Source organism: Gymnoscopelus microlampas, assembly GCF_963454915.1.
Source record: "Gymnoscopelus microlampas genome assembly, chromosome: 23".
Lineage (NCBI taxonomy): Eukaryota > Metazoa > Chordata > Actinopteri > Myctophiformes > Myctophidae > Gymnoscopelus > Gymnoscopelus microlampas.
In genome coordinates, this window is record NC_139960.1 from 27,220,696 (window position 1) to 27,342,591 (window position 121,896).

The following is a 121,896-nucleotide window of genomic DNA, read 5'->3' on the forward strand; positions in this document are numbered from 1 at the left end:
GCTCTGAGACGCTCTGCTCCGCTCCGCTCTGAGACGCTCTGCTCCACTCCGCTCTGAGACGCTCTGCTCCGCTCCGCTCTGACATGCTCCGCTCCGCTCTGAGACGCTCTGCTCCGCTCCGCTCTGAGATGCTACGCTCTGAGACGCTCTGCTCCACTCCGCTCCGCTCTGAGACGCTCCGCTCTGAGACGCTCTGAGACGCTCCGCTCTGAGACGCTCCGCTCTGAGACGCTCCGCTCTGAGATGCTCCGCTCTACTCCGCTCTGCTCTGAGACGCTCTGCTCCGCTCCGCTCTGAGACGCTCTGCTCCGCTCTGCTCTGAGATGCTCCGCTCTGAGACGCTCCGCTCTGAGACGCTCTGCTCCGCTCCGCTCTGAGACGCTCTGCTCCACTCCGCTCTGAGACGCTCTGCTCCGCTCCGCTCTGACATGCTCCGCTCCGCTCTGAGACGCTCCGCTCTGAGATGCTCCGCTCTGAGACGCTCTGCTCCACTCCGCTCCGCTCTGAGACGCTCCGCTCTGAGACGCTCTGAGACGCTCCGCTCTGAGATGCTCCGCTCTGCTCTGAGACGCTCTGCTCCGCTCTGAGACGCTCTGCTCCGCTCCGCTCTGAGATGCTCCGCTCTGCTCTGAGACGCTCCGCTCTGAGACGCTCTGCTCCGCTCCGAGATGCTCCGCTCTGCTCTGAGACGCTCTGCTTCACTCCGCTCTGAGACGCTCTGCTCCGCTCCGCTCTGAGACGCTCTGCTCCGCTCCGCTCTGAGACGCTCTGCTCCGCTTTGAGACGCTCTGCTCCGCTCCGCTCTGAGATGCTCCGCTCTGCTCCGCTCCGCTCTGAGACGCTCCGCTCTGCTCCGCTCCGCTCTGAGATGCTCCGCTCTGAGATGCTCCGCTCTGCTCTGAGACACTCTGCTCCGCTCCGCTCTGAGACGCTCTGCTCCGCTCTGCTCTGAGACGCTCTGCTCCGCTCTGCTCTGAGACGCTCTGAGATGCTCCGCTCTGAGACGCTCCGCTCTGAGACGCTCCGCTCTGAGACGTTCCGCTCTGAGATGCTCCGCTCTGCTCTGAGACGCTCTGCTCCGCTCCGCTCTGAGACGCTCTGCTCCGCTCCGCTCTGAGATACTCCGCTCTGAGACGCTCTGAGACGCTCTGCTCCGCTCTGCTCTGAGACGCTCTGCTCCGCTCCACTCTGCTCCGCTCCGCTCTGAGACGCTCCGCTCTGAGACGCTCTGAGACGCTCTGCTCCGCTCTGAGATGCTCCGCTCCGCTCTGAGACGCTCCGCTCTGCTCCGCTCCGCTCTGAGACGCTCCGCTCTGCTCCGCTCCGCTCTGCTCCGCTCCGCTCTGAGACACTCTGCTCCGCTCCGCTCTGCTCCGCTCTGCTCCGCTCTGCTCTGAGACGCTCTGCTCCGCTCTGAGACGCTCCGCTCTGAGACGCTCTGAGATGCTCCGCTCTGCTCTGAGACGCTCTGCTCCGCTCCGCTCTTAGACGCTCTGCTCCGCTCTGCTCTGAAACGCTCTGCTACGCTCCGCTCTGCTCCGCTCCGCTCTGAGACGCTCTGCTTCATTCCGCTCTGAGACGCTCCGCTCTGAGACGCTCTGCTCTGAGACGCTCTGCTCCGCTCCGCTCTGAGACGCTCTGCTCCGCTCTGAGATGCTCCGCTCCGCTCTGAGACGCTCCGCTCCGCTCCGCTCTGAGCTGCTCCGCTCTGCTCTGAGACGCTCTGCTCTGCTCCGCTCTGAGCTGCTCCGCTCTGCTCTGAGACGCTCTGCTCCGCTCTGAGACGCTCTGCTCCGCTCCGCTCTGAGATGCTCCGCTCCGCTCTGAGACGCTCTGCTCCGCTCTGAGACGTTCTGCTCCGCTCCGCTCTGAGATGCTCCGCTCCGCTCTGAGACGCTCTGCTCCGTTCTGCTCTGAGACGCTCTGCTCCGCTCTGAGACGCTCTGCTCCGTTCTGCTCTGAGACGCTCTGCTCCGCTCTGAGATGCTCTGCTCCGTTCTGCTCTGCTCCGTTCTGCTCTGAGACGCTCTGCTCCGCTCTGAGACGCTCTGCTCCGCTCCGCTCTGAGATGCTCCGCTCCGCTCTGAGACGCTCTGCTCCGCTCCGTTCTGAGACGCTCTGCTCTGAGATGCTCTGCTCCGCTCCGCTCTGAGATGCTCCGCTCTGAGACGCTCTGCTCCACTCCGCTCTGAGACGCTCCGCTCTGAGATGCTCCGCTCCGCTCTGAGACGCTCTGCTCTGAGATGCTCCGCTCTGCTCTGAGACACTCTGCTCCGCTCCGCTCTGAGACGCTCTGCTCCGCTCTGCTTTGAGACGCTCTGCTCCGCTCTGCTCTGAGACGCTCTGAGATGCTCCGCTCTGAGACGCTCCGCTCTGAGACGCTCCGCTCTGAGACGCTCCGCTCTGAGACGCTCTGAGACGTTCCGCTCTGAGATGCTCCGCTCTGCTCTGAGACGCTCTGCTCCGCTCCGCTCTGAGACGCTCTGCTCCGCTCTGCTCTGAGACGCTCTGAGATGCTCCGCTCTGAGACGCTCCGCTCTGAGACGCTCCGCTCTGAGACGCTCCGCTCTGAGACGCTCTGAGACGTTCCGCTCTGAGATGCTCCGCTCTGCTCTGAGACGCTCTGCTCCGCTCCGCTCTGAGACGCTCTGCTCCGCTCCGCTCTGAGATACTCCGCTCTGAGACTGTGCTGCCTTTGAAATGGCAGAATGTTAAGATTCAAAGTTGAAATGTTTAAAGAATTCTGTCAATTGATAAGTCAAGTCAAAGTTAAGTCAAAAAGTGATGTTCACTGTATAAGTTCATATTGTTTGTACTGCCATCTAGTGGTAGAAGTTAAAAAGGTATAAAAACGAAAACGAAAGTAAAATGCACTCAGTAAAGCCAGCATTTCTAAAGTAAACAGTGAGCTGTGCATGTGGTCTGCTGATAATTCCTCTTTTAACGTTTTTGCCTTGGACTTCATTTGTCTGTAAGTACACATAAGTTGTAGTTAATCTGTCTAATGATTGTACTCATGCAGAACTTTATGTTTGATAATTGTTTGGTTTGGTTGTTTGTTGTGTAAGCACTTGTGCTCTGCATCCCATTTTAGCTTACTACTGCAGTGACTTATTCTCACTATTCTGTGTTTGTAGCATTGGTTAAATAGTTCAAATGCAAATACTTACCATTTATGTATACCTAAATGTGTACTAATTCATTATATGTTTATTTCTTTCTATGTCTGTAATGTCAGTTTTACAAAACCCTGCAGAACCCTTCAGTAAAATTGCAAGAAAGGCAAGCCTTGTCTCTTTATTGGAGGATCTCAGAACTGTTATCTAGCTGTCTAGCTGCACACAGAAAACGTGTGGCAAGGGCAGCATAGTAAAAAGACAAGAAGAGCGGCGGGCTCAAGCACACAAGATCAAAATCAGCAATCATGAGTTTACGCTCAGGAAAGAAATACACAGTAAATACTAATGATGATCAAGAAGAGGAGAAGGAGGATGAGGAACCCCTGACACTAACAGGACAACAGGAGGAGCATGTGACATCCCAAGCAAATTCTGTCAAGTTGTCTCACAAATCTTCTCACAAATCTTCGCACAAGTCTTCTCACAACTTCAAGTCAGTCAAAACTAAACCTGAAGCATCCTGTAAGTCATCCAGTAGGACATCAGGATCCTCTAAAACATCTTCATACATAAAAGCACAGGCTAAGGCAAGGGCTGCTCAGGCTGAAGTGGCATTTGCTAAAGAACAAGCCGCAGTGATGAAACACAAGGCTGAACTCGAAAGACAAAAGGCTGATCTTGAAAAAGAAAGGGCGGATCTTGACGCCAATCTCCATATTCTACAGTCCCAGAGGGCTGCTGCTGCTGCCTCCGCCGAAGCGGCAGCTTACGAGGAAGCTGAGGAAAGTGAATGCGGGGAAGAAGACCAGGAACCTCCTGGTCTACAACAACCTCTCAACTCAGCACAACGTACTAGAGAGTACGTGCAACAGCTTCCAAATCAAATACCAATTCCCCCTGTTCTTCAACAACCTCTCACCTCAGCACAACAAACTAGCAAGTATGTGCAGCAGCTTCAAACACAAACACCAATGCCCCCTGTCCTTAAGCAGCCTCTCAACTCAGTACAACATACTAAAGAGAACGTCCAGCAGCTTCCCAGACACTCAGCTGAACAGGACGGGAAGCTTTTGAGAACTCCTGATGCTAATCTAGCCCTTGACAACAGCACCAATGGTAACCAACTTGCACAGTATGGAAGTGTTAGAATTAAAAGGGAAGTGCCAACAAAGACTGCACAACCAACCAAGACTTACCTCAATCTTCCACAGCACTCAGACAATCCTGCCAAAGACTACAACTCACCTGAGCCTCCAGGTGCACAAGACTTTGCCAGATGCCTGATACGCAGAGAATTGGTGAGTTCAGGTCTTCTACAATTTGACGATCAACCTGAAAATTACATGTCATGGAAAGCGTCCTTTCACAGTGCAACTAAGGACTTGAATCTGTCAGCCAGGGAAGAGCTGGACCTGATGACAAAATGGCTTGGACCCGAGTCATCACAACAAGCAAAAACCATACGGTCTGTATATGTTCTCAAACCCGCAGCAGGCCTCTACACCGTTTGGCAACGTCTGGAAGAATGTTATGGAGCGCCAGAGGTCATTGAAGATGCACTGCTAAAAAAGATTGACAACTTCCCAAAACTAAATAACAGAGACAATATCAAGCTAAGAGAACTAGGTGACATTCTGTTGGAATTGGAATGTGCCAAAGAGGATGGTTACCTAACAGGCCTCTTATATTTGGATACTCCTCGTGGGGTAAAACCCATTGTGGAAAAACTCCCATACAGCCTCCAGGAGAAATGGACAGCTCTGGGATCCAGGTACAAAGAGGAGAATAGAGTGTCATTTCCACCCTTTTGGGTCTTCTCCAGGTTTGTGAGGAATCAGGCAAAGATGAGGAATGATCCAAGCTTCTCTTCTCCCACCTCCGACAGTCATGGTACACCACGAACAGAGAAACCCGCAAAGTCAAGCTGGAAAACCTCTGTAAGTACACACAAAACTGACGTTGATGCAGAAATGTCAGATGATGGCGAAACCATTCCTGCTCAACAGAAATTGGAGGAACCAGATAGGCAATGTCCTATACATAAGAAGCCCCACTCACTAAAAAAGTGTAAAGCCTTCAGAGGCAAACCCATGGAAGAGCGCAAGGCGTACCTGAGAGAGAATCGCATTTGCTACAGATGCTGTGGGTCCACGCAACACATGGCAAAAGACTGCAAGGTGATAATCAAGTGCTTTGAGTGTAATAGCGACAGACACATCACTGCTTTGCATCCAGGTCCTCCTCCTCCAGTGGCTGCAGAGAGCAACCAGGCTGACAAGGAGGACAGCGGGGAGTCAAGTGGAAGTTCAGTCACCACAAGCTGCACAGAGATATGTGTAAGTGGACAAAGCCCACGCTCCTGCTCCAAGATCTGCTTGGTTAAAGTATATCCTGCAGGGAAAAGGGAGAACGCTATTAAAATGTATGCAGTGCTCGATGAGCAAAGTAACAAGTCTCTTGCCAAGACAGAGTTCTTTGACCTCTTCAAAGTCAAGGCTAATTCATCTCCATATACACTGAGAACCTGTTCAGGGAGAACAGAGACGTCGGGCAGAAGAGCCAGTAACTTCGTCATCGAGTCCGTTGATGGGAAATTACAACTTCCTCTACCAACCCTAATCGAATGTGACATGGTGCCTGATGACAGGACGGAAATACCCTCACCAGAAATCGCACACCATCACTCCCACCTACAGCCAGTTGCCAAGAAAATTCAACCCTTAGACCCGGACGCTCCAATCCTCCTGCTCTTGGGAAGAGACATCTTAAGGGTGCACAAGGTGCGTGATCAAATAAATGGGCCCCACAATGCTCCATACGCACAGCGGCTAGACCTAGGATGGGTCATCGTGGGTGAAGTGTGCTTGGGGACCGTACACAAACCATCAGAGGTCAATGTCTACAAGGCAAACGTGCTACAAAATGGTCGCACATCCTTTTTCAGCCCATGCCCAAAAACCATCCAGGTGAAGGAAGGTTACAGTGGTATGACACAGCATCCTGGTGTCACCTCCACAGCCTGTAAGGAAGAAGATGCAGGTCTTACGGAGAGCACAGACAACCTCGGATGCTTGGTGTTTGAAAGGTCGAAGGATGACGAAAAACCAGCACTATCCGTAGATGACAGAATGTTCCTGACCATCATGGAAGAACACGTCTACCAAGATGAGGACAGCAGCTGGGTAGCTCCATTACCATTCCGCTCCCCTAGGCGTCGCCTTCCAAGCAACAGAGAACAAGCTCTGAAGCGCCTCAAGTCATTGCGTAGAACTCTTGAGAGAAAGCCAGAAATGAAGGAGCATTACATACACTTCATGCAGAAGATGCTGGACAGTGATCAAGCCGAGCCTGCTCCACCACTAGAAGAAGGTAAAGAACACTGGTATCTGCCAACATTCGGTGTGTATCACCCACAAAAGCCGGATCAGATACGAGTTGTTTTTGATTCCAGCGCTGAGTGTGATGGAGTATCTCTCAATCAGGTGCTCCTCAGCGGCCCAGACTTGAATAACACTTTGTTGGGAGTCCTTCTGCGGTTCCGGAAGGAACCCATAGCCCTGACAGCAGATGTGCAACAAATGTTTTACTGCTTTGTTGTCCGAGAAGACCACAGGGACTATCTCCGTTATCTCTGGTATGAAGATAATGACATCAACAAGAATGTGATGGAGTATAGAATGAAGGTCCACGTGTTTGGAAACAGCCCTTCGCCGGCTGTGGCCATCTACTGCATGAGGCGAGCTGCACAAGCAGGTGAACAAGAACATGGATCTGATGCAGAGCAGTATGTTGAGAAACAGTTCTATGTGGACGATGGCCTCGCTTCATTCACTATGCCTGAGGAAGCAATAGACATATTCACACGAACCAGGGACATGTTAGCAGATTGCAATATAAGACTACACAAAGTGGCATCAAACAGTAGCCAGGTGATGGAAGCGTTCCCTGCAGAGGATCGTGCCAAGAATCTGAAGGATTTGGACCTGGGAGTGGATCCTCTCCCTCTTCAGCGCAGCCTAGGACTCTATTGGGAGCTGGAAATGGACAGCTTCACTTACCTGGTGTCCAGTGAAGAGAAACCCTTCACACGACGAGGAGTTTTGTCGACTGTTAACAGCTTGTACGATCCTCTAGGGTTTGTAGCTCCCATAACCGTACAAGGGAAAGCAATAGTCCGGGAACTCTCATCTGAACAGAGTGAGTGGGATGCTCCTCTTCCCCCTGAAAAAGAAAATGATTGGAGACAATGGAAAGATTCTTTACAGGCTCTCGAAGACCTGCACGTACCGAGGTGCTACATTCCAGTCTCACTATCCTCAACACAGAGAAGAGAGCTGTGTATCTTCTCAGATGCTTCCACAATAGCTATAGGAGCTGTAGCCTACTTGAGAGCTACCGACACTGAGGGACGATGCCATGTTGGATTCATCATGGGGAAGTCAAAGTTAGCCCCTCGCCCTGCACACACCATTCCACGTCTTGAGTTGTGTGCAGCAGTACTGGCTGTTGAAATGTACGAGCTAATCAGAGAAGAGATTGACATTGACGTGGATGCTGTGAAGTTCTTCACAGACAGTAAGATCGTGCTTGGGTACATCCACAACTGCACTAGACGATTTTATGTGTATGTTTCCAACCGGGTGACTCGGATTAGAAGATCCACACACCCCGACCAGTGGTTCTATGTTGCAACGAACGTGAACCCTGCAGACCTTGCCACCAGGCCTATACCGGCAGCCAATCTACAGCATAGCAGTTGGTTCTCAGGCCCTGCCTTCTTGTCAAAGTTCAACACGAAGGACACTTCGGAAACCGGCCTCTTCAACATGGTTGATCCGGAAGCTGACGCTGAGATTCGGCCTGAAGTCACAACTCTGATTACCAAAGCCTTCGAGTCTCAGTTGAGCCCAGAACGTTTCGAGCAGTTCTCAAGCTGGAGGATACTCTGTCGGACAATAGCCCGACTCATCCATGTTGCTGCATCCTTCAAAAAGAGCTCAGACAACACAGGAAGCAAAGGATGGCAATGCTTCAAAGAAACAGTTAGTGTAACTGAGCTTTCACGAGCCAAAGCGGCAATCATTCGTTCTGTCCAGCACAAAGTCTTTCGGGAAGAACTGCAATGTCTTGGAGACGGACAGACATTCCTCAAGCAAAGTACCCTCAAGAAGCTCAACCCAGTAGTAGACGAGGAAGGTCTGCTTCGGGTCGGAGGTCGTCTCTCTTCTGCCTACCTGCCAAAGGATGAAAAGCACCCAGTGATTATTCCACACACCCATCACATCGCCACTCTAATCATGAGGTATTATCACGAGCAGGTAGCCCACCAAGGACGGCACATTACAGAAGGTGCTATTAGAGCAGCAGGATACTGGATAATCGGGAGCAAGCGTTTGGTTTCCTCTGTTATCCACAAATGTGTTACCTGCCGCAAACTAAGAGGGAGGTTACAGATCCAGAAGATGGCAGATTTGCCTATCGACAGACTCACACCAGAGCCCCCTTTCACCAGTGTGGGTCTTGACGTCTTTGGACCGTGGACCATCATGACACGTCGTACAAGAGGAGGTAGTGCAGACAGCAAACGCTGGGCTGTACTCTTTACGTGCATGTCTACCAGAGCAGTTCACATTGAGCTGATTGAATCCATGTCAACTGACAGCTTCATCAATGCTCTGAGGAGGTTTTTCTCAATCCGAGGTCCAGCAAAACTCCTCCGCTCTGATAGAGGGACTAACTTTGTGGGTGCCTCTAAGGAGTTGGCCATTAACACGGAAGATGTAGCAATGACAAACTATCTTCAGGACAATGGATGTACTTGGGTTTTTAACCCCCCACATTCCTCCCATATGGGTGGCTCGTGGGAAAGGCTCATTGGTGTTGCCAGGCGCATTTTGGATGCCATGCTGCTTCAGAAAAGCCCCACTCGTCTCACACATGAGGTCCTGAGCACTCTAATGTCAGAAGTAATGGCGATCATGAATGCGCGACCCCTGGTGTCTGTATCTACTGACCCTGATGTGCCTACAGTCCTCTCTCCTGCAATGCTTCTTACGCAAAAGAGGAGTGCTGTTTCCGCTCCTCCCGGAGACTTTAACATGGCAGGGATGCTTAAGAAACAGTGGAAGCAAGTTCAGTGCCTTGCCGATACTTTTTGGAAAAGGTGGAGAGGAGAGTATCTGTCCACTTTACAGAACCGACGGAAGTGGACCGAAGACAAACCAAACGTCAAAGTAGGAGACGTTGTCTTGTTGAAAGACAACCAAGTCCACAGAAATGACTGGCCAGTGGGACTGGTTGTTAAGACTCTGCCAAGCAGTGACAAGAGGATCCGCAAGGTGGAGGTGAAGATTGTGAAGGACGGCGCCGCCAAGATGTTTCTGAGGCCAATCTCAGAGATCGTAGTCCTTCTGTCAGTGGAGACTTCTTGAAAGAACTCTTATGTTACTACTTGCGTCCAAGGACATTCCCTTAAGGTTGAGATATCCGTAATGATACAATGTTATTGTACCAAAGCGGGGAGTGTGCTGCCTTTGAAATGGCAGAATGTTAAGATTCAAAGTTGAAATGTTTAAAGAATTCTGTCAATTGATAAGTCAAGTCAAAGTTAAGTCAAAAAGTGATGTTCACTGTATAAGTTCATATTGTTTGTACTGCCATCTAGTGGTAGAAGTTAAAAAGGTATAAAAACGAAAACGAAAGTAAAATGCACTCAGTAAAGCCAGCATTTCTAAAGTAAACAGTGAGCTGTGCATGTGGTCTGCTGATAATTCCTCTTTTAACGTTTTTGCCTTGGACTTCATTTGTCTGTAAGTACACATAAGTTGTAGTTAATCTGTCTAATGATTGTACTCATGCAGAACTTTATGTTTGATAATTGTTTGGTTTGGTTGTTTGTTGTGTAAGCACTTGTGCTCTGCATCCCATTTTAGCTTACTACTGCAGTGACTTATTCTCACTATTCTGTGTTTGTAGCATTGGTTAAATAGTTCAAATGCAAATACTTACCATTTATGTATACCTAAATGTGTACTAATTCATTATATGTTTATTTCTTTCTATGTCTGTAATGTCAGTTTTACAAAACCCTGCAGAACCCTTCAGTAAAATTGCAAGAAAGGCAAGCCTTGTCTCTTTATTGGAGGATCTCAGAACTGTTATCTAGCTGTCTAGCTGCACACAGAAAACGTGTGGCAAGGGCAGCATAGAGACGCTCTGAGACGCTCTGCTCCGCTCTGCTCTGAGACGCTCTGCTCCGCTCCACTCTGCTCCGCTCCGCTCTGAGACGCTCCGCTCTGAGACGCTCTGAGACGCTCTGCTCCGCTCTGAGATGCTCCGCTCCGCTCTGAGACGCTCCGCTCTGCTCCGCTCCGCTCTGAGACGCTCCGCTCTGCTCCGCTCCGCTCTGAGACACTCTGCTCCGCTCTGCTCTGAGACGCTCTGCTCCGCTCTGAGACGCTCCGCTCTGAGACGCTCTGAGATGCTCCGCTCTGCTCTGAGACGCTCTGCTCCGCTCCGCTCTTAGACGCTCTGCTCCGCTCTGCTCTGCTACGCTCCGCTCTGCTCCGCTCCGCTCTGAGACGCTCTGCTTCATTCCGCTCTGAGACGCTCCGCTCTGAGACGCTCTGAGACGCTCTGCTCTGAGACGCTCTGCTCCGCTCCGCTCTGAGACGCTCTGCTCCGCTCTGAGATGCTCCGCTCCGCTCTGAGACGCTCCGCTCCGCTCCGCTCCGCTCCGCTCCGCTCTGAGCTGCTCCGCTCTGCTCTGAGACGCTCTGCTCTGCTCCGCTCTGAGCTGCTCCGCTCTGCTCTGAGACGCTCTGCTCCGCTCTGAGACGCTCTGCTCCGCTCCGCTCTGAGATGCTCCGCTCCGCTCTGAGACGCTCTGCTCCGCTCTGAGACGTTCTGCTCCGCTCCGCTCTGAGATGCTCCGCTCCGCTCTGAGACGCTCTGCTCCGTTCTGCTCTGAGACGCTCTGCTCCGCTCTGAGACGCTCTGCTCCGTTCTGCTCTGAGACGCTCTGCTCCGCTCTGAGACGCTCTGCTCCGTTCTGCTCTGCTCCGTTCTGCTCTGAGACGCTCTGCTCCGCTCTGAGACGCTCTGCTCCGCTCCGCTCTGAGATGCTCCGCTCCGCTCTGAGACGCTCTGCTCCGCTCCGCTCTGAGACGCTCTGCTCTGAGATGCTCTGCTCCGCTCCGCTCTGAGATGCTCCGCTCTGAGACGCTCTGCTCCACTCCGCTCTGAGACGCTCCGCTCTGAGATGCTCCGCTCCGCTCTGAGACGCTCTGCTCTGAGATGCTCTGCTCCGCTCCGCTCTGAGATGCTCCGCTCTGAGACGCTCTGCTCCACTCCGCTCTGAGACGCTCCGCTCTGAGATGCTCCGCTCCGCTCTGAGACGCTCCGCTCTGAGACGCTCCGCTCTGAGACGCTCTGCTCCGCTCTGACATGCTCCGCTCCGCTCTACTCCGCTCTGCTCTGAGACGCTCTAATCCGCTCCGCTCTGAGACGCTCCGCTCTGAGACGCTCTGCTCCACTCCGCTCTGAGACGCTCCGCTCTGAGACACTCTGAGACGCTCCGCTCTGAGATGCTCCGCTCTGCTCTGAGACGCTCTGCTCCATTCCGCTCTGAGACGCTCCGCTCTGAGACGCTCTGAGACGCTCTGAGACGCTCTGCTCTGAGACGCTCTGCTCTGAGACGCTCTGCTCTGCTCCGCTCTGAGACGCTCTGCTCCGCTCTGAGATGCTCCGCTCCGCTCTGAGACGCTCTGCTCCGCTCCGCTCTGAGACGCTCTGCTCCACTCCGCTCTGAGACGCTCCGCTCTGAGATGCTCCGCTCCGCTCTGAGACGCTCTGCTCCGCTCCGCTCTGAGAAGCTCCGCTCTGAGACGCTCTGCTCTGCTCCGCTCCGCTCTGACATGCTCCGCTCCGCTCTGAGACGCTCTGCTCCGCTCTGAGACGCTCTGCTCCACTCCGCTCTGCTCCGCTCCGCTCTGAGACGCTCCGCTCTGAGACGCTCTGCTCCGCTCCGCTCTGAGATGCTCCGCTCTGCTCTGAGACGCTCTGCTCCGCTCCGCTCTGAGACGCTCTGCTCCGCTCTGCTCTGAGACGCTCTGCTCCGCTCCGCTCCGCTCCGCTCCGCTCTGCTCTGAGACGCTCTGCTCTGCTCCGCTCTGATACGCTCTACTCCGCTCCGCTCTGAGACGCTCTGCTCCGCTCCGCTCTGAGACGCTCTGCTCCGCTCTGCTCTGAGACGCTCTGCTCCGCTCCGCTCTGCTCCGCTCTGCTCTGAGACGCTCTGCTCTGCTCCGCTCTGATACGCTCTGCTCCGCTCCGCTCTGAGACGCTCTGCTCCGCTCCGCTCTGAGATGCTCCGCTCTGCTCTGAGACGCTCTGCTTCGCTCCGCTCTGAGACGCTCTGCTCCGCTCCGCTCTGAGACGCTCTGAGACGCTCTGCTCCGCTCTGAGACGCTCTGCTCCGCTCCGCTCTGAGATGCTCCGCTCCGCTCTGAGACGCTCCGCTCTGCTCCGTTCCGCTCTGAGATGCTCCGCTCTGAGACGCTCTGCTCCGCTCTGCTCTGAGACGCTCTGCTCCGCTCCGCTCTGAGATGCTCCGCTCTGAGACGCTCCGCTCTGAGACGCTCTGCTCCGCTCTGAGATGCTCCGCTCTGAGACGCTCCGCTCTGAGACGCTCTGCTCCGCTCTGAGACGCTCTGCTCCGCTCTGAGACGCTCTGCTCCACTCCGCTCTGAGACGCTCCGCTCTGAGACGCTCCGCTCTGAGACGCTCTGCTCTGAGACGCTCTGCTCCGCTCCGCTCTGAGATGCTCCGCTCTGAGACGCTCTGCTCCGCTCCGCTCTGAGACGCTCTGCTCTGAGACGCTCTGCTCCGCTCTGAGACGTTCCGCTCTGCTCCGCTCCGCTCTGAGACGCTCTGCTCCATTCCGCTCTGAGACGCTCCGCTCTGAGACGCTCTGAGACGCTCTGCTCCGCTCTGCTCTGAGACGCTCTGCTCCGCTCTGAGACGCTCCGCTCTGCTCCGCTCCGCTCTGAGACGCTCTGCTCCATTCCGCTCTGAGACGCTCCGCTCTGAGACGCTCTGAGACGCTCTGCTCCGCTCTGCTCTGAGACGCTCTGCTCCGCTCCGCTCTGAGACGCTCTGCTCCGCTCTGAGACGCTCTGCTCCGCTCCGCTCTGAGACGCTCTGCTCCGCTCTGAGATGCTCCGCTCCGCTCTGAGACGCTCTGCTCCGCTCCGCTCTGCTCCGCTCCGCTCTGAGACGCTCTGCTCCATTCCGCTCTGAGACGCTCCGCTCTGAGACGCTCTGAGACGCTCTGCTCCGCTCTGCTCTGAGACGCTCTGCTCCGCTCCGCTCTGAGACGCTCCGCTCCGCTCTGAGATGCTCCGCTCTGCTCTGAGACGCTCTGCTCCACTCCGCTCTGAGACGCTCCGCTCTGAGACGCTCTGAGACGCTCCGCTCTGAGACGCTCCGCTCTGAGATGCTCCGCTCTGCTCTGAGACGCTCTGCTCCGCTCCGCTCTGAGATGCTCCACTCTGAGACGCTCTGCTCCACTCCGCTTTGAGACGCTCCGCTCTGAGACGCTCTGAGACGCTCCGCTCTGAGACGCTCTGCTCTGAGACGCTCTGCTCTGAGACGCTCTGCTCCGCTCCGCTCTGAGACGCTCTGCTCCGCTCCGCTCTGAGACGCTCTGACACGCTCCGCTCTGAGACGCTCTGCTCCGCTCCGCTCTGAGACGCTCTGCTCCGCTCCGCTCTGAGATGCTCCGCTCTGAGACGCTCCGCTCTGAGATGCTCTGCTCCGCTCCGCTCTGAGATGCTCCGCTCTGCTCTGAGACACTCTGCTCCGCTCCGCTCTGCTCCGCTCTGCTCCGCTCTGCTCTGAGACGCTCTGCTCCGCTCTGAGACGCTCCGCTCTGAGACGCTCTGAGATGCTCCGCTCTGCTCTGAGACGCTCTGCTCCGCTCCGCTCTGAGACGCTCTGCTCCGCTCTGCTCTGAGACGCTCCGCTCTGCTCTGAGACGCTCTGCTCCGCTCTGCTCTGAGACGCTCTGCTCCACTCCGCTCTGAGACGCTCCGCTCTGAGACGCTCTGCTCTGAGACGCTCTGCTCCGCTCCGCTCTGAGATGCTCCGCTCTGCTCTGAGACGCTCTGCTCCGCTCCGCTCTGAGACGCTCTGCTCCACTCCGCTCTGAGATGCTCCGCTCTGAGACGCTCTGCTCCACTCCGCTCTGCTCCACTCCGCTCTGAGACGCTCTGCTCCGCTCCGCTCTGACATGCTCCGCTCCGCTCTGAGACGCTCTGCTCCGCTCCGCTCTGAGATGCTCCGCTCTGCTCTGAGACGCTCTGCTCCGCTCCGCTCTGAGACGCTCTGCTCCGCTCCGCTCTGAGACGCTCTGCTCCACTCCGCTCTGAGACGCTCCGCTCTGAGATGCTCCGCTCCGCTCTGAGACGCTCTGCTCCGCTCCGCTCTGAGATGCTCCGCTCTGAGACGCTCTGCTCCACTCCGCTCTGAGACGCTCTGCTCCGCTCCGCTCTGACATGCTCCGCTCCGCTCTGAGACGCTCTGCTCCGCTCCGCTCTGAGACGCTCTGCTCCACTCCGCTCTGCTCCGCTCCGCTCTGAGACGCTCCGCTCTGAGACGCTCTGCTCCGCTCCGCTCTGAGATGCTCCGCTCTGCTCTGAGACGCTCTGCTCCGCTCCGCTCTGAGACGCTCTGCTCCGCTCTGCTCTGAGACGCTCTGCTCCGCTCCGCTCTGCTCCGCTCTGCTCTGAGACGCTCTGCTCCGCTCTGATACGCTCTGCTCCGCTCCGCTCTGAGACGCTCTGCTCCGCTCCGCTCTGAGATGCTCCGCTCTGCTCTGAGACGCTCTGCTTCGCTCCGCTCTGAGACGCTCTGCTCCGCTCCGCTCTGAGATGCTCCGCTCTGAGACGCTCCGCTCTGAGATGCTCTGCTCTGAGATGCTCCGCTCTGCTCTGAGACACTCTGCTCCGCTCCGCTCTGAGACGCTCCGCTCTGAGACGCTCCGCTCTGAGACGCTCTGAGATGCTCCGCTCTGCTCTGAGACGCTCTGCTCCGCTCCGCTCTGAGACGCTCTGCTCCGCTCTGCTCCGCTCTGCTCTGAGACGCTCTGCTCCGCTCTGAGATGCTCCGCTCTGCTCTGAGACGCTCTGCTCCGCTCTGAGACGCTCCGCTCCGAGATGCTCCGCTCTGCTCTGAGACGCTCTGCTCCACTCCGCTCTGAGACGCTCCGCTCTGAGACGCTCCGCTCTGAGACGCTCTGAGACGCTCCGCTCTGAGACGCTCCGCTCTGAGATGCTCCGCTCTGCTCTGAGACGCTCTGCTCCGCTCCGCTCTGAGATGCTCCACTCTGAGACGCTCTGCTCCACTCCGCTCTGAGACGCTCCACTCTGCTCTGAGACCCTCTGCTCCGCTCTGAGACGCTCTGCTCCGCTCCGCTCTGAGATGCTCCGCTCCGCTCTGAGACGCTCTGCTCCGCTCCGCTCTGAAACGTTCTGCTCCGCTCCGCTCTGAGATGCTCCGCTCCGCTCTGAGACGCTCTGCTCCGTTCTGCTCTGAGACGCTCTGCTCCGCTCTGAGACGCTCTGCTCCGCTCCGCTCCGCTCTGAGATGCTCCGCTCCGCTCTGAGACGCTCTGCTCCGCTCCGCTCTGAGACGCTCTGTTCCGCTCCGCTCTGAGATGCTCCGCTCCGCTCTGAGACACTCTGCTCCGCTCCGCTCTGAGACGCTCTGCTCCACTCCGCTCTGAGACGCTCCGCTCTGAGATGCTCCGCTCCGCTCTGAGACGCTCTGCTCTGAGATGCTCTAATCCGCTCCGCTCTGAGATGCTCCGCTCTGAGACGCTCTGCTCCACTCCGCTCTGAGACGCTCCGCTCTGAGATGCTCCGCTCCCCTCTGAGACGCTCTGCTCTGAGGCGCTCTGCTCCGCTCCGCTCTGAGATGCTCCGCTCTGAGACGCTCTGCTCCACTCCGTTCTGAGACGCTCTGCTCCACTCCGCTCTGAGACGCTCCGCTCTGAGACGCTCCGCTCTGAGACGCTCTGCTCCGCTCCGCTCTGACATGCTCCGCTCCGCTCTGAGACGCTCTGCTCCGCTCCGCTCTGAGACGCTCTGCTCCACACCGCTCTGCTCCGCTCCGCTCTGAGACGCTCCGCTCTGAGACGCTCTGAGACGCTCCGCTCTGAGACGCTCCGCTCTGAGATGTTCCGCTCTGCTCTGAGACGCTCTGCTCTGCTCCGCTCTGAGACGCTCTGCTCCGCTCCGCTCCGCTCTGAGACGCTCTGAGACGCTCTTTTCCGCTCTGCTCTGAGACGCTCTGCTCCGCTCCGCTCTGAGACGCTCCGCTCTGAGACGCTCTGAGACGCTCTGCTCCGCTCTGCTCTGAGACGCTCCGCTCTGAGACGCTCTGCTCCGCTCTGAGATGCTCCGCTCCGCTCTGAGACGCTCCGCTCTGCTCCGCTCCGCTCTGAGACGCTCAGAGCAGAGCGTCTCAGAGCGGAGCGTCTCAGGAGGAGTGGAGCTCTGAGACGCTCTGCTCCGCTCCGCTCTGAGACGCTCTGAGACGCTCCGCTCTGAGATGCTCCGCTCTGCTCTGAGACGCTCTGCTCCATTCCGCTCTGAGATGCTCCGCTCTGAGACGCTCTGAGACACTCTGCTCCGCTCTGCTCTGAGACGCTCTGCTCCGCTCCGCTCTGAGACGCTCTGCTCCGCTCTGAGATGCTCCGCTCCGCTCTGAGACGCTCTGCTCCGCTCCGCTCTGCTCCGCTCCGAGCTGCTCCGCTCCGCTCTGAGACGCTCTGCTCCGCTCCGCTCTGAGACGTTCTGCTCCGCTCCGCTCTGAGATGCTCCGCTCCGCTCTGAGACGCTCTGCTCCGTTCTGCTCTGAGACGCTCTGCTCCGCTCCGCTCTGAGATGCTCCGCTCCGCTCTGAGACACTCTGCTCCGCTCCGCTCTGAGACGCTCTGCTCCACTCCGCTCTGAGACGCTCCGCTCTGAGATGCTCCGCTCCGCTCTGAGACGCTCTGCTCTGAAATGCTCTAATCCGCTCCGCTCTGAGATGCTCCGCTCTGAGACGCTCTGCTCCACTCCGCTCTGAGACGCTCCGCTCTGAGATGCTCCGCTCCCCTCTGAGACGCTCTGCTCTGAGACGCTCTGCTTCGCTCCGCTCTGAGATGCTCCGCTCTGAGACGCTCTGCTCCACTCCGCTCTGAGACGCTCTGCTCCACTCCGCTCTGAGACGCTCCGCTCTGAGACGCTCTGCTCTGAGACGCTCTGCTCCGCTCTGAGACGCTCTGCTCCGCTCTGAGATGCTCCGCTCCGCTCTGAGACGCTCTGCTCCGCTCCGCTCTGCTCCGCTCCGAGCTGCTCCGCTCCGCTCTGAGACGCTCTGCTCCGCTCCGCTCTGAGACGTTCTGCTCCACTCCGCTCTGAGACGCTCTGCTCCGTTCTGCTCTGAGACGCTCTGCTCCGCTCCGCTCTGAGATGCTCCGCTCCGCTCTGAGACACTCTGCTCCGCTCCGCTCTGAGACGCTCTGCTCCACTCCGCTCTGCTCTGAGATGCTCTAATCCGCTCCGCTCTGAGATGCTCCGCTCTGAGACGCTCCGCTCTGAGATGCTCCGCTCTGAGAGGCTCCGCTCTGAGATGCTCTGCTCCGCTCCGCTCCGAGCTGCTCCGCTCCGCTCTGAGACGCTCTGCTCCGTTCCGCTCTGAGACGTTCTGCTCCGCTCCGCTCTGAGATGCTCCGCTCCGCTCTGAGACGCTCTGCTCCGTTCTGCTCTGAGACGCTCTTCTCCGCTCCGCTCTGAGATGCTCCGCTCCGCTCTGAGACACTCTGCTCCGCTCCGCTCTGAGACGCTCTGCTCCACTCCGCTCTGAGACGCTCCGCTCTGAGATGCTCCGCTCCGCTCTGAGACGCTCTGTTCTGAGATGCTCTAATCCGCTCCGCTCTGAGATGCTCCGCTCTGAGACGCTCTGCTCCACTCCGCTCTGAGACGCTCCGCTCTGAGATGCTCCGCTCCCCTCTGAGACGCTCTGCTCTGAGACGCTCTGCTCCGCTCCGCTCTGAGATGCTCCGCTCTGAGACGCTCTGCTCCACTCCGCTCTGAGACGCTCTGCTCCACTCCGCTCTGAGACGCTCCGCTCTGAGACGCTCTTCTCTGAGACGCTCTGCTCCGCTCCGCTCTGACATGCTCCGCTCCGCTCTGACATGCTCCGCTCCGCTCTGAGACGCTCTGCTCCGCTCCGCTCTGAGACGCTCTGCTCCACTCCGCTCTGCTCCGCTCCGCTCTGAGACGCTCCGCTCTGAGACGCTCTGCTCCGCTCCGCTCTGAGATGCTCCGCTCTGCTCTGAGACGCTCTGCTCCGCTCTGAGACTTTCTGCTCCGCTCTGCTCTGAGACGCTCTGCTCCGCTCCGCTCTGAGACGCTCTGCTCCACTCTGCTCTGAGACGCTCTGCTCCGCTCCGCTCTGAGACGCTCTGCTCCGCTCCGCTCTGAGACGCTCTGCTCCGCTCCGCTCTGAGATGCTCCGCTCTGCTCTGAGACGCTCTGCTTCGTTCCGCTCTGAGACGCTCTGCTCCGCTCCGCTCTGAGACGCTCTGAGACGCTCTGCTCCGCTCTGAGACGCTCTGCTCCGCTCCGCTCTGAGATGCTCCGCTCCGCTCTGCTCCGCTCCGCTCTGAGATGCTCCGCTCTGAGACGCTCCGCTCTGAGACGCTCTACTCCGCTCCGCTCTGAGACGCTCTGCTCCGCTCTGAGATGCTCCGCTCTGAGACGCTCCGCTCTGAGATGCTCTGCTCCGCTCCGCTCTGAGATGCTCCGCTCTGCTCTGAGAAACTCTGCTCCGCTCTGCTCCGCTCTGCTCTGAGACGCTCTGCTCCGCTCTGAGACGCTCCGCTCTGAGACGCTCTGAGATGCTCCGCTCTGCTCTGAGACGCTCTGCTCCGCTCCGCTCTGAGACGCTCTGCTCCGCTCTGCTCTGAGACGCTCTGCTCCGCTCTGAGATGCTCCGCTCTGCTCTGAGACGCTCTGCTCCGCTCTGAGACGCTCCGCTCCGCTCTGAGATGCTCCGCTCTGCTCTGAGACGCTCTGCTCCACTCCGCTCTGAGACGCTCCGCTCTGAGACGCTCCGCTCTGAGACGCTCTGAGACGCTCCGCTCTGAGACGCTCCGCTCTGAGACGCTCCGCTCTGAGATCCTCCGCTCTGCTCTGAGACGCTCTGCTCCGCTCCGCTCTGAGATGCTCCACTCTGAGACGCTCTGCTCCACTCCGCTCTGAGACGCTCCGCTCTGAGACGCTCTGAGACGCTCCGCTCTGAGACGCTCTGCTCTGAGACGCTCTGCTCTGAGACGCTCTGCTCCGCTCTGCTCCGCTCTGCTCCGCTCCGCTCTGAGACGCTCCGCTCTGAGACGCTCTGAGACGCTCCGCTCTGAGACGCTCCGCTCTGAGATGCTCCGCTCTACTCCGCTCTGCTCTGAGACGCTCTGCTCCGCTCCGCTCTGAGACGCTCTGCTCCGCTCCGCTCTGAGACGCTCTGCTCCGCTCTGCTCTGAGACGCTCTGCTCCGCTCCGCTCTGAGACGCTCTGCTCCGCTCCGCTCCGCTCTGAGACGCTCTGCTCCGCTCCGCTCTGAGACGCTCCGCTCTGAGACGCTCCGCTCTGAGACGCTCCGCTCTGAGACGCTCTGCTCTGAGACGTTCCGCTCTGAGACGCTCTGCTCCGCTCCGCTCTGAGACGCTCTTCTCCGCTCCGCTCTGAGATGCTCCGCTCTGCTCTGAGACGCTCTGCTCCGCTCCGCTCTGAGACGCTCCGCTCTGCTCTGAGACGCTCTGCTCTGAGACGCTCTGAGACGCTCTGCTCCGCTCTGCTCTGAGACGCTCTGCTCTGAGACGCTCCGCTCTGAGACGCTCTGCTCCACTCCGCTCTGAGATGCTCCGCTCTGAGACGCTCCGCTCTGAGACGCTCTGCTCCGCTCCGCTCTGAGATGCTCCGCTCTGCTCTGAGACGCTCTGTTCCGCTCCGCTCTGAGACGTTCTGCTCCGCTCCGCTCTGAGATGCTCCGCTCCGCTCTGAGACGCTCTGCTCCGTTCTGCTCTGAGACGCTCTGCTCCGCTCTGAGACGCTCTGCTCCGCTCCGCTCTGAGATGCTCCGCTCCGCTCTGAGACGCTCTGCTCCGCTCCGCTCTGAGACGCTCTGCTCCGCTCCGCTCTGAGATGCTCCGCTCCGCTCTGAGACACTCTGCTCCGCTCCGCTCTGAGACGCTCTGCTCCACTCCGCTCTGAGACGCTCCGCTCTGAGATGCTCCGCTCCGCTCTGAGACGCTCTGCTCTGAGATGCTCTAATCCGCTCCGCTCTGAGATGCTCCGCTCTGAGACGCTCTGCTCCACTCCGCTCTGAGACGCTCCGCTCTGAGACGCTCTGCTCTGAGACGCTCTGCTCTGAGACGCTCTGCTCCGCTCTGAGACGCTCTGCTCCGCTCCGCTCTGAGACGCTCTGCTCCGCTCCGCTCTGCTCCGCTCCGCTCTGAGACGCTCCGCTCTGAGACGCTCTGAGACGCTCCGCTCTGAGACGCTCCGCTCTGAGATGCTCCGCTCTACTCCGCTCTGCTCTGAGACGCTCTGCTCCGCTCCGCTCTGAGACGCTCTGCTCCGCTCCGCTCTGAGACGCTCTGCTCCGCTCTGCTCTGAGACGCTCTGCTCCGCTCCGCTCTGAGACGCTCTGCTCCGCTCCGCTCTGCTCCGCTCCGCTCTGAGACGCTCTGCTCCGCTCCGCTCTGAGACGCTCCGCTCTGAGACGCTCCGCTCTGAGACGCTCCGCTCTGAGACGCTCCGCTCTGAGACGCTCTGCTCTGAGATGCTCCGCTCTGCTCTGAGACGCTCTGCTCCGCTCCGCTCTGAGACGCTCCGCTCTGCTCTGAGACGCTCTGCTCTGAGACGCTCTGAGACACTCTGCTCCGCTCTGCTCTGAGACGCTCTGCTCTGAGACGCTCCGCTCTGAGACGCTCTGCTCCACTCCGCTCTGAGATGCTCCGCTCTGAGACGCTCCGCTCTGAGACGCTCTGCTCCGCTCCGCTCTGAGATGCTCCGCTCTGCTCTGAGACGCTCTGTTCCGCTCCGCTCTGAGACGTTCTGCTCCGCTCCGCTCTGAGATGCTCCGCTCCGCTCTGAGACGCTCTGCTCCGTTCTGCTCTGAGACGCTCTGCTCCGCTCTGAGACGCTCTGCTCCGCTCCGCTCTGAGATGCTCCGCTCCGCTCTGAGACGCTCTGCTCCGCTCCGCTCTGAGACGCTCTGCTCCGCTCCGCTCTGAGATGCTCCGCTCCGCTCTGAGACACTCTGCTCCGCTCCGCTCTGAGACGCTCTGCTCCACTCCGCTCTGAGACGCTCCGCTCTGAGATGCTCCGCTCCGCTCTGAGACGCTCTGCTCTGAGATGCTCTAATCCGCTCCGCTCTGAGATGCTCCGCTCTGAGACGCTCTGCTCCACTCCGCTCTGAGACGCTCTGCTCCACTCCGCTCTGAGACGCTCCGCTCTGAGACGCTCCGCTCTGAGACGCTCCGCTCTGACATGCTCCGCTCCGCTCTGAGACGCTCTGCTCCGCTCCGCTCTGAGACGCTCTGCTCCACTCCGCTCTGCTCCGCTCCGCTCTGAGACGCTCCGCTCTGAGACGCTCCGCTCTGAGACGCTCTGCTCCGCTCCGCTCTGAGATGCTCCGCTCTGCTCTGAGACGCTCTGCTCCGCTCCGCTCCGCTCTGAGACGCTCTGCTCCGCTCCGCTCTGAGACGCTCTGCTCCGCTCCGCTCTGAGATGCTCCGCTCTGCTCTGAGACGCTCTGCTTCGTTCCGCTCTGAGACGCTCTGCTCCGCTCCGCTCTGAGACGCTCTGAGACGCTCTGCTCCGCTCTGAGACGCTCTGCTCCGCTCCGCTCTGAGATGCTCCGCTCCGCTCTGAGACGCTCCGCTCTGCTCCGCTCCGCTTTGAGATGCTCCGCTCTGAGACGCTCTGCTCCGCTCCGCTCTGAGACGCTCCGCTCTGCTCCGCTCCGCTCTGAGATGCTCCGCTCCGCTCTGAGACGCTCCGCTCTGCTCCGCTCCGCTCTGAGATGCTCCGCTCTGAGATGCTCCGCTTTGAGACGCTCCGCTCTGAGATGCTCTGCTCCGCTCCGCTCTGAAATGCTCCGCTCTGCTCTGAGACACTCTGCTCCGCTCCGCTCTGAGACGCTCTGCTCCGCTCTGCTCTGAGACGCTCTGCTCCGCTCTGAGACGCTCTGCTCTGAGACGCTCTGCTCCGCTCCGCTCTGAGACGCTCTGCTCCGCTCTGCTCCGCTCTGCTCTGAGACGCTCTGCTCCGCTCTGAGATGCTCCGCTCTGCTCTGAGACGCTCCGCTCCGCTCTGAGATGCTCCGCTCTGCTCTGAGACGCTCTGCTCCACTCCGCTCTGAGACGCTCCGCTCTGAGACGCTCTGAGACGCTCCGCTCTGAGACGCTCCGCTCTGAGATGCTCCGCTCTGCTCTGAGACGCTCTGCTCCGCTCCGCTCTGAGATGCTCCGCTCTGAGACGCTCCGCTCTGAGACGCTCTGAGATGCTCCGCTCTGCTCTGAGACGCTCTGCTCCGCTCTGCTCTGAGACGCTCTGCGCTCTGAGATGCTCCGCTCTGCTCTGAGACACTCTGCTCCGCTCCGCTCTGAGACGCTCTGCTCCGCTCTGCTCTGAGACGCTCTGCTCCGCTCTGAGACGCTCCGCTCTGAGACGCTCTGCTCTGAGACGCTCTGCTCCGCTCCGCTCTGAGACGCTCTGCTCCGCTCTGCTCCGCTCTGCTCTGAGACGCTCTGCTCCGCTCTGAGATGCTCCGCTCTGCTCTGAGACGCTCTGCTCCACTCCGCTCTGAGACGCTCCGCTCTGAGACGCTCCGCTCTGAGACGCTCTGAGACGCTCCGCTCTGAGACGCTCCGCTCTGAGATGCTCCGCTCTGCTCTGAGACGCTCTGCTCTGCTCCGCTCTGAGATGCTCCGCTCTGAGACGCTCCGCTCTGAGACGCTCTGAGATGCTCCGCTCTGCTCTGAGACGCTCTGCTCCGCTCCGCTCTGAGACGCTCTGCTCCGCTCTGCGCTGAGACGCTCTGCTCCGCTCTGAGATGCTCCGCTCTGCTCTGAGACGCTCTGCTCCGCTCTGAGACGCTCCGCTCCGCTCTGAGATGCTCCGCTCTGCTCTGAGACGCTCTGCTCCACTCCGCTCTGAGACGCTCCGCTCTGAGACGCTCCGCTCTGAGACGCTCTGAGACGCTCAACTCTGAGACGCTCCGCTCTGAGATGCTCCGCTCTGCTCCGCTCCGCTCTGAGATGCTCCACTCTGAGACGCTCTGCTCCGCTCCGCTCTGAGACGCTCTGCTCCGCTCCGCTCTGCTCAGCTCCGCTCTGAGACGCTCCGCTCTGAGACGCTCTGCTCCGCTCCGCTCTGAGACGCTCTGCTCCGCTCTGCTCCGCTCCGCTCTGAGATGCTCCGCTCTGCTCTGAGACGCTCTGCTCCGCTCCGCTCTGAGACGCTCCGCTCTGCTCTGAGACGCTCTGCTCTGAGACGCTCTGAGACGCTCTGCTCCGCTCTGCTCTGAGACGCTCTGCTCTGAGACGCTCCGCTCTGAGACGCTCTGCTCCACTCCGCTCTGAGATGCTCCGCTCTGAGACGCTCCGCTCTGAGACGCTCTGCTCCGCTCCGCTCTGAGATGCTCCGCTCTGCTCTGAGACGCTCTGCTCCGCTCCGCTCTGAGACGCTCTGCTCCGCTCCGCTCTGAGACGCTCTGCTCTGAGACGCTCTGCTCCGCTCCGCTCTGAGACGCTCTGCTCCGCTCCGCTCTGAGACGCTCCGCTCTGAGACGCTCTGCTCTGAGACGCTCTGCTCTGAGACGCTCTGAGACGCTCTGCTCTGAGACGCTCTGAGACGCTCCGCTCTGAGACGCTCTGCTCCGCTCCGCTCTGAGATGCTCCGCTCTGCTCTGAGACGCTCCGCTCTGAGACGCTCTGCTCCGCTCTGAGATGCTCCGCTCCGCTCTGAGACGCTCCGCTCTGCTCCGCTCCGCTCTGAGACGCTCCGCTCTGCTCCGCTCCGCTCTGAGATGCTCCGCTCCGCTCTGAGACGCTCCGCTCTGCTCCACTCCGCTCTGAGACGCTCTGCTCTGAGACGCTCTGCTCCGCTCCGCTCTGAGATGCTCCGCTCTGCTCTGAGACGCTCTGCTCCGCTCCGCTCTGCTCCGCTCCGCTCTGAGACGCTCTGCTCCACTCCGCTCTGAGATGCTCCGCTCTGAGACGCTCTGCTCCACTCCGCTCTGAGACGCTCCGCTCTGAGACGCTCTGCTCCGCTCCGCTCTGAGACGCTCCGCTCTGAGACGCTCTGAGACGCTCCGCTCTGAGATGCTCCGCTCTGCTCTGAGACGCTCTGCTCCATTCCGCTCTGAGACGCTCCGCTCTGAGACGCTCTGCTCCGCTCTGCTCTGAGACGCTCTGCTCCGCTCCGCTCTGAGACGCTCTGCTCCGCTCTGAGATGCTCCGCTCCGCTCTGAGACGCTCTGCTCCGCTCCGCTCTGCTCCGCTCCGAGCTGCTCCGCTCTGCTCTGAGACGCTCTGCTCCGCTCCGCTCTGAGCTGCTCCGCTCTGCTCTGAGACCCTCTGCTCCGCTCTGAGACGCTCTGCTCCGCTCCGCTCTGAGACGCTCTGCTCCGCTCCGCTCTGAGACGCTCCGCTCTGAGACGCTCTGAGACGCTCTGCTCTGAGACGCTCTGCTCCGCTCCGCTCTGAGACGCTCTGCTCCGCTCTGAGATGCTCCGCTCCGCTCTGAGACGCTCTGCTCCGCTCCGCTCTGCTCCGCTCCGAGCTGCTCCGCTCTGCTCTGAGACGCTCTGCTCCGCTCCGCTCTGAGCTGCTCCGCTCTGCTCTGAGACCCTCTGCTCCGCTCTGAGACGCTCTGCTCCGCTCCGCTCTGAGATGCTCCGCTCCGCTCTGAGACGCTCTGCTCCGCTCCGCTCTGAGACGCTCCGCTCTGAGATGCTCCGCTCTGAGACGCTCTGCTCCACTCCGCTCTGAGACGCTCCGCTCTGAGACGCTCTGCTCTGAGACGCTCTGCTCCGCTCCGCTCTGAGATGCTCCGCTCTGCTCTGAGACGCTCTGCTCCGCTCCGCTCTGAGACGCTCTGCTCCACTCCGCTCTGAGATGCTCCGCTCATTCCGCTCTGAGACGCTCCGCTCTGAGACGCTCTGAGACGCTCTGCTCTGAGACGCTCTGCTCCGCTCCGCTCTGAGACGCTCTGCTCCGCTCTGAGATGCTCCGCTCCGCTCTGAGACGCTCTGCTCCGCTCCGCTCTGAGACGCTCTGCTCCACTCCGCTCTGAGACGCTCCGCTCTGAGATGCTCCGCTCCGCTCTGAGACGCTCTGCTCCGCTCCGCTCTGAGATGCTCCGCTCTGAGACGCTCTGCTCCACTCCGCTCTGAGACGCTCTGCTCCGCTCCGCTCTGACATGCTCCGCTCCGCTCTGAGACGCTCTGCTCCGCTCCGCTCTGAGACGCTCTGCTCCACTCCGCTCTGCTCCGCTCCGCTCTGAGACGCTCCGCTCTGAGACGCTCTGCTCCGCTCCGCTCTGAGATGCTCCGCTCTGCTCTGAGACGCTCTGCTCCGCTCCGCTCTGAGACGCTCTGCTCCGCTCTGCTCTGAGACGCTCTGCTCCGCTCCGCTCTGCTCCGCTCTGCTCTGAGACGCTCTGCTCCGCTCCGCTCTGATACGCTCTGCTCCGCTCCGCTCTGAGACGCTCTGCTCCGCTCCGCTCTGAGATGCTCCGCTCTGCTCTGAGACGCTCTGCTTCGCTCCGCTCTGAGACGCTCTGCTCCGCTCCGCTCTGAGACGCTCTGCTCCGCTTTGAGACGCTCTGCTCCGCTCCGCTCTGAGATGCTCCGCTCCGCTCTGAGACGCTCCGCTCTGCTCCGCTCCGCTCTGAGATGCTCCGCTCTGAGACGCTCTGCTCCGCTCCGCTCTGAGACGCTCTGCTCCGCTCCGCTCTGAGATGCTCCGCTCTGAGACGCTCCGCTCTGAGATGCTCTGCTCTGAGATGCTCCGCTCTGCTCTGAGACACTCTGCTCCGCTCCGCTCTGAGACGCTCCGCTCTGAGACGCTCCGCTCTGAGACGCTCTGAGATGCTCCGCTCTGCTCTGAGACGCTCTGCTCCGCTCCGCTCTGAGACGCTCTGCTCCGCTCTGCTCCGCTCTGCTCTGAGACGCTCTGCTCCGCTCTGAGATGCTCCGCTCTGCTCTGAGACGCTCTGCTCCGCTCTGAGACGCTCCGCTCTGAGATGCTCCGCTCTGCTCTGAGACGCTCTGCTCCACTCCGCTCTGAGACGCTCCGCTCTGAGACGCTCCGCTCTGAGACGCTCTGAGACGCTCCGCTCTGAGACGCTCCGCTCTGAGATGCTCCGCTCTGCTCTGAGACGCTCTGCTCCGCTCCGCTCTGAGATGCTCCACTCTGAGACGCTCTGCTCCACTCCGCTCTGAGACGCTCCGCTCTGCTCTGAGACCCTCTGCTCCGCTCTGAGACGCTCTGCTCCGCTCCGCTCTGAGATGCTCCGCTCTGAGACGCTCTGCTCCGCTCCGCTCTGAAACGTTCTGCTCCGCTCCGCTCTGAGATGCTCCGCTCCGCTCTGAGACGCTCTGCTCCGTTCTGCTCTGAGACGCTCTGCTCCGCTCTGAGACGCTCTGCTCCGCTCCGCTCCGCTCTGCTCCGCTCCGCTCCGCTCTGAGATGCTCCGCTCCGCTCTGAGACGCTCTGCTCCGCTCCGCTCTGAGACGCTCTGTTCCGCTCCGCTCTGAGATGCTCCGCTCCGCTCTGAGACACTCTGCTCCGCTCCGCTCTGAGACGCTCTGCTCCACTCCGCTCTGAGACGCTCCGCTCTGAGATGCTCCGCTCCGCTCTGAGACGCTCTGCTCTGAGATGCTCTAATCCGCTCCGCTCTGAGATGCTCCGCTCTGAGACGCTCTGCTCCACTCCGCTCTGAGACGCTCCGCTCTGAGATGCTCCGCTCCCCTCTGAGACGCTCTGCTCTGAGGCGCTCTGCTCCGCTCCGCTCTGAGATGCTCCGCTCTGAGACGCTCTGCTCCACTCCGCTCTGAGACGCTCTGCTCCACTCCGCTCTGAGACGCTCCGCTCTGAGACGCTCCGCTCCCCTCTGAGACGCTCTGCTCTGAGGCGCTCTGCTCCGCTCCGCTCTGAGATGCTCCGCTCTGAGACGCTCTGCTCCACTCCGCTCTGAGACGCTCTGCTCCACTCCGCTCTGAGACGCTCCGCTCTGAGACGCTCCGCTCTGAGACGCTCTGCTCCGCTCCGCTCTGACATGCTCCGCTCTGAGACGCTCTGCTCCGCTCCGCTCTGAGACGCTCTGCTCCACTCCGCTCTGCTCCGCTCCGCTCTGAGACGCTCCGCTCTGAGATGCTCCGCTCTGAGACGCTCCGCTCTGAGACGCTCTGAGACGCTCCGCTCTGAGACGCTCCGCTCTGAGATGTTCCGCTCTGCTCTGAGACGCTCTGCTCTGCTCCGCTCTGAGACGCTCTGCTCCGCTCCGCTCTGAGACGCTCTGAGACGCTCTGCTCCGCTCTGAGATGCTCCGCTCCGCTCTGAGACGCTCTGCTCCGCTCCGCTCTGCTCCGCTCCGAGCTGCTCCGCTCCGCTCTGAGACGCTCTGCTCCGCTCCGCTCTGAGACGTTCTGCTCCGCTCCGCTCTGAGATGCTCCGCTCCGCTCTGAGACGCTCTGCTCCGTTCTGCTCTGAGACGCTCTGCTCCGCTCCGCTCTGAGATGCTCCGCTCCGCTCTGAGACACTCTGCTCCGCTCCGCTCTGAGACGCTCTGCTCCACTCCGCTCTGAGACGCTCCGCTCTGAGATGCTCCGCTCCGCTCTGAGACGCTCTGCTCTGAGATGCTCTAATCCGCTCCGCTCTGAGATGCTCCGCTCTGAGACGCTCTGCTCCACTCCGCTCTGAGACGCTCCGCTCTGAGATGCTCCGCTCCCCTCTGAGACGCTCTGCTCTGAGACGCTCTGCTCCGCTCCGCTCTGAGATGCTCCGCTCTGAGACGCTCTGCTCCACTCCGCTCTGAGACGCTCTGCTCCACTCTGCTCTGAGACGCTCCGCTCTGAGACGCTCCGCTCTGAGACGCTCCGCTCTGAGACGCTCTGCTCCACTCCGCTCTGAGACGCTCTGCTCCACTCCGCTCTGCTCCGCTCCGCTCTGAGACGCTCCGCTCTGAGACGCTCCGCTCTGAGACGCTCTGCTCCGCTCCGCTCTGAGACGCTCTGCTCCACTCCGCTCTGCTCCGCTCCGCTCTGAGACGCTCCGCTCTGAGACGCTCTGCTCCGCTCCGCTCTGAGATGCTCCGCTCTGCTCTGAGACGCTCTGCTCCGCTCTGAGACGCTCTGCTCCGCTCTGAGATGCTCCGCTCCGCTCTGAGACGCTCTGCTCCGCTCCGCTCTGCTCCGCTCCGAGCTGCTCCGCTCCGCTCTGAGACGCTCTGAGACGCTCCGCTCTGAGACGTTCTGCTCCGCTCCGCTCTGAGACGCTCTGCTCCGTTCTGCTCTGAGACGCTCTGCTCCGCTCCGCTCTGAGATGCTCCGCTCCGCTCTGAGACACTCTGCTCCGCTCCGCTCTGAGACGCTCTGCTCCACTCCGCTCTGAGACGCTCTGCTCTGAGATGCTCTAATCCGCTCCGCTCTGAGATGCTCCGCTCTGAGACGCTCTGCTCCACTCCGCTCTGAGACGCTCCGCTCTGAGATGCTCCGCTCCCCTCTGAGACGCTCTGCTCTGAGACGCTCTGCTCCGCTCCGCTCTGAGATGCTCCGCTCTGAGACGGTCTGCTCCACTCCGCTCTGAGACGCTCTGCTCCACTCCGCTCTGAGACGCTCCGCTCTGAGACGCTCCGCTCTGAGACGCTCTGCTCCGCTCCGCTCTGACATGCTCCGCTCCGCTCTGAGACGCTCTGCTCCGCTCCGCTCTGAGACGCTCTGCTCCGCTCCGCTCTGAGACGCTCTGCTCCACTCCGCTCTGCTCCGCTCCGCTCTGAGACGTTCCGCTCTGAGACGCTCTGCTCCGCTCCGCTCTGAGATGCTCCGCTCTGCTCTGAGACGCTCTGCTCCGCTCTGAGACGCTCTGCTCTGAGACGCTCTGCTCCGCTCCGCTCTGAGACGCTCTGCTCCGCTCCGCTCTGAGACGCTCCGCTCTGAGACGCTCTGAGACGCTCCGCTCTGAGACGCTCCGCTCTGAGATGCTCCGCTCTACTCCGCTCTGCTCTGAGACGCTCTGCTCCGCTCCGCTCTGAGACGCTCTGCTCCGCTCCGCTCTGAGACGCTCTGCTCCGCTCTGCTCTGAGACGCTCTGCTCCGCTCCGCTCTGAGACGCTCTGCTCCGCTCCGCTCTGAGACGCTCCGCTCTGAGACGCTCTGCTCCTCTCCGCTCTGAGACGCTCCGCTCTGAGACGCTCCGCTCTGAGACGCTCTGCTCTGAGACGTTCCGCTCTGAGACGCTCTGCTCCGCTCCGCTCTGAGACGCTCTTCTCCGCTCCGCTCTGAGATGCTCCGCTCTGCTCTGAGACGCTCCGCTCCGCTCCGCTCTGAGACGCTCCGCTCTGCTCTGAGACGCTCTGCTCTGAGACGCTCTGAGACGCTCTGCTCCGCTCTGCTCTGAGACGCTCTGCTCTGAGACGCTCCGCTCTGAGACGCTCTGCTCCACTTCGCTCTGAGATGCTCCGCTCTGAGACGCTCCGCTCTGAGACGCTCTGCTCCGCTCCGCTCTGAGATGCTCCGCTCTGCTCTGAGACGCTCTGTTCCGCTCCGCTCTGAGACGTTCTGCTCCGCTCCGCTCTGAGATGCTCCGCTCCGCTCTGAGACGCTCTGCTCCGTTCTGCTCTGAGACGCTCTGCTCCGCTCTGAGGCGCTCTGCTCCGCTCCGCTCTGAGATGCTCCACTCCGCTCTGAGACGCTCTGCTCCGCTCCGCTCTGAGACGCTCTGCTCCGCTCCGCTCTGAGATGCTCCGCTCCGCTCTGAGACACTCTGCTCCGCTCCGCTCTGAGACGCTCTGCTCCACTCCGCTCTGAGACGCTCCGCTCTGAGATGCTCCGCTCCGCTCTGAGACGCTCTGCTCTGAGATGCTCTAATCCGCTCCGCTCTGAGATGCTCCGCTCTGAGACGCTCTGCTCCACTCCGCTCTGAGACGCTCTGCTCCACTCCGCTCTGAGACGCTCCGCTCTGAGACGCTCCGCTCTGAGACGCTCTGCTCCGCTCCGCTCTGACATGCTCCGCTCCACTCTGAGACGCTCTGCTCCGCTCCGCTCTGAGACGCTCTGCTCCACTCCGCTCCGCTCTGAGACGCTCCGCTCTGAGACGCTCCGCTCTGAGACGCTCTGCTCCGCTCCGCTCTGAGATGCTCCGCTCTGCTCTGAGACGCTCTGCTCCGCTCCGCTCTGAGACGCTCTGCTCCGCTCCGCTCTGAGACGCTCTGCTCCGCTCCGCTCTGAGATGCTCCGCTCTGCTCTGAGACGCTCTGCTTCGTTCCGCTCTGAGACGCTCTGCTCCGCTCCGCTCTGAGACGCTCTGAGACGCTCTGCTCCGCTCTGAGACGCTCTGCTCCGCTCCGCTCTGAGATGCTCCGCTCCGCTCTGAGACGCTCCGCTCTGCTCCGCTCCGCTTTGAGATGCTCCGCTCTGAGACGCTCTGCTCCGCTCCGCTCTGAGACGCTCCGCTCTGCTCCGCTCCGCTCTGAGATGCTCCGCTCCGCTCTGAGACGCTCCGCTCTGCTCCGCTCCGCTCTGAGATGCTCCGCTCTGAGACGCTCCGCTCTGAGACGCTCCGCTCTGAGATGCTCTGCTCCGCTCCGCTCTGAGATGCTCCGCTCTGCTCTGAGACACTCTGCTCCGCTCTGCTCTGAGACGCTCTGCTCCGCTCCGCTCTGAGACGCTCTGCTCCGCTCTGCTCCGCTCTGCTCTGAGACGCTCCGCTCCGCTCTGAGATACTCCGCTCTGCTCTGAGACGCTCTGCTCCACTCCGCTCTGAGACGCTCCGCTCTGAGACGCTCTGAGACGCTCCGCTCTGAGACGCTCCGCTCTGAGATGCTCCGCTCTGCTCTGAGACGCTCTGCTCCGCTCCGCTCTGAGATGCTCCGCTCTGAGACGCTCCGCTCTGAGACGCTCTGAGATGCTCCGCTCTGCTCTGAGACGCTCTGCTCCGCTCCGCTCTGAGACGCTCCGCTCTGCTCCGCTCCGCTCTGAGATGCTCCGCTCTGAGACGCTCCGCTCTGAGATGCTCTGCTCCGCTCCGCTCTGAGATGCTCCGCTCTGCTCTGAGACACTCTGCTCCGCTCTGCTCTGAGACGCTCTGCTCCGCTCTGAGACGCTCTGCTCTGAGACGCTCTGCTCCGCTCCGCTCTGAGACGCTCTGCTCCGCTCTGCTCCGCTCTGCTCCGCTCTGCTCTGAGACGTTCCGCTCCGCTCTGAGATGCTCCGCTCTGCTCTGAGACGCTCTGCTCCACTCCGCTCTGAGACGCTCCGCTCTGAGACGCTCTGAGACGCTCCGCTCTGAGACGCTCCGCTCTGAGATGCTCCGCTCTGCTCTGAGACGCTCTGCTCCGCTCCGCTCTGAGATGCTCCGCTCTGAGACGCTCCGCTCTGAGACGCTCTGAGATGCTCCACTCTGCTCTGAGACGCTCTGCTCCGCTCTGCTCCGCTCTGCTCCGCTCTGCTCTGAGACGCTCTGCTCCGCTCTGAGATGCTCCGCTCTGCTCTGAGACGCTCTGCTCCGCTCTGAGACGCTCCGCTCCGCTCTGAGATGCTCCGCTCTGCTCTGAGACGCTCTGCTCCACTCCGCTCTGAGACGCTCCGCTCTGAGACGCTCCGCTCTGAGACGCTCCGCTCTGAGACGCTCTGAGACGCTCCGCTCTGAGACGCTCCGCTCTGAGATGCTCCGCTCTGCTCTGAGACGCTCTGCTCCGCTCCGCTCTGAGACGCTCTGCTCCGCTCCGCTCTGCTCAGCTCCGCTCTGCTCAGCTCCGCTCTGAGACGCTCCGCTCTGAGACGCTCTGCTCCGCTCCGCTCTGAGACGCTCTGAGACGCTCTGCTCCGCTCTGAGACGCTCTGCTCCGCTCCGCTCTGAGATGCTCCGCTCCGCTCTGAGACGCTCCGCTCTGCTCCGCTCCGCTTTGAGATGCTCCGCTCTGAGACGCTCTGCTCCGCTCCGCACTGAGACGCTCCGCTCTGCTCCGCTCCGCTCTGAGATGCTCCGCTCCGCTCTGAGACGCTCCGCTCTGCTCCGCTCCGCTCTGAGATGCTCCGCTCTGAGATGCTCCGCTCTGAGACGCTCCGCTCTGAGATGCTCTGCTCCGCTCCGCTCTGAGATGCTCCGCTCTGCTCTGAGACACTCTGCTCCGCTCCGCTCTGAGACGCTCTGCTCCGCTCTGCTCTGAGACGCTCTGCTCCGCTCTGAGACGCTCCGCTCTGAGACGCTCTGCTCTGAGACGCTCTGCTCCGCTCCGCTCTGAGACGCTCTGCTCCGCTCTGCTCCGCTCTGCTCTGAGACGCTCTGCTCCGCTCTGAGATGCTCCGCTCTGCTCTGAGACGCTCCGCTCCGCTCTGAGATGCTCCGCTCTGCTCTGAGACGCTCTGCTCCACTCCGCTCTGAGACGCTCCGCTCTGAGACGCTCCGCTCTGAGACGCTCCGCTCTGAGACGCTCTGAGACGCTCCGCTCTGAGACGCTCCGCTCTGAGATGCTCCGCTCTGCTCTGAGACGCTCTGCTCCGCTCCGCTCTGAGATGCTCCGCTCTGAGACGCTCCGCTCTGAGACGCTCTGAGATGCTCCGCTCTGCTCTGAGACGCTCTGCTCCGCTCCGCTCTGCTCCGCTCTGCTCCGCTCTGCTCCGCTCTGCTCTGAGACGCTCTGCTCCGCTCTGAGATGCTCCGCTCTGCTCTGAGACGCTCTGCTCCGCTCTGAGACGCTCCGCTCCGCTCTGAGATGCTCCGCTCTGCTCTGAGACGCTCTGCTCCACTCCGCTCTGAGACGCTCCGCTCTGAGACGCTCTGAGACGCTCCGCTCTGAGACGCTCCGCTCTGAGATGCTCCGCTCTGCTCTGAGACGCTCTGCTCCGCTCCGCTCTGAGATGCTCCACTCTGAGACGCTCTGCTCCGCTCCGCTCTGAGACGCTCTGCTCCGCTCCGCTCTGCTCAGCTCCGCTCTGAGACGCTCCGCTCTGAGACGCTCTGCTCCGCTCCGCTCTGAGACGCTCTGCTCCGCTCCGCTCTGAGATGCTCCGCTCTGCTCTGAGACGCTCTGCTCCGCTCCGCTCTGAGATGCTCCGCTCTGCTCTGAGACGCTCTGCTCCGCTCCGCTCTGAGACGCTCCGCTCTGCTCTGAGACGCTCTGAGATGCTCTGCTCCGCTCTGCTCTGAGACGCTCTGCTCTGAGACGCTCCGCTCTGAGACGCTCTGCTCCACTCCGCTCTGAGATGCTCCGCTCTGAGACGCTCCGCTCTGAGACGCTCTGCTCCGCTCCGCTCTGAGATGCTCCGCTCTGCTCTGAGACGCTCTGCTCCGCTCCGCTCTGAGACGCTCTGCTCCGCTCCGCTCTGAGACGCTCTGCTCTGAGACGCTCTGCTCCGCTCCGCTCTGAGACGCTCTGCTCCGCTCCGCTCTGAGACGCTCCGCTCTGAGACGCTCTGCTCTGAGACGCTCTGCTCTGAGACGCTCTGAGACGCTCTGCTCTGAGACGCTCTGAGACGCTCCGCTCTGAGACGCTCTGCTCCGCTCCGCTCTGAGATGCTCCGCTCTGCTCTGAGACGCTCCGCTCTGAGACGCTCTGCTCCGCTCTGAGACGCTCCGCTCTGCTCCGCTCCGCTCTGAGACGCTCCGCTCTGCTCCGCTCCGCTCTGAGATGCTCCGCTCCGCTCTGAGACGCTCCGCTCTGCTCCACTCCGCTCTGAGACGCTCTGCTCTGAGACGCTCTGCTCCGCTCCGCTCTGAAATGCTCCGCTCTGCTCTGAGACGCTCTGCTCCGCTCCGCTCTGCTCCGCTCTGCTCCGCTCCGCTCTGAGACGCTCTGCTCCACTCCGCTCTGAGATGCTCCGCTCTGAGACGCTCTGCTCCACTCCGCTCTGAGACGCTCCGCTCTGAGACGCTCTGCTCCGCTCCGCTCTGAGACGCTCCGCTCTGAGACGCTCCGCTCTGAGACGCTCTGAGACGCTCCGCTCTGAGATGCTCCGCTCTGCTCTGAGACGCTCTGCTCCATTCCGCTCTGAGACGCTCCGCTCTGAGACGCTCTGCTCCGCTCTGCTCTGAGACGCTCTGCTCCGCTCCGCTCTGAGACGCTCTGCTCCGCTCTGAGATGCTCCGCTCCGCTCTGAGACGCTCTGCTCCGCTCCGCTCTGCTCCGCTCCGAGCTGCTCCGCTCTGCTCTGAGACCCTCTGCTCCGCTCTGAGACGCTCCGCTCCGCTCTGAGATGCTCCGCTCCGCTCTGAGACGCTCTGCTCCGCTCCGCTCTGAGACGTTCTGCTCCGCTCCGCTCTGAGATGCTCCGCTCCGCTCTGAGACGCTCTGCTCCGTTCTGCTCTGAGACGCTCTGCTCCGCTCTGAGACGCTCTGCTCCGCTCCGCTCTGAGATGCTCCGCTCCGCTCTGAGACGCTCTGCTCCGCTCCGCTCTGAGACGCTCTGCTCCGCTCCGCTCTGAGATGCTCCGCTACGCTCTGAGACACTCTGCTCCGCTCCGCTCTGAGACGCTCTGCTCCACTCCGCTCTGAGACGCTCCGCTCTGAGATGCTCCGCTCCGCTCTGAGACGCTCTGCTCTGAGATGCTCTAATCCGCTCCGCTCTGAGATGCTCCGCTCTGAGACGCTCTGCTCCGCTCTGAGACGCTCCACTCTGAGATGCTCCGCTCCCCTCTGAGACGCTCTGCTCTGAGACGCTCTGCTCCGCTCCGCTCTGAGATGCTCCGCTCTGAGACGCTCTGCTCCACTCCGCTCTGAGACGCTCTGCTCCACTCCGCTCTGAGACGCTCCGCTCTGAGACGCTCCGCTCTGAGACGCTCTGCTCCGCTCCGCTCTGACATGCTCCGCTCCGCTCTGAGACGCTCTGCTCCGCTCTGCTCTGAGACGCTCTGCTCCACTCCGCTCTGCTCCGCTCTGCTCCGCTCCGCTCTGAGACGCTCTGCTCCGCTCCGCTCTGAGATGCTCCGCTCTGCTCTGAGACGCTCTGCTCCGCTCCGCTCTGAGACGCTCTGCTCCGCTCTGCTCTGAGACGCTCTGCTCCGCTCCGCTCTGAGACGCTCTGCTCCGCTCTGCTCTGAGACGCTCTGCTCCGCTCCGCTCTGAGACTGCTCTGCTCCGCTCCGCTCTGAGACGCTCTGCTCCGCTCCGCTCTGAGATGCTCCGCTCTGATCTGAGACGCTCTGCTTCGCTCCGCTCTGAGACGCTCTGCTCCGCTCCGCTCTGAGACGCTCTGAGACGCTCTGCTCCGCTCTGAGACGCTCTGCTCCGCTCCGCTCTGAGATGCTCCGCTCCGCTCTGAGACGCTCCGCTCTGCTCCGCTCCGCTCTGAGATGCTCCGCTCTGAGACGCTCCGCTCTGAGACGCTCTGCTCCGCTCCGCTCTGAGACGCTCTGCTCCGCTCTGAGATGCTCCGCTCTGAGACGCTCCGCTCTGAGATGCTCTGCTCCGCTCCGCTCTGAGATGCTCCGCTCTGCTCTGAGACACTCTGCTCCGCTCCGCTCTGAGACGCTCTGCTCCGCTCTGCTCTGAGACGCTCTGCTCCGCTCTGAGACGCTCCGCTCTGAGACGCTCTGAGATGCTCCGCTCTGCTCTGAGACGCTCTGCTCCGCTCCGCTCTGAGACGCTCTGCTCCGCTCTGCTCCGCTCTGCTCTGAGACGCTCTGCTCCGCTCTGAGATGCTCCGCTCTGCTCTGAGACGCTCTGCTCCACTCCGTTCTGAGACGCTCCGCTCTGAGACGCTCCGCTCTGAGACGCTCTGAGACGCTCCGCTCTGAGACGCTCCGCTCTGAGATGCTCCGCTCTGCTCTGAGATGCTCCACTCTGAGACGTTCTGCTCCACTCCGCTCTGAGACGCTCCGCTCTGAGATGCTCTGAGACGCTCCGCTCTGAGACGCTCTGCTCTGAGACGCTCTGCTCTGAGACGCTCCGCTCTGAGACGCTCTGCTCCGCTCCGCTCTGAGACGCTCTGCTCCGCTCCGCTCTGCTCCGCTCCGCTCTGAGACGCTCTGAGACGCTCCGCTCTGAGACGCTCCGCTCTGAGATGCTCCGCTCTACTCCGCTCTGCTCTGAGACGCTCTGCTCCGCTCCGCTCTGAGACGCTCTGCTCCGCTCCGCTCTGAGACGCTCTGCTCCGCTCTGCTCTGAGACGCTCTGCTCCGCTCCGCTCTGAGACGCTCCGCTCTGAGACGCTCTGCTCCGCTCCGCTCTGAGACGCTCCGCTCTGAGACGCTCCGCTCTGAGACGCTCTGTTCTGAGACGCTCCGCTCTGAGACGCTCCGCTCTGAGACGCTCTGCTCTGAGACGCTCCGCTCTGAGACGCTCTGCTCCGCTCCGCTCTGAGACCCTCTGCTCCGCTCCGCTCTGAGATGCTCCGCTCCGCTCTGAGACGCTCCGCTCTGCTCTGAGACGCTCTGCTCTGAGACGCTCTGAGACGCTCTGCTCCGCTCTGCTCTGAGACGCTCTGCTCTGAGACGCTCCGCTCTGAGACGCTCTGCTCCACTCCGCTCTGAGATGCTCCGCTCTGAGACGCTCCGCTCTGAGCAACACATTCTCACTCCCAACTAGTCACTTAATGAAGAACCGTCAGTAGCCCGTAAACGTCCGATTATGAAGGTCCTGGTTCCCCTAAAAGTCCGATTTTGCAGTCCTGGTTATTTCTCCCTAACGCCCTAAAAAGTCCAAACGGGACTATGTCGTTTGCGCATGCGTTCAACATAGTGTGGTGGATGTGGTGGATTGCTCCATTTACAACGCTAACGTCCAGGTCATAAACTATCAGATTTCAAATATGAAGTGCTTAACTAAAGGCCACGGATGTTATAATTGTGTACGTTCCAGCTTGAGTACCCATATCTTCCGTATTGTTCAATAAAAAGCCTTTTAATCCGATCGACGGCCATTTTCTCCGTCTTTTCATCAGCTTTCAACTATGCGATCCTATCGGTCGGGAGGTGTATTGCACATTATAACTCTATGCGAAAATGGCCAACGATCGGATTAAAATGCTTTTTATCCAACAATACGGAAGATATGGGTACTCATGCTGAAACGTCGGCATGTATAACATCCTGGGCATTTAGGTAAGCACTTCATATTTGAAATCTGAACGTTTGTGTAGACGTTACAGTTGTAAATTGAGCAATTCATCACACCAGGTTGAAGAATGTCCATGACCGTCATCTTTCAGGCCTACCGCTGACAGAGATGGGCAGTATTTGAAATACATGTATTTGAAATATGTATTTGAAATACTTTTTTGTATTTTGTAATTTGTATTTGGCCGGGATGGAAAAAATGAAATGTAATTTGTATCAAAATACTTTCAAATATTTTTCAAATAGTATTTTCTGTATTTGAAATACATAAAATACTTTATTTTATTTTATGGGCAGTATTTGAAATAGATGTATTTGAAATACGTATTTGAAATACTTTTTTGTATTTGAAATACGTATTTGAAATACTTTTTTGTATTTTGTAATTTGTATTTGGCTGGGATGGAAAAAATGAAATACTTTCAAATGTAGTATTTTGTATTTTCAAAATACAAAAATAGGTATTTTGTATTTTCAAAATACATTTCTCTGACCTGTATTTATATTTTGTATTTTGATACTTTGTTTGACCCAGTATTTGTATTTTGTATCAAAATACATTTCTCTGACCTGTATTTATATTTTGTATTTTGATACTTTGTTTGACCCAGTATTTGTATTTTGTATCAAAATACTTTTCAATGTATTTTCGCCCATCTCTGACCGCTGATAACCATTAGCACATTGGTTCTCAAAGTGGGGTCCGGGGACCCCCAGGGGTACTTGAGGGGGTTCCAGGGGGTCCCCAGCTAAATGATGGACAGGGACCAAATGGACCCTTATGGGTCTGTAACTCTGAGAGTGTACAAATGTAACCAAATGGACCCTAACAGGTCCATTTGGTTCCATTTGTACACTCTCAGAGTTAAATTAACATTGATTTTACAATATGAATGTGGGTCCCAGAGACCTACATGCCATTACATGGGGGTCCGTAGCCTAATGCATGTCAAACTGGGGGTCCTTGAAATTAAAATGGTTGAAATCACTGCTAGAGAGCCGTAAAAATCTTCTCTTATGGGGGTCCCTGGCTTATCTTTTGAAATGGGGGTCCGCGGTCTAATAAGTGTCTATTTGGGGGTCCTTGGCACGAAAAAGTTTGAGAACCATTGCATTAGCACATGAAGTCAATTCATTGTTTAATTTCAAATAAGTTTAATTTCACTTATACCACTTCATTCTGTTGATGTTTCTATTTTACTGCTACAGCAATTCATCACAAGGCTTTTTCTTTACTATTTAGCATAAATATAGTCCTGGTTATTTCTCCCTGGTTATTTGCCCCCCCCCCTCCCCCTTTTTTGTGCATACTTTTTATTTTATTTTGATCATGTTTTGTTTTGTATATATTTCATTATTTTCTCATGACCTTTTTTGTACATAATGGTATATTTTTTTTTTCCCCTCTGTATTCTTATGTTGATTTTTGAACTGTTTGGTTGCTACTATATATGTCTATGAAATTAATTCAAGGACCCCAATGGAAACAAGCCCGCAAGGACTTTTTTGGCCGGACCTTTTAGACAAAAGCATTATAAATGTAACTGTGTTGTTTTACATTCTTTTGCCTAATAAAAATTTCAATCAATCAATTCAATCAATCAATCCCTAACGCCCTAAAAAGTCCAAACGGGACTATGTGGTTTGCGCATGTGCAAAGGAACGTTCAACATGGTGTGGTGGGTGTGGTGGGGATTGCTCCATTTACAACGCTAACGTCCAGGTCATAAACGATCAGATTTCAAATATGAAGTGCTTAACTAAAGGCCATGGATGTTAAAATGGTGTACGTTCCAGCTTGAGTACCCATATCTTCAGTATTGTTCAATAAAAAGCCTTTTAATCCGATCGACGGCCATTTTCTCCGTCTTTTCATCAGCTTTCAACTATGCGATCCTATCGGTTGGGAGGTGTATTGCACATTATAACTCTATACGAAAATGGCAGCCAATCGGATTAAAATGCTTTTTATTGAACAACACGGAATATACGGGTATTTTTGAGGGATCGTACATAATTTTAACGTCCGTGGCCATGGGGTAAGCACTTTATAGTCTTTACTATAAATAGTCACTTTATAGAAATCTAGACGTTTATGTAGATGTACGGGCCGTAAATGGAAAAAGTGCAAACATCAGGTTGAAGTGTCATGATATGAAATCTATCTATCTACATTGGACTGACACAACGTGAGCTAAGAGACGTGGTTTAAATGGAACATAACACACATCACCACCCAAACAAACCTGGAAATATTCTGTGCATTTTCATATTTTGTTGATCATTTTTCGATAAGTGTTTGTTGAGAACGAGAGATTTGTTTAACTTTTCCAACCCTGTGACGTCACGTCAGATTACTTCCGCATTCCGCGTGTTCGTACTCATGTCTCTGTCAGTGTCAATAAAGATCTGACAAAACAAATGTTTTATGATCTATCTAAACGTTCAAATGTTTTAAAAAGGTGCTGACCCTATGGCCACGGATGTTACAATTATGTGCGGGCCCTTAAAAGTACCCGTATCTTCCGTATTGTTTAATAAAAAGCATTTTAATCTGATTGGTGGCCATTTTATCAGAGAGTTGTAATGTTGCGTGAGTGCAGTACACCTTTCAACCCATAGGGTCAGGTGAAAACATATGGAGAAAATGGCCAGCAATTGGATTAAAAGGCTTTTTATTGAACATTACAAAAGATAAAGGTACTTTTGAGAACCCATACATGATTTTAACATCTGTGGCCATGAGATAATAATTTTATATTTAAAGTGTGAAGAGTTATGTTGATGTACAGGCTGTAAATGCAGAAGTGCAAACACCAGGTTAAAGTTTCGCCATGACTGCCATAATGTATTATGGTTTCCAAGTGCTATACTGCCACCGGACATAAACATTAAAACAGATCAAATAATTAAAATCTTTTTTTATTGTTTTTTAACACCCTCCCTCACTAATTGGATGACGCTGAGTCGAATCGTGGGTTACATCAATAGTCTACAATTTTTCAATTAGAAGTTATAGATTTTTGAAATATAAAGTTAAGCTTTTCTCACATTTTTCAAAAATATATTTTTTTTAATTAAAAAACACATTTTCAGACTCAGAAAAGGACGTTGAATTGAATGGGATAGGTCTCGATTTTTTTTTACTTTTGGGAAAGTGGTTTAAACAAGCGTTAAATTGTCATAAACGTGAGGCTTTTTTCACAAAAATATATTTTTTATTTTTTTATTTTTTCGACCCTTCCAACCGCTTACTGAGATGATTTCGAGTCGAATGGTAGGTTACATCAATGGTCTAGAATTCTTTAATAAGAAGTTATCGATTTTTGAAATAGTTCAAGGTTTAGCTTTTCTCACATTTTTTTTTAAATATTTTTTTTTTATATTAAAAAACACCTTTTCAGACTCAAAAAAGGACGCTGAATCGAATGGGATAGGTCTCGATTTTTGTAAACTTTGGGAAAGTGGTTTTGTCAAACATTGATTTGTACGTGCGGTATCGAGCACCTAATCTGTGATAAATCAATGGAGATATTTTTTAAAAATCTGAAACTTCTCTCCATCCATGTTGAGAGTAAGCCGGATTTATTGGAACCAATCCTGATTTTTTCTGACACTGATAAGTTCAAAAGTTCACCGAAAAGACTGCAAAGGTCGACGCGGCCGAAACAATTGCATTTGTTTTAATATCTCAAATACGATAAGGACTTATAGTCCAATGTTTGGATATGTTGTTCAACTTGCCAAGACGCACGCATGGATATCTTGTTTGTCCCTAACCGACATTTTTACCAATTTCTGAATTTGGCTCTCAGTATGGGTGAACGTTCTACGACTCCATGTACCTTATGTCATTGTCAGAAGCAAACGTTAGAAGTGTCGTAGCGGGACAAACAAGACATCCATACGTGCGTCTCGGCGAGCTGTACAACATATCCGAACGACGGATTCTAAAAACGTATCGTTAAGGAGATATGTCGTGTTATTTTGCGAAATAAGTTGAGATTAGTCCCCAGCCATTTAAGGAGAACGGTAAGGCCGTGTGCGAGAAGAGTTATATGAGCACGTTCGGGGTGGCGCGCTGATGCATATACTGGTGTCCGATTTTGTTTTTACTATTTTTGAACAGTTTTTCGCTATTATCTCAGCCACTAGGGGGCGAAAACACAATCGGACAACGGATTCCGTATCTGTTAATCAGCCCAAACGCGCCAATATAAGTTTCCTCACACGAGGACATGTGGTTGCGAAAGCTAGGGTTACGCGCTTTCTCGATTAACTTGGCCACTAGGGGGCGAAAACACGATCGGACAATGGATTATTTATCAGCTCTTCAGCGCGAACGCGCCAATATAAGTTTCCTCTCACACGGACATGTGGTTGCGAAAGCTAGGGTTACGTGCTTTGTTGATTAACTTGGCCACTAGGGGGCGAGAACACGATCGGACAATGGATTATTTATCAGCTCTTCAGCACGAACGCGCCAATATAAATTTCCTCTCACACAGACATGTGGTTCTGAAAATTAGGGTTACGGTCCTTCTAGAATAACTTGGCCACTAGGGGGCGCCGAATCGGACAATGGATTATTTATCAGCTCTTCAGCTCAAACGCGCCAATATAACTTTCCTCACACATGTTATTATTATTATTATTATTATTATTATTATTACCCTTATTATTATTATTACCCTTATTATTATTATTATTATTATTATTCCAGTGTGTTACTGCTCTATACATTACATTATTATTCCAGTGTGTTACTGCTCTACATTCAATTATTACCCTTATTATTATTATTATTACCCTTATTATTTCAGTGTGTTACTGCTCTATAATTACATTATTATTATTATTATTATGATTATTATTACCCTTATTATTATTATTATTATTATTGGAATACAATACACACGGGGTGCCTTAAATATTATAAAATGAATTACAAAAGCGATATCAGCGTTGCATCATTTCGTTTAAAGTACTGAGAATTGGGAAATACTCCAGTAAAGTAAAAATACCTCAAAATTGTACTTAAGTACAGTACTTGAGTAAATGTACTTAGTTACTTTACACCAACGCCCTATAGAACCACAAACAGCAATTATTTGATTTGTTTTAATGTTGTAATGTTTATGTCCGGTGGCAGTATAGCACTTGGAAACCATAATACATTATGGCAGTCATGGCGAAACTTTAACCTGGTGTTTGCACTTCTGCATTTAGAGCCTGTACATCAACATAAATCTTCACACTTTAAATATAAAATTATTAACTCATGGCCACAGATGTTAAAATCATGTATGGGTTCTCAAAAGTACCTCTATCTTTTGTAATGTTCAATAAAAAGCCTTTTAATCCAATTGCTGGCCATTTTCTCCATATGTTTTCACCTGACCCTATGGGTTGAAAGGTGTACTGCACTCACGCAACATTACAACTCTCTGATAAAATGGCCACCAATCAGATTAAAATGGTTTTTATTAAACAATACGGAAGATACGGGTACTTTTAAGGGCCCGCACATAATTGTAACATCCGTGGCCATAGGGTCAGCACCTTTTTAAAACATTTGAACGTTTAGATAGATCATAAAACATTTGTTTTGTCAGATCTTTATTGACACTGACAGAGACATGAGTACGAACACGCGGAATGCGGAAGTAATCTGACGTGACGTCACGGGGTTGGAAAAGTTAAACAAATCTCTCGTTCTCAACAAACACTTATCGAAAAATGATCAACAAAATATGAAAATGCACAGAATATTTCCAGGTTTGTTTGGGTGGTGATGTGTGTTATGTTGCATTTAAACCACGTCTCTTAGCTCACGTTGTGTCAGTCCAATGTAGATAGATAGATTTCATATCATGACACTTCAACCTGATGTTTGCACTTTTTCCATTTACGGCCCGTACATCTACATAAACGTCTAGATTTCAACTATAAAGTGCTTACCCCATGGCCACGGACGTTAAAATTATGTACGATCCCTCAAAAATACCCGTATATTCCGTGTTGTTCAATAACAAGCATTTTAATCCGATTGGCTGCCATTTTCGCATAGAGTTATAATGTGCAATACACCTCCCGACCGATAGGATCGCATAGTTGAAAGCTGATGAAAAGACGGAGAAAATGGCCGTCGATCGGATTAAAAGGCTTTTTATTGAACAATACGGAAGATATGGGTACTCAAGCTGGAACGTACACCATTTTAACATCCATGGCCTTTAGTTAAGCACTTCATATTTGAAATCTGATCGTTTATGACCTGGACGTTAGCGTTGTAAATGGAGCAATCCACCACATCCACCACACTATGTTGAACGTTCATTTGCGCATGCGCAAACGACATAGTCCCGTTTGGACTTTTTAGGGCGTTAGGGAGAAATAACCAGGACTGCAAAATCGGACTTTTAGGGGAACCAGGACCTTCATAATCGGACGTTTAGGGGCTACTGACGGTTCTTCATTAAGTGACTAGTTGGGAGTGAGAATGTGTTGCTCTGAGACGCTATGCTCCGCTCCGCTCTGAGATGCTCCGCTCTGCTCTGAGACGCTCTGCTCCGCTCCGCTCTGAGACGCTCTGCTCCGCTCCGCTCTGAGACGCTCCGCTCTGAGACGCTCTGCTCTGAGACGCTCTGCTCCGCTCCGCTCTGAGACGCTCTGCTCCGCTCCGCTCTGAGACGCTCTGCTCTGAGACGCTCTGCTCTGAGACGCTCTGCTCTGAGACGCTCTGAGACGCTCTGCTCTGAGACGCTCTGAGACGCTCCGCTCTGAGACGCTCTGCTCCGCTCCGCTCTGAGATGCTCCGCTCTGCTCTGAGACGCTCTGCTCCGCTCCGCTCTGAGACGCTCTGCTCCGCTCCGCTCTGAGATGCTCCGCTCTGAGACGCTCTGAGACGCTCTGCTCCGCTCTGCTCTGAGACGCTCTGCTCCGCTCCGCTCTGAGACGCTCCGCTCTGAGACGCTCTGAGACGCTCCGCTCTGAGACGCTCCGCTCTGAGACGCTCCGCTCTGAGACGCTCTGCTCCGCTCCGCTCTGAGATGCTCCGCTCTGCTCTGAGACGCTCTGCTCCGCTCTGAGATAGTCCGCTCTGAGATGCTCCGCTCTGAGACGCTCTGAGACGCTCTGCTCCGCTCTGCTCTGAGACGCTCTGCTCCGCTCCGCTCTGAGACGCTCTGCTCCGCTCCGCTCTGAGATGCTCCGCTCTGAGACGCTCTGCTCCACTCCGCTCTGAGATGCTCCGCTCTGCTCTGAGACGCTCTGCTCTGAGATGCTCTGCTCCGCTCCGCTCTGAGATGCTCCGCTCCGCTCTGAGACGCTCTGCTCCGCTCTGAGATGCTCCACTCTGAGACGCTCTGCTCCACTCCGCTCTGAGACGCTCTGAGACGCTCCGCTCTGAGACGCTCTGCTCTGAGACGCTCTGCTCTGAGACGCTCCGCTCTGAGACGCTCTGCTCCGCTCCGCTCTGAGACGCTCTGAGACGCTTCGCTCTGAGACGCTCCGCTCTGAGATGCTCCACTCTACTCTGAGACGCTCTGCTCCGCTCCGCTCTGAGAAGCTCTGCTCCGCTCCGCTCTGAGATGCTCCGCTCTGAGACGCTCCGCTCTGAGACGCTCTGAGACGCTCTGCTCTGAGACGCTCTGCTCCGCTCCGCTCTGAGACGCTCTGCTCCGCTCCGCTCTGAGATGCTCCGCTCTGAGACGCTCTGCTCCACTCCGCTCTGAGACGTTCCGCTCTGAGACGCTCCGCTCTGAGACGTTCCGCTCTGAGACGCTCCGCTCTGCTCTGAGACGCTCTGCTCTGAGACGCTCTGCTCTGAGACTGCTCTGCTCTGAGACACTCTGCTCTGAGACGCTCTGCTCTGAGACGCTCTGCTCCGCTCCGCTCTGAGACGCTCTGCTCCGCTCCGCTCTGAGATGCTCCGCTCTGAGACGCTCTGCTCCACTCCGCTCTGAGATGCTCCGCTCTGCTCTGAGACGCTCTGCTCTGAGATGCTCTGCTCCGCTCCGCTCTGAGATGCTCCGCTCCGCTCTGAGACGCTCTGCTCCGCTCTGCTCTGAGACGCTCTGCTCCGCTCCGCTCTGAGACGCTCCGCTCTGAGACGCTCTGAGACGCTCCGCTCTGAGACGCTCCGCTCTGAGACGCTCCGCTCTGAGACGCTCTGCTCCGCTCCGCTCTGAGATGCTCCGCTCTGCTCTGAGACGCTCTGCTCCGCTCTGAGATGCTCCGCTCTGAGATGCTCCGCTCTGAGACGCTCTGAGACGCTCTGCTCCGCTCTGCTCTGAGACGCTCTGCTCCGCTCCGCTCTGAGACGCTCTGCTCCGCTCCGCTCTGAGATGCTCCGCTCTGAGACGCTCTGCTCCACTCCGCTCTGAGATGCTCCGCTCTGCTCTGAGACGCTCTGCTCTGAGATGCTCTGCTCCGCTCCGCTCTGAGATGCTCCGCTCCGCTCTGAGACGCTCTGCTCCGCTCTGAGATGCTCCACTCTGAGACGCTCTGCTCCACTCCGCTCTGAGACGCTCTGAGACGCTCCGCTCTGAGACGCTCTGCTCTGAGACGCTCTGCTCTGAGACGCTCCGCTCTGAGACGCTCTGCTCCGCTCCGCTCTGAGACGCTCTGAGACGCTTCGCTCTGAGACGCTCCGCTCTGAGATGCTCCACTCTACTCTGAGACGCTCTGCTCCGCTCCGCTCTGAGAAGCTCTGCTCCGCTCCGCTCTGAGATGCTCCGCTCTGAGACGCTCCGCTCTGAGACGCTCTGAGACGCTCTGCTCTGAGACGCTCTGCTCCGCTCCGCTCTGAGACGCTCTGCTCCGCTCCGCTCTGAGATGCTCCGCTCTGAGACGCTCTGCTCCACTCCGCTCTGAGACGTTCCGCTCTGAGACGCTCCGCTCTGAGACGTTCCGCTCTGAGACGCTCCGCTCTGCTCTGAGACGCTCTGCTCTGAGACGCTCTGCTCTGAGACTGCTCTGCTCTGAGACACTCTGCTCTGAGACGCTCTGCTCTGAGACGCTCTGCTCCGCTCCGCTCTGAGACGCTCTGCTCCGCTCCGCTCTGAGATGCTCCGCTCTGAGACGCTCTGCTCCACTCCGCTCTGAGATGCTCCGCTCTGCTCTGAGACGCTCTGCTCTGAGATGCTCTGCTCCGCTCCGCTCTGAGATGCTCCGCTCCGCTCTGAGACGCTCTGCTCCGCTCTGAGATGCTCCACTCTGAGACGCTCTGCTCCACTCCGCTCTGAGACGCTCTGAGACGCTCCGCTCTGAGACGCTCTGCTCTGAGACGCTCTGCTCTGAGACGCTCCGCTCTGAGACGCTCTGCTCCGCTCCGCTCTGAGACGCTCTGAGACGCTTCGCTCTGAGACGCTCCGCTCTGAGATGCTCCACTCTACTCTGAGACGCTCTGCTCCGCTCCGCTCTGAGAAGCTCTGCTCCGCTCCGCTCTGAGATGCTCCGCTCTGAGACGCTCCGCTCTGAGACGCTCTGAGACGCTCTGCTCTGAGACGCTCTGCTCCGCTCCGCTCTGAGACGCTCTGCTCCGCTCCGCTCTGAGATGCTCCGCTCTGAGACGCTCTGCTCCACTCCGCTCTGAGACGTTCCGCTCTGAGACGCTCCGCTCTGAGACGTTCCGCTCTGAGACGCTCCGCTCTGCTCTGAGACGCTCTGCTCTGAGACGCTCTGCTCTGAGACTGCTCTGCTCTGAGACACTCTGCTCTGAGACGCTCTGCTCTGAGACGCTCTGCTCTCAGACTGCTCCGCTCTGAGACTGCTCCGCTCTGAGACGCTCCGCTCTGCTCTGAGACTGCTCTGCTCTGAGACGCTCTGCTCTGAGACGCTCTGCTCTGAGACTGCTCCGCTCTGAGACTCTCCGCTCTGCTCTGAGACGCTTTGCTCTGAGACTGCTCCGCTCTGAGACTGCTCCGCTCTGAGACTGCTCCGCTCTGAGACGCTCCGCTCTGAGACGCTCCGCTCTGCTCTGAGACGCTCTGCTCTGAGACTGCTCCGCTCTGAGACGCTCCGCTCTGCTCTGAGACTGCTCTGCTCTGAGACGCTCTGCTTTGAGACGCTCTGCTCTGAGACGCTCTGCTCTGAGACGCTCTGCTCTGAGACTGCTCTGCTCTGAGACGCTCTGCTCTGAGACGCTCCGCTCTGAGACGCTCCGCTCTGAGACTGCTCCGCTCTGAGACGCTCCGCTCTGAGACGCTCCGCTCTGATCTGAGACGCTCTGCTCTGAGACGCTCCGCTCTGAGACGCTCCGCTCTTAGACTGCTCCGCTCTGAGACGCTCCGCTCTGAGACGCTCCGCTCTTAGACGCTCCGCTCTGAGACGCTCCGCTCTGAGACGCTCCGCTCTGAGACGCTCTGCTCTGAGACGCTCTGTGTGAGACTGCTCTGCTCTGAGACGCTCTGCTTTGAGACGCTCTTTTCTGAGACGCTCTGCTCTGAGACGCTCTGGGTAGGAATTTCACAGAGTCATGGCCATGGCCGCCGTAGCCCCTCAGTTTGACCTTTCTGACCTCAAAAATAATTAGCTCTGAGGCCACAGTGGCCTTGATGCCTCGCCCAAACTGCCCCAGCTGATTTCATTGTTTTCTTCTCTGTCTCTTCCCTGTCAATATGGTTTTTAAACACCATGCAGTTTCTTTTGTTGAGATTCTGAATACTTAACTCCCCCCTCGACATCCCCATCTTCAAAAGAGTCCAGTGACTATGATTAATCCAGGGCTGAGCGTATATGAACTTTTATAGCAGATTCTACAGATATTGGTAATTGGTAAAAAACAATAAATGATTTCCTGAAATAAACAGCATATTTAAACAGATTTAAACAGATTATTTACTTTTTCACTGATAGTTATGTATTGAATTTTTATGTAATTCAATTAAATCAATTATTTCTGTGGACTTAAAATCTTTATTTAATGATATTTGACCTCTGTGTCCTCAAAACATTTACAACACAGAACAACTTGAACTCGCTTGACACTCCACAGCAGCTCCATCGATGGGGATGGGCGCATGATCTCTCCGCGGCCTCCTGAAGTCCGCAATCAGCTCCTTGGTCTTGTCGTTAAGGGCGAGGTTATTCTCCCGGCACCAGTTCCAGTGCCAGTGAGTTGATCTCACGTCTATGGGCAGACTCGTAATTGCTGACAATCCGGCCTATCACTGTCGTGTCGACTGCGTACTTGACTGCGATGGTGTTGGAGTCATGTGTGGCTGTGCAGTCATGCAGTACAGGGAGTAAAAGAGAGGATTCAGCACGCATCCCATGGGGCGCTCCAGTGATGAGGGTCAGGGGGTCAGATGTGATGCTGCCCATTCTCACCACCTGATGTCAGTTTGACAAGAAGTCCAGTATCCAGTCGCACATTCTTGGATGTAGCTCTAGGTCTCGGAGCTTTGCGTCAAGATTTTTCTGGGAAAATGGTGTTGAATGCTGTAGCCTGGGACCAGACGAATCTGCGAGTGCAAAAAGAAATTGCACTCTGCGATTTGGCTCTGGCACCGCTCCATAGAGAATCCATTTCCTGCTCCAGAAGACGTGAGTGACCAATCAGGGCCCAGTATTTGAATATGGGAGACTGTAATTGGTAGTTGGTTGTAGGTCGAACCAATTGTGTCGAGGGCCATTGTTTTGATCCCGCCCCTTGAGAAAAAAACTTCCCCGTGGAAGCACCAGACTCATATCCACGCAGTGATATAGTCTGGCTACGCGAGGCTAGAACGCTGAGCTGTAGTCCACGAACAGCATACGTATATTTGTCCTTCAGTTGTTTATTCACGTGCGAGAGGAGGACGGTGTGGAGAGTCAGTGGATCTGTTTTGACGGTATGCGAACTGCCATAGGTCCAGCGATGCAGGTAGCATGGAGCTAGTCTCACGTATACCCAGACAACTATTCATCTCCAAATGCTATATAGAGTCTGGAACTACACCTCCCTTTTTTTATCCCAAAATTCAAGGCAGCTAGGGCATCTGTTCGTCATTTACGTTCACGAAAATATATTTTAAGCAGCAAGCTATATTATGCTTATATGATTTTGATTTGTATTAGGACACATTTGCGCGACTGTAAAGACGAAACGGAAGTGGGGGGGGGGGTTAGTATAGCAGATATACAAGCTCATAGCGCGGCACCGAGTGCCGCGCTATGAGCTTGTATATCTGCTATTTATGAAAAATCGTGAACATGTGTGCAAATCTTTGAATATATATTATTTTAAAGCAAACATTTTTTACTCAAATCTTTGCTTCTGGGGGGTCCCTGGAACAAAGTATTTTGAGATGGGGGTCCGCGGTCAAATACATATCATATTGAGGGTCCTTGACATTAAAATGTTTGAGAACCACTGATATAGAAACATACGTTTTTCAGAATACTGTTGGGATTTAGAAGACATTTCTAGAATGTAATCATCAAAAGAGCTTCCGTGCTCCAGACTGTATGACCGGAAGCATTTTGAAAATTGTGGGAGGCAACAGTCTGGCCACACAAGACTAGCATGGAGCAGATGTATTCCCTCACCAGCTTCTCAAAGCATTTGCTGACTATATTGGGGCGAGAGGAGAGCGACAGGTCTCCAGTCATTCAGGCATGTCGCTTTGGCCTTTTAGGGGACAATGGTTGACATTTTGAATCCCGCAGGGACCATGCTCAGCCAGGGAGAGGGAGAGGTTGAAGATGTCAGCAAAAACTCCAGCCAGCTGGGCTGCGCATGCTTTTTAGAACCCAGCCTGGAATCCCATCGGTTCCCGCTATTCGTTCCCGTGGGGGATGTTTTCATTCGTTTTCATTCGTTTTCATTAGTTTTCATTAGTTTTCATTAGTTTTCATTAGTTACTTTGCAGATATAAATTATGATGTTATGAAACATACATTAACCACTTCAGCCATATTTCATACATAGGCTATTTGAAAATAGCCGATCTACAAGCTCACAACGCGTCGCAGCGCGACGCGTTGTGAGCTTGAAGATCTGCTATGTTTTCAAACATTTTAGTACTTTTACTTTTGGTACTTTAAGTACATTTTGATGCCAATACTTTTGTACTTTTACTCAAGTACATTTTTAATTCTGGACTTGTAACAGAGTATTTCTATAGTGCAGTATTGGTACTTTTACTCAAGTAAAGAATTTGAGTACTTTTTTCCACCACTGCTCCCTACCCATTCAGCTACGGCCACAGAACAACTTTACCTGCCCTGCTTCACGCACGCACACAAACGCACGCGGGTGTGTGCTCGCGCGCGCACACACACAGGCAATATGAATCCATGACAAGGCCCGATTCACTTATTTCATGATGGGCTTTTTATCTCGTATTATCAAGTGATTTCTAGGAGTTTTATCTCAGGCCAAAGCGGTGTTATGATTTATCTGTATGGTGAGCCATGATAAATGATCCTCGGGAGTAAAAATACTATTTGTGTAATTGGATCATTCTTCGGCCTGAAACCCATAACTCCCCTGTCTGCCGCTGGTAGAGTTATGTGCCCTGGTGGCAGGTAATGTTTTTCATTATATGCCAGGCCAGTTTTATATATAGAAAATGGGTGGGAAGGGACTGGATCTAGCCCGGAGCCCTTTTCCTTGGTGAATCCCTGTAGGTGCATCCAATATTGATTGCTAGGGAGAGTGCTCTATCCCCACAGAAAGAATAAACATACTGGATGTGGGGAGTGGAGGTGCTGATTGTTCTCGCCTTGGCTAAATTTGGCAGGAAAAGCAACGCAAGCATGATGGCAGCCTCCTCATGGAGGTGCCATGAAAGCACAGTACAGTCTTCATAGCTATGGAGACGTGCACGCACACATGCACGCGCGCTCGTTCGCTCTTGCGCGCGCAAGCGCACACACACACACACACACACACACACACAGGGTTGCCAGATCTGCTTATTATAATTTCCCCGCGAGATTTTATTTGAAAATAGCCGATCTACTGTACAAGCTCACAATGCGTCGCATCGCGACGCGTTGTGAGCTTGTAGATCTGCTATTTTCAAATAGCTGATGTATATGTTAAAGTGCTCATGTGGCCCATAGTCGCTTCTTTTGGCCTGGTTTTCCTAGACCTGGTTGCTTGTTTCTCTCACAGAATCTGGCAACACTGCACAGAGATTCTCACAAAGGCACTCAAGGGAAAAAAAAACTAAAAACCGTAGGCTTGGGCCCTTTGATTATGTCACCAACTTTACGCTGTCCTCAGTGTTCATTTAACCGTGAGAGTGTATACAAATGGAGCCAAATGGACCCATTCATTTGATTCTATTCTTGGGGTTCAATTGGTTTTCATTTCTTTCTTTTTTTTTTATTTTATCCCTCGATTTTGTAACCCTTTGTTCACCCGGTGCCAATTTGCTAAGTGATCCTGGGCACTACACTCCCCCCACCAGCCTAGGGAGGCCATGGCCGAGCTCATGCCTCCAATGCATGAGAGCCAACTGACCTTCTTGTCACCTGACAGGGGAGAGTTTCCCTGGTAGGACGTAACCCGTGGAAAGAACACGTTATTCCAACCAGTTCCCTTCCCCTCCATCAGGTGCCCCGGCTGACCAGGGGGAGGCAGTATAGTGACCAGGATTACTACATGTTTTTGTGAGGGTATTAACTACCCTAGGAGACACGGGGAGAACATGCAAACTCCACACAGAGTAGGCCTTGGTTTTCATTTCTGTCAAGGCTATGCCCCCTGCAGAGTTTGGAGACGGGGTCGGAAAGGTGATGCAATTAACGCAGGCATCTGTAGGCCTTCCGTGGCTATCAGGTCATGTTTGAGGGTGCCGACGCCCTTATGTAAAAGCGGCAGCTTGAGTTCAAACGTTAGATAAGAAAGCACTCTCCAAGATAAGCTTACCAGTGCCTCAAGGGAGAAATATACCTACATATCTATCTCTAACATTCAACTCCCTCTACTCCCTCTCTCTCTCTCTCTCTGAGCGTTTCATCCATCTCATCTCTAAGAGATAGGCTATACCCACAGAACATAGTCAATATTTCCCTCAGATCTCTTTCTGCCAATAAACTGTCTTCAATATCAGAGAATGACAATATCAAGAATGACAGATATCGCCATATTCAGGATTCCAACTGAGCACTGTTGCTCAATGCTTAGCAATGCTCTAAGTCAGTGGCTTTCAACCTTTTTCATGCCAAGGACCCCTAAATTGATATACATTTGGCCACGGACCCCCATCTGAAAATGTTTTGTGCCAGGGACCCCCTGGCACAAAACATTTAATATATATATTCAAACATATGCACACATTTTCAAGATTTTTCAAAAATAGCAGATATACAAGCTCATATGAGCTTAGCTTTGGCTTAGCTTTGGCTATTTTTGAATAGCCAAAGCTAAGTGGTTAAAACGATTGTGACGCTATGTTAACTAATTTCGCTGGGGACCCCCTAGTACTCCCCCAAGGACCACTGGTGGTCCCCGGACCACTGGTTGAAAACCACTGCTCTAAGTGAAGAATGTCAGAAGGTAGCGGTTTGCATTTCCGGAGGTTAAAGGGCCGTTCACACCAATCACGATAACTTAACTAATAACTATAAAATATGTCTTAAAAATTGTTCTAATTGAAGTGGTTGGCAGAGTCCACAGCACACCTATAACTACAACGATAGCTTGGATCACTTTCTGAGCAATTTTATGAACATTGGCAGCCAATCAAAATCCATCAGAAGGACATGAATGCAATCGGTCTCACTCCACCTCGTAAAATGACGTTATTACGGAGGTGAGGAGACGATTATGAATAGCTAACGCTAGCTGGTGGGCTATCTTGCCTCCTTATAATCAGTAATGAATCAGATTGTCCATGTCCTATTGCATGTGTCTTTCAGCAGCACAGAGATAACTCTCTCTCTCCACCCATGATTGTATGACCTACGGTTCAAGAGTTATAGCAGTGTAGTGGGCTGTTTTAGCACTCCCATGAGGCCGAATTGAAACATTGGTCTTCCTTGGCCTACTGGCAGTGTGTGTGCAAAGTTTCATGGAAACTGTGTTCATGAGTTGCAGTTTGTGTAAAACGGCCCCTCTCGCAAGCTTGGAAAGCCAATTGTAGGCATCAGAAGACAATCTGAAGAAGCTGATGGATACATCATGATCATATGACCACGGAGATGTACAAGTACAATTTTCATGAGTTTTAGCAACAAAAGTGTGCTTGGCAAAAGAAACCCTGCAAAATGGCAGGAAATCTTGGCAGAAATAGGTGTGGCCTATATGGGGAGTTGCGTTATGATTGATTGATTGATTGATTGATTGATTGATTGATTGATTGTTTGAATATTCTATTAGGCAGAAATGTAAAAACAGCACGAGTACAGTCAAACACTTTGTCTAAAAGGATACACCAAAAAAGTCCTTGCGGTGTTGTTTCAATTGGGGTCCACATGATCCAAGGAATACAGGGGGAAAAAAATATCATCTTTGACTATTTGACCTACGGTTCAAGCCAAAGCGTGAATTGGCTTGTTATAGTGCCACCATGAGGCAAATATAAAAAACTTGGGGCAGAGGTTCTTCCTTGGCCTACTGGGAGTGTGTGTGCAAGTTTCACGCCGATCCAACGGTCCAACAGTGCCTGAGATTTGCTGTTCACAGATAGACGGACAGACGGACAGACGGACAGACGGACTCATAGGAGCGAAAACAATCTGTCTTCAGCCGTTCCGGCCTCCAGGCGGGGATATTAAGTAAATGAGAGAACCTTGTTAAGGCCGGCATCAACATAGGGCTTGGGAAAAAAACTAAAACACAAGGTTTACTCTGCGTGAAAAGCTGGTCGCTGCTGCACACTCCTCCTATTATTAACCACTGAGATTACAACAAACAAAAAAAAGTATCCAAAGGCATTATTTGTGGCAATATATCATTCAACAAACATCTCATTAACAGTTATGTTCGGAAGTGAATCTTCCCTGCCAGGCAGTGCCTGCTGTGAAACCAACTGGGTGGATAGCATAGTAAATAAATAGGGGTGTTTGTTTTGAATTTACTACAATAGACCAGACAGAAACAGAGAACCAGGAGTAACCTGGCAAGAATGGGAAAAGTGTGTTTGGTTAGCATGAATAAAAATTACTCCCCCCACCCCCCCCCCCCCCCCCCCCCTTACTTTCTCTCACTCACACACACACGCACACGCACACACACACACACACACACACACACACACACACAGACACACACACACACACACACACACACACAGACACACACACACACACACACACACACACACACACACACACACACACACACACACACACACACACACACACACTTCTCTTCTTTTCCTTCTTCTTCCAGGCTGCTAAGGTATGCATTCACATTCATTAAGAAAAGTGGGACCTGTAAAAAATTGCGAGCTCTCCTACTTTCTATGGGGTGTGTTCATTGTGGGCAATTTAAGTCATTCACACAGGGTGGGAGGAATGCCAGCTTCATCAGATACATCACCTGGGACAGAAGCCTGACTTCTGCCCACACAGGTAATTACAATTATGCAAATGTTGCGCCATGGAACAAAAGCACAGCCACATTGCAGACCGAGAGTCTTAAACAGACACAGGCTATATGCAAGCCTGCAAATATACCCTATAGATTTATATACATTCAGAGGCAGCCATCCTGACATTATCATGCTAATGTATCCAGTGAGATGGCCCAGACAGACGCCATTTCATTGCCATGCAAAAAGGCAGATGACCATTAAAAATGTACGTACGGTATGTGAGGAAATCATTGCTCCTAACAAGGAATGTTTTTTTTTTGAAAGGTTCCTGCAATCTTCTCTCTCTTGTTCCTGGTCCCCGTCTACTAGATTGCTTTAGGAGAAGATTGTGTGGAGCGAGTGACGATTAGGAGGAAAGGAGCTAGGTAGGAAGAGGTGTTGATGAGTTTTGGACCGCAGACTTATGAGGCTTGGGGGTGATGAATTGATCGTGTTCTCGACAAGTCATTAGAAGGCAAATCAAGTTGCAAAGGTGTTTGTTGACACCTCAGAGCACAGGAGCAGCGACCACAGCCTTAACACATCACCGCCACCATCACAAGTTTTAGGTTTTAACGCCCTAGAATACCATTTGTGTACTGTGGCTATAGGCCACGTTTTTACAGTATGAGCTGGATGAGTGGTTTTGGATGATTGCCTATATTTCATTTTCATTAACCCATTCAGACCGGGAACGCATCTGCGTGTCATTTTAGGATTTCTCTGGGCTATTCAAAAATAGCAGATATACAAGCTCATAGCGCGGCGCTACGAGCTTGTAGATCTGCTATTTTTTGAAAAATCGCGTTTGAAAAAATGTGTGCATAACTTTGAATATATTTGAATATATGTATATATTTTTAACTCATGATACAACTTCTGGGGGTCCCTGGAACAAAATATTTTACGATGGGGGTCCACGGCCAAATACATATAATTGTGGGGGTCCTTGACATAAAAAAGTTTGAGAACCACTGATATTACGGCAACATATGTTTTTTCAAAAAACTGTTAGGGTTTAGAAAACATTTTGTAGAATCCCCCAGAAGCAAAGATTTGAGTTACAAATGTTCGCTTTAAAAATATATATATTCAAAGATTTGCACAAAATGTTCAAAATGTTTCCCAAAAAATAGCAGATCTACAAGCTCATAGCGTGGCACTCAGTACCGCGCTATGAGCTTGTAGATCTGCTATTTTTGAATAGCCAAAGAAATCTAAAAATGACACACAGATGCGTTCCCGGTCTTAACGGGTTAATACATCTCTCTGTCAGCAGTCTATGAAGTGTGCAGGTCGCCAGCCTCCCAGAGCAATTGAGCGAGCACTAATGAGCCCATCTCTTGTTATTAATTTAATTTGGAGAGCCGGGCCACTGATGCAGTTCTGTCCCCGTCTGCCCCGCTTCATACAGCCACCGCTCTCAGCTGCAGAGGGGTTAACCTACAGTATGATGAGTGGATGGAGATACGGTGATGTTACTATAGAGGTCCACCACCTGACCATGAGCACATAGTAAGCATGCTTGTGCTTGTGTACATACAGTATTGTTACAATCTCTAGCCCTAAACGCTATCTTCCAAGCTACTGGGCAAAAGGACATGCAGCAATGATTAATGCTGTAACCAGGAGAATCAGAACACATAAATCTAATTATAATACAATCTAGAAACAACAGACAACAAACATCAGGGAGAATGTCTGATGTTTTCTCTGGTTTGGGTCCATCTGAACTGGTCCTAGGTCTGTCCCAAGTTGCTCAGTTGTGTTCATTGTTCTCAGGTTTGTTCACTCCAAACAAGGAGACGGTCGGCAGCAGTACCCAGTAAATAAACAGATTTAAATTTAGATTTAACTCATTCATAACGGTTGCCCAATCAGCCAAGGCTCCAAACTAAGTACTAGTTCACTTTTAGGTGCATTTACTCTTCTCCAAAAGAACACCAGCAGTCCATGCACAAATGGATACAGTGCTGGCCAACGCAAAAGTAACTTAATAACAAGAATTAAGTCTCTCCCTCAAGGATGTTACCTGCATTCCAGCTTAAGTCTATTTCTTGTGCAGAGGGAGTGGATCATACCACAGGACACAGAACAACAATGATCTCTTCCATACATTCCCCATAGCATACGAGTTTGTAGATCGGCTATTTTCAAATAGCCTATGTATAAAATAGGGCTAAAGTGGTTAATGTATGTTTCATAATATAATCATTTATATCTGAAAAGTAACTATAACTAAAGTTTTCAAATAATTGTAGTGGGGTAGAAGTACAATATTTGGAAGTACTGGAAATTGGAAATACTCAAGTAAAGTACAAATACCTCAAAAGTGTACTTAAGTACAGTACTTAAGTAAATGTACTTAGTTACTTTCCACCCCTGGACACACACACACACACACACACTCACGCACACGCACATGCACGCGCGCACACACGCACTCACGACCAGTGCACAATAATACCCATACATGAGTGAACATCACCAATAGATCTGAATGGCTCACTATACTTGAATTTCATTCAATATAATTCAGTGTAATCTGGAATGGATCCATTCAATTACTGTAGCTTCACATAAACGAAATACAATGGAGGACAGGTGTTGAGAAAGGTGCTTTAATCCTCTTTTTGTTCCCGACTTCAAAAGACCATTATCTCATCGTAATTGTCCTTATCGCGCCATCGTTTCTCCAAATGTCTTGCACTATAGACTGATGAAACATCGTCAAATCAGCAGACAAGCATTGTATGAAGGGTCACCTTGAAAAATGACAGTTGAGCTAAATGACAAAGTAAAGGAAGCTGGTGGAAACCGACGTTCACTTCTGATTGTCACTGTTACATCAACTATAGGTCCAAACATTAGAGTTGGTGCTATTCAATTCATTTTTAATTGTGAATGAATCTCTCCCGAAAATGTGATATCCCTGATTTCATCAAGACAGAGCTGCTTCTCTGACAAAGAATGGAACCTTGAGACTGAACCTTGAAATACACCACGGTCCATCCATGCAGTTCCCCCTAGTTGCTCTTACAGTATACTCAAGTTCCCCCGTCTTTTCCAGGTCATTTTCTTCCACACGGTGCTGATTCCTTGGAGATTCATGGTCAGGACAAACTAGTGATGCAATGGTTGTTCCCACAACCCATGGGTCCCGTGGGATGACTGCCTGTCTTCTAAATCCTGACAGTTTTCTGAAAAACATTATGTTTCAGTGGTGCTCAAACCTTTTCATGTCAAGGACCCCCACAATTATATGTATTTAGCCGCGGACCTCCATCTCAACATATTTAGTTCCAGGGACCCCCAGAAATAAGGATTTGAGTTCAAAATGTTTGCTTTAAAATAATATATATATTCAAAGATTTGCACACATTTTCAAGATCTTTCAAAAATAGCCAAAGCATAAAATAATACTGACTTTGTATAGGAAGGGGGCGTGTCTGATAACATTAATATCAAATATCTAAATACTGAATCAAGCAACTTAAAAACTGTCCAGGGTGCTCACAAAAGCCTGAGTAGATGTTAAAATTATCCCAAACATGTTGAAATATCTCTCTAAGCATTAGAAGCAGGACCATGATAATCTCCACAGGGTTTTATTCAGTGCCAGAACATTCACGGGGGTGGGGGGGGGGGGGGGGGTAATTTCACCTTTTTTCCATGTTGGAACAAATCATCTCACCTGACATAAATGGAATATATTAGAGATATGGAAAATCATTATTCATCCATGTACTCATTTATCACGCTACTACAGCCAATCCCATTCCAGCATGTCCACCACCGCGGTGCCTCTGCTCACCACGTCAAATTCGTTCCACCAGATCCTTGACAAGCGCTGTGAATTTATTAGGGAATTACTATTTTACGATCAAGCTGCACACAAGTTGGTTTGTATAATGTGCAATGGGGTATATGGTAGATTAAATGTGATGTGTGTGTGGCATCGCCGTAATTTAATATTATCTTAGATGGGAGATAGAAGAGCTAATGGTGGTGAGAAAGTCAGCTGTGTGGGTGATTGGCTGCTCTTCGTGACAGGCTCTGCATTATTCCTTCGGTGACAGGAGCCACGAGCCATGCATTGTCCCCAGAGGGATCCTGTAGTGGATGGTCATGGACGAGGGACAGATAATGGGTGTGATAGGCTGCCGCGATAGGCTCGAGGCGGGCACATGAAAAAAAGAGATAGGGATAAAGGAAGAAAGAGGGAAAAGGTGAAAGTGGGAGAAAAAAAACGAAAAAGAGAGGAAAAACCTGGAGAATCACACCCGTGAAAAAAAAACACAGCTCGGGGTACACGTCGCTCACATGTCCGGTGGAGAATGAAAGCGGGGCTGGACGATTTGTGCCTAATAAAGTTGTCACATCCTATCAGCTCTCACATCTACAACAGGCAGCACAGGCCCTCAGTCATGGCTAGTCAGGGGTTGATGCAGGCCAGGCAGTATAGTGGACACGCAGGAAACTCTGTGTGATGGATGAGGGGACAGAGCAGCCCCCGCCTGATGGAAGTGAGGGCCTGATGATGGTAGGTGATGGGGGTGAGCCATAGAAGATGGCCATGGCTGTTTCTACTCCATTTACTCGCTATATGAGGACGCGAGGTCCCAGTGATGTTGATAATCATGCATTTTGGTAGCCAGTGATTTGGGACAGACCTCCCTACCAGTGGAGGTGAATTTTGGGAGACACAGTTCACTTCTCTGGAGCTTCATGGGGTATTTCTTTGGTCCCAGTGCTCAGAACCCACCCATATAATTATGAGCAGTGGTGTAAAGTAACTAAGTACATTTACTCAAGTACTGTGCTTAAGTACAATTTTGAGGTACTTTTACTTTACTGGAGTATTTCCAATTGTCTATACTATGACTTATACTACACTACAATTATTTTAACTTTAGTAGTAACTTTAGCTACTAGTTACTTTGCAGATATAAATTACTACATTACAAAACATACAATAATCACTTTAGCCCTATTTTATACCTAGGCTATTTGAAAACAGCCGATCTACAAACTCACAACGCACCGCGATGCGACGCGTTGTGAGCTTGTAGATCTGCTATTTTCAAACATTTGAGCACTATTATTTTTGGTACTTTAACCCATTAAGACCTGGAACTGTGTCATTTTTGGTGCTCCGCCTCCGTCGGTAGGTCAGTAGCTCCTGATTACGCCCAATGAATGGTCTGACAAATCGCGGGGTAGACAGTAGGTCGCCTACTTCGCCCATTCAATGGTCTGATAAAACGTGATAATCTCCCATTCAATGCATTGATAGCATTCGAAGCCGGTGTTTTAGATTTGAACTAAAAAAGCATTATTTTACACTTTGGGCTATTCAAAAATAGCAGATATACAAACTCATAGCGCGGCACCGAGTGCCGCGCTGCGAGCTTGTAGATCTGCTATTTTTGAAAAATCGTGAAAATGTGTGCAAATCTTTGAATATATATATTTTTAAAGCAAACATTTTTAACTCAAATCTTTGCTTCTGGGGGTCCCTGGAACAAAATATTTTGATGGGGGTCGGTGGCCAAATACATATAATTTTGGGGGTCCTTGACATGAAAAAGATTGAGCACCACTGATATAGAAACATATGTTTTTCAGAATACTGTTGAGATTTAGGAGACATGTAGAATCGGCTTCAGGTCTCAATGGGTACATTTTGATACCAATACTTTTGTACTTACTCAAGTACATTTTTTATTCCGGACTTTTACTTGTAACAGAGTACTTCTGCATTGCAGTATTGATACTTTTACTTAAGTAAAACATTTGAGTACTTTTTCCACCACTGATTATAAGGAGTTTCTATACACACCAACTGGAACCGAAACTGGTTCTTCAGAGCAGTGTTTCCCAAACTTTTCAGCTCGAGACCCAAGGGAGACATTTGGTGCCTCCCCATGACAGAAACATACAAAAATAAATACTGTATGAATTAACCGCTACTGCTCATACTGTATTCATTAGTGTCCATGTCCATGGGTTGACCCATAGAGGGTGGTATACAGTGTGTCAGATGATGCAGCATAGACACTGTATGTCTGTCTAAAGCCCATGCATAATATCGCATATACCGGTCCGTACATGCATATATCATCGCTCTCGGGCAAAAACCTTGTAGCCTACTGTAAGTCCAGAGCTCGATGAATGTTAGGGACCAAAAAAAAAGTCACTACAAAGTACTACCAATCAACTTTAAATTGCCTGAAACGTACTCCTAACAGGTTTTTGGGGGAACAATTTTGGCCTCCACACGTGATTTTTTCGGATTTAACTTTGTTTCGGTAGTGACACAATGGTGTCACTACCGAAACGAAAAAAAAATTACTAAGTCCAGAGCTCGATGAATGTTAGGGACCAAAAAAAAAGTCACTACAAAGTACTACCAATCAACTTTAAATTGCCTGAAACGTACTCCTAACAGGGTTTTGGGGGAACAATTTTGGCCTCCACACTTAGTGATTTTTTCGGATTTAACTCCGTTTCGGTAGTGACACAATGGTGTCACTACCGAAACGAAAAAAAAAATGACTAAGTCCAGAGCTCGATGAATGTTAGGAACCAAAAAAAAAGTCACACAAACAAAGTACTACCAATCAACTTTAAATTGCCTGAAACGTACTCCTAACAGTTTTTTGGGGGAACAATTTTGGCCTCCACACTTAGTGATTTTTTCGGATTTAACTTTGTTTCGGTAGCGACACAATGGTGTCACTACCGAAACGAAAAAAAAAATGACTAAGTCCAGAGCTCGATGAATGTTAGGGACCAAAAAAAAAGTTACTACAAAGTACTACTGTACGTGAAATTTGTCCTCTGCACTTTAACAACTAACAGCCTCAAATCACTCTAAGATTGCCATATTGTTGACCTGACCTGGAATTGTACCCAGGATATCCAGGACCTTTGGTTCACCAGGCAGGCCCACTAACCACTCAGCTATGGCACTCTGATTAACATCATGTCAGAAAATGAAAGGAAACAAAAGTCTGACTATACTGAGTCAGAGTCAAGTTTTACAAAATGTAAGTTGTGTAAAAAAAAGTCTGACTATACTAAGTTGTTATTTGTTTGTTTAAGTCAGGCTATACTCTACTCAGAGTCATAAGTTTACAAAATGTACTAAAGTACAGTGAACGTCTGTGCGGTTTGTCTCCATCACTGAAAATCACGTACATGTAAACAGATATAAAACTGCTGTCCTGTGCAGTTGGGGTGAAAAAACACAACCATTTCACTCCTAATAATACATACTTGATTTGACATCCTGACTTGCTGCTGTGGCTGAGACTTGAACCTGTCACCTGCGGCTCACTAGTCAGTGACTCTATCCATTCACCTACAGCTGTTTCCTTAGAATCTGTGGTTCTAAAACCTTTTGTTGTCAACCCCCCAAATTGACATGTATTTGGGCAGTGGACCCCAATGTGAAAAGTAACACATTTTTTGAAAGTTATTTGTCTTGTTTGTTGTTCAAGTCAAAGCACCAGGAAGGCTGTATTTCTTGGCCAACAGTTAGCTCAATGGGTTGAGACGCAGTATTCATGATCCAGAGGCCATGAGTTCAAATCCCACTGGTCTCTTTACTGTGATTGTGATGCTTTCCTTTGCAGACTAACTTCTAGAAAAACAAGTTAAAACCACCAGGAAACCTGTAACTCTCAGCCAACAGCTTAGCTCAACTGGTAGAGCGTCTGTCCAATAACATGACTTGACTTGAGTGGGTTCGATTCCCACCCGAGTCAAGTGTCCCCGGTAACTTGGGGCAACGGATAAATTGACTGATATCCTTCGTGATGCTTCCCTTTGCAGAATAACTTCTAGAAAAACAAGTTAAAACCACCAGGAAACCTGTAACTATCAGCCAACAGCTTAGCTCAACTGGTAGAGCGTCTGTCCAATAACATGACTTGACTTGAGTGGGTTAGATTCCCACTCGAGTCAAGTGTCCCCGGTAACTTGGGGCAACGGATAAATTGACTGATATCCTTCGTGATGCTTCCCTTTGCAGAATAACTTCTAGAAAAACAAGTTAAAACCACCAGGAAACCTGTAACTCTCAGCCAACAGCATAGCTCAACTGGTAGAGCGTCTGTCCAATAACATGACTTGACTTGACTTGAGTGGGTTCGATTCCCACTCGAGTCAAGTGTCCCCGGTAACTTGGGGCAACGGATAAATTGACTGATATCCGTAGAATAACTTGTAGGAGTGTGCTGGTTCAAATCCAGTCACCACCTTAGTAACTGAGACCGAATCTGGCCAATTCGGTCTCAGTTACTGAGATAGATAGAGGGTGTGTAGAGTAGGCGGAGTAGAGTAGTGGGCAGATTAGAGTAGGGGTAGAAAGAGGGAATATAGTCGGGGAGTAGTGGGAGGACTAGGACTAGGGTGAGGAGTAGGGCCCAGAGTAGGAATAGGGCCCAGATTAGGGGGAGGAGTAGGGGCCGGGTAGGGTAGGGGTAGGGGCCGGGTAGGGTAGGGGTAGGGGCCGGGTAGGGGCCCGGGCAGAGTAGGGGCCGGGCAGAGTAGGGGCAGAACCGGGCCCGGGCAGAGTAGGGGTAGGGGCCGGGCCGGGGTAGAGTAGGGGCCGGGCCGAGTAGGGGCCGGGCAGAGTAGGGGCCGGGCAGAGTAGGAGCAGAACCGGGCCCGGGCAGAGTAGGGGTAGGGGCCGGGCCGGGGTAGAGTAGGAGCAGGGTAGGGGCCGAGCAGGGTAGGGGCTGGGCAGAGTAGGGGCCGGGCCGGGCTGGGGCAGAGTAGGGGCCGGGCAGAGTGGGGGCCGAGCCGGGCTCGGGCAGAGTAAGAGCAGGGTAGGGGCCCTACCCTGCTCCTACTCTACCCCGGCCCCTACCCCTACTCTGCCCGGGCCCGGTTCTGCTCCTACTCTGCCCGGCCCGGCCCCGACCCTGCTCCTACTCTACCCCGGCCCGGCCCCTACCCCTACTCTGCCCGGGCCCGGTTCTGCCCCTACTCTGCCCGGCCCCTACTCTGCCCGGGCCCCTACCCGGCCCCTACTCCTACCCGGCCCCTACTCCTCCCCCAAATCTGGGCCCTATTCCTACTCTGGGCCCTACTACTCACCCTAGTCCTAGTCCTCCCACTACTCCCCGACTATATTCCCTCTTTACTCTACCCCTACTCTACTCTGCCCACTACTCTACTCCGCCTACTCTACACACCCTCTATCTATCTCAGTAACTGAGACCGAATTGGCCAGATTCGGTCTCAGTTACTAAGGTGGTGACTGGATTTGAACCAGGACACTCCTACAAGTTATTCTACGGATATCAGTCAATTTATCCGCTGCCCCAATTTACCGGGACTTGACGTTAGTGGGAATCGAACCCAGGACCGCTTGGTCCTGGGTTGAACTGGATTTGAACCAGCACACTCCTACAAGTTATTCCACGGATATGAGTCAATTTATCCGTTGCCCCAAGTTACCGGGGACACTTGACTCGAGTGAGAATCGAACCCACTCAAGTCAAGTCAAGTCATGTTATTGGACAGACGCTCTACCAGTTGAGCTATGCTGTTGGCTGAGAGTTACAGGTTTCCTGGTGGTTTTAACTTGTTTTTCTAGAAGTTATTCTGCAAAGGGAAGCATCACGAAGGATATCAGTCAATTTATCCGTTGCCCCAAGTTACCGGGGACACTTGACTCGAGTGAGAATCGAACCCACTCAAGTCAAGTCAAGTCATGTTATTGGACAGACGCTCTACCAGTTGAGCTATGCTGTTGGCTGAGAGTTACAGGTTTCCTGGTGGTTTTAACTTGTTCTTCTAGAAGTTAGTCTGCAAAGGAAAGCATCACTAAGGATATCAGTCAACTTATCCATTGCCCCAAGTTACCGGGGACACTTGACTCGAGTGGGAATCGAACCCACTCAAGTCAAGTCAAGTCATGTTATTGGACAGACGCTCTACCAGTTGAGCTATGCTGTTGGCTGAGAGTTACAGGTTTCCTGGTGGCTTTAACTTGTTTTTCTAGAAGTTAGTCTGCAAAGGAAAGCATCACAGTAAAGAGACCAGTGGGATTTGAACTCATGGCCTCTGGATCATGAATACTGCGTCTCAACCGATTGAGCTAACTGTTGGCCAAGAAATACAGCCTTCCTGGTGCTTTGACTTGAACAACAAACAAGACAAATAACTTTAAAAAAATGTGTTACTTTTCACATTGGGGTCCACTGCCCAAATACATGTCAATTTGGGGGGTTGACAACAAAAAGTTTTAGAACCACAGATTCTAAGGAAACAGCTGTAGGTGAATGGATAGAGTCACTGACTAGTGAGCCGCAGGTGACAGGTTCAAGTCTGAGCCACAGCAGCAAGTCAGGATGTCAAATCAAATATGTATTATTAGGAGTGAAATGGTTGTGTTTTTTCACCCCAACTGCACAGGACAGCAGTTTTATATCTGTTTACATGTACGTGATTTTCAGTGATGGAGACAAACCGCACAGACGTTCACTGTACTTTAGTACATTTTGTAAACTTATGACTCTGAGTAGAGTATAGCCTGACTTAAATAAACAAATAACAACTTAGTATATTCAGACTTTTTTTTACACATCAGAGTGCCATAGTTGAGTTGTTAATGTGCCATAGTTGAGTGGTTAATGGGCCTGCCTGGTGAACCAAAGGTCCTGAATGTCCTGGGTACGATTCCAGGTCAGGTCAACAATATGGCAATCTTAGAGTGATTTGAGGTTGTTAAAGTGCAGAGGACAAATTTCACGTACAGTAGTACTTTGTAGTAACTTTTTTTTTGGTCCCTAACATTCATCGAGCTCTGGACTTAGTCATTTTTTTTTCCGTTTCGGTAGTGACACCATTGTGTCACTACCGAAACGAAGTTAAATCCGAAAAAATCACTAAGTGTGGAGGCCAAAATTGTTCCCCCAAAAACCTGTTAGGAGTACGTTTCAGGCAATTTAAAGTTGATTGGTGATGTAACCCAGGTTTCAAAAAGGTTTTCAAAAGGTTTGTGTCACTGCTGTCTGTGTGTCACTGACAGAGACACACACACAGTCACACACACTCAGTCTCACTCACTCACTCACTCAATCAATCAGTCACACCAGTGTTTGCAATTGCAATCACAGCCACACCCTACTATAAAGCAGAGTGAGGTGCACATCACTCTGGGGCTGCTGCAGGTCTGTACTCATTTCCAAACAATAGGCTACTCACATTTCCAACATGTTACATTTGATCAAATTACTAAGACACTTATTGTGGCTTTTAGACTTCCACCCAAAGTTGCTGGCACAACCTGCTGTCTGTGACTACATGAATTGAATTGGTGAGTGAAATGTGTGTTTCCCATTTGAACCAAGTTGGTTCAAATGTTTGTTTTGTTTATTGAAATGTTTGTTCTAATTTGTTTTTGGTTGGAATGTAATTGTTTTGGAAGTTATGAAATGCTTGTAGATAAGCTGTTTTTTAGTTAATCGATGATCTTGTAGATCTGCTGTTTTGTTTATTTGATATTAATTTGGCCTTTTCTATGACTCCAGGCCAAGTTTATTTATCTTGATTGAAGGATCATGATGGCGAGCCAACTAACCCGAACCCAACCATAAATGAAGTTTGTCCTACCTGGAGTAGGCCAAAGAGCAGCAGCCTTTGATTATCCCCTCAAGTAACAATTCCCACTACACTGCCACTTCCCTCTGACTTGACCATAGACAATACCTTGACCTTTGAAAGACTCTGTTGGACTTACCTTGATACCCTGCTAAAAGTTACTGAACTGTTGAATGTTTTGTTTTATTTTCTTTTGATGAATACAGTTTATTTTGCTTCAATCATGTCTCTTGTCTATTTAATTTAATGTTGCATATCAATATAATTTATTCCTTCACTCTTCACCTACTTCTGTCTGCAGTAAACTGGTCTATAACATTTATGCATTGCCCACACTAAGCATATGCTACAAATACTTTGTTTGTAGTGACTTTTTTTTTGGTCCCTAACATTCATTGAGCTCTGGACTTAGTCATTTTTTTTTTCGTTTCGGTAGTGACACCATTGTGTCACTACCGAAACGGAGTTAAATCCGAAAAAATCACTAAGTGTGGAGGCCAAAATTGTTCCCCCAAAACCCTGTTAGGAGTACGTTTCAGGCAATTTAAAGTTGATTGGTAGTACTTTGTAGTGACTTTTTTTTTGGTCCCTAACATTCATCGAGCTCTGGACTTATAGTATTTTTTTTTTCGTTTTGGTAGTGACACCATTGTGTCACTACCGAAACGAAGTTAAATCCGAAAAAATCACTAAGTGTGGAGGCCAAAATTGTTCCCCCAAAACCCTGTTAGGAGTACGTTTCAGGCAATTTAAAGTTGATTGGTAGTACTTTGTAGTGACTTTTTTTTTGGTCCCTAACATTCATCGAGCTCTGGACTTATTTTAATTTTTTTTTCGTTTCGGTAGTGACACCATTGTGTCACTACCGAAACGAAGTTAAATCCGAAAAAATCACTAAGTATGGAGGCCAAAATTGTTCCCCCAAAACCCTGTGAGGAGTACGTTTCAGGCAATTTAAAGTTGATTGGTACAGTATGTACAGTATTTCAGGAAATGGAAAAAGAATGTGCTCCAATGGATCCGGTGTAGTTATTATTTAGTCATGAGCTCAGCTCTTGTTAATACTTTTTTTTTTCATTGCTTAAATATTTATGAAACCCGCAGACAGTCATGAGGCTACACTTTTTCATTATAAGTCATTATAGGTACGAATTTTCAAGTTTAAAAAAGAATGTATGCACTTTCAACACATGGCTATCTAAGGACAAGGTCAGCTTTCATGGTATCTGTCTTTAACATCATGGGGCTTTTACTTTGCCCATCGGTGGCTCAGGAGTGAGTGAGTGCGGTCGGTGAGAATCAGAAGGTTGCCGGTTTGATCCCCACTCCTCCTGACATTGCAGGTCTAAGTGACCTTGAGCAAGGCACTGAACCCTATAACTGCTGAGCGATGACCAATGAGCATGCAGGCCTTGTATGGCTGCCTCTGCTTTCAGCTGCCCCCCCCCCTGTTTTTAGTTCGGTTTAACAACAACTAATACATTTTCTCGATCTTGTTGCAGCTGGCAACTTAGCACCTGTGTTAATTTTGACAGCACATTTTGATTCGTTTTAGTCATAGATTTAGTCAATTTTTTAGTCAATCTTTAGAACAAAATTCCATTTAGTTTATTTAGCTTGTATTTGAAGTTTAGCGTAAACATACCAGAATACCTGATAGAATAACTGTACAAAATCCACCCCCTCTCAAGTTGAGAGTGGGTGGATTGGAGTTCACAAACTGATCATGTCACTTAGTGGTGGGCGGGGCCCAATCTGAGCTTAGTTTGGTTCAGCTGGGGTGGGCCTATATAAGCTCAGGTTGAACCAGCAGACAAACATTTTGTCTGTCTAGAGATTCACTGCAAGAAATCACAGCTATGTGAGCACTTCCGATGCATTATAAGTAAGTTTGTTTTCTGTTATTACGGGGCCAGAGCTCTGCTCTGGAACCGTATTGTTATTGGCAGTATTCTGTCACTTCTTCTTCTTCTGCCACTTTTCGCAGTTCTGGCTGAACCGTGCAGTCGCTTTTTACGAAACTCGGCCATATGGTAGATGGTCATGAAAAACAATCAAGAAATAATTCTCACAATCTTTCGTCCAAAGGTGGCGCTATAGCACTCAATTGAAAATGGCAACTTTGAACAGGTACAACTCATGCCCTGTTTGACCTACAGCCATGAAACTTGGATACACATATGCGTCTCCTCATGCTTAACAACTTTCACACTCTGACTTTTGACCTCTGACCTTTAGATCTCCCAACATTTTGAATTATATGAAAAACAGTCATTGGCTCCTGACTTCTGCATTTTTTCACTTATGGAAAATCCGTTGGAAATTTTTGTAGGCAGTGGTCCAAAGTTCAAGTGTTAAACGTTTCGTGCAGATTGCTCAAAAATCCCAGGAGGAGATAGATTTTAACTATTACAGTTTTATGAAAAGTATTCATCTGTGCCTAAAACATACATGCAGACTCACATTTCTTTGAAACTTTGCAGAAATGTACAGGGTCATTCCAAATATCACTGAAACCAATCTTACTCCAATTGGCCAAAAGGGGGCGCTATAGCAATTTTTTGAAAAGGCAGACTTTAAACAGGCATAAGTCATGCCTCGTTTGGCCGAAAGTCGTGAAACTTGCTTACACATGTGCCTTGACTCATGAGGAACACACGTATCGATTTGACCATTAAGCTCCGCCCTTAGATTTTCCGCAATTTTGAGCAGTTTGAAAAATACTTGTTTTTGCCAGTTCTGGCTTAACCGTGCATACGCTTTTTACGAAACTCGGCCATATGGTAGATGCTCATGAAAAACTACCAAAAAATAATTCTCACACTCATTCGTCAAAGGGTGGCGCTATAGCACTCAATTGAAAGTGCCAACTTTGAACAGGTACAACTCATGCCCTGTTTGACCTACAACCATGAAACTTCGATACACACATGCGTCTCTTCATGCCCGACAACTTTCGTGGTCTTGACTTTTGACCTCTGACCTTTAGATCGCCCACCATTTTGAATTATATGAAAAACAGTCATTGGCTCCTAACTTCTGCATTTTTTCACTTATGGAAAATCCGTTGGAATTTTTTGTAGGCAGTGGTCCAAAGTTCAAGTGTTAAACGTTTCGTGCAGATTGCTCAAAAATCCCAGGAGGAGATAGATTTTAACTATTGCAGTTTTATGAAAATTATTCATCTGCCCCTAACACATACATGCAAGACTCACATTTCTTTGAAACGTTGCAGTAATGTAGAGAGTCATTCCAAATATCACTGAAACCAATCTCACTCCAATTGGCCAAAGGGGGGCGCTATAGCAATTTTTTGAAAATGCAAATTTTAAACAGGCAAAAGTCATGCCTCGTTTGGCCGAAAGTCGTGAAACTTGCTTACACTTGTGCCTTGACTCATGAGGAACACATCTATCGCTTTGACCAGTAAGCTCCGCCCTTAGATTGTCCGCAATTTTGAGCAGTTTGAAAAACACTTAAACCCAGGATTTTTCAGCTATTTGCGTGAAACTGTATCATCTGTGTGATCTCCTTTTTCACAGTCACTTGTCTGTTGGGCCAATGGCGTCTCCCTTAAATGAATGCCTCACAATCTCAAGGTCACCAGTTCAAGCCTCACTTGATGCAGACTTAATTTAAGTTGAATTGCAAACAACATGACTGTATCAATGAATACATGTGCAAATGGTAAAGATAACCTGAAATGCTTATTTGAGAGTACGTTTTTTCAACGTATGACATACTTCATTCTGAAAATAGCTGATCTACAATCTCACAACTTTTCATGGTTTGTGAGCTTGTAGATCGGCTACTTTCACTAGTTTTGGTTCTGAGGAGATGTACAATTTCTTCATTGGTAAATGGTTTGTGAACGAGTGATCTTAGTGTTAGTGAAACAGGGGCTTGGTTCATGAAAGAAGGCAAGAGTTTATGATCTTCAACAGACAATATCAGCCTGGACAAAGCTATAGCACTATAGGTAGTGTTGCAGCCTATTAGTCTGAAGGTTGAGAGTTCGAATCCTGTTAATGGCAGTAGGTTGAGATGTCCAATCAAACCATTATGTTTCCATCTCTCTCTCTCATCAATCTATTGTTTCCATGTCACTCTCTCTCTCTCTTCAATCTATTCCGTTTCCATGTCTCTCTCTCTCTCTATTCACTGGCCCCGTATTATCGCTGCTTGCAGCTATATTTAGACTTATGTTCCTTGGTTTAATTTGTTTGATAGACACTTATGCTGATCTGTTTATGCTTTCTGTTTGTTTAAGTTACTGATTGTTTCTGTCTTTCACTCCTATTTAGTTAAATCATCATCACCACCATATCATCATCATCATCACATGTGTTGTACCAACTGGCAATAAAACCACTTTCAACCTTCATTCCTGGTCTGGTCCAAATGCTCTTATCGGCATACTGGTGTCGGGGTATAATTTAGCCATGCAGTGAACTCTAGCTAAAGACATTTTACAATAACTTTAGCTTGTGTGCTTACCTTTGAATGAAATTCGGAATGACTTGACTATGAGGATTTTTCGTCATAGTTTCAGTCAACGAAATTAACATTGCTTGGCACATTGCAAATGTTTGTGGTGAAAGTGCACCATACAGTATAGCATGTAAAATGTTTTTCAAAACATGAATGTTACAGTTTCTAGATTGAATTGATTTCAAACACAGGATAAACTGTTTAAAACCAATATTAGAAAAATGTTCCTAAAAGGTTATCCCCAGCAGGAGTACTCCGAAGTACCCCTAGGGGGTACCAGTACCCCGATTTGGGAAATGCTGGACTAGAAGATGTAGTAGATGTAAATGTAGTCTATTTCCCATTTAGATGCTACTCTGTAAAGTTGTTAGTTGTTTTTTTATGTGCAGCCAGCCACTGCTGGCTGCACAGTAGGTGTACAGTACAGTACAGAAAGGAAATTCCCCAAAGAGAGCTGAAAAGAATTAAACATGTGCTATGAATGGGAATGTAAATCTATAATATTAATAAAATCTCATATCTTAGGGCGCATGAAATAACGATCTTTAATCCCTGTGTGTAGATCGAATCAGAGATGTAATTTCTCTGGAGATTATACTCTCCACTGTTTATGGGTCTATTGAACAGAAAGTTATAGCACCAATACTTCCTCCTCCACAAATACATGTTTTTATTACTTTTTCTAACCTGCATTATTTATTCCCACTCTATAACTTCACCACACAGACGTGCTACAGTTGTGCTCTGCTAAATCTAAACTTTTCAAATTGTGAAGTTGAAAGCCCAGATGATGCTCACACTCTCTATCATAATATATTTCCCCCTCAAGTTTGAAAACTAAATTTGCTTCATATGCAATATCTGTGTAGGCCATAACAAGGGGGCTGTGATTGAATGTTTGGCAGGATAAATCAATCACAGTTGGCAGATTATTCAAAGATGTGGAATTGCTTTCTTCTGTAACTTGGTGTGGCCACTGCTGCATTAAACATGGGGATGTTCAAAGTTAAGACCTTATAAAGCAACCACTGAGATAAGCCCAATACTATCCTTTAGGATCCATAACAGATTTAGACAGATGAAAATGTTCAAACTGCATAATCGCTCTCAGTAAAATCCCCAAAAATATTTTAACTCCAGGAGTGTACACATTGTTACAAAAGGTTAAATTAATACAAAGGATTTTACGTATTATGTATATAGCCAAACAAACAAAAAGGCGATCATGGTGTTTTGCTATGCATATCTATTTTTGTCTGTTTTGGAAAGTGTTTATTTTTTTGTTTGTTTACTGTACCTGCTTAAACACTTCTTTTTTAACAATGTTGCATGCCGATCCATAACTGAGGTTTAATAATATTGTTTATGGTCACGTTTCCCTGTCTAGGGTCTTCGAGCGTTATGGAATCACAATGCAATAATGATTTACTACACCGTAACTCATATCCCTATTCTGCATCAGGTTGTACAATATACACAATTACTGTAGCTTTGCACATACCAGCTTTACTGGCATGACAGCTTGGCTCCTGTACGCCCCAGGATGGCTACTAGGATAGCAAACAGATCTTTCTGTGGTGGCAAGTCTGGCAACACAGTCGTTCGTTGTTCCTGCTCAAGCGCAAAAGTTGAACTTAAACACTAAACAACTAGGGGAATCTCACATTCAGCTATCTCTAACAACAATCTAACAGCTATCTCTTAACAGCTGCATCCAAAATCACATACTACATGCTACATACGGTATGCTATTTTTCAACATACTTATGAGTGCATCCACAATAGTATCTTTCATTTCGGACATATACTAATCACTTGGTATCAAACCACATGGAATGTTGGGAAAGTGTCAAAGGTTTTGGCCAGTAGAAGTACATACATGTTCAACACTGCCCAGCAGTTAAACATTTATTTGATGTCCTCGGATTCAACAAATAAGTTTAACTACCTTATTGATGTCGTGTTTAATTGAAGAGTAATTGACGTTACGCCAGAGGTTTGGTTGATGTCCGCCACGCAAATTCTGGTATGTTGTTATTGTCCAAACTACCGCATTGTATTGTGGGATATTCATACCAATGTAGTGTCCACTGCTGCATACTGTAATACAGTATTGTCCCGAATTGTGTATGTATTTCATATACAATTGAGTAGCTGCTAAGCTTTCGGACATTGTAAAAAAAACTCATATACTCATTTGGCATACAACATGTGTTGGAATGGAATTTTGGACACAGCCCATGTCTCTGTGCAGTATTTAAGTATTTTCAGGACATTTTCCATCACTTCTCTCATACACTTATCCATGGTTATACCACTTTGTTGAGCTGCTGCTGTGTCTCTCCCACACATCCAACTTCCGTGTGTTCATGAATCATGTCCAAGTTTTCCCTTTTTAAGAGTTCCGGCTCACTTCACTGGGTGTCTGGTCTCCTACCGTTGCGGTAGGAGACCCATTTAGGTCACCTACTGCAACGGACACCTGGTGAAGTTGAACCACTGCACCGGCATTCCTTTATACTGTATGGGAAATGTCAATAGCACAAATCAACCGGACAGACATCTAATAAGCTGCCCTACAAAGCCAAAGTGCTGTAGCTATGTTGTTGGACACACCGACTTATTTGTGTATCCCAAAGGTCAAATTTGGGGGCATAATCAATTACCTCAAGAACAGATATACAATTAGTGTAATATCGCTTATATGACGATTTGGCTGACCAGTTGAAACACTTTTAAACCCATGTATCAGTTCATTTTCTTATCGTAGTTACTGCACTTTGGCTTTGTGCGGCAAATAAACACACTGTGGACAAACCTAAATCAATGACGGATGTGACCATAACACTGATAGTACTTTTTTACATTAGTATGTCCTGAGTGTTAATTTAACCAGACACCAAATAGAGCTAAAATAGCACTCAGGATGAGAGGGGGGTGAGAAGAACCTTGAACTGTTCCAAAATATCGTTGTAATTTATACAGTAGCATCTGCTGTAATCATGTCCATGGGTCATGACCATCTTGGGAAGGCAGATGGCATAGTACAGTAAATGCTGTCTAAGCAAGCAGTGTCAGGCGGACCTCTTTGAGTGTCCAATATTCTGCTGATTTTGCAGAGCCAGTGGATCTGGGGTCAAACATAACCATCACAGTTGGTCACACTTATTACGTTCCAGTTAGCACTGACAAAGACAACTCCCAGTCCAACCGGGGAAGATGGATGACCACAAACCACTGACTATAGATTAACCCTCAGCACACTACCGCCTGATTTATACTAGTTGCGTGTCGTGTCACGGGTTGTGAGCTTGTAGATCGACTATTTTCGGTGCATGACATCGGTGCGCAACTAAGTATAAATCACCCATAACACCGTAACATTGCCTGACAGTGGTGGAAAGTAATGGAGATTGTCTTCCAATAAATGAATAAATAAATAAAAGATATTCTGTATTTTCTGATTCCAGTGCATCATGTATTTATGTATTTTGTTTATTTATTCATGTGCATATATTGTAGGTGCATGGTAAAGAAAGATAGGGTATATTAAAGATTTTGATGCCCCAGTGTCTGGAATGCGAGTACTCTGATTATATAGATGTAATTGACTCATGAATTACCTAATGTTATCCCTAAATACTCCAAAACTCTCTCTCTCTCTCTCTCTCTCTCTCTCTCTCTCTCTCTCTCTCTCTCTCTCTCTCTCTCTCTCTCTCTCTCTCTCTCTCTCTCTCTCTCTCTCTCTCTCTCTCTCTCTCTCTCTCTCTCTCTCTCTCTCTCTCTCACACACTACACGCGCGCACACACACACACACACACACACACACACACACACACACACACACACACACACACACACACACACACACCTACCAGTACAGTATGTTAACAAGCCAGCTGGCTCAATTAAATGCTGTACAGTTTCTTATTACGATCTAATAAGGATCTTAATGCAGTTCTCATTAATACATTTTAAAAAAAACGTACCAATGAAGATCTTTAATTATCAGGTTATGCTAATTATCTACATCCATCTTCATAAAACACACCTGAGAGGGCAGCACAATAATCAAAGAGCGAGGGTTCAAGTAAAGTGCACTTTCAGTCGAGTGATGGTTTTGGGAATATTTTGGAGACAGCTGGTAGGTGAGAGTGTGTATTTTAATGTGGAACCCTGGTGTATTTCAGAGACGGTTGCATTGTAGTTGCATGCGGCACTGTTCTAATAAAGTGAAAAAACGGGGGCGCCAAGCTGTCACAGCTGTGGGTAGAGTTGCTTAATTTTATATACTTCATCGTACCATAGTTGTCGCACAACAAAAATAGCCGCTCCACAAGCTCACAACGCGTTGCTCCCGCAAGCATTGCGAGCTTGTAGATCTGCTATTTTTGACGCACGGCACCAGCATACGAATAAGTATATATAAATCAGACTTTACTGTTACATTGTGTTGGATCCTCTGACAACACACAACATACCATATAGTGCCTTTCCTAGGCACACTGTGCTGAACACTCCCCAGTCAAGATCACCCTGCACTACCCCCTCATATATATACAGTCAGGTAGTCATGGATAAAGTGTAGCCTCAAAACTATGACCATTACAATGTTGATAATATGCTAATACAGCAATATAACACATATAATGAACGGCACACATTAATACTATGTACTGTACGTGCTTTGGGCATCAATTGTCGGGTCCATGCATGCTCACCCCACCATATAAACTTGTGGTTACCCAAAGGGGACTCATTACAGTCATGTGTGTCACATTAGCATAGCAAGCATGCAGAGAAATATGGGCAGTATAATCGGCCCTGTCTTTATCCCCATGTGCCGAAATCTATACTTGTGGGACAGTTTATTACAGTCCTATAAACTGGTTTTAATACATGCTCTGGGTCTCTCAGACAGTAATGCATCTCGGTGGTGGTGTGCGCTTGTGTGTGAAAGGTGGGGTGGGAGAAGGGGTTACTCAAAAGGGGGTGGGCCTGAAGTGGTCCTGTAGGATGGGGGGTGGGAGTAGAACCTCATTAACTCCATTTATATGCTCGTCATAGAGCCATATTGAATATTCTTTAATACTTTTTTATAATGACTTTTATAGTCCCCCTCATCCTCTGGCCAGATTGCTTTTCGCTAAGGAGTGCTTATTTCATGTAATGACACAGTGCTACAAGCACCATATTTCACATGGAGAAACTGTTGAGTGGATGTATGCAGGTGACTTCACGGGCAGCAGGGTCCCACACTGTAAAATCCTTAACTCTGAGAGTGTACAAATGTAACCAAGTGGAACTATTTGGTTACATTTGTACGCTCTCAGGATTACCGGTATTTATGGATAAATCAACACCATTTTAGGACATGGAAGGACCTAGTGAACTACAGTATTTAGGATTGGCCTTGATCTTGTCGACCTGCCCTTGATCCTTACTAGATCATGATTTATAAATGATAAACCATGATCCACTTCATGGCTGTTATTTTCTAAGCAGGTGCCACATATCTCAGTAGAGTAATTGAATAGAAATTGAAATGGATAATGAAAATAGAGAGGTCCCTGCAGCAGCAAATTGCATCCATGACTTCCAATGATAGATCCTCCTCCTGCCATTGCATGTTGATGTGATAACAAATACTGTGCAAGCCTCACACAGCTTAAATGTGATCAGTTACTATGACTTATCTGTGTAATTCTGTCCGTCTCTCTGTCTCTCCCTCTCAGACGCACAGAAACATGGACGCACACGGTCGGGGTCCCCCTCAGGACCTGCTGTATCTCTTGAATGTTGTGGTGCAACTCAGCAGTTGTAACTACAACAACTGTCCAGTGCACTTGCACACACCTGGTTACTCTGATTGGGCCTCATTCACCAACCAGATCTTCGGGACCCACTTACAGCGTTTTCATGAAGATTCTGACATTCACCAATGTGGTTTGATTTCCAAGGAAGCAACTGGAATCCAATTATGTACAGTATGAAAATCAACTTGGAGAAACATGCTTTAGAATAACCCAACGCAAGTCATTTTATTGCATGGGTATTTTATGCCAAAATCACATTATTGTTGTGTTTTAATGCGTTTTAAATTGAGGATTGATTCAAGTCGGAAATAGTGCCTGGAGAAAAGATTGATTTATGTACTAAACTCAAACGTCTGTGATTTATTTATTATTATCATTATTCTTTTTGACTCAGTGTTATTCAGGTGAGTTTGGTAATGTCTTAGAAATGAATAGGATAAATGTAAAGAAATGTGAAATCTAAGAATAAAGCCATGAACAGGAAATTGTTAATGCAAGATCATATGGCTGAAGCTGTGACTATGAATACAAGGAAAATAAACACTCTAAGGGTTCCAATAAGATAGATGCTTTATTGCACCAAAAGTTGCTGTGACGTTTCGCTCTTCCAGGGGGATAGAGGCCGTTATCCCCCTGGGAGTCATTTTTTCTATTGAAAATCCCATAGAGAAATCTTTAATCGCATCATATAAGAACTGCGTTCCAAAAATAATCAAATGATGATGTGGAGGACAGAGGTTATCCTGGACGGTGTTCTAACGAGCCCACCCACAGGGGAGATGCTGCTGCAACTGGCTGCAATCAAGCTTTGAATCTAGGATGGAAGAAGAGAGAGAGGGGGGGGGGGGGGGGGGGCTCTTTATTATTTTTATTATTATTATCATTATCCTCCTATAGGCTCTATGCACAGCAGCCATTTGGAAAGAAATTGGGCCTCTTCTTACTTCCTTCACAGGTGTTACCAATGATACTAATGAAGGCTCTGTTCCATTCTGGTCAGGGTGCTGATATTGTGCATGTTGGCTCACTAGAAACACTCCATTTTGGTGCCCAAATGGCCCCTTATGGTGGGTGTGTAACTCTGACAGTGTACAAATGGAACCAAATGGACCCTAACGGGTCCATTTGGTTCCATTTGTACACTCTCAGAGTTATGGGGGGTCCTTGAAAATAAGACAACCACTATGCCACACTAAGTGGAACAGAGCCTTAATTAGTATCATTGGTAACACCTGTGAAGGAAGTAAGGAAGGGGCCCAATTCATTCCCAATATGGCTGCTGTGCATAGAGCCTATTCTACAAAGCTCTGTGCGGGTGGTGAGGCCAAAATCTCTTCTGCCCGGTTCTCCTCAGTGCCTGGAGCAATTGCTCTGCATTTGCACACAGACAGCCACATTGACCAGCATTACCATGTGCACGGAACACCGATGCCCCTTTTTCGCTTTCCCCAAATGTCAGCTGTTTATTAGCGGTTTTGTGTTCGCTGGCTCCCGGGTTGCCAGATCATGTGCGTGAAACAAGCGTGGGTGCTCATATCCCAGACCCGCCAACCCTTCTGTTCTCACCAGGAGAATCCTGTTATTTGACCCCATCTCCTGGACGTCTCCTGTTCTTCCATTTCTCCTGTTCTTATCCTGTTTTGGGGGATTCCAGCCACGGCCATTTGTGTTAATTTGATATGAAAATCACTGTGGCAGTATTTGATTGTTTTTTTTGTTGGAAGGTGTGAGTGGGCAAGGTGTGAGTCTCTCACTCTTTGATTCTGGCACACAAACCCCCAAAAAACTGTCTTTCTGAGAGAATGGAAACGTTACTCTTTTACTGTCGCTGTATGTCTGGATAAACTCCAGTCCAATGCAATTTTAAAGAGATAGTAATTTTTAAGTAATTAGGCTAGTGGTTATTATTAAATAGGCTCTTGTATTGCTACTTTTAACTTTTTAATGGATCCTATGTAAGTAAAGGCTGATAAAAGTGTCAAACTCCCAAAATCCACCAGAATACTGGAAATGACATCTACTAAACATGTCTTGGGGGGGACCTCCAAATCCCCCCGCTAGCCACGTCCCCAACCAATCTCCTGGATTTCAAAGTCCGATGTTGGCAGCCCTGGGGTATGGTCTAGTTATTTAGTATTACTATTATTTATGTATTTTTCAACAATTAAACATATTGTGATGTGTGCTTAGTTTTTTGTTTTTCACTTTGTATATGTCTGTTTACTTTTTTATGTTGTTTTGTCTGGGGGGCACGGGAGGGGGAACCCCAAAATATTATACTAAGAAGTTCTGTTTTTCCTCTGTCTACTGTGCTGAAAAATGCTAAATAAACATAAAGGTTAAAAAAAAAAAAAAAAGCAAATGAGCCAGGCGATTTTACTCATATGGATATGAAACATCAACTGACGTGAAAAAGTACTATTTTATCCAAAGAGTACTATTTTCTTTTTCTCCAAACCCAGATGTTATCAAATGAAGCTTATATCATTAACGACGCAGAATCGGGATTTACTGACCTGATTGGTCATCATAATTGGTGTCTTGATATTGTGGACGTGCCAGGACAATATGTAGCTGCTGTGTTGAGGGAGCATGAGCATGAGATCAATATACTAAAGTACCAAAAGTAAAAGTACTCATTGTGCAGAATGTCCCATTTCACAAGTTCAAAATGTATAAAAATCTTTTGAAAACAGCAGATCTACGAGCTCACAATGCATTGCAGAGCTTAGATCGGCTATTTTCAAATGGCCAAAGTACATACATAGGCCTACTGGATATAGGACTGAAGTGGGTAATGCATGTTTTGTAATAATATTCAAAACCTTCAAAGTAACTAGTAACTAAAGTTTTCAAATAATTGTAGTGGAGTAGTTCAGTACCCAAAATTGTACTGAAGCACAAGCATTACATTTAATTTGACTCTGTTCCAAAATTGTGAAAATAACTGATCTACAAGCTCACAACACCTTGCAACACGAGGCGTTGTGAGCTTGTAGATCAGTTATCGGCTATTTTCTCTTTTATGTTATTTGACAATTTGGCCAATGTTTAACAAGCTTTTATAGTAAAGTTGATTACTTTTGAAGCAGTTTTTGAGGTATTAAAAAGGTCTTAAAAGTCTTAAAAAAATGTCACTTCATCCCCCCCCCCCCCTGAGGGTCCAGACCCACAGGTTGAGAACCACTGCCGTAAAGCACCAAAGAAGAAGAAAGAAAGAAACGACACTGTCGTGCAGTGTTTCTGTACATCAACAGAAAGGCGGATCCCTCTGCATTACTTTACCCACTTCACCATTTGGAACTTATTTAAAAGAAAAAAATTAGCCTCGATCCTCAATCGACCGTCATTGCTTGTCTACGTTAATTTGTCTCATTCTGAATCGGCTTTTGGTGGCGACTATCTATCGGAAAGCACCATCTTCTACCGGTGCAGCAGTCAGTCGTTCCTGCGTGTGTTGGTTGACGACAGGAAGAGTTTGACAGAGCTAAACCGGGGTTGCCATGTCTGCTTATTATAAGCGACTTTGGGCTTGTTTTTCTGTGAAGTTGCTTGTAAATATTGGTAGTTTGCGGGTTGGGTTGATTATTTTGGGCTTGCCGTGTGATGTTGTTTAAACCAGTGGTTCTCAAACACTTTCATGTCAAGGACCCCCCAATTGATAGGTATTTGTCTGCGGACCCCCATCTGAAAATAGTTCATGCCAGGGACCAGATTTGTGAATGTTGTTAAAATGTTAAAAAGGTATTCCACATTTTTTCAAGATTTTTCTTTGTGTTGAAAATAGCAGATCTCCAAGCTCACATCGAGCTTGCAGATCGGCTATTTTCAAAGAGCCAATGTATGTTTAAAGGGCTCACAGCCCTGTCGCTTCTTTTGGGCTTGTTTTCACCGGTACTGCTGTACATCATTATCAGACTTAATTTTATCCTTCAACTTATGTGCCCCAAAATGACTGGATATGCAGGTTTTGTATAAATATTTTTATTTTATTTTTATTTCTATAATTTTAGAAATATTAGACCAAATGTCGAATGTTTAACCATGTTCTAATATGTATACTTTACTTGAACACTTTTTTTGTTTAGTTTTACATTTTGGACAAAATAGCCAATTTTACACCCACCACCTAGCCTGTTAGCGAATTGGATACCTGGTTGCTTGGTTCTCTCGCAAAACCTGGCAACACTGGAGCTAACTTTAGCCGCACTAGCATTAAGTTGACAGCCTGCCTGAAAGAAGAAGAAGCCACACCGCTAGGCTGAAACACGACCATAGAAAACACATATAAGATGGGAGATAAAGAACTGACGTGGGCCTTGAAGAACGGAGACCTGGACGAGGTCAAGAATCTCCTGCTAAAGGTAAATGATGAGAACCGTTGGCCGGGCTTGTTTCCCCCTCCTCGCGCTGTTGAATGTTTGGACGTCTTCCTACTAGCCCTGGATCACACGACGGTCGTGGGTGAACTTCAACCTGGTGTTTGCACTTTCTCCATTTACGGCCCGTACATCTACATAAACGTTCAGATTTCAAATATAAAGTGCTTACCACATTGCCACGGATGTTGCGATTATGTACGGGCCCTCAGAAGTACCCGTGTCTTCCGTGATGTTCAATAAAAATCATTTTAATCCGATTGGTGGCCATTTTCTCATACAGTTATAATGTATCAGAGTGCAATACACCTTACAGCCAATAGGGTCGCGTAGTCAAAAGTACATGGAGACAATGGCCACAGATCGGATTAAAATGCTTTTTTATTGAACAATACGGACGATACGGGTACTTCTGAGGACCCGTACACAATTGTAACATCCGTGGCCATGGGGTAAGCACTTTATATGTGAAAACTGAACGTTTATGTAGATGTACAGGCTAAGAAGGGAGACAGCGCAAACACCAGGTTGAAGTTCATCCATCAGGGCTAGACGTCTTCCTGGCTAACGTTGTTAGCACGACTGGCTAATGACAGGCAGCAGCACCCATTACTAATGAGTTGTTTTAAACGGCTTCGTTTTGTTATACTCGTCTCACTGTGTGTTTCTATACAATATGATACAACAACAACACGTCAAATAAGTTGGAGCATGTTCAGCTAACTTAAGGGGTGCAGACTCGCTAATGGTAGCCTACGAAGTTAGCTACAGTTTAGCTAACCAAGCTCTATGCACAGTAGTAATGTTATTATGAAACACCTGTGTGTGTGTGTGTGTGTGTGTGTGTGTGTGTGTGTGTGTGTGTCTATGTAACTAGCTACTGACTGTAGCTAACAAGCTAAACAGTGGTAGAAAAAGTACTCAAATTCTCTACTTAAGTAAAATTACCAATACTGCAATGTAAAAACACTCTGTTACAAGTAAAAGTCCAGAATTAAAAATTTAAATACCTCAAAATTGTACTTAAGTACAGTACTTAAGTAAATGTACTTAGTTACTTTCCACCACTGAAGCTAAACAACCTGTTAGTAAGCTATAGTCAGTCACTCAGACAGACGGCCCTGTTGTAACACCGATGGTGAACGTGATGATGTTCTTTCTACATGTGTTAAACTATATAAAACTACTGCAATGTGGGCTCAGATCAGCTCACATAACCACCACACTGTGCCCTACGGGCCCCGCCGGTCTGTGTGTTAGTGGGCGGGGGTCTGTTCTCTGTCAGCTGAAGTTAAGCTGATGCAAGGCCCACGTTACTGCACAGAAAAACTGCACCTGTGCTATGCAGTGGTGGAAAGAGTACTCATATTTTTTACTCGAGTAAAAAGTATCAATACTGCAATGTAGAAATACTCTTGTTACAAGTAAAAGTCCGGAATTGAACATGTACAAATACAAAAGTGTTAGTATAAAAATCAAGACAGTCCCCATTTCACAAGTTTTCAAATGTATAACAATCTTTTGAAAATAGCTCACAATATTGTGAGCGTAATAATCAAAATCTACAAAGTAACTAGTTACTAAAGTGTGCAAATAATTGTAGTGGAGTAAAAGTACAACATTTGCCTCTGAGATGTAGTGGAGTGGAAGTAAAAGTACAGAAAATTAAAAATACTCCAGTAAAGTAAGAATACCTCACACTTGTACTTAAGTACTTGAGTAAATGTACTTAATGTAGTTACTTCACACCACTGCTAGTCTGACGACATTGTCTGAATTTTCTATCTGTTCCACAGCGGTTTTGTGGGTGGAGGAGTCTAAATCATCTACTTGTGTCTAGTTGTGTCTTGTAAACAAGTGTGTTTTACCTGTGATCAATGTAGCATCATGCCACGGGTCGCTCTTACACAAAGCCCTGACCCTGAGTATAGTTGGATAAAGCAGTAAATCATTCATGCAAGCCTGACAATTGCTGCATTGTGAGTTCTGTTTCAATGTGCTCCAGCCTCTGTCGAGTATAACATGAATGTATTTTGGGCGGGGTACCTGAGGGCCCATCCATACATCTAACACACCTACATACTGCATTATAGTGCTCATTCTGTAGAACTGTTTATATCTGGACAAAAAAAAGAAAATCTGCTGTAAATTGTGGGAAGGCCATTTTTTTAGATTGTTCGAGGTTGTGGGGATCTCATTTTAGACTAAAACTAGCTTTGTGTGGCCAACTTGGTTTGTATGCAGTATGCACACATCCTGTTCTCGCATGTATGTGTGTGGGGGGTATTATTATTATCAACCAAACCACCGATATTGAAACCCTGCTGGTGGTTTTGAATCTAACCCAGTCTGGTCAAGTTACAACGCATTGGAATATGACTGATTGGCTGATAAATCTCCTATTTAATAGTAACATTATCATGTAACATAAATAAATATAATGTTGCTTATTATTATCTTAAATAAATGTTGTTGAATATTGTAGTCTACTGCTGTAAAAGTTGACTAGCATGGGAGAGTAGTGTGTAAGGCAGAGAATGGTGTGTAAGGCAGAACTTGAGTAGGGCTACAACTATCGATTTATTTTCTTAGCGATTTATAATAGCTTTACTTTATTTGTTTACTTGGACAGGACACCGTATATTAATGAACGATACATAGCAATGTAATGTAAATACACCAGACTGGACACATTTTTATCCGCAGTCTCCACTAAAAAAAAACAAAAAACAAGCAACAATAGAGTAAATTACATTACACAAGCAAAACAAAACAGGGATACAAAAACAGAGGTACAAAGAAATTGATTAATCGAGACCTGTTCAGTGATGTTATGTTTTCAGTGGAGTGGGTCCTGGGACACATGGGGGGTCTTTTGAATGTGTCCCATTAAATGTAGGACCCATTAAAATTGCATTATAAAACAAAATGCGAGACGCCAGAGGGTTTAACCACTTGAAGGCTGTGTGTGTTAATCAGACAACAGTGTCAAGCAAATAGGAAAACATAGCTCACAACAACGCAGTGCATCTATTTTCTGTATTTATTTATTTATTAGATTTAAGTAAATTGATTAGTGCCATTAACTGTTGCACCCCTAGAGCAGAAATTCATAGAAATTCAGAAAAAGGTCATTATCTTTTTGGAGGTTGTGAAAATAAGCAACAAACATGCCCATTTCTGTATCATTTTTGGCAGTTGGCACAATCAACATCAGTCAAATGCTGTGGACTAGTGCTTTCCCCTTAACTTTATTGGACACATTTAGGAATTTGACCAATTCCCGCCATTATAGAGTAATGCTAGTGTGGCCATCATGATCTACCCTATTTATCCAAGATTATTATGATTACAATTGCCGTATTTTATGGGAACGACTCCTATTGCGACTCCTATTGGACATTTCATTATATTCTGAGGTCTGGATACTTTGCCCTTTTTCCTCAGCTAAAATGAGACCATTTCCATTGTACCGGCAATTGCAGGTCTCTCCATGGAAGGTAACATTTAAAAACTATTAGAGGTGGGTTGAGGCTAGGTTTCCATCATTGCTAATGGATCCAGGTGGATTGGGTGTAAAATTAAGAATTGGAATCCTATTTTCTCTGTTGTATTTGACCTTCAGGGGAGAGCATAAAAAAAGGTGAATAACTAGCAGGCATGGATTATAATGATGCGACTGAACTGAAAAAGGTGAATCAGTAGCAGGCATGTATTATGATGACGTGACTGAACTGAAAAAAGGTCAATGAGTTGCAGTTATGCATTATGATGATGTGACTGAACTGGTCAATGGTGATAATTACACTGCTGAAAATTTACTTAACCCATTAAGACCTAAGGCCGAACAGTTTTTTGAAAAAACGTATGTTGATATACTGTACAAGTGGTTCTAAAACCTTTTTCATGTCAAGGACCCCCAAAATGATATGTGTTTGGCCGCAGACCCCCATCTAAAAAAAAAATGTTCCAGGGACCCCCAGAAGCAACAATTCAAGTCGAAAATATTCACTTTTAAAATACATATATTCAAAGATTTGTACAAATATTCACGATTAAAAAAAATAGCAGATCTACAAGCTCATGGCGTGGCATGAACTTGCATATCTGCTATTTTGAATAGCCAAAGAAATCTAAAATGACAGAGATGCTTTCCTGGTTTTAATGGGTTAAAGGTCCTCAACGCAGTTCTTTTTGGCAAAGTAGAGGGGGAAAGGAAAGAGAGATGGAGATATTAATCAGATGGCATAATGTGGGTTGCCTGGCTTCAAGCAACAAACGCCTGCCAGCAGGCCCTGTAGAACCAAGCCTCTCTCGTCTGAGATGAATGATATTCCATGCTTAAGGGGGTGCATTGCGTCTGTGTCTGTCAATCTGTGGAGAAGGATCTCTGTGTGTAAAGCCTGTCAGAGCCGGCTATCATCGCGGCGTGAGCATTAGCCAAAGCCTGTCTGTAACCCTTCCTAAGCCAGGCCTGATTATCAGGCCTGCACAGCTCTGAACCAGGGCTCTTGCTCATCCATCCCCCCCCCCCTCTCCCCTGATGGGGTTGTTGCCTTTATCAGATCTGCTGCCGGTGGGGCTCCCGCTGAGGAAACGGATAGCCATGTTAGCACTGTCATCCGCAGATCAGGTCTTTCATAGAAGGGGTCTTGCTGGGTAACAAGATATGCCTCTTTCTCGCACAAACTCGGACACATGCTATTACTTTGTTCACCTGTGTGGAGGCCTTATGCACTGTATGAGATGATTGAAGGCAGCAGATTCCATCAGCGTTTTCTTGGGAAGCTTAAAGGAGTAGTTCACCCAAAAAATGACTTATTTTCTATCAATTGCACACCCCATGAAGCCTTGAATCCATGGATTTATTTTTGTTTTTGTGGCATTCCTAAGCCAATAATTTGATTCCCGTCTCCTACCGGCTAATGTATCCGTAGGCGACACAAAGTAGATTATTTGTGTCTCCTACCGGATACACACCCGGTCATCAAATTATTGGCTTAGGAATGCCACAAAAACAAAAATAAATCCATGAATTCAAGGCTTCATGGGGTGTGCAATTGATAGAAAATAAGTAAGTTTTTGGGTGAACTCCTCCTTTAATGGTCTACTACTTGTAGAACAAATAAAAGCAGTGTAAAAAATATTTATAACATCTTTAACTGCATTTAAGTTTAATTTAAATATGTGTAATGTTCATTAGTAGGCCTAATAAATCGGGTGATAAGAACGCATTTTTTAGAAGTCTGCATATGCTCCCAGAATCACAGTTACTGTATAAAAGGTGTAAGGTAAACCATAGTGGGAACTTATCTTGTAATATCAGCATCGGTATTGATTTGACCATGCAATTAATCGGTTATCGGATATTGGCCAAAATGTAAATATTGTGCATCCCCATTAATTTTTCTTAACCCATTAAGACCTGGAACGCATCTGTGTCACTTTAGATTTCTTTGGCTATTAAAAAATTGCAGATATACAAGCTCATAGCGCGGCACCGAGTGCCGCGCTACGAGCTTGTATATCTGCTATTTTTGAAAAATCGTGAAAATGTGTGCCGCGCTATGATCTTGTACAGTAGATCTGCTACTTTTGAATTTTTCTCAAAAAACTTGGGTTAAAGATTTGTTTTGGGCTTTTATGCCTTTATAGATAGGACAGTAGACTGACAGGAAATGGGGAGTGACACGCAGCAAAGGGAAGGGGATTCGAACCCTCGCCACGCTGTCAGGCTGGCATTGCAGCCTAGGGTGCCTGGACCGCCGTGCATTCCTATTTACAATCTGAAGTAAAGATCTGGGGATAAATAGTGATTGGCTTTAAGTGTGTGTACTGTAAATGGTTTAACAGGTTATCAGACCCACGAACCTATGCAGGATGTGGATTTTATGCTGTGGGCAGACACTTTTAAGTAGGGCTGTACCAAGTGTTTGTTTTTTGTGTGAAATATTCTACTAAGGGTAGTTAAATGAAGCTTTGAATGTCTGAGTGAAATCACAATTTGATACCTTTGTCACCGGCCGAACTGCTTTGATGCCATCGAGAAAAATGCCATGTCATATTGTTTCCTCAGACAAAGACCGATTGTTTCAGTTGGGAAAGGAGTACTGCAGCAAAAACTGACATTTCCAATTCTCACAGTACTGTATTCTGAATGAAATGACCTTACCCTTCTGTTCTTCTCTCGTGTATCATCAGATGACATGCTCAGTATATCATGCAGCCATGGTTTTGAACAAAATGACGTCTGTTAGCAGGATGCTGTTTGTATGTAATTCTGCTTATACTGAATGATGTTTTCTACTTTTCTTCACTTAATGCCTTACTTAAAGGGATATTTGACTTTCAAAAAAATGTTGGGTCATTTTATCGTCTACTCAGGCTTTTGTGAGCCCCCCCAGACCATTTTTAAGTTGCTTGATTCAGTATTTAGATTAGATATTTTTTTTCCCCTTTTTTTCCATGACGTATATATACGTCTTTGGCGGACAACAGCTGATAATTAAAAGACGTATATATACGTCATTGGCAGGCATAGAGTTAAAGGATAAATAACTCCATGATGGTCAGTGTACCCTGATCCGTATGGGCAAATGTGCAGAAACCTCACTGGTTTAACCCATTAAGACCTGAAGCCGATTCTACAAATGTCTCCTTCTCCTAAATCCCAACAGTATTCTGAAGAACGTATGTTTCTATATCAGTGGTTCTCAAACCTTTTTATGTCAAGGATCCCCAAAATGATATGTATTTGGCCGCCGACCCACATCTCAAAATATTTTGTTCCAGGGACCCCCAGAAGTAAAGAATAGTTAAAAATGTTCGCTTCAAACAATATATTTTCAAAGATTTGCACACATTTTCACGATTTTTCAAAAATAGCAGATCTACGAGCTTGTAGATCTGCTATTTTTGAATAGCCAAAGATCTCAATGTGTTAAACAGAATGAATAGATGTAGACAACAAAAATAATTAAAATAAAAAATGTATTATCATTTTTATGAATGAGGCTTTGAACTATTGGGTACTGTGGGTGTGTGTGTATTTCCGCTTAGCCTGCAGCCTTGACAGTTTGGGGCCTAACGACACCACAGCATGGAAGTCAATGGCAAAACATTGCGTGCCATTTACAGTATTTGTCGTATTCGAGAGGTTGTATCAACAGCGCAAGTTCTCCTTTTTAATCAAATGAGGATCCTCAACGCCATATGCAAACTGTTGGCTTGCTGCAACTTGAATGTTGTGTCTATCTCTCACACACGTGTTTTCTTCTTTTTCTTCAGGCTGAGGACGTGAACAGGACCTTAGAGGGCGGGAGGAAGCCTCTGCACTATGCTGCGGACTGTGGCCAGGACGAGATGCTGGAATTCCTGCTGTCTATGGGAGCAGATGTCAATGTAAGAGCGACAGTAACCTCGAACTCCAGGCTTTTATTTTTTTTGTTTTGCTCAAAAATAAGAGCCTGGACCAGCCTGTTGACGTTCCTGGAATAGGAAGGGTTTCATTTCCCCAACCAACCAGAGTGCAGTGGGCGTCGCTCCAAATGTTGTGACGTCAGGGCTCTCAACAATGCTGCACATTGGGGAGGAGGAGGGGCACGGAGCGGGGCTGACGGACAGATCGGTGAACCAATAGGATTTGGCGGAATCTTTCTCCGGAGATTTTGAACCCGCCCGTCTAGATATGATGTCAGACACGCTAGGGCAGTCTAATGTAAGAGCGACGGTAACCAAATGTTAACAGCGTTCACTCTCAATTTCTCACCTTGCCTCAACACGCCGTTTGCATTCATTTGCCTACTTACCAGCACGTCGTGCAGTGATGCGGAATATGGCGGTCTTTACTGTATGGCTGCTTCTATTCACACTAAAGGCCCCTTAACCATGCAGTGATGTTGACATGCAAAACTCTGGAGGGGTTGTGTTGTTGTAATTAGCAGCTTTTCTTAAAGGTCTCCCAAGGGACTATACGGTAACCTTTAGCAATACGCTTCCGAATGCACAAGGAGGAATAATTGACCTCGCTCACAGTTCTCAGTTGACCCGCGGCAAGAACAAGCTCTGCCTTGTGCCTACTGATCATGAAGCCAACTATGACCAAATGCAGTAAATTGGTGTATTTTATTGCATATTTCATATGAAAATAGAGCATCAGAGCTACAAAAGGGGAGGTATACAGCTTATGTTCTGAAAACTGAAGGTCTGAGAAATATGGCTTCAAACTTTTAACAAGGATGTTCATTCTTTCTCAGCTTACAATACTTTGCAAAAAATATTTATGCTTTGAATTTATATATTTATTTAATGTATCACCCAGAAAATACATTTACTAACATGTGTGCCTGATGATTTTATACATTTTCATAATCAAAGTGATTATGAAAACATAGGCACATTTGATTTGGAAGTCAATTTCCACTTTTAGTTTTCATTCAATTCATCCCCCTTCCATGTTTTTTCTCATCAGTCTGGAACTTAAAAACAGGAACAACTGCTCTTCCTATTGTTTCAGAGCAAGAATAGTCATCAACTATGATAAAAGACCTTTTGTCCTCACTAATCTCCAGCCAAACCATTCATTGCATTTGAATACCTAAACTCTATTTAACCCATTGATACCTGGAACGCATCTGTGTCACAAGATTTCTTTTGCTATTCAAAAATATCAGATATACAAGCTACGAGCTTGTAGATCTGATATTTTTGAAAAATCGTGAAAAAATATTTTTTTTATTTTTTTTTTCAAAAAAACTGTTAGGATTTAGAAAATTCTTAGAAGCGGCCTCAGGTCTTAAAGGGTTAAAAGTCTCCCTACAAAAGTCAGGGATGTCCATAATGACGTTTCACTCACCCAAACCATAATCGAAAAAGTAAAAAGGCTGTAGATCGAAGAAGATAGTTGCAGCCCCATTGGCTCGCACAATTTGCAAATGCTTCTGCCTAGCAGTCTATAGCAGTCATTGAAGTGCCGAAAATCAGCAGAAAACAAAGCGCATGTCCCGCTACTGGAAACCAGATTAGTCAAAGCCTATCTATCTAGCTTGCTGCTTAGCGGAAACGGGACGTGTCGCAACACTTGATGAGCACAACCGACAATGAGTTTGCTGTTAATAGTCTTGAGAGACTGCCATAATAATTTCTCAAGAAGCTTGCTAACTCTCAAAACACCTCCCTTAACAATGCACATCCTTTAAAAATGATCTATCACAACTCCACGCGCCAAACATCCCCATCAGTCTGGGGTTTTCAGACGCGGCGGGCGAAGGAGGTGCACCAACTAAAGACTTGCTCCTCCTCCTCCCCTTCAGCTCCCCAAAATGATATTAAGCCATTAAGACCTGAAGCCCATTCTACAAATGTCTTCTAAATCCCAACAGTATTGTGAAAAACATGTTTCTATATCAGCGGTGCTCAAACGTTTTCATGTCAAGGACCCACAAAATGATATGAATTTGGCCCGCCGACCCCCATCTCAAAATATTTTGTTCCAGGGACCCCCCAGAAGTAAAGATTTGAGTTAAACATGTTCGCTTTAAAACAATATATATTCAAAGATTTGGACACATTTTTCACAATTAAAAAGAAATAGCAGATCTACAAGCTCGTAGCGCGGCACTCGGTGCCGCGCTATGAGCTTGTAGATCTGCTATTTTTGAATAGCCAAAGTGTAAAATAATGCTTTTTAGCTCAAATCAAAAAATGACACGGATGCGTTCCAGGTCTTAATTGGTTAAGAATGCACAACTCGCCCCTCCTCACAGATAAAGAGTCTGGGCTGCTGAAATGTGATAGATAAATAGTGTGTGGAGTGTGCTTTTCTCCTGTAATTCATAGACATGATAAGAAACGGGAGAAAGGGAAATAAAGCCTCTTCTCTCCCACAAGTTATTTCCTCTTATAATGAGTGATGAGCCCTTGTGTAGGAGTTATGCTGCGCCCACAGGGCGCGATATATACACAGTGTTGTGTGCAGTGTCGCACACCGAAAATAGCAGCTCTGCATGTTGAGCGCTTAACATCTGCTGTTTTCGTTGCACAAAAACATCTGCGTCCAACTAAATATAAATCCGGATTATGATCTGCCGATATATGGAGCCTCAGCCTACCTGTGCCAACCTGTTATATTTTTCTGTCTTTCTCTCATTCACTTCATATGCTTCACACCGTCTTTCTCTCTTTAGCTGACCCATTGTGTCTCCCCCTCTCTCTCTCTCTAATCCCGCCGCAGGCCCCAGACAAACATGGGATCACTCCCCTGCTCTCTGCCATTTACGAGGGTCACATCTCCTGCGTCAAGATCCTGCTAGAAAAGGTTGGTACCATCTTTTTGAGCATGAACGCACACAACAAACAAACACACAGGGCAAGCTCCGTACATTAGGGTTTTTTTCCTACTTGCCGTGCAGGGCGAGTATTTCTTAAATCTACTTGGCCCATCTAAATTTCTACTTGGCCCAGCCTAGGCCGGCGGTGTGGCACAGTGAGGCACGTACATTTCTCTCACAACACATTTCTAGACTAAAATCCATTGCCTGATTGATTATTTGTGAAACGCTAGATAAAAATAGTTCAAAAAAATCTACATTATTATTATCCATATTTTTTTAAATTGGTTCCAACTCTTAACATATTTGTAGCATGGACAGAGGAGTGTGATTGTCTCACACCTGTGAACATGAAGGGGTGTATGTGTCACAGTATGATTAGAAAACCAGTCGGATTGAAAAAGGTGCAAAAAATGTTTTCCTATCTCGGCTCCCCGGGTCGGGGCCTACCAGGAGCTGCGTGTTTCCCTGGGATGAGCGGGGTGCAGGAGCGCAGCTTGTCTTCGGACATCGACGGAGGCGTGTAGACTGAAGGGGACTTGAGCCACGAGAGGCACTGCCGAGCTAAAGCGAGCGAGTCGCCGTGCCGAGCGTTCCGAAGTACCCTTCAGTCGACTCGGCGCCTTCCGAGTTACGTACCGATAGGGACAGAATCGTAAATGATCATCCCCCCCTAGTCTCGGTACCTCGGAGACGTCAACACCTCACAACACGCTCATCCTAGGAACACTATGGTTAGCCGCTTAGCTTTAGCGCCTAGTAGTAGCTCCCGTTTCCCCCTCTGTAATTTCAGATCAGAACATTTCATCAGGGCTCCTGTGAGACTAACATTTCACACTATGGTTTATTTATGTGGTCTAGCTTTAAAGGCGTCTACATACTTCAGAGAGTCCAACCAAATGAACAAGAACTTTCTTCGGTGTTTGGCTCGTGTCGTGAGACTAGTAGCTCGATTGAGCAGCAAGTGCCAGAGAGCTGCGACAAAGCACACAGGCAGGAGAAATGCAGCCACTCAAAACTCGCCTACGGCAGCTTGTTTGTAAATTCATTTTTGTCATTAAATATGCCATGTTGTTGCACAAATCTTCATTGATTTCACACGTACAGCTGTTAACTTGAAGCACCTGTGGCTGGCAGCAGCAGAATGAAGACTTTACTACACTGCAGAAAAAAAACTAAACAAATCCCACCCACCAGCAACTTCTAACCAATCACAGTAGCCGATCGACTAGTCAGAACATCTCGGAGGCGCAGAACAGATGAACACACTTCTGGCCAGGCACTCTTAAGTTCTGAATGACGTGATTTTGTAGTTGTTTGACAGCCAAACCGAACAAAGTTCAGCTGTTAGTATGCAGTGTACTCGACTCAACATCGCCTATACATGAATAACATCATCAAATCTGCGATCTAATCTATCTAAGCGAACAACCATTTCATCCATTACATCGACTTGCATGTTAGCTTTTAGATCTGTTTTGTTGGCACGCAAATATGTACTACGCTGTGTGTGTGTGTGTGTGTGTGTGTGTGTGTGTGTGTGTGTGTGTGTACGTACGCTGTATGATCGTTGCACGCAACATGAACAAATTAAATGTAGCGACTGCATGCAAGGCAATTCAACTGAATTAATAAACTGTAGTAGACAATCGATATGGGTCTCGTGTGCACCAATGATTTAATTTAAATGACATGGCGCGTTGAAACACCATACACGTATACTAGGCATGCAGCGGTTCTCGCTTTAATATTGAACCATACGGTTCACCATCCGCGATTCAATACGCACTTGTGAATTGGGTATTTTCGGTTTTGCAATTTCACGGTACTACTTCACACACATTCTTAAACCGTTAAGACCTGGAACGTGTCTGTGTCTCTCTTTTGATTTGAGCTAAAAAGCATTATTTTACACTATTTGGCGATTCAAAAATAGCAGATATACAAGCTCATAGCTTGTAGATCTGCTTTTTTTGAAAAATCGTTAAAATGTGTGCAAATATTTGAATATATATATATATACAGTTTTAAAGCAATTTTTTTTTACTCAAATCTTTGCTTCTAGGGGTCCCTGGAACAACATATTTTGAGATGGGGGTCGGCGGCCAAATACATAAAATTTTGGGGGTCCTTGACATGAAAAAAGATTGAGAACCACTGACATAGAAACATGGGCTTTTCAGAAAACAGTTAGGATTTAGAAGACATTAGTAAGAATCGGCCTCAGGTCTTAATGGGTTAATGCCGAAATAGCTCTGTGTAACTGGAGAAATTCCCTCCCCGAGAGTGAATACAACACTGCTGCTTGCCAAATGTAGGCAATTAACAAGCATCACAACACTATGTGAGCTTGTAGATCATCTTATTTTCGGCGAACAACAGGTTCAGAAAAGGCAGACAGCGGCAGCTTGCAACTGATAGAAGAAATTTGAGTATGAAAAGAAAAACGCTCAATTGACATTTGCCAGAGCGGGCAGATCTATTAAGGTTTCACTTTGCCCCCGGGAAATCGGACCCTGTCAAACCCCGGCAGGGCTGTGCAGGACATACTTCACCCATCCATCAGTGCCTGTTGTGTCAGATGCTTCATGCGAGCCATGACTGCTGATGAGGTAACTCATATGACAAAAAAGGGTCCACAAAAGGCCCGTCATTGCCTTTTGTAGGACTCTGGAATGTTCCCCAGTACCTTTTTACAAAGTGCTGCCGCTGCTGCTATTTTTGTGTGTACATGTTTCATTCATGCACTCTTCTACCCTCACCTCCATCTCTATCTTTTTCCCCCCAGCCTCCCTCACTTCTCGTGTGTGTGTGTGTGTGTGTGTGTGTGTGTGTGTGTGCAGATATTACAGGGTCAACAGCTGGCACAAACTGTAGCAAAGCAAAAGTGACTATACAGCAAAACATTGTTTAACAGAAGCCATAAAAATGTTGGATGGCAGAGGATTTGCGCAGGGTCTTTGAAAAGCAGCGACAATAAGCCGGCATCAGGCCGTCGCTTAGCGGCTGTTTTGCCGAAAGTCACAGAACGTGCGTGTTGAGTGCTGCGCTGTCGGTGGTATAGTGAGACATCTGCATGGGGTCAGTCACCTGATTCAGATGTTGAATCAGCTGGGGAAAGTGTCAATAATGGAGAGGAGGGGGTGGGGGGGAGGAGGCAATTTGGACAGCACATACTGAGAGAGAGAGTGTGTGTGTGTGTGTGTGTGTGTGTGTGTGAGAAAGAGACGCACATACTTAACCCTTTAAGACCGGGCGGGAACGCATCTGTGTCATTTTAAGATTTCTTTGGGCTATAACAAAATAGCAGATATACAAGCTCCGAGTGCCGCGCTACGAGCTTGTGTATCTGCTATTTTCTTTGAAAATGTGTGCAAATCTTTAGTTTGAATATATATATATATATATATATATATATATATATATATACATACATACTAGGGCTGGGACTCGATTAAAAAAATTAATCTAATTAATTAGAGGCTTTGTAATTAATTAATCTAAATTAATCACATTTTAATCGCACATCAATATTTGACCTGAGATCAATGAAAAAAATTGTTTTCAAATGGATTTTGGTAAACGTCTTTAAGTAAATGTACTCAAGAACTGTACTTAAGTACAATTTTTAGGTATTTGCACTTGACTCTCGAATACGCCTATTTCCACATTTTTAATACTTTTACTTCTACTCCAGTAACTCCACTATATCTCAGAGGCAAATATTTTACTTTTAAACTTATGTTAAAACTTTAGTTACAAGTTACTTTGTAGATTTCGATTAATATTATAAAACATACAGTAACCATGTGAAAATAGCAGATCTACAAGTACAAGGCATTGTGAGGTAGATCTGCTATTTTCCACCATTGGAGGCTGGTAGAGTGTGTTGTTGTTAGTTGTTTTATAGTCGTTTAATTAATTATTTAAAAAAATCGCGCGCATGTGACCCGCACCGCATCGTGCCCCCCCCCCCCCCAAACGGGACAAACGCGCGCGTGGGGGGCGGCATCCATTACAGATTCTGATTTGCCCAGCCAACATTATCAAGCAGGCTATGCGGCACGTCTTCATTCAGTGGCTGCTCTGTTGTTGTGAGAACCACGTCGTTCTCACTTCTCAGACAGCTTCTCAGGCGGACCGATAATACCAGCGCACCAACCTGGTGCGCTGGATAATAGGTCCGTGTGAAACTCGTCCAGTGAGAAACGTTCCGCGGTGAAAAAATAGGCGCGATTAAAATGCGTTAATTTTTTTAACGCGATAATTTTTTTGTAATTAATTGATCGAAATTAACGCGATAAAGTCCCGGCCCTAATATATACTTAAAGCGAAAGTTTTTAACTCAAATCTTTGCTTCTAGGGATTTTACAAATGTCTTCTAAATCCTAACAGATTTTTTTTCCCTAAAGTTTATTTTGATTTTAATTTTTAATTATGTTGCTATATTATCAATGGTTTTCAAACCTTTTTCATGTCAAGGACCCCCAAATTAATATGTATTTGTCCGCGGACCCCCCCCCCCCATCTAAAAAATATTGTTCCAGGGACCCCCAGAAGCAAAGATTTGAGTTAAAAATGTATATAAAGGATTTGCACACATTTTCACGATTTTTCAAAAAATAGCCAAAGAAATCTTAAAATGACACACATGAGTTCCCTTCCCGGCCTTAAAGGGTTAAGGATGCAATCACTTCTGGCAAAACGGATGTCATGTTGATGTTTGTCAAAGTTGAAGACATAGACATAGCACCATAGCGCTGCATTCATCACAGAGTCAACCGTCTTTTTTGCGAGGGGTATAACACAAAGTATATTGTTATTTATTCATATTGTCGTGCAGTATGGTTGATTTTATTTCCCCTCTCGCAGGCGCAGAAAAGCGGCATGTGCTGATTGTTAGCGGTTAGTCTGTGCCGTGTGTAGGAACAGCCTCGTAACACCTTTTAACACTGACGTCTCCCATTCTGATCTCTCTGTGTAGTCTGTAATAGTCGGGTCCAGTCAGTTTGGTGTGTCAGGACCTTAACAGCTAAATGCAGGTGTTCCTTTTGAAGACTCTGTTCACTTAACCCTTTAAGACCTGGAACCTTTGGACTTTGGCTATTCAAAAATAGCAGATATACAAGCTCATAGCGCGGCACCGAGTGCCGCGCTATGAGCTTGTAGATCTGCTATTTTTGAAAAATCGAGAAAATTGGGGAAAAAATTTGAATTATATTTTTTTAAAGCAAACATTTGTAACTCAAATCTTTGCTTCTGGGGGTCCCTGGAACAAAATATTTTGAGATGGGGGTCCGCGGCCAAATACGTATACATTTTGGGGTCCTTGATGTGAAAAAAGTTTGAGAGCCAGTAACATATCAACATAGATATTTTCAAAAAAACATTTCTACATTTTGTAGCATCGGAACCTCAACCCTTAATGGGTTAATGCAGAGCCCAAACAGGTTGGCCCAGAAGCGCCTGCATGGCAGCAGGATGCATATAAATGATCATATTCCAGGCTCGATCCTGTGGTGTCATGCCTCCCCAAAGTCTGCGCCAGTAAAACGAGCCAAATAGCTGTGAAATGAATGTCTTCTTTGGTGTTGCAGACCGTCACTAAGCTCAGCCACAGTACATTACAGTACAGTCATTTAGCAGACGCTTTTATCCAAAGCGACTTACAATAAGGGCATTCAACATAGGTAGGCAAGGAAACTACTAATCACCAGAAGTATTAAGTGCATTCTCTTCTAAAACAAGCAACTAAGAGTATGGTTAGCGCTAAGGTAAAAGTGCAATATATCAGCTACCTACTTTCTTAACAGATGAGACAAATGGGAAAATCAAATGAGCAAGAGCTAAAACAAATAACTATCGAATAAACAAGATCCAATAAGACAAGAGCTCGTACAACTAATTGACAACAAGTAGGCAAGGTGAAGAGGAAAGGTAGTGTTTCCTGAAGAGGTGGGTTTTCAGCCTGCGGCGAAAGATGGGCAGTGACTGTGCTGTACTGACATCCCGTTCATTCCACCACTCTGGGGGAGGGGGGGGTGTGTGTGTGTGTGTGTGTGTGTGTGTGTGTGAAAAGAGAGATGGATATACAGTATGTAGAACTGCTGCTCTCTTTTTCACACAATTCTCTGTGAACACTAGAGATGGTTTTGCATGAAAATCCCAGCTGTTACTGAAATACACAGACCAGCCTGTCTGGCACCAACAACCACCAAAGTTACTTCTTCCCCATTCTGAAGCCTGGTTTGAACTGCAGCAGATCGTCTTGACCATGTCTACAGGACTCGCTGCCATATGGCTGAAATTTAGCCTTAAAGGGATATTTCACTTTCAAAACAACTTTGGGTAATTTTATCGTCTACTCAGGCTTTTTTGAGCCCCCCAGACAGTTATTAATTTGCTTGATTCAGTTATCAAAAAAACACGGCCCCCTCGCGTAGGGGGAAACCGGGGACAAAAGTAACAGGGGGCAAAAGTAACTCATTCAATAATTCTAATTAGAAACAAGCTAGAGGGGTGTGACTTCTTGTGCACATGCTCAGTAGGGTCCTCTTTCTGCCTATGGAAGGATAGAGATAATTTCATCTCGGCAGAAGTTTTCAACAAAAAAATGATTATGAGGTGTAAACGTAAATTCTTTTGTGTACGGTATTTTCCTTCTGCTGAATAAAGATAAGATGTCAGCTGATTTAAACTTAGATTAATAGTATCTCTATGTTATTGGTCACACATTAACATCAGCAGCCTATGCTAGTATAGGTGTTTCTAGGTAGAATATGGCATTTTATCATGGTTGCCCCATCGGGGTCAATTGTAACAATGCGTTTTCAATGCAAGCAATTTTTTGGTCTGGGATTACATACTTTTATGTTAGTAAATGAACATATTTCACTAAATGTCACTACATTTCAAAGTAAAAATATTTGAGTCTTGTCCTTATTAGTGAAAGCTTAAAAATGGTATTATTAATTAGGGCACATATATATGTTAATTATAGCAAAAGATGACTAGGATATTTCAAGTACTCTGTGAATTATGAAGGCAAATACAAAAGGTGTTACTTTTGTCCCCGGTCTCCCTATTAGGAGGGCAGGATGAGTCACCAGAACCAAGGACGGGTGTTTTTGATGAATCTAACATGTTAAAAATGGAGTTTGAAGAAGAAAAATTATTGGTTTGTATAGGAAGTGGGCGTGTCTGATAAAATGAATATCAAATATCTAAATAATGAATCAAGCCACATAAAAAACAGTCTGGGGGGCTCACAAAAGCCTTAGTAGATGATAAAATGACCCAACGTTTTTTTTTTTTTTAAGTGAAATATCCCTTTAACCCATTTTGGGGCGTGAACCCCTATTTGTAACTATACCTTCCAGGATGGCTGGGAACCCCTTTTGTGATTCCTGTTGCCTGTTGCCATGTACAGTATTATAGCAACATACATTTGTTGTAATATTTGAATAAATATTTTGGATTTTTTTCAGAAAATTTGGGTCAAGATTTAGAAGGGTTTTTTAGAAGCGGCCTCAGGTCTAAATGGGTTACGTGCAGTTTAAGAGTTGTGTATAATAAAGTGTCTGGGTATGTGTGTGTATTATCTCTGCCTGTATCACTGTACGACTACGTTCAGGGGTATCGCCAGCATTCTGGTATGATATCATTATTAATTTCAAAAGGAATTTCCCAACAGGGCTTAATAAAGGTACTCTTCTATCTTCTACATCTGTGTCCCATTGCCTAAAGCGTCCTATAGGGACAGCCGCATCCACTATAATGCCAGTAGCCAGGCTAGTGGTGGCTATACATACTGTAGATATTAAGAATACATTAAACCCAATAAACCCGGGAAAGTATCTGTGTCATTTTAGATTTTGGCGTTGGCTATTCAAAAATGGCAGATCTACAAGCTCACAGCGCATCAGTTTGTGCCGCACTGCGAGCTTGTAAAGTGTTTTAGAACATGGACATATAAAAGGTAGACGCCTCCTCCGACTCTGAAGCGTCTGTATCTCAAGCACGCTTCCGCAGGGCTAGCGGGAAATTTCCGCGTGCGTCACAGAAGGGGGGCGTTCGGTAGGCCAATCGGAGGCAGGTGTGGGCGGGACAACTAGATTCTGACAAGTCCTGGAAAAGACACGCTGTGATTGGCCAGTATTCAACGCACTGTGATTGGCCAGTAGTCACTTTGAGGTCGCTCCCATGAACTGCAGAGGCCAATGAGGTATCTAGGTTTCTATATCTATGTTTTAGAAGCCATTGTAGACCTTAATCGGCCTTAGGTTTCAATGGGTTAAGCAAGCATAGCATTCTTCTGACGACTTAACTCTCACGGGTGATACTCTCTCTCAGGGGCGATACTACAGAGAACAGGACACTAAAACCAAGAGGACTGTATGTTATCATCCAGATGGCTAACGTGCCTTCTGAGCAGGATCCATATCACTGTGCTATCATAAATAGGTGTGTGTGTGTGTGTGTGTGTGTGTGTCTGACTGATGTGGAGCCCAGTGTGCCCACCGTGGTGATATTCCCAGTGAGTGGGTCGTCTCGTCCCAGCCTGGCTAAATGAGGCAGGGTAATTGAAAAGCTCCTCGGAGGAGTCTATTTCATGGAGGCGTCCTCTTAGCTTCACGAGAAGAAAACGGAAGTCTCGCTAGACGAGATTGAAATCTCGAGATTGAAATCTCGTCTAGCGAGACTTCCGTTTATTTTATTTTATTTTTCCGGTTGCATAGTGTTCTGTCACTATGAACGTCAGATCTCTTATAAAAAAAAAAACAGCTATTAAAATGCGCGATCTAACACCAGGCAATAATTTACGATTCTGTCCCTATCGCTACATAACTCGAACGGTGCTGAGTCGGCTCTAGCGGCCTAACCAGCGTTCGGCACGGCGACTCGCTCGCCTAATGGCTCGCTCGGCGGTGCCTCATTGCTCAAGCCCGCCAGAGACGGTGCGCCTCTGTTGGTAACAGTTTTTTGCTGTAGTTCTGCTGTAGTCTGTTCTCACCAAGTGGGCCGAGTGGTCCGCCTCGCTGGGGGGAGACAAAAACAAAAATAATTTGCGACACATTAGATAAGATAGATAACAACGTCGGGAGGGGGATTCGAAGCCTGACGCTTAACGGTGGACGCCACGGAGATACCTGGTAATGCAGGGGGTGTGGGAGTTATTTAAGGCGGTCCGCTCATGGGAGAGGCAGTTCCGCGTGCGTCACAGAAGGGGGGGCGTCGCCGAGTTACTACTACGATCCGGTGGCAAAAGCTGGTGCGTCTCTCCTACCGGTCACGTGTCTACTAGCGACACGGCCTCACCCCCTCCCCCTCCCCAACACACAGTCTCTTGCTCTAATCTGTGTCTAACACCTCTGCCTCACCAATGGAAAGCCCCCTGGGATGGATATTTAAAAAGGCCATCGCCCCGCTATCTTAACCCATTAAGACCTGAGGCCGATTCTACAAACGCATTCTAAACCAGCAGTTGTCAAACTTTTTTTCGTGTCATGGACCCCCAAATTGATAGGTATCATATATCGGGTACCGCGGACCCCCATCTGAGAAGGTTATGTGTCAGGGACCCCTCAGAAGAGAAGATTTGTGTTAAAAAAAGATCTGAATTATTTAAAAAGATTTGTTTATCTGCTATTTTTGAGAACCACTGTTTTTAAATCACTGTTCTAAATAGTGTTTTTTTTTGGGGGGGAAAAAACATACGTCGCTATATTTATGGCTAATATCTAAAACTAGAGTTTTGGGGGGCTACGCCCCCCTCAACCCCAGCCGCGCACGGGGCCCAGCGTGGCCGTGTGTATATTGGGGGACCCAAATCGCCGGAGTGAAACTGTGGAAAAGTGTTTTTGAAAAAGGAAAAAATTTGAAGAAATAATATTTGTTATGTTTCAGGGGGTCCACAGGGGGTCCGCGGACCCCCTGATGGTCCACTGACCCCCTGTGGAGTGTTGGGACGCGCGGGGACACCCCTGGAACATTGCGGACCATTTCGGTGTTTTTTTTTTTTTCATGAAGGTGGTTGCTTGTTTCTGGCGCAGGCTGTGCAAACCTGGCAACCCAGCGCATGCTGCCGCACGTTTAAGTGGCGTAGCGTCATGAGGGTCAGTGGGGCCGTGGCTCGGTCAGTGAAGACCCTGTAGTGCGGATGATATGTGGCATAGAGGGGCAGATTGTAAATCCACAGAGGAAACATCCGTGGGCTACCATTGGTTCAGCGATGTGTGCGGTCGCCCTGCGGCCCCTCCTCCTCCACCAATGTGCAGTATTGACAGCCCTGACGTCACAACAATTGGAGCGATGGGCACTGCACTGTGGTTGGTTAGGGTACACCTAGGGCCCAGGTAGAAGCCAGTTAAAGCCTGCATGGGCAAACCCAGTTAGGACCCGCCTTGGTCCCACATAAACATGGCTAGTTGGGGCCCACCTAAGGGCCAGGTAGAAGCTACTTATAGCCTGCATGGGCATCGCAGTTGGGACTGAAGTGGATGGCGCTGACATTGCTGACATGGGGTCCATATGGTTTAGCCCACCTTGAAACCATATGGGAACTACGCTGGCATGCTGGCTGTAATGCAAACGCTGCATCATACCTGCAGTGTGTAGTTTGATGTTGTGTGTGTAGCAGATATACCTGCAGTGTGTAGATCAATGTCCATAGGAAAGTCAATGCCCAGCGGGTTTTTTTTTCCCCAGCAGAGTGTCTAGTGTCTCTGTGTCTCTCTGGAAGAGGTTGCACATGAACTCTGCAGCCGCACTGAGGCGCTCCAACACAAACACTCTGACATTAAGCTGCTTCACACAACAAACATCTGCTGTTTGTCCAAAAGACACAATATCTCCTCTCCCACCGACGTCATGTGTTCATTTATCGACAGCCGTACAGACTCCTTTTGACACATTTTACGTCGTTTATCCAGCTCTCACTGACTGTCCACATCGGGCTGTTATTTTGCTGCGATCAAGTCAACGATGTGAGAGATTAGCTATCACAGACGGACGGACAGGGGGTGAAACATAGTCTTGCGCCATGCCTTTCGGCCTGGCGGAGACAATAAAAAACCGAAAGTAAGGGAAATGGCCATTTCTGCAACAGAAGTAGTCAATAAACTCTGCTATGAAAACATGGGCCACATTGGCAAAGAATGTAAGAAAGAGGCAATCATGTAGAAAATAGCCGATCTCCAAGCGTACAAAGCCTCTCAACGTGAGGCGTTTCGAGCTTGTAGATCGGCTATTTTCACAATATTTACTTGTGGAACGGAGTCAAACAGAATGGGGGGGTCCCAGATCAAGTACGTGTATTTGGGGGGGGGGGGGGGGGGGGGGGGGGCGGCGTGAAAGGGTTGATAAACACTGCTCTAATCGGAGCGAAATTATCTGAAATTACTACATGAGCATAATGCAGCGTAACATGCGTTGCACGGGGCGGTCCTGCCATTACGTTAGTTACTGTAGTTGCTGTGGAGCTACATAGTTCTCCAGAAGACACACACAAACATACACCATCTACAATGGACGAACTGAGCAGCAATATAGACATTCACCACACGAACGTGCATTGTTGACAAAGTGATTGCACAGCCGCTGCAGGCATGACAACCAGGTTAGCGTTAGCGACATGGCAGCTATCACAGCGCCCTGTCCGTCGTGCTGCAACTGCCTGTGATGGCTACAGCAGTAACAGCAAGCTGTCTGCGATGCCATTGTCTGGAGACTGCTCTTAGCGTGACACGACCAATGAGAGTGAGCGCTGTAGTTGTTGCTAAGATACGGTGGCGTCTCTGCCCCATAGCTTGTAGATCTCTCACACATGATTGGCGTAGGCTGCGTTGCCAGGTCTGACTTTGTGTGTAAGCAATGGTCGGCTTATTTTTGCGCGCCTTTGGGCTCGTTTGCATTGTGCGCACGGCAGCGCTTGTTTAGCGTACGTCAGCGCGACGTGGCAACGGACGTGGCAACGTGAAAGGTGATTGGTTGGTGAAAAGAAACACCCGACGTTACACCAGAAATGGTGCCTGGAGAAAATGGTGACCAAAAAAAAAGTTTGGAAAAAAAGGAAAAAAAACCCGCAGCGGCTGGCTGCTGTTGTGGTGATGAGGTCGTGCGCACGGTAAACGGTACGAAGCTGGCTCCCCTTCCGTTTTGTCCGACATTTGGTGAGTAGAATTAATTATGTTGCGCGGTGGAAAAGGTGTAGTGAACAGTGAGATGTCCCCTACGCGAGGCGTAAATTCAGCGCGGCCGCCGTGGCGAGTCAGTAGGCGACATGTGGTCTGGCGGTGCGTTGTTTATTCGATAACAGAGCTGTGGGGTGTCACCACCGAGGGTGCGGAAGTTGCTCGCCATTTATATAGTTAGATGACTGGGATGCTTTCCCGCTTTTACTGGGTTAAGAGACGAGGCAGACGGGTCCGTTGTGTCAGCCGTGGCTCATCTGAACAGGGATTACAGTGCAGGGCAGTGATATGAGCAAAAAGCCACCGTGTTGCCCTTCCTCTCCCCGCTCGGCGGCACTCATCTTTGCCAAGTTGTCCGCGGGGATTAACGCCCCCCCCGGTGCAGCCAAAAGGTCACTAGAGGCCCCTGAGACTTGATCACGAGCCTCTTTTTTTGTCTCAACAAGAGAACGGTACGGAGGCGAGACCTTTTGATTGTAGCAACTGCAACACTGGTGCCAACATGGTGTTAACGGATAAAGGGACCCGCTGAAAACTACTGAACCATGCCTGTCGGGCTGTTGTGATACGGAATAATTAACTGTTATTTTTGGTTTAACCCATTAAGACCTGAGGTTCTGATTCTACAAAATGTCTTCTAAATCCTAACAGTTTTTTTTTTTTAAACATATGTTGCTATGTCAGTGGTTTTCAAACTTTTTAATGTCGAGGACCCCCAAAATGTATATCTATTTGGCCGCGGACCCCCATCTCAAAATGTTTTGTTCCAGGGACCCCCCAGAAGCAAAGATTTGAGTTACAAATGTTCGCTTTAAAAATATATATATTCAAAGATTTGCACACATTTTCATGATTTTTCAAAAATAGCAGATCTACAAGCTCGTAGCCGCGCTATGAGCTTGTAGATCTGCTATTTTAGAATAGCCAAAGTGTAAAAAAATGTTTTTTTTAGCTCAAAGCTAAAAATGACACAGATGCGTCCCCGGTCTTAACGGGTTAATCTACGAAAATGTGTGTAGGCGGACAAAAAATGGCTCAGTTTCCGTGCTGCATCACGGGAGGTGACCCCTGGCCCCGGGGCGTTTAGCTGTGCCGTTGGCTGGATGTAAATTATGAAAGGCCTGTTTAACCCTGTGGTCGACCCAGCCGTCAGGTCCGTGCGCAGAGTGCTGACTATAGCCCAGAGAGGCAGTCACTGGAGAGGCATGGTAGTTCATTATAAATCAACAATGGAAGTGGCCCTCACTAACCTCGGCCCACACAGTCTCACACACACCGTCACTCGCGTGCATATATACAATACTCGCACACTTCTGCTAACAGCAGTGGTGTAAATTAACTAAGTACATGTACTTTGAGGTATCTTTACTTTACTGGAGTATTTGAAATTTTCTGTACTTTTACTCCACTACATCTCAGAGGCAAATATTGTACTTTTACTCCACTACAATGATTTGAAAACTTTAGCTTGCTAGTTACTTTTCAGATATAAATGATGATATTATGAAACCTACATTAACCACTTTAGCCCTATTTTATAGGGCTAAAGTAGAACGTGTCGCAAAGCGACGCGTTGTGAGCTTGTAAATCTGCTATTTTCAAACATTTTTGTACTTTTACTTTTTGTACTTAAGTACATTTAGTTTTTGTACTTTAAGTACATTTTGATGCCAATACTTTTGTACTTTCACTCAAGTAATTTTTTTATTCCGGACTTTTACTTGTAACAGAGTACTTCTACATTGCAGTATTGATACTTTTATTTAAGTAAAACATTAGAGTACTTTTTCCACCACTGGCTAACAGTAGCTCTGGTCTTTTAAATCGGCAGCAGAACGGCAATATTATTTATCCAAAGAAAGCTAATTATGTTGCATATGCTGTCCTGAATGTCTGTGCCTGACAGACATGGAAGAATTTCCGTAGAAGATTTATCATGCCGATAAATGCTGGGCATGGCTACAGGAAATGGGTTCTGCGTGATTGCACTGATGACCATTTCCTGCTCTCCAAATTTAGTCTAGAGTAGACCATGAAAAGTTAACTTGATAACTGAACGAATATGTTTTGACCGGGCTGACCTAGTATTGCGTACATGAAACTTAGTTTTCCCTTGCTTAACGCATTCCTTACATGCTTTAAGCCCTTGCATTTGTCAGTCACAGTATATACTGGACCTTGTCTTTCTATTCAACCTAGTTTTTTTAACACTTCCCTCCCTATTATTTTCTGTTAACCGTGGCTGACACGGCCCAGATATCGATCCTTCCTTCCCCTCATTTATTGCAATGTAAAATAGGTTCACTTGTAGAGCGCTGCGGGCACATTAGCCAGTGATGCCAGCAGGTCAATAGACTTCCTGTAAACCCTCACATTTATAATCCATCCTAAGGGGCCCCATGGCCCCACATATATTAGGCCTCATGCATGGGAGACCTTCTCATTCCCGCTCAATGACATAATTAAGACTTAATGGACAAGTCGGCAGACCAGCGTCGTTTAACTCTTTAAGACCGGGAACGCATCTGTGTGTCATTTTTAGATTTATTTGGGGCTATTCAAAAATAGCAGATCTACAAGCTCGTAGCGCGGCACAGAGTGCCACGCTACGAGCTTGTAGTTCTGCTATTTTTGAAAAATCTTGAAAAGTTGTGCAAATATTTTCCTTTTTTTTTTCTTTTTTTTTGCGGACCTTTGTAACTCAAATCTTTGCTTCCGGGGGTTCCTGGAACTAAATATTTTACGAATGTTCGCTTTAAAAAAAATATATAATCCAAGATTTTGCCACGAATTTTCACGATTTTACAAAAAATAGCAGATCTTACAAGCTCATAGCGAGGAGCTTGTATATCTGCTATTTCTGAATAGCCAAAGACACACAGATGCGTTCCCCGGTCTTATTGGGTTATGTTACTACAGTATGTCCTAACACGGTTTTGCGTGCCTCCATCGTCTGGAACGATGGAGACGTCTCTCTCTCTCTCTGTGCACGTGGGTGGGAGACTCTGGGAGGGTCGTTTCTGTTCATTAGAGACATGTGCTTCGCTTGGCTGCTATAGCCTCCAATTTTCACCGGGTACTATTTGGACGGTGAAGTGTTCATGAGGGATTATTATTTAACCCATTAAGACCGGGAAAGAGTCTGTCTTTTTTTTAGATTTCTTTGGGCTATTCAATTTTTTTTTTAGAACAAAATCGTGAAAATGTGTGCAAATCCTTGAATACATATACATTTTTAACTCAAATCTTTGCTGCTGGGGGGTCCCTGGAACAACATGTTTTGAGATGGGGGTCCGTGGCCAAATACATATAATTTCGGGGGTCTTTGACATGGAAAAAAGTTTGAGAACCACTGATATTATAGCAATATAAGTTTTTTCAAAAAACTGTTTGGATTTAGAAGACATTTGTAGAATCCCCCAGAAGTTAAGATTTGAGTTAAAAATGTTGGCTTTAGAAATATATATATTCAAAGATTTCCACAAACTTGCTCGATTTAAAAACAAATAGCAGATCTACAAGCTCATAGCGCGGCACTCGGTGCCGCGCTATGAGCTTGTAGATCTGCTATTTTTTAATAGCCCAAAGACATAAAACATTACATAAGACATTATAAATGACACACAGATGCGTTCCCGGTTCGAGCGGGTTAAGGTGGACAAGCTCATTACTGTAAGTAGTGTCAGGAGAGTGCCACTGCCACTCGGATCGCCACAGGAGATCGTTCGCCCGCCATATCCTGAGAGACGGGGGAAAGTACAGGGGATGGTGGGGTGCTCAGGCTATTATTGTAAAGCTGAAGTAGATACCCACGAGGGAGTGTGAATCCATGGCAGACCACCTCCTTCCGCTGCATCGGCACCGTTGGTTGCAACCCAGGTGTTTGGTGAGTGGTAGAGAAGGCTCATTATGAGATGGCGTTTTGCCTCAAATATGGTAGTATACACCAGGCCTGCAATTGTGTTTGTCAGGTAGATGCCCGTGTCTGTTCCCAGGCGTGGTTGTTGGTGGTGGTGCTGCTGCAGGGGGGCTAGGGTCAAGGTGTAATGTTGTTTCCCGCTGTCTAAATGAGGCCTGCCGAGTCTGTTCCCGCTTCCCAGGCACGGTCGAGAACGAGTAACTAATGACTTCCCCAGAGCTGGAGGAGGAAGAAGCCTTCCTCCTCCTACCTTTCTGATCCTTCCTCACTATCTCGACTCGCTGAAGAGTTGGCGAGGCCCAACAACTGATTGCCAGACGCCAGAGTGTGGAGTGGGTTAGCAGTTGAAAGTGTCAATACTTGCGTTGTGAAGGTTTTTCGGGTTTGTGAATTATGGGAATAGACCAATGCGTTTTGGGAGCTTTTCACTGTCAACTGCAGTTCACAGTTAAACTTCTTCATTTCAGCTTCAACTTTTTTTGTGTCTGAACTTCAGAGAGGAACTCTTATACTTCAACAAAATGTGTTAACAGATAGCCATGGAGCCATGGAGATTCATATTCACCAGGAAAAAGTGAAGTATGGTTCTGAATAGACAAAACTCACCCACTTCCCCTATTCTTCCCGCTGCCAATTAGACTATTTTAGATCTGACAAGATAACCACTCAGCCCTGTTAAATCTCTCCGGCTCGGTGCTGCGCTCCGGCGCTCCTATATGGCGTCGTGTTGGCACAAACAGCCATTCTCTCACAACTAACTCTGGCACTCAAACTGGGTCAGACTGCGCCTCTGACGGCCCCGCTTCTCCACGCAACAATGGAGTCTCTCTGCCTGGGCTCCGTAAGCCCTCCGCTAAGAGGCTAAAGTTGGCAGGGGCAGACAAAGGGATGTCTCTAGTACCACTGCGTGTTTCTCGGCTCCTCCGCTGCCCATTAAATCTGCAGTTCCTGCGCTTGTCTGCCTTGTTCCCTGTCTCCATTTCTTTTGTAGCTGTTGTTTTCTCTTCAGTAATAACGTCAACACTGTTGACAATATTTTTTTTTAAATTCGCATTCTCTCCAGCATTTAGCACTGGATTGTTTTGGCTATGCTGCCGTTTGCTTTCTCTGACTGGGCTTTGTCGACGCAGTGATTTTAGGGTCAAAAGGTGACCCAAAGAGTGTGTGAGAGAAATTCCACCATCATTGCTTCAGTGGCATAATATGCAATAATATAGCTTACAATTGAGCTGTTAATGGCCATGGCCATTGACCTGTAAGAGGCAGAGATGCAGGATTCAGGTCTTTACCTTGACAACCCCACCCCCACTCTGTTGCCTGTTAACACATCGGGTGGCAGAATTTTATTAAAACGGATAACGTTCGGTGCCAGAAATCTCACCGTCTGCAACGCTGCGCTGTTTAGAGCTGTGGACTCCACGGCGAGCACACTCGCACGTAAACAATGCATGCGTGCGCAGCAATGGATGGTCTAAAACGGTACTCTTTGAAAACACGTCATTTTACGGTTTTGGCACCCGATGTGTTAAGACCGCCTCACCACATGAATATGCACTGGGCCCCGTCTTCTGTTATCTTATGTCATGTTGCCTCTCCTTCACAGGGAGCTGACAAAGAGCGGAAAGGACCGGACGGCCTCAGTGCGTTGGAAGCCGCCGAGAGCGAAGCTATAAAGGCGCTCCTGAAGTGAGACACACTGCAGCAGAGGGTGGGTGAAGAGGCAGACAGACAGACAGACAGACAGACAGACGGATGAAGTGGTCCCTGGACCAAAGACGGATGCTTTACCCCAACTAACCTCTGTCTTAGCACTACTCTTTGTCTGTCTGTTGGCGAGGGTCATTTTGTCTGGTTTTTGGTTTTCCTTTCCCCCCCTTTTTTTATATTTTATTTTCTCTTCCTTTTTTGCCTCTTTTCCGTAGCCATTAACAGATGGACTTCTCAGTCATGTCTCTCTTTGGGACCAAACGCTGCGGGAAAGCCCAACACTTGGTCCCTGAAATACAGCATATTATTAAAAACAGGACTCCCATGTTTAAAAGATAAATGAAAAAGCTTAGCCCTTAATTCCACAGCTCAAATTTGCAGTCCTCCCTGAAATCTGTGGGGGGAAAAAAAGTAGAATGTTAATATTTTCTTTTTTATAACTTCCATATTGAAATTATTGTATGGCCACTTCTATATGAACACCTATTGCACTGTACTGTACTAGATAGATTTGAGAGAACGGTTGTGACATTTTTCATCTATTAAACTTTGATCATAATATGATAAAAAATAATGTGGCCTCTCTACCTTGTGTGTTGCTCTCCGCTCTTTTCTAGACCCAACTATCTATCCAGTCCTTGACATTTTCGAGACATCGGAGAAGGGTCTAGGTCTCTTATAGGTCACCAAATGTCATTTCTAACTTGGCCCGCTATCAATTGCATATCATGTGGAATAAACGACCAATGTTACCCTTTAAGACCTGAGGCGATTCTTTAAAATGTTTTCTGAATCCTAACAGTTTTTTGAAAAAAAATCTTAACATTTTATTTTCAAGATTTAAAAAAAAATAGCAGATCTACAAGCTCATAGCGCGGCACTCGGTGCCGCGCTATGAGCTTGTATATCTGCTATTTTTGAATAGCCAAAGAAATCTAAAGTGGCACAGATGCGTTCCAGGTCTAAATGGGTTAAAACTATATCTTCCTTGACAAATCACCATGCTGGGAATCTAAGAAAGAAAAAAAGTTGAATGTTGCAATATTGAATAATCCATTACTGAAAGCAATTTATGTAAAAGTTATGTAATAGGATGACTGGGATTATAGAGATTTCATTTATTTTGTTGCCCCTTGAGTGGAAAAAAGGTTTCACAGCTAAAATCCTCGTGTTGCTACAGCCTGTCTGTGTGTTTTTGTATTGGATGAGTTGGGTGGGTTCTGAGTACTGGGTAATAGGGGTTATAGGGTTGAAACTATGGATGGTTGGGCGAGGGGGATCAGCATTCCTCTCACCTTTGGGACTTGGTTAGCAGCCTCGCCTGTTTTGCTGCATGTCAAAACTGCCTCTGCTTTTATGCTCTGAAATGGTCACTGTCCTCTTGGTTGCTTAAAAAACAAAAAAACAATGCAATGGAAAAAAAAATGATGCTCTTGCTGACTTTGTTGTGACAAAAAGTCTGTAAAAAAACGGAAATAAAAAATACCTAAAAAAGTTATTTTTCTCTTTATATACCATCTTACTTAGAAATTGTTTCAAGTAAATATATCCATTTAGGACTGCAACTATTAAGTATTTTCTTAGTGATTATTCTGTCTAATCTTTTTTTAATCAAGAAGAAAATCATTTTTTTATACATCAACAAACCAATGATCACATAAGCCCTATTTTTTTTTACTTTGTTGCACATTGGTGCAAATCTACAATCTCATAATTAATGCAATGAGACTGCAAAAAAAAAAAACGGAAATCTCGCTAGACAGGATTTCAATCTCGAGATTTCAATCTCGTCTAGCGAGACCAAAATAAATAAATAAACGGAAGTCTCTTCCGTTTATTTCTTCGAACGTCGGATCTCACAAAAAAAAACAAAAAAAACAATTAAAATACGCGATCTAACGCAAGGCCTATTGGCACACGTTTTTAGCTGTGGCGGACTACTGTACCATTCATCCTAAGATATCATAACATCATAGAAAAGGTAAGAAAACCGTGGTCCAAAATTCCCCTTTTTAAGTGACATTAGAAACACTGTAGACTGTAATATTCTTAATCAACACATCCACTTCTTTCCCTTTGATCTAACGCCCAGCTGGCGTACTGGATAGTCATTTAGGAGCTGAATGGGTTGGAGAGATGGGAATGGGTTGCTGTTGCTAAAATGTATTGGACGCAAATAAATACAAATCTTCATCGATTTATTGTCATTTTGCTGCTTCGCTCTCTCATACAGTCTTGGTGTAGCCTTGATGAGACTAGACTGAGCCAATTTGATTTTATATCAAGGTAGTGAGGCAGACTTTTTAAAACCTGCCTTTTTGCAAATGAATGAATGAAAGAATGCAGATATGAACATGACTGAGGCGTAGTTAAGGAGACAGAGATGAATGTTATCTCATAAAGATGGCCCAAAACCCTGAGGTAGACTACATTGCCGAAACGTTGCTTGTACCTTTTTAATAAACCTTTGCATCGTGACTAAGAGCTGTGCGGCCTCATTCCTTTTTCAAAACTCATAAAGATGGAACCCACAGAGGGAGAATTCATGTTTGGAATTCAGCAGCATCATGCTTTGAAACCGTGTTACCATGCAACTACTCGTGAATGGTCCCAACAATGCCCCCATTCCATGTTCCAGTGGCCTTGTTAGTTTACATTTATACCCAGCCCTCACACACACGACACACACACACACACACACACACACACACTCTCGCACTCTCACGTGCATACTGTTCAGAAAACAAGGCTTCAGCTATGTTCTCTTGACAATCACCGGATTGTTGTGGGCCAAGCCAGGTCCACATTCTCTCCTGCCCCTTCATTACACATACCACGCAGAACAAAGGTGTTATTGAAAAAGAGCCCCATGTTGTGTTGTTGCAGCTCTTTAGTTTAAGGACAAGCTCAGCAATTCGGGTGGGAAGTTAGTGAACTGTCGACCGGTTGGCTGCTCCAGAAGTTTCTGTCCATTTGCTCAATGCAGTGCTGTCCAGTTCATCTGTCACTAATTGAGGTTTATTGCCACAAGCAATAGTGTGTGTGTGTGTGAGATGGTAAGGAGACTATTAAAGCCAGCTTCAGCAGATGGGTGATGGGTGCATCAGCCACCAGGGGGCTCGGCTGTCAAATGGACTCTCCTCCAGAGAGTGGACTGTCTGGGACGCTGCGGAATGGATGAGGTCTGTGTGGAGGAGTGCTTGTTAAGGCGCCGCGTGGAAGCTTTGTAGATCAGACAAGACACACAACATTCTATGAGCTCCTCTCGCATGCGTTTCTGAGAAGAAAGAAATCGATTATTGCTCCGGCAAAACGGCAAGATAAACTGTCTTGGCCGAGATTCTGCATTCCCCCCACATCTGCTGGTTTATTTAAATTGTCTTCCAATTGAGCTGCGGAGGAGAATCGAGGTCCTCTCTTGATTGACAGTGGCATTCCTTGAATATAAAGCACCTCATTGCTTTCCCTTTGTCTTTGTCGCGCCAGCAGCACATGGTGTTGATGTGTGCAGGAGAGAGCCTGTGATTTAGACCAATGATAAACATGATGTGAATCGTTGCCTCTACATTTTCATTTTGCTCGTTTGAATGGCTTTTCATTGCCCGGCATTCCAGACAGGCTTTGTGGGGGGACTCTGCTCCCATTTAAGAGCATGGGGTCAGCCTTATTGCTAAAGGGATCGCAGTGGCCCCTGTGCGCAAATTGACTCCTTCATGTGGAACGGAAGTTCCATAAACCTTTCTGTTTGAATCATGAGCCAAGGAAGACTACGTCAGTTACACCTGGATTTTAATGGCCACCTCCTTTAGTCAAAGTTAAATATGTTATCGTACTGTCTGGTGTAGTGTGTAAAAGATATATAAAAAGGCCTAATACACCTACCGGTACTAATGTTTTTGACACTCCTAAGACCCTTTGTAGGTGTTTGACTATTCCAACAGACACCAAAAGCATGAGCTCGAAACTCTTTTTCAAGGTCTTCAATCACGTCTTGACAGGTAATGATGGGTGAAAAGAGAGAAGTCATACATCACAGCTTCCAGGAGTCAATTTGACTCCTCTTTGTTGAACTCTACTCCCACCTGCTGTTTTGTAATGAGAACTGCGGGAAGCTGTCTTTTTCAGACTGAACAAATAATGGTAAATGGTTGCATAATCATTTAATGATTATGCAACCATTTACCATTGCTTTTAGATCTTGATGAAAAGATGAAATGTTGGATTTAGAACAATATCAATGATTGTGGTTCGGCCTGTAAAATGCAGCTCCTAACCCCTCAGGCAGACTTGAGAATGGAAAACGGGTTGATATCTAAATGTCTTTTACAACATAATCACCATCTGCAATAATTAGCACAAGCATGCATGCATGCATGCATCTACATATATGCACACATATGCTCACATGCACAAACAACACATCTTGTCTTTGTCTTCCATCAATTTCTTCCCCCACTGTTGCCACAGAGACTCCATGCAGAGCAAAGCTTGCCGATCAACCAGCTCGAAATGGTGCTTAATGAAGTAGAAAATCCAAATCATTATCATAATTATTATTTGTCTATGTACCCATGATTGCCTTTAGAGTTTCTTTCTCCATATCTCTCTCTCTCTCTCTCTTTCCAATCTATTATTGACTGCTTGTCACATGCATTAGTTGAGCTTATGAGTGATTTTCGACCAATCCATAAGTTATTTTCCGAGTTGTAGTTCATTAGTCATGTGACCTGCAGGCAAGCCAACCATGAAATCAACCGTTAAATCAAACTGGTCTCACATATTGAATCACTGGGGGGAATGTGTGTTATGTTAATGATTTTACTAAGTCATTTGAAAGCACCATCTGCTTTGGAGATGAACGAGTTTTTCTGCATATGGATATTTATGTAGCCTACCTGAGATAACAATGCTTTACTTTGGCTACTGAATTGTATGAATTGTTTTGTGTTGTGTTGGTGCCAAAGTGCCACACTGCCTCACACCAGTCCCAAAACACCATGAGTTAGAGGCCAACTGTTTGTATTGATATTCAGTAGCCCAAGGTATAGGCCCTAGGGCATAGCAGTGGCCGCCATTCTGTGGTGCCACAGTTTCTAAATTTATCCAAAAATATTGATAGAAATTATTTTAACCTGGAACCAAGCCATCCAGGCTCCTGGTCAATCATGACCATAAAAAAATATTTGAAAACCACAAAAAAAAGATATTTATTAAATATAGGATATAATTAAATATTAAAATAATCTTTTGACACAGAATCAAATATTTTATGGTCATGATTCACCAGGAGCCTGGGTGGCTTGGTTCCAGGCTTAAAATAATGTATATAAATATTTTCAGAAATCTCTATGGAAAGAAATGAATGGGGTTTCTATCTGTGGCACCTCAAAATGTCCGCCACTGCTATGCTCAATAGTGCTTGCCAACGTGTCGTCACCACGGGGGGGGGTGGCATAGTAGCTGCAGACATACTGGTGGGGGTCAATGTTAAGTCAACATGTTTATCCCCCACCAAGATGTCCGCCGTTTCCTAGGAAACTTGTGGATAGGTAAGGGCCCTTTGAAGGATGGGTCAGCCAACCTGGGGTCTATTCCACGAAAGCGGAATTAAATTATCCTGGTTTAAAAGGAAAATCCAGGTTTGACAAGCCTGCGCTGTTCAGCCTGGTTTATTCAGTTCCACGAACGCCAAGCCTGGCTGAGAAGGAGTGACTTTGTCAAGCCAGGATCGTTAAACCAGGCTGAATGTGAGTTCACCTATTCCTATAAAAGACCATGAAAGTCGATAGCAGAGTCCTTGAACTTGACCAATCATGGAGCCCAAAACCAGAGTGGCGTTCTTCTCTGTGGCTGAACAGCAGCACTGCAGCAGCTCATGGAATCATACAAGGAATTAAAATGTATAATAAGCAAGAAAGGAAACACGGCCGCAATAAATATAGATCCAGAGAAAGCGAATTAGCAAATTAAATGCAAAAGTTGTCCAAAAATATGCAACTAATTTATATACAAGTCAATAAATATATAATTCAGTTAGGCTTAAACATGAGGAGTTTATGTGAATATTGGAATTATAATTATAAACACTTAGAATAATTTTCTAATTTTTAATTTCTAAAATCGAAGATCTACAAGTGAAAAGCTTCCCTTTTGGCGGCCGGGGGTCCCCGGTCAACGGGGGTCCAGGGGTACACGGGGCCGGGGGTACACGGGGGTCCGGGGGTACACGGGGGGCCCCATGGTGGCCGGGGGTCCACGGGGGTCCCGTGGACCCCCGGCCACCATGGGGACCCCCGTGGACCCCCGGCCGCCATGGGGACCCCCGGCCGCCACGGGGACCCCCGTGGACCCCCGGCCGCCATAAGACAATTTTTTTCCGAGCTTGTAGATCTTAGATTTTCGCATAAGAATTGAATAAGTGTGGAAAAACTCATTGGTTTACGATTGGAGTCATTGGACTAACAGCTATTTCACAAAAAACTGAAGAACAAGGCACTGGATTAATAAAGCTTGGCTGTTAGCCTGGTCCGGACCATAATGGCTAAATTAATCTGCCAAGCTAACTCAGCTTTCGTGAAACCGCTTCCTGGATAATTTAAGCCAGGATAGCCGATTAAACCCGGGTTAAACCCAGTTTATCCCTAATCCAGGTTTCGTGGAACGGGCCCCAGTACCAGTCATGCAAGCTCTAGCTTCTCTCTAGGCCAGGGTTGCAGAGAATGGTGCAATTGGTAGCAGTCCTGTGGACAAAAACAGCCTTTTAATCAGAAAGTTTGTGGAAAAACTAGTGGAAACTGCCAATAGGGCCTATTACGGTCAGCTACTCTCAATTCTGAAGGTGTATCTGATTGCAACTCGTAGCATGGATGGTACTTAAACTCTCTGATGTGTGCTTGTATGTGTGTTCTGCAAGTGTGATTGTGTTCTTATTTGTGTTAACATGTTGACTATGCATTACAATGCATGCATAGTGTGTGTTCTGTGTATGCATAAACAAAGTGGGAGAGTGGAATGAAAGGCACATCAGCAAGGACACCTCCATGTTGAGAGTTATTGCGTACGCGCCAAGAATGTTCAACCCCTGACTTTAATTAAGATTCAGTCCAGTGGTCACGGAGCAGCTCCCTGGGCTGGCAGGTGGAGACGAAGCGAGTAGAGAAAAGACTTTAGGATTCTCATGTCTCATCGCCATGTCTGGACCTCTGCTGCTCTTCCAGCTCCGAGAATACACAAGAGATAAAAATAGGGAGAAGTTTACAGGGCAGTGGAAGCGGACTTTTGAAAAAAACTAAAAATTATGGAAAAAGAAATGCACCTGTATGCATGAGAGTAAAACGGATAACAAAAGCATAAATATCTTACGGGCAATTTATTCATCAATCCCTTTATTGTACTCCCAAGTCAATGTGTGGCGATAGCCCCAAGTCCAAATACCATTCTGTGCCTCAGCGCAAATGTTCTCAGTTGAACAGTCATTTGTAGAAAGATTAATGCAGTTAGAATGCTATTAGGAACATTTTAATTGGGAGTAAAAGCGGATTCATTATTGCTGTTATGACGGCTGAGTACCCTGGGAGCAGGGTAGCTGCCAGCCAGTGTTGCACATGCTGCTCTACACAGGGACAATCCTGGGTAATTTGCCTCAAGGCGTTGGCCCTGCGTTGCTGCTTCATGTTCTGCCTCAGTGACTTTCGAAAAGTTCTCTTCATCCACCTGTCTCCATCCTTAAAGGCTTCCACACAGTAGGGCATTCACGAATAGTGATTTTTAGTATTCGAATTATTCGACCTATAAGTATTCGAATATTCGATTAATCGATTTGATTATAAAAAATAAAATAATAAAAAAATAAAAAATAAAAAAAATTAAAAGTTTTTTTTTTTTTTTTTTTTTCAATGACATTGATGACTGGACTCAAGGAATGCGAGTTGACGTCACACCAGAGCTCACAGCTGCGTGTCTGCTGCAGAAAAGCCACTAAAAAAAAAAAAATCCCCCCAAAAAAAAAAAAATGTTTTTTTTTTTTTTTCTTATCGAATAATCGAATAGTGGTTTGATAGTCGAATAGTCGGTTTGATAGTCGAATATTCGAATATTTGATTATTCTGTTAATGCCCTACCACACAGCCACTCTTTCTTTTTGTTTTTCATGCAATGCACACTACAGTAAGAAGAGACGGGTCCTAATAGGCAATATCTTTCATAAGGCCTAGACGATAACAATGAGTTTACAGCAGGCGTGAACAAAGCTACAGACTTTTTGAGGTGTTCTTAGGTCATGTTCTTTCTGTTGGCATCTAGGTACATCTTTATCAATAACGCAACAAAGCAGCACATGCGCTGCCTGGGATGACTGTTCTTTGTTCTACCCAATTCCTGTGTACCTGTGTGAATGGGCCTTATTTGGATTGTGTCTATTATTGTAACCTCGGCTACATTGAAGATGAGGGCTTGCCCCTCAACTGTACTCCGAGTTTAAAGGTTTCATGACGTTCAGTTTTACCACACATTAAAAGTCTTTGTCATGGTCCTTCAAACGTGTATAGAAAGTTTTAACAAAAAAATCCATGGCATTGATCCATGGCAGGTGTTTTGCTCTCACATTTCTAAAGCCTTTTCAACTGCAATGAAAAAAGAAATCTTTGCCTGCGGGTGTCGCTGGTGAGGGATTTTGCCTGTCAATCATCGCCTGTGCTCCGCCCCCCCCCCCCCCCCCCCCCAAAGGAAAGGATAGGGGAGGGTAGGGGCGAGGAGGAGAGTGGGCGGGATTAATCGGCTGTGACCTCACTGCCGAAGGGCCAAGCTCAGATTACTTTTCAGCCTAATTATTCAGAAAACCCCAGACCACAGAAAATCCACTGAATGTGGGTATAATTGAGGTCATAAACCCCCCAAAAAAACATTTAAAAAAAAAAGTGAAAATGAATGACATAGAACCTTTAAACAAAGGTGATGATGAAGAATGTAGACCTGCTGAAAATCTACAAAGCAAAACAAAAGTACAATGAACCTTCCTATGTGCACTGTGCATGCTACTGAGTGTAAGGGGCAGGATCTCTCAGTTGCCCCAGCACATACTGTAGGTAATTGTGGTGCCAACGAGCTTCTGTAACTTTTTCTCCGCCTCGGTAGTCCCAGCGATCGATTCCACTACTGCCCAGCAAGCACTTGGGCGGCTGATTAATAATGCAACCTTTGGACCAACCCGCCGTGCCAGGGATGACTTTTATCCACTCCTCTGATTTTGTGGGAGTGTGAAAGTTTTAGGCTTCATAAAATATGCATTAGGGCTGGTATGGGCTTTAATGTAGGGTGACTAACCAAGCAGTGGAAAATCACAAGCTGCAAAAAAGTTTGATCAACTTTGGTCATCATCTTTGTTTTGTGCACTGATCACTACATAGTGTGTACGCTTGCTTTAGAATTTTTTTTTTTTCCGCAAACACCAAGATGCGATGTCTTGTCTGCCTACACTCTAGCTCTGGCACTTTACCTTATTGAATGTGCTTTACAAATAAACTTGCCTTGCCTAGCCTCTAAGTTCATTCAAGGGCACTAGACTGTCCCGACCCTAACATACAGGTTTTTTGACATGGTCATTCAGAGGAAACCCACATGAACACAGGGATAACATGTAACCAGTCAGGGTCAAAACTAGCTCTGGTCCATAGCGTTAGAAGGAGTTCTCCTTAACGCTATGGTACTTTAGATTCTTTCCCCTCGCACCGCGGTAGCGCAGCCTCGCGTCTGTAGCAAAAATAAAAAATACACTTTTGTTACTCACCAAAACAAAGACGATTTTATGGAGTTGAAAGTCTACTGTACTAAGTGGGAACACTCTGAGCCCCCCACCTCATGTCTAAAATACAAAATTTGTCCAGAAAAGAAAATATTTCACCGGAAGATAGAATCTGGTCAATAGGGAAATTCCATTGACCAGATCTGTAGAGGGCACTGTGGAGTAACCAAAAACATGTTTTCCTTCCGGTGAAATATTTTCTTTTCTGGCCAAAAAGTGTATTTTAGACGTGAGGCGGGGGGCTCAGAGTGTTCCCACTTAGTAGAGTAGGCTTTAAACTCCATAAAACCGTCTTTGTTTTGGTGAGTAGTGAAAGCGTTTTTTTTTTGTGCTACAGACGAGAGGCTGCGCTACCGCGGTGCGAGGGCAGAGAATCGAAAGTACCATAGCGTTAAGGAGAACTCCTTCTAACGCTATGGACCAGAGCTATAGGTCAGAACCCAGCAACAGCACAAACCGTCTCTCTCTCTCTCTTGGCCAAATTGTATTATAGTTGTAGTTTAATCCATTTTGCAATAGTGAGGAGCAGAGGCTATCAGACAATCAAAATTAATGAGGACAACTGTAGCTTTGAGTGGCCAGATGGAGTGAGTGTCCCTGTTACCCTGTGTGCTGTGTGAAATCATTAAAGGATCTTTGGTTTATTTCTTTTTTCCTATCTGCTATTGATTCATTTTTTTTCTGAAGGCACTGTTTGTCCGTCTGTGGCAGGCTGATAGAGGGAACAGGGTAGCACTTGGGGCGAAGACTGAGTCCATTATTATGACAGTGCTGTTGTCTTTACTCATGACAGCCCCCTTTGACTAATGTCAGGGTCTGCCTGCACAGCTACGCATTATGATCTCACTTTCTCCCATCGAGCAACGTATCAAGGTCCCATCCTCTATCTGTGGGCGCCTGAACAGAATGCATGAATAAAAGGCGCTGCAATTACTGCTTCTCTCTGTCTCCACTGGCCATTATACACTAAGTCATACTTAATGTTCTTAATCAATGGGCACACACCATTATTCCATACTTGGTTGTTAATAGGGTTCTGCAATGTATATGGCCTTCACATTCTTAAAAAGCACACTGGCATTTCAGCTGTACAAGGAGGGATCAATGCAGATGTAGAGACTCAGAGCATTCTTATATAAGTACAATCTGCACCACAGCATGGCAGAGCGTTTTGGGAGGCGTAATAATCAAGGGATAATCAGTGTGTCCTCTGCAACAGCGGCAGCTCGTTAAAAAATGCTGCACAGTAAGCACATTCATGTTCTTCAGACAGGCCTCGTATGCTAGACTTTCATGCGGCGGTTCAATGGTGTGGGGCCCTGACAATGGCTCACACTATAATAAACATAACTGATTTTGTATTCTTTGTGATCAATCACAAAGTTGCCAACACAGCAGAGAGTTGGCCAGCTGCTGTATTGTTTTGGAGACTCTCCTTCCCACCAGAGCTGTCTGTCTGTCTGTGTGTGTGTGTGTGTGTGTGTGTGTTTATTTATTTATTTTCCTTAATAACACATTATGCAGATGACTGGACACACTGCGGCGAATACTAAACGGAGCGCTGCTGTGGGAAAAGGTTGTAATGTCACTGCATCATCGATTGCCGTGGTTTAGCGGTCAGCGGAGTGTCGTGTGCCTGTGATGTCATGTTAATAAAACATGGCATTTTTTATTGAGCAGCCCCGACCGGGCAGGTGTCAAATGCATGGCTTTCCTGCTACAACTGGGCCCAGCAAGGAGAAGCTTGTAAACGTTTTTGTAATTCCCCCGCGGCTCATGTTTATTTGCACGCGCCTTTTTATAGGAGATACCGTATCATCTGCCCTGGTTTGTATTTGAGGTTTGTTGTTTTGTCAAAGGCAATAAATCACCTTTATCGTTGGGCTCAGCGTCAGACCCACCCGCATGTACCTGCCACCTGGTATACTATCTACTGTAGACACAGGAGACATCCATCACATGCTCTCCGTTGTCTGGAGTATAGCTTTACCTTTCCTCGACTTCTTTTCGGTGATATGAAAGCTGGAGTTGGACAGATGAGAGTAAACTTCTCACAACTATAGACACACAGTGCACTGCACTTGCCCCGTGCTTTAAATGAGTAAAGTTCCTAGACTTAAGACGTTTCAGCGACATCTGACCACTGCGCAGTGGTGTAAAGTAACTAAGTACATTTACTCAAGTACTGTACTTAAGTACAATTTTGAGGTACTTTTACATTACTGGAGTATTTCCAATTGTCTATGCCTTTACTTCTACTCCACTACATCTCTGAGGAAAATATTGCACTTTTGCTCCACTGCAATTATTTGAAAACTTTAGTTACTTTTCAGATATACATTATTACATCATAAAACATACATTAACCACTTTAGCCCTATTTTATACCTAGGCTATTTGAAAATAGCCGATCTACAGGCTCACAACGCGTCGCGATGCGACGCGTTGTGAGCTTGTAGATCTGCTATTTTCAAACATTTTAGCACTTTCACTTTTGATACTTTAAGTACATTTTGATACCAATACTTTTGTACTTTTACTCAAGTACATTGTGAATTCCGGACTTTTAATTGTAACAGAGTACTTCTACGTTGCAGTATTGATACTTTTACTTTTAACATTTG

General features: G+C 48.3%; 1 protein-coding gene across 1 annotated transcript; it reads left to right on the forward strand.

Annotated features, from left to right (window-relative positions):
* The first annotated feature begins 81,124 nt into the window (after positions 1–81,124).
* mtpn (myotrophin) lies at positions 81,125–109,873 on the forward strand. Its single transcript, XM_084049774.1, has 4 exons — positions 81,125–81,313; positions 88,616–88,729; positions 91,560–91,643; positions 109,370–109,873. Exons 1-4 carry the CDS (start codon positions 81,242–81,244, stop codon positions 109,454–109,456), a joined length of 357 nt encoding a protein of 118 aa, XP_083905900.1. The 5' UTR covers positions 81,125–81,241; the 3' UTR covers positions 109,457–109,873.
* The last annotated feature ends 12,023 nt before the right edge of the window (positions 109,874–121,896 follow it).

Excerpts from the sequence above, each read along its gene's own strand:
- mtpn (XM_084049774.1), top strand. The coding sequence starts at position 81,242 with ATGGGAGATAAAGAACTGACGTGGGCCTTGAAGAACGGAGACCTGGAC. Across the intron at positions 88,730-91,559 it reads CTATGGGAGCAGATGTCAAT|GCCCCAGACAAACATGGGAT; the intron begins GTAAGAGCGACA and ends ATCCCGCCGCAG. Across the intron at positions 91,644-109,369 it reads TCAAGATCCTGCTAGAAAAG|GGAGCTGACAAAGAGCGGAA; the intron begins GTTGGTACCATC and ends TCTCCTTCACAG.